The sequence below is a fragment of the Limanda limanda genome, chromosome 6 (genome assembly GCF_963576545.1).
Source record: "Limanda limanda chromosome 6, fLimLim1.1, whole genome shotgun sequence".
Classification (NCBI taxonomy): domain Eukaryota; kingdom Metazoa; phylum Chordata; class Actinopteri; order Pleuronectiformes; family Pleuronectidae; genus Limanda; species Limanda limanda.
The window spans coordinates 28,176,647-28,320,108 of NC_083641.1; the positions used below are offsets into that span (position 1 = coordinate 28,176,647).

Here is a 143,462-nt window from a genome sequence, read left to right on the forward strand (position 1 = left end):
TGTGTGTGTGTGTGTCGGTTTGAACACGTGGATCAATATGAATATAGGTCATATATTATTTCCCTGTGAAACCCGCTGACATGTTGAGAGGAAACTCGTTCGCTCTGCAGAAAACATATTTACTGATCCTGAGCAGAAGGCTGACTTTCTGCTGAGTCATCAAAATGTCCGGTAAAGCTCGGAGGCCGGCGGCAAAGAAACTAGAAGATCCGAACTCGAGACCGAAGCTAAGATCAGAACATTTGACCCTTTCCATGGAGGTTATGTTTTCACCCCGTCCATTGTTGGTTTCTCATCAGAAACCACAGATCAGAGTTCCTTGTTTGAAGGACGGGACAAGAGAGGACAGATTTAAAATCGGGTTTAAAACCCTGTCCCTGCCCCAGTCCCTGTCTCTGACCCTAACCCAGTCCCTGTCTCTGACCCTATCCCTGTCCCTAACCGTGACCCTGTCCCTGTCCCTGACACTGTTCCTGTCCCTAACATACACACCTATAGAAGCTCAACAAGCAGCGGGAGGAGGACGGACACCCGGAGAAAAGCCAGGCAGACCCAGAGAGAACCAAACTCTCACAGAAAGACTCGGGCTGAACTGGGATCTGAACCCAGAACCTTCAGGCTGCTAACACATGTCAAACAGATTTGTGGAAATGATGAGTGACCTGAACTTTCTGTTGAATTCCACATTAAAGTAAAAACACGATGATGGATTTACTGTGTCATGAATCTTTACGAGGTCAGAAGTTCATTTAGTTTTCGTCGAGGCCACAGAGTCACAGATTAAACCTCCGGATCAGTGACCTGCTGATGAAGCCGGTTCTCAGTCAACATCTGGACTAAAGACACAGAAACCTTTCACTCATTCTAGAATCTAGAACAGAGGAAACAGAGAGAATCACATTTAAGTGACAGGGACGAGGTCAAGGGTCAAGTTAGATCCCATCTGAAGAGATCTCGATGTGAGGACGTCAGAGACGGATCTCAAACGGACTTGGTTTCAGAGAAATGTTCTCAAAGAGGTTTTCAGTTGTTGAGCAGAACACTTTCACTTTGTGCTAAACCCACTTCCTCCATCAGAGCTGCATGTGCACTGACTGTGTCATTAAAAAGGAACCAATGATGAATCAAAGCCTTTTTAAACATTGTATTTTAAAGCACATACTTTTTTACAAACTCAACTTACTTCATTCTCTTATCTGTATGTTGTATTTCTTTTTATTCTTATTATCTGGGTTTCTATTTATTTCTATTTTTGGCTCGAGCGATTCGAGCGAAACCCAATTTCCCCGAGGTTTAAAAAAAAAAACGTTTTTGATTCTGATTCACAAGATTAAAATAAAATCCTTAATTCTCTTTCAAAGATTCTTTAAATGTTCAGGTGAATAAAGATCCGTGTGAGATCTGAACCGACTCTCTGATCTCTGATCATCACTGATCTCTGATCTGTGATCACTGATCTCTGATCTCTGACCTCTGACCTCTGATCAGTCGGAGCCTCTCACCTTGAACACTTCTCCGTAGGTTCCTCCTCCGACTCGCAGCAGGATCTCAAAGTCGTCCTGAGGATTCCTGGTGGAGATTTCCAGAGCTGCTCTGCTGTGATGAAGGTCCATGTTAGTCCAGTGTCACCAATCCTCCTCCTCAGGCATGTCACACACACTCACACACTCACACACACACTCACACAGACTCACACACACTCACAGACACACACACTCACACTGAGGCATTTACATCTGCAGGCATCAAAACGAACGGACTCATCGATGTGAGCTGCTGATAAAGACGCTCAGTGTCTCTTTGTCGCTCTGATGGTGTGAGCGAGAGTGAGCTGCTGTCACACACACACACACACACACACACACACACACACACACAAACACACCCCTTCCTGTTTCTGTTTCTCACTCTATCGATCCTCCTTCTTCACCTCCTTCTTCACACCCTCTTTCTTTAACACCTTCCTCTCGTCTCTCAGACCGTTTTTCTTTTGCAGGGTTCTATGTGAATGTGTGACACAGATTGTTGTGTGTTTTATTGTTTTTAATCTCACAATGATCAACGTACGACAACAGTTTAAAGATTCCAGAGTGTGAGTGTGAGCACAGAGACGTTGGGCAGATATCAGAGCTGAAGCTCGTGTGCAGCAAATTCTTGTAGAGTTTCAGTTTTTTTGGCGCAAGTTTCAGTCTCAGATTCACACTTACTGGAGTGTGTGTGTGTGTGTGTGTGTGTGTGTGTGTGTGTGTGTGTGTGCCTGCCTGTGTGCGTGCGTGCGTGCGTGTGTGTGTGTGCTGAAGCTCCATGTCAACTTCCTGTTCTGTAGAATTTGCACAGAGATAAATAAGGGGCACCCGCACTGTGGTTACACTCTGGGAGTCTCTGTGCAGCGCTGCAGGATGTTCACTTCTTTTACCTGAACTGATGTGTGACCAACAAAATAAACAGTGAACACTTGCATCAGCTGAGCAATCAGACCAGAAGAGGTAAAGATGTGTCTTCAAAGTTTGATCCAGAAATGTGAAAAGAGGAAACTAGTTTAAGGTTGAATTTAAACAGATGTTAAAGTAACTGATCAGTTAACAAGAGTCCAGGAAGAAATTCACTGGCAGAAAGATCCTGGACTCGAGCGCCGCCATCTTGCACCGATGATGTAATTTGTTCTGTATCGATCGGGGGATTGAATCCGTGATGTTGAGGTCTCGACCAATCGTGGGTCAGTCTCAGCTGTCAATCATCTCATCGCAGTGAAATAACTAATTCAAACCAAACAAATTCCCCAAAATCAACAAAATGATCTTGTTTGTGATGTATTTTGACTTCTTATGTTTCATCTGCTATTGTAGAGTCAGGGTTTGTGACCAGTAGTGCAGCCAGCCACCAGGGGGCGATGGAGACCCTCCTGGTTTCCTGTAGGACCAAAAATCACGTGAACATCGAAACTCTTCAGATTTATTCTCTGGATTTCTCTGCAGAGACGTTGTTAGTTTTCTGGAGGAAGCTGGTTTCTCACGTGAAGAAGAAACTTTACTTTATCTGCACCGAGCTGCAGCAGCAGACTTTTAAAGTTTCATTGATTCATTATTCTATTAAGAGAACAAAGGTTTGTGTGGAACCAGGTTGTGTACGTGTCTGTGATTATTAGACAAAAGGATTAACGATTGTTTTTCATTAAAGAGTTGAATAAAAAGAAAGACATCTCTCTCTCTCTCACTATCGGGTAAAGATGCCCTCTAGGGCGTTTGACCTTTATCGCTCCTCCTCCTCTTCTTGTCTCTGCAGACGTCTCAGCTGGTTCCATGCCAACGCTCTCACATCTGCTACCCTGCTCTCAGACGCCCACACGTGACAGACAAGGAACCGCAGGTAACTGCGTGAACCTGAACCCCCGGGTCTGATCCTGTCCACGTGGACCAACTGGGACCAGGACCTGAAACTCACTGGGGGCTCTTCTCATGTGCTGAAATGTTCCTTCTGACCTTTATGAGTAAAGAGGTCAAAGGTCAAGGCCACTGTGACCTCATAACACACAACCTGGATTTAAAAGTTTACAAAACAAATGTCTGTTCTAAATAAAAACAAATAAAAAAGGAATAAAACGCCAGTGTGCGTGAATTTCAAATTTCGTCATTTCAATTTTTGTCCTTTTACTGTGAAAGTACTTCCCGGAAGTGGTTCTCTTCTCTTCTGTGTGCCTCAACGCTAGCTTTAGGGTTTTAAACGTGTTGCAGTACCTCACTTTGACCGCAGGGGGTTCAAACTCATGTTATAACTCAAAGTGTTTACCTCCCTCTGGCGGTTATACTTGGAACTGCAGATAATCCAAATAGTAAAGTTGACGTCGAAGTTGCAAATAGAAGCGTGCTACAACTTCCGGTTGATACTTTCAGAATACTGGAGAAAAACACAAGAAAAACAAGAAAAATCTGGAAATGTTCGGTTTTAAATAAACAATTAAACACTAAATACACAATTAAAACACTAACTACACAATGTAACAGTTTCAGCGTCATCACAGAAACAACGCTTCTTCACGGTCCGTCGATCATCTGTGTCCTCTTTCCGGTATGCTTCCTTCCGGTCCGACCCTTTTCTCCCTCCGGTGCCTCCTCTGTCTGCCGCTACACGTGTGGATTATATCCCGGTTGTCCTCTCTAACTTCACCGGTGAACACACTCGGGTCGCGATGGCTTCGTCTTTCGAGCAGATGCGGACGAACGTGGGGGAGCTGCTCCGCGGCATCGACCGGTACGCATGGCCCGGCACGGCACCCGTGCTAGCGCTAGCTTAGCCTGTGTGCTAGCGCCTAAGCTAACGTTAGCTCGTTCAGCTCCAGTTCACCGCAGTTTGAGATCAAACCGCGAGAATCAACCAGTGAAACACGTGTTTCAGAGACAGGTGGATTTCTAGTCAAACGCAGAAGAACATTTTATAGTTTAATAGTTTCCATGTTTTCATGAATGAAGCTAGAAACAGCTGCATCATCATCACCTGGGTTCCTAATGACGTGTTAAAGAGAAGAAGAGTTTCAGAGGCAGGTTCCCCCTCACAGCTGTTTAACATCTGGACAGATGTTGACAGATGTGAGCTGATGAGATCCTGTGTGGATCTTCAGGAGGAAACTCACGTTCAGAACAAACAGCAAAGAAGAGAATCGAACTAAACAGGAAGTCAACTGAGACTCAGGACATTATAAATCCTCCTGTGATGTTTATCAGGCAGGAATCAAACCTGTGAGATGAGAAGCACGACATCTGTCTCAGAACGACACGATGAACTGAACACACCAGGTTTAATTAACAAGCAATAATCAATGTTGTAATGGCGTCACCTCCTCCTCCTCCAGGTACAACCCCGAGAACCTGGCGACGCTGGAGCGCTACGTGGAGACGCAGGCGAAGGAGAACGCCTACGACCTGGAGGCCAACCTGGCCGTCCTGAAGCTGTGAGTCACCAGACGCAGACTAACACTCCTCCAGTTCCTGGTAGAAGACACAGGGACGCTGAACGACAGCTTCCTGTTTGACCCGGTGGATGTATCACCACTTCCTGTTTGCTGCAGGAGTCGTTAGATTTCCACTTCTCTCCTCAGACAGTTTATTTCTCTCGTTGTTATTCACTCGACGTCTTGAAGTGAAATGAACGTTTCCATGATTCCTGCGTCACTGATGAAGTTCTCCCTCTTCCTGTGCAGGTACCAGTTTAACCCCGCCTACTTCCAGGTGACGGTGACCTCACAGATTCTGCTGAAGGCGCTGACCAACCTGCCGCACACCGACTTCACTCTGTGCAAGTGCATGATCGACCAGACACACGTATCCACTCGCTGCAGCTTCATCACTGTGTGAGGGTCCGGTCGGATTCCAGTCGCCACTGAACTGGTTTGAGAAGTTGAGGATTTGGTTTGAGACGAGAGGAAAGATTCAGATTTACTTCAGGGTCTGATGTTTGAGTGTAGGATGTCCAGTAGCTTGATTTAAAACTCCTGTCACCTCCACACTCACACCTCACTGTCTCAGCAGTGAAGCACCAATCAGATAAAGTCGCTCTGTCGTGTGGATCCCAGAGAATAGTCGCTGGTAAATGATTCTCAGTCGGATTCTTCTGTCATTTAGTTAAATTCCAGCGTTTCTGCTCATTTCAAAGATACAATTAGAAACTAATCTGGAGGAAAAACAAACGTTGAGTCTTTGTTTAAAGTCGAGTCTGTTTGTGACCACAAGAGGTGAAATGGTGACTTCCTGGTGAAAGAATATATGTAATATATAAACTGTAATATAGTGATGAGTGTGTGTAGATAGATTTGGATGTGGGGGGGTGGGGGTTGTGTGGTTTTGTTTGGGAGTCTGTTTCCTTGACTACTGTGCCGCAGCAAGAGGAACGTCCCATCAGACAGATCCTGTACCTGGGGAACCTGCTGGAGACGTGTCACTTCCAGAGCTTCTGGGTACGACAAACACACACAGACACACACAGACACACACTCAGGATTATCTCCATTTCCTGATTCCAACATCTCTCCTCCTCTTTGTTTTTGTTTTTGTTGAATCTTGTCGTCTTTGTCTCTGACAGACGAGTCTGGAGGAGAACAGCGAGCTCATCGACGGCATCACTGGGTTTGAGAATTCCGTTCGTAAATGTGAGTTTCACCGACCGACCGACTCTGGAAGAACAGGAAGTAGCTGTGCATCACCTGTTGTTGAACTGATCTTCTTCTCCTCCTCCAGTCATCTGTCATGTAGTGGGCATCACCTACCAGACCATCGAGCACCGGTTACTGGCGGAGATGTTGGGAGATCCGCTGGGTGAGAAGTTAGACCAGAAAAACTCAAACCACTGAGCTTCACCTTTGGAAAAGATCAGTTTGTATTTTCTATAATGACACTGAACCACTTCCTGTCACTTCCTGTGTCCAGACACGCAGGTGAAGGTGTGGATGAACAAACACGGCTGGACGGAGGACGAGGACGGTCAGATCTTCATCTTCAACCAGGAGGAGAGCGTCAAGCCCAAGAACATCGTGGAGAAGATCGACTTCGAGAGTGAGTGTCGCAGATCCAAACCTACGAGACTCTGGATCTGAAGTTTGGAGACGAGAGAGAAACACAGAAATCCAGAAGCTTCACTCTGAGTTCATAATTCGTTTCTGTGACTTTAAAATCAAAGATCAATAATCATCTTGTGTTTCTTTTCTCAGGTGTATCCAGCATCATGGCCACATCTCAGTGATGCAAGCGCACACACACTCACACACATACACACACACACACACACACACACTTCAGTCGAGGCAGAAGATTCCAAGATTCATCCGCATCATTTGTTTTCAAACTTTTCTCAATAAAAGTAATTTATCATTTCCAGCCTGAGTCCGTGTTTGTGTTCAGTTCGATTCAGGAAGTGTTTCAATTATTTTTCTTCTTCCCCGAAATAATTAAACTTCCTGGTGTGACTGTTAAATATCCACGTCTGTTACACAACATTAATAAGTGACTCAGTGGATTAAAGATGATTCAGGTCTGATAGTTGTTGTGTTGTGTTTCCTGTGTGTGAAGTGTAGACGACTGGATGTGAGTTTCTGTGTGTTTCCGTAAGATTTAAGTTTCACTGTCAGCGAGACGTCTCATTGATTTATTTTACATTGAGCTCATTTCCCTCCGGTCTCTGGAATATTTGGTTAAATAAAGATGAGAAACTGGTTCTAATTCTGAGGATTCGTTTGAAGCTGAACGTTCCACCTCCTCTTGTGACTGCTGGTGAATCTCAGATCCCAGCTGGTGAATCTCCTTAATGAGTTGGTCTTTGCATCTATCCAAGAATCAGATTTTCGGGTTAAGGCAAAACCTGTCCCCATAAAACCTTTAAAGAGGAAGTGATGCAGGTTGAACTGGATGAAAACCAAACGTCAGTGCAAGTTGTGAGGAGTTTGAAGTTTGTTTCTTAAACCTGGACGTTGAAGGTCAGAGGAGAATCCAGGCAGCAGCAGAACAGGTTCAGTTATGTGGAGAATGAGGTCGGAGGAGATTCAGTCTGAGGAGGTGAACAGAGAACAAACAGCTTCAGGTGTTCTTTATTGAAACGTGTGAAACCTCTCGTTCACCAGACTGTTCATCTCAGGACACACATCAAGCCTGTTGGACTGGTGCAGACACACACACACACACACACACACTGTAAACACACTCTGATGTTCACTACACATCTCATAGGGGTTCCTGGGTTCATTATGAAACCATATCACACTTCTCCTTGTTTTCATTCTGTTGGGTGTGACCGTTTCCCTGCTGACTGTGTTTGTTCTCACTGATCATCTGCACATATATTAATTCATCATGAGTTTCAGTCTCACCTCATTTGAGTTCATGTAGTTCTGAGGAATCATCAGTATCTGACTTCAGTTCAGATTCCTGCAGCTCCACTGTTTCTAGGTCTATGAACCTGAGTTGAGTTTTTATAATGAACTTCCATATTCCTCAGTACATCAGAAGAAAAGTCAAAGTTTATTTTTCAAACCAATCACAACACTCTCGCTGCTGATTCCAGGAGCTGTGTCCGTCCCCTCAGTTCATCGTGAAGGGAGCGTCATCTCAGATCCCAGCAGGTGAATCTCAGATCCCAGCTGGTGAATCTCAGATCCCAGCTGGTGAATCTCAGATCCCAGTAGGTGAATCTCAGATCCCAGCTGGTGAATCTCAGATCCCAGCAGGTGAATCTCAGATCCCAGCTGGTGAACCTCAGATCCCAGTAGGTGAATCTCAGATCCCAGCTGGTGAACCTCAGATCCCAGTAGGTGAATCTGAGATCCCAGCAGGTGAACCTCAGATCCCAGTAGGTGAACCTCAGATCCCAGTAGGTGAATCTCAGATCCCAGCTGGTGAACCTCAGATCCCAGTAGGTGAATCTCAGATCCCAGCAGGTGAACCTCAGATCCCAGCAGGTGAACCTCAGATCCCAGCAGGTGAATCTCAGATCCCCGCAGGTGAATCTCAGATCCCAGCAGGTGAATCTCAGATCCCAGCAGGTGAATCTCAGATCCCAGCAGGTGAACCTCAGATCCCAGCAGGTGAATCTCAGATCCCAGCTGGTGAACCTCAGATCCCAGTAGGTGAATCTGAGATCCCAGCAGGTGAACCTCAGATCCCAGTAGGTGAACCTCAGATCCCAGTAGGTGAATCTCAGATCCCAGTAGGTGAATCTCAGATCCCAGCTGGTGAATCTCAGATCCCAGCTGGTGAATCTCAGATCCCAGCTGGTGAACCTCAGATCCCAGTATGTGAATCTCAGATCCCAGTAGGTGAATCTCAGATCCCAGCTGGTGAATCTCAGATCCCAGCAGGTGAATCTCAGATCCCAGCAGGTGAACCTCAGATCCCAGCTGGTGAACCTCAGATCCCAGTATGTGAATCTCAGATCCCAGCTGGTGAATCTCAGATCCCAGCTGGTGAACCTCAGATCCCGTATGTGAATCTCAGATCCCAGCTGGTGAATCTCAGATCCCAGCTGGTGAATCTCAGATCCCAGCAGGTGAATCTCAGATCCCAGCTGGTGAACCTCAGATCCCAGCAGGTGAACCTCAGATCCCAGCAGGTGAATCTCAGATCCCAGCAGGTGAATCTCAGATCCCAGTAGGTGAATCTCAGATCCCAGCAGGTGAACCTCAGATCCCAGCAGGTGAATCTCAGATCCCAGCAGGTGAATCTCAGATCCCAGCAGGTGAATCTCAGATCCCAGCTGGTGAATCTCAGATCCCAGCTGGTGAACCTCAGATCCCAGTATGTGAATCTCAGATCCCAGTAGGTGAATCTCAGATCCCAGCTGGTGAATCTCAGATCCCAGCAGGTGAATCTCAGATCCCAGCTGGTGAACCTCAGATCCCAGCAGGTGAACCTCAGATCCCAGTAGGTGGATCTCAGATCCCAGCAGGTGAATCTCAGATCCCAGCTGGTGAATCTCAGATCCCAGCTGGTGAACCTCAGATCCCAGCAGGTGAATCTCAGATCCCAGCTGGTGAATCTCAGATCCCAGTATGTGAATCTCAGATCCCAGCTGGTGAACCTCAGATCCCAGTATGTGAACCTCAGATCCCAGTATGTGAATCTCAGATCCCAGTAGGTGAATCTCAGATCCCAGCTGGTGAATCTCAGATCCCAGCTGGTGAATCTCAGATCCCAGCTGGTGAACCTCAGATCCCAGTAGGTGAATCTGAGATCCCAGCAGGTGAACCTCAGATCCCAGTAGGTGAACCTCAGATCCCAGTAGGTGAATCTCATCCCAGTATGTGAATCTCAGATCCCAGTAGGTGAACCTCAGATCCCAGCAGGTGAACCTCAGATCCCAGCAGGTGAATCTCAGATCCCAGCAGGTGAACCTCAGATCCCAGCAGGTGAACCTCAGATCCCAGCAGGTGAACCTCAGATCCCAGCTGGGGAATCTCAGATCCCAGCTGGTGAATCTTAGATCCCAGCAGGTGAATCTCAGATCCCAGCTGGTGAATCTCAGATCCCAGCTGGTGAATCTCAGATCCCAGTATGTGAATCTCAGATCCCAGTAGGTGAATCTCAGATCCCAGCTGGTGAATCTCAGATCCCAGCAGGTGAACCTCAGATCCCAGCTGGTGAACCTCAGATCCCAGCAGGTGAACCTCAGATCCCAGCTGGTGAACCTCAGATCCCAGTATGTGAATCTCAGATCCCAGCAGGTGAATCTCAGATCCCAGCAGGTGAACCTCAGATCCCAGCTGGTGAATCTCAGATCCCAGTAGGTGAATCTCAGATCCCAGCTGGTGAACCTCAGATCCCAGCAGTTGAATCTCAGATCCCAGCTGGTGAATCTCAGATCCCAGTATGTGAATCTCAGATCCCAGCTGGTGAACCTCAGATCCCAGCTGGTGAACCTCAGATCCCAGCAGGTGAATCTCAGATCCCAGCTGGTGAATCTCAGATCCCAGTATGTGAATCTCAGATCCCAGCTGGTGAACCTCAGATCCCAGTATGTGAATCTCAGATCCCAGTAGGTGAATCTCAGATCCCAGCTGGTGAATCTCAGATCCCAGCTGGTGAATCTCAGATCCCAGCTGGTGAACCTCAGATCCCAGTATGTGAATCTCAGATCCCAGTAGGTGAATCTCAGATCCCAGCTGGTGAATCTCAGATCCCAGCAGGTGAATCTCAGATCCCAGCAGGTGAACCTCAGATCCCAGCTGGTGAACCTCAGATCCCAGTATGTGAATCTCAGATCCCAGTAGGTGAATCTCAGATCCCAGCTGGTGAATCTCAGATCCCAGCTGGTGAATCTCAGATCCCAGCTGGTGAACCTCAGATCCCAGTATGTGAATCTCAGATCCCAGTAGGTGAATCTCAGATCCCAGCTGGTGAATCTCAGATCCCAGCTGGTGAATCTCAGATCCCAGCTGGTGAACCTCAGATCCCAGCAGGTGAATCTCAGATCCCAGCAGGTGAACCTCAGATCCCAGCAGGTGAACCTCAGATCCCAGCAGGTGAACCTCAGATCCCAGCAGGTGAACCTCAGATCCCAGCAGGTGAATCTCAGATCCCAGCAGGTGAATCTCAGATCCCAGCTGGTGAATCTTAGATCCCAGCAGGTGAATCTCAGATCCCAGCTGGTGAATCTCAGATCCCAGCTGGTGAATCTCAGATCCCAGTATGTGAATCTCAGATCCCAGTAGGTGAATCTCAGATCCCAGCTGGTGAATCTCAGATCCCAGCAGGTGAATCTCAGATCCCAGCAGGTGAACCTCAGATCCCAGCTGGTGAACCTCAGATCCCAGTATGTGAATCTCAGATCCCAGCAGGTGAATCTCAGATCCCAGCAGGTGAACCTCAGATCCCAGCTGGTGAATCTCAGATCCCAGTAGGTGAATCTCAGATCCCAGCTGGTGAATCTCAGATCCCAGCAGGTGAATCTCAAATCCCAGCTGGTGAACCTCAGATCCCAGTAGGTGAACCTCAGATCCCAGTAGGTGAATCTCAGATCCCAGCAGGTGAACCTCAGATCCCAGTAGGTGAATCTCAGATCCCAGCAGGTGAATCTCAGATCCCAGCAGGTGAATCTCAGATCCCAGCAGGTGAATCTCAGATCCCAGCTGGTGAACCTCAGATCCCAGCTGGTGAATCTCAGATCCCAGTATGTGAATCTCAGATCCCAGCTGGTAAACCTCAGATCTCAGCTGGTGAATCTCAGATCCCAGCAGGTGAATCTCAGATCCCAGCTGGTGAACCTCAGATCTCAGCTGGTGAATCTCAGATCCCAGTATGTGAATCTCAAATCCCAGTAGGTGAATCTCAGATCCCAGCTGGTGAACCAAAGATCCCAGCAGGTGAATCTCAAATCCCAGTAGGTGAACCTCAGATCCCAGTAGGTGAATCTCAGATCCCAGCAGGTGAATCTCAGATCCCAGTAGGTGAACCTCAGATCCCAGCAGGTGAACCTCAGATCCCAGTAGGTGAATCTCAGATCCCAGCAGGTGAACCTCAGATCCCAGTAGGTGAATCTCAGATCCCAGTAGGTGAATCTCAGATCCCAGTAGGTGGATCTCAGATCCCAGTGGATCTCCTCCTCTGCTGTTAAAGCCTGGAACTAGAAGAGTTGACTTCTTGACATCCGACAGGAAACGTCTTTAAAATCTTTTTTAAATCTCAAGTTTTCAAACTGTTTCTATCTTAAACTTAGTGTTTTATTCTCCTCTTACATCAACTGATTTCTCTTTCATCACATCTGTTCTTTCTTCTAAACACTTTGTAACTTTTAAAAGAAAAGTGCTCTATTAAAAAAAGTGTTATTATATATTTATTCAGAGGACGCTGCACCTTGTTAAGATCAATACGACAAATTGTGATTTATAATTATGAGCTGTAAAAATTCATTCCATTGAAAAATGATTGTCATTCTGGAAGTAATAAAGATAACGTTTATAGTTTCCATTTAAAAACCGCGTGAATCAGTCACTGTTTCCCAGCTCTTAAAGGAGAAGTTGCACATTTAGTTAAATATGTTTATTTCCTTTTTGTCAGAGAATCAAATGAGGAAAAATGAAAGAACTCTTATAAAATCAGTTTAACATAAGAAGTTAATTCTAACTTCCCTCACAAACAGAACTTAATATTGAACTTGACATTTAATTAGCCCTTGTGGGCGTGTCCGATGAGCCGCGGCAGTTCCGTCAGGGGGCGTGTCTTCAGGGTTTATTACCTGAGTTTATAAAAAGGAGGAAACTCACCTGAAGTACCTGAAGTACCTAAAGTACCTGGAGAACCTGCAGTATCTAAAGTACCTGGAGTATCTAAAGTACCTGAAGTACCTGGAGTATTTGAAGTACCTGAAGTACCTGCAGGATCCCTCCGGACCTCCACCATGATCAAGTCCCTCAGCGTGTCCTCGGACGGATCTCTCCCCTTCGAGGACGACGTGGACTCGGTGTGTTCGGACGAGCTGCTCGGGTCCCAGTCCCGCCGCTGGCTCTCGGAGCTGCTGACCGGGGACATGCCTCCGGAGGCCGGGGACGCGAGCACCGTGGGCCGGGACGGGCTGTTCGTGGACTACCACTTCCCCCTGGGGGAGCTGGAGATGAACCCCGGGGTGCAGTGGAAGAGGCCGAGGGTAAAGAAACCAAAAGTCAAACATCTGCTTCTTCATCTTCTTCTTCTTCTTCATCTTCACTTTGGCTTAAAACCGACCCTACTGTAATAACTCCTTTATTAGATATCTTATTACAAACTGTATCTATGGGTCCTACTCACTCTAAATACTCTGTCTATGTGTATTTCTACTGTCTTTCAGTTTTAATGTAGAAGGTTTCATGCAGATTAACTGACTGCGTTTCAATCTGGTTCCAGGAGGATTTCATGTCAGTCTATATCAATATTTCCATGTTATTCTACTTTGTTTTCCTTCTGTTTATTTGACAGATGCTATTAAAAGTCCAGGTTATAGAACATTTAATACACTAGGAAAACATGCAGCGTCATTAGAGATGAGAGTATCCACCAGTACAGTGTGTAGAGGAAATGATAACCCTCATTAAACAGTCATTATGTTATATTCATTAGCTGGTAATACACAATAATAGACTGTCCAACAAGTACTATTACCTTTTTTTAACATTTACTTGAGTACTTTCACCCTGTTGGATAGGTTCTCATATGCTAATACATAATATTGGATGAGATACCACATATTTAAATGTCATATACAACTTGTGGTAAAACAAGTACTTTATTATCTGTTCAAACATGTTAGCGCACACAAACAGACACACACTGTGCGTGTTGTCCTCCCTGTAGGAGACATCATGTACTGTACGAGGAAAATAGTTCTTCAGTTATTGTCTGGTACTTAAAGTTATGTCATAAACAGGAAGAATTAATAATGACTCATGTTTTTAAATAAACCTGATTTTAGCTTCTGAAGTTCAAGTGGAAGTTTTTTCTTGAGAATTTATGCAAACAATCATTAAGTGTTGCACGTTAGTTTTGAATATTTACTGCAAAGAGATTGAGTAACAGTATAAACACACCATTACTGCATCACAGTTCATTTAGTATGGGGGGGGGGGGTCACTAGTACTAATACACACATTACTTAGTAACACGGCCACATTCACAGTTTAACTCCTGAGATTAAAAACAAAACACACGTGTCAGCGACTGTAAACTTCTCACATTAGTGATCAAATATGTTATTTAACATTTGATGCCTTCAGTAGAAAATCAAAAAAGATAAAGATGCAATACTGAAATTCTAAAAGAGGTGAAGAGAAGGTGCACCCGAGTTACCAGGTGACTTCTCCTGCAGCAGCCGCAGGTTCGATTCCGACCCGCTTTCACCTGCACTGTTTTCTCTATGAAGAAACAAAGGCCCAACAAAGAGAGAGATGAGCATGTTCCGTCCTGATGAAACCAACAGGAACCATGTGCTCACTCACTCACAGATTCAACACACATGCATTTATACCAGTTGTAAGAACCAGCAGGTACATTTAATAATAGTCTTTATGTTTTACAGCCTGGTGTTAAATCAGATTTACTGTCAGTGACTCACTCGGCTCCTCTGTGAGTAAGAGGAGACGTAAAGGTCTCAGTTCTCTCACGTGAACGACCTTTGCTTTATTTTAATTTATTAACAACAGCATTACAAACCTTTAAGTGTGTTGCAGAGTGTATTTGCTCTTTCTTGTGTAACTTCATGTACAAAACAACAAGAACACAGTTGGGCTCAAAGCTGATTGGTCACTTTATCCCCATGTTGAGATCAGATACATAAACAATGTAAAATATTTTATCTGCAGATTGGAACTCACATTAAACACAGAGCCAGGAAACCTCAGGAAGTGGAGCAGCAGACTTTTAATCTGAAGGTCCAGGGTCGAAGTCCCTTTATTCTGTATATGATGCATCACAGTACATCGAGGAACCATTGCAGTGTGAATTTATTGATGATGCAAACAGGATGTATAACATCACCTGCTCTACTTTATGGTCTTTGCATCTATCCAAGAATCTGATTTTCGGGTTAAGGCAAAACATGTCCCCATAAAACCTTTAAAGAGGAAGTGATGCAGGTTGAACTGGATGAAAACCAAACGTCAGTGCAAGTTGTGAGGAGTTTGAAGTTTGTTTCTTAAACCTGGACGTTGAAGGTCAGAGGAGAATCCAGGCAGCAGCAGAACAGGTTCAGTTATGTGGAGAATGAGGTCGGAGGAGATTCAGTCTGAGGAGGTGAACAGAGAACAAACAGCCTCAGGTGTTCTTTATTGAAACGTGTGAAACCTCTCGTTCACCAGACTGTTCATCTCAGGACACACATCAAGCCTGTTGGACTGGTGCAGACACACACACACACACACACACACACACTGTAAACACACACTGATGTTCACTACACATCTCATAGGGGTTCCTGGGTTCATTATGAAACCATATCACACTTCTTCTTGTGATGTGTTCTCATTCTGTTGGGTGTGACCGTTTCCCTGCTGGCTGAGTTTGTTCTCACTGATCATCTGCACATATATTAATTCAGTCTCACCTCATTTGAGTTCATGTATTTCTGAGGAATCTGAATTCTGTTCAGATTCCTGCAGCTCCGCTGTTTCTAGGTCTATGAATCTGAGTTGAGTTTTTATAATGAACTTCCATATTCCTCAGTACATCAGAAGAAAAGTCAAAGTTTATTATTCAAACCAATCACAACACTCTCGCTGCTGATTCCAGGAGCTGTGTCCGTCCCCTCAGTTCATCGTGAAGGGAGCGTCACGCCTGGACATCCGCCAGGGGAAACTCAGTAAGTACACAATCACTGCAGAGTTACACAAAACAGTGTGTTATCACATGATGAGTCAGCAGAACACACCTGAGTGGCTCTGTGAGGTGAGAAATTATGATATAATGTTCATTTCATGTAGAAAAGTAAATACCTTGGACTCACTTAAGTAAGTAAAACACCAGGAGGAGGATTATCAGAAACCATGACAGTGAACAAACATTGTGACACTGACGATGAAGCCTCAACATGTCACATTATAATTTGTGTTGTCTTTTTTTGTTGTTTATTTTTTTTTATGCGGATGAAGTCACAGCTCCCAGAGCCTGGATAGCTCAGTCGGTAGAGCATCAGACTTTTAATCTGAGGGTCCAGGGTTCAAGTCCCTGTTCAGGCGATAGAAGTTTTAAAACACATGTAATATATGAACTGTTCCACTATGAAGACAAGTCAACTTATACATGATCTTATCTTTACGTTATCTGGCTCTATCTACCCCAGCAGTCAGGATTAGTGTGAGCGTGTGTTTCTTCTCCTCCTCAGACGACTGTTGGCTTCTCTCTGCCATCGCCTCCCTGGCGGTGAACCCGTCTCTACTGGTCAAGGTGGTTCCTCTGGAGCAGAGTTTCCAGAACGGATACAACGGGAGCTTCACCTTCAGGGTAAATACAGTGAACACAGTCCCTGGGAAAAGGCTGCGTGGGTCACAGCTGCAACACAGACGTCCTGAACTCTGAGGCAGGTCCTTGTTGTTGTGCTGAACACTGGTCTCCCTCTGTAGTTCTGGCAGTACGGTCAGTGGGAGGAGGTGAGAGTGGACGACTTGCTGCCGACTCAGGACAACAACCTGATCTACCTCAGCTCCCCCGACAGACACGAGTTCTGGAGCTCGCTGCTGGAGAAGGCCTATGCCAAGTGAGTGTGTGTGTGTGTGTTGATTCATGTGGATGTTCAAGTTTTCTTAATATACCAATGTTTTGTTGACTTATCTCTTAAATTGACCCAAAATGTCTTAAAACTTTCAAATTTTAAGAAAGTGAAAATGGTTAAAGTGACGGAGGGCTTAATAAGAATAAGTGGAAATAACTCTCCATGAATCAAGACACTTTTTCCTATTTCTTATTGGGCAGAAGATCAATAATGTTTTTTTTTTAACCTTTTACATTAACATCAAGTTAAAGCATTAAATTCTATATAAGAAAAAACTAAATTAGACTCATTGCTGCAACAAGCCTGTGATGCTTCTCCAGCTACGTACCCAGAATAAACTTCATCCTTTTCATTTGGACTTTACTGTGAAGAACAAGAACAGTAATTGAGTCTTTTCCATTCAACACTTTGCACTGCAGACTCTCCTGCAGATTACAGTCTCACTCTAAAGTGAAGTTCTGTTTATCTAAGCATCTGTTCATCTCTGTCTGTGTTTGCTCCCTCAGGCTGAAAGGCGGCTACAGAGCTCTGGACATGGGCCTGCCTCACGAGGCGATGGTGGACATGACGGGCGGCGTGTCCGAGGTGCTGAACATCTCCCTCCTGCCCAGGAACCTGCCGGCCGTCCTCAAAAACCTTCTGTCGAAAGGAGCGCTCATCAACTGCGCCAACTGTCAGGTGCACTGATAAAGATCCGACTCGTTTCATGTCCCTGCAGACAAACCCTGATCCAGAGAGTCAGTGGGAGATGATGAGTCATGTTGTTCTGGGTTTTCCTCCTGTCCTGACTGGGGGTGGATGTTTGTTTTGTCCATCCAGGGTGCTCTGGAGAAAAGAAATGAACTGGGGATCATGTACAGACATGCCTACTCTGTGACAGCAGTAGAAAAGGTAAATGTCCCTGAACGAGGCGATTTATTGTCGGCTCAGATTCTTATTGAATCAATCTCACAGAATCTCAACTAAATATTTCTGTTGAGATCTCAAAATGAATCCTGGCGTCAGCTCTGATCGACAGTCTGACCTCCAGCTTCTGAGTCTGATGCACAAACGTCAAGCTGCTTTAAAACAGATGCACACATTGAGTTCCCGTGCAGGACGTGTGCACCCCCCTCTCCTTCGCACCCCCCTCACGTGTCAGCTTCTCTCTGCCTCCTCCAGGTGAAGACGGCGTACGGCACCGTGGATCTGGTGCGACTCCTCAACCCCTGGGGCAACACGGAGTGGGTGGGGCCCTGGAGCGACGTGGAAGGGTTGGTACACACCTGCATGAGCCAGATTAACCGGATTCATTTACTACTTATCTTTGTTGTTTAGTGAAAATATAAAAGACCTGCAAGAACCATTTAATTTCTCCTTCTCAAACTACCTGAAATAAAGTGTCTGAGCCTGCAGGGGGGTCTCAGTCTCATACACTGTATTTATTATTTCTATTAATCTTATATTTGTATATTTCCATGGATTTATATTGCATGTTCACTTATTAGTACTTTTACTGATATTTTTTTTTTTGGATTGTCTCTTTCTCTGCTGTGGGTGGTTTTCAAAATTAAAGTCAAATTTGAGAACAAGAACTTTGAATCAAATTCAAAAACATTGTTTACACAGTGGAAATATTCCCATGTCTGATTTGAACGAAATAACAGTGGCATTCAAATTGAATTCATGCTTCTCCTCTGATGTGGTTGCTCCACTTGTCTGTGTTTACAGATCATATTTAATCCTCTTATCATGAAGATGTGGGACAAGTATCAGCTGACTTCTCTCTACCTGTGGTTTTTTGTCTTCCAGCCTGGAGTGGAGCACAGTGAGCCTGGAGGAGCAGAAGCGCCTGCAGCGAGTCCAACGGGAAGACGGCGAGTTCTGGTGAGTCCGTGGCGTCTCGCTGTGACACACCCACCTTCTCCCAGTGAACCACACAGCTTCTCTCCTCATGCACTCATGGTTCTGATCTTATCTCGTGTCAGAGGAAGGTTAAAGAAAGTGTTTTTGTGATACAAATCTACTTAAACACAACTGCTGCCAAAACTGACTCTGTTGACTGACGGGTTCAAAGTCAATAAACTGGACGTGCGTGAATGATCTCCTTTCACTCAGGATGTCGGTGTCGGACTTTGAGAAGCAGTTTGAGACGATGGAGGTGTGTCACCTGACCGACAGCCCGGACTCCGGCGTGCTGCCGTGGCGCTGCATCATGCTTCATGGGAACTGGGTCCCGAGCGTCTCAGCAGGAGGAGCTCCCCAAGGAGGTAGTGATGACTCATCGGCACTGACGTTTCATTTGGCCTGTGGTGGAGGAAGTACTCACATTTCACTTAAAGGGGAATTTCCAATATTGGTTCAACCTTTGTTTATAATTGTTCATGAAATTCAGCTGTGGCTCCAGTGTCATCTTATGGGGCAACTACGACAATTCATGAAGTGTGTGTGTGTGTGTGTGTGTGTGTGTGTGTGTGTGTGTGTGTGTGTGTGTGTGTGTGTGTGTGTGTGTGTCTGCAGGCTGGTTCTGGCAGAACCCTCAGTTCCAGTTCATCCTGCCCGAGGGCGACAGCAGCGACTCGAAGAAGAGCTGCTCCTTCATCTTGTCTCTGATGCAGAAGCACCACCGACGCCGAGGCACGGACCTGTCCCTCGCCCTGCACGTGTTCCCGGTACACACACACACACACCACTGCACTTAACTCATCTGTGTGAATGTTGGCTGCCCCAGCTGGAGGCTATAGTCTTGCAGGTTCATTGAACGTGAGGATGAGTGGTTGCCTGTCTGCACATGTTAGCCCTGTGGATTAAGGGCGTGCCCACGCATTGCATGCTGGGATTGGTTCTATTATCTCTGGAGCTTCTTTGTTTGTTTTCAGCATTACACAACAACTACAGGATTCTTTTTCACTTTCTTTAACGATGCAACATTGGACATTTTTGAACTTTTTCAAATTCATAGGGGGAGGGACTAATATCTATGAGTGTGTGAAGCTACTTAAGCTCGTGTGAATGTCTAATTTTATGATTTCACAAAACGTACGATTAAAGCAACACAACTGAAAAGAAGATTGTTGGACAGGAAGTACAATAAGTAATACTTTCCGATGGAGAACTACGTATCCATGTGTAATGAATCTGTGGCGTCTCACCAGGTCCATCCCAAAAAAACCTACTTGTCTCCTGAGGACCTGAAGGCCGTCCGCCCGGTCCTCAGCAGCACCCACTACTCCTCACGTCGGGAGGTGGTTCTCCGTGGTTCCCTTCCGCCCGGATCCTACGTCATCATCCCCTCCACCTTCGAGCCCAACCAGCAGGGGGCGTTCCTCCTCCGGGTGCTGACGGAGCAGGGCAACACAGCCGCGTGAGTCATGGATTCATCTGTGGATTTTTGTAGATTTCGTAAAATGGGAGAATGTAAAACATAATTAAATTACAACTTAGATTCTCGTCCATTCCAATATGGCAGAGTGTTTTGAGGTTTGTGATCATAATTATGATGATTCTCTGATTTTCTCTTTTCAGTCCAGCTAACAAACCACCACAAAACGTCAATTCACAAACTGAGGTAAGAGACGTGTTGAATTGGTTAAATCATTCACAGAGGATATAAAATCAGAGGAGGGATCAGAACCTGGAGCAACTCAAGCTTCTCTCACATGAACAGTTACCTGAAGTGTTGTCTGTCATTTCACATGACCTCAGGGTCGTAACATTCCTCATTAACTTGAAGAGAGAGAGAGAGAGAGAGAGAGAGAGAGAGAGAGAGAGAGAGAGAGAGAGAGAGAGAGAGAGAGAGAGAGAGAGAGAGAGAGAGAGAGAGAGAGAGAGAGAGAGAGAGAGAGAGAGAGAGAGAGAGAGAGAAAGACAGGCAGTGACATGTAGTAAAGTTAATACCTTGGACTCACTTCAAATAAGGAAGTAAAACACCAGTAGGAGGATTATCAGAAACCTTGACAGTGAACAAACATTGTGACACTGATGATGAAGCCTCAACATGTCACATTATAATTTGTGTTATGTCTTTTTTTGTTGCTTCTTTTTTTTTGCGATGAATTCTCAGTTCTCAGAGCCTGGATAGCTCAGTCGGTAGAGCATCAGACTTTTAATCTGAGGGTCCAGGGTTCAAGTCCCTGTTCAGGCGATAGAAGTTTTAAAATATATGAATTGTGTCACTACTGAGCCTTTACCTACGAAGACAAGTCAATTTATACACAATATCTTTACGTTATCTGGCTCAATTTACCCCAACAGTCAGGATTAGTGTGAGCATGTGTTTCCTGACTGGAAGCTGAGGCCCAGTGCAGCAGGACCTTTTCTGCACAGACGCTTTCACAATAACAGCAAATCATAACCCACTAAGACGCCCTGTCTGAATTATTTAATTTGAAGTGATGATGTTTAACAAAGTGAATATCACATTATTTCTTTCACAATGCAGCCTGACTGAGGAGTCTCAGTAAACACACAGTTTCATGTCTTCATTTGATTTGCTGCCTCAGCCTCAAAGACGTCAGATCAGTCTACTGTCTGTGTGAATGTGAGTGTGAATGGTCGCCTGTCTGCACACATCAGCCCTGGGATAGACTGCTGGGTGGATTAAAGGCGTGCCCACTTCCCACCCATTGCATGCTGGGATAGGTGCCAGCGTGCACTCAGATAAGTGGGCGGATAAACGGCCAACTGAATTAAAAAACGCTTGTTGCCATAAATCAGCTCCAACAATGGTGATTAACTGATGTCATTGGAATATTTAAAAGCCCACAAAGCTCCAATGGTTGAACCCTGACAGTTTGTAGAGAGAAATGTGATTCTGTGTTTTCTGTCTGCAGCCGTCACATCCTCACCAGGCTGCGCTGCCTTCTCCCAAATCCACCAGACTCCTGTTTATGAAACACTGCAACAAGGTGAGATTTACCTGCACCTCAGAGATGTTAATATATATATTATGTGTATAAAGAGATATATGAAGATGCAATGTGACGGTGTGAGTCTTGTTTTGTTAATGTTTCATGTCTTGTGCTCATCAGAAGGGGATTTGCAAACCGCTGCATCTCCACAGCCTCCTGACTGAGGCCATACAGGGAGGAGGTCAGTGTGGATTCAACATCAGTTTGCGTGTCTTTGTTTTCACTGCTTGTGATGAATTGGTGCGGTTAGTGTGTCCCAAGTATCCATGGATACAACATGTGAACTTCAGCACAGAGCAAACAACAGGTTAGGAGCCTCCAGTTATTTGTGGAGCTTCAGATCAGAGCTGCAGGACAACGCTCCTGTCAACAAACTCAGTCCAAAGCTCGTAAACGTGTGAGTTGTGTAGGTTGTTGGGTTCAAGTTTCAACATGTCAGGAACAGTTCTCAGATCTGCATTTAGAGGTTTAGCCTCCTGGAGGTATGTTAGTTTCTGCTCAACAAAATTTGGTTTATGTCCTCGGTATCCAGTCCAACTTCTACGGAAATTAACTTTAACATTATTATCATTACGATAAGAATATATAACATACGATCGACATCAAGCAGCAGAACAGTCTCACCTTGTAAGCAACACCTCAGAGTTTACAGTTCTCATTAAACATCATGATTTAAAGTCCTGCATTAATAATAATTCTCCCTGCTGATTTGTCTTCAGTGTTGGCCGGCAGTGAGAAGAATCTGGCTCTGGAGCACTGCAAGAGTCTGGTGGTCCTCACCGATGTATCCTTGTTTCTTATATCTTAACAAACTCACACACTTCTTGTTATTATCTATGAGGCTTCTCAGCTCTCTGTCTGTGAAGATTCAGAAGATCAGAGGTTGTAAAAGTGCAGGAAACTGGACTAACTTGTGTTTCTTTCAGGTATTTATCGTCTGTACCTGTGCTGAGAGTCGTTATGCTAAACAGATGTAGGTTGTTGTGTTTCTCAAGGTGTGAGTGTCTGTTGGTACTTGTAAATTATAGACTCATCTTTTTAATGGCATCTCTGGATTCCTGGAACAAAATTCCTACATCTCCCCCCCCTATATTTTATTAGTTTAGGATGCTAATCTTCTCAGTGAGGACTCAGTTCACAGCCATAATGCTGCCATATTAAAAATGAGTCTGTTTATTGATAGAACTGGAGAACCGACTCTGTTGAAGACTGTTCTGGTTCATGTCTGGTTAATCTCCTTGACCTCAGTATTTAATCCAGACTCAAGGCACCGCTCGGCTGAACTGGCGTGAGTTCCAGGGTCTGTGGGACATGATCAAGAGGTGGACGGTGAGGGCATCAACACACAGGAACATGGCGAGGGACATAGAGGGTTGTTTAGAAGCAGAGGACTTGTCTCCTCAAGATCCCTCTGAAGTGGGCACCAGTAAGCTGGAGGACCAGTAAGCTGGAGGACCATGGTGGTCCGGAGCTGTATCATCTCTCACAGCCGGGGCAGTGCGAGTGCAAGAGAGGGAGGAGGAAGTGGTGATATGACATTAGTTTAAGGGCTAATGTTCAAACAGTTGTAAAGCTATAATTACCATGAATATCTTTGTGTCTCTCACATAAAATGTCCAACAACTCCAAAGTGACACACTGACATCCCTACCACGTGTGTATTAATAATAATAACTTTATCTAAACAAGCGCTTAACAACATATATGGTAAGGAGGCGGTGTTTGACTGTCTTCACATCAGCCAATAGAAGAATTCAACTGCAATAGCCACGTTTCAACCAGTAGAGGGCAGTGACTACTCTTGTTTGTATTGAACACTGATTAACAACTGTATTCATCTGTTCTCAGATGGAAAAAGTGCTTATGAGGTGTTTTACAGGTTTCCATCGTTGAATTGAACTTCATGATGTCAGTGCAGTTGCTCATGCACAGTGTTTATTTCTCCTCAGGACATCTTCCTGGTGTTTGACAAGAACAAGACGAAGCGTCTGGAGTATCAGGAGGTCGCTCCGGCCCTGAAGGCTGCAGGTACGTTCCTTCATCCAGGATTCACTCACACTTTAAAGGTCTCTCTGCAGTGTTCAGAGGTTTCATGTGTTAAAACATGTCTGATAGATTCAGGCTCTACATCTGTTATGTGACCAGTAGGGGGAGTCGAACCACCTTTCTTCACTTGCTCCTTTGCCTTTAACAACAAATATAGAGTAGCATATAATACTGAGATGTTTGAATTAGATAAAAAATCAGCATCCGACCTGATTTACTTTATGTTGACACACATTACAATCCTTTTAACATCCTTCACTAACTTTTTAAAGTGTCAGAGAACATTAACTCTGAGGTTTAGTTGTTGCCTCCACACCCAGTGACATGTAGTAAAGTAAATACATTGGACTCACTTCTAATAAGGAAGTAAAACACCAGTAGGAGGATTATCAGAAACCATAACGGTGAACAAACATTGTGACACTGATGATGAAGCCTCAACATGTCACATTATAAATTATGTTATGTCTTTTTTTGTTATTTCTTTTTTTTTTAAATGCAGATGAAATCTCTGCTCTCAGAGCCTGGATAGCTCAGTCGGTAGAGCATCAGACTTTTAATCTGAGGGTCCAGGGTTCAAGTCCCTGTTCAGGCGATAGAAGTTTTAAAATATATTAATTGGATCACTACTGAGCCTTTACCTATGAAGCCAAATCAATTTAAACATGATATCTTCAAGTTATCTGGCTAAACTTAACTGAACAGTCAGGATAAGTGTGAGCATGTGTTTCCTGACATGAACCAGTCTGATTGGAAGCTGAGGCCCAGTGCAGCAGGACCTTCTCTGCACAGAATAACAACAATTCTTCAACCGACTAAGGAGCTTTGTTTTAATTATTTCATTTGAAGTGATGATGTTTAACAAAGTGAATATTACATTATTTCTTTCACAATGCAGCCTGACTGATGAGTCTCAATACTGTGTACCCACTATACAGTTTCCTGTCTTCATTTGATTTGCTGCCTCAGCCTCACTGATAAAGCCTTGTCACAAACATGTCACATTATAATTTGTGTATTTTTTTTTTTCTGCGAGTGAAATCCCTGCTTTCAGAGCCTGGATAGCTCAGTCGGTAGAGCATCAGACTTTTAATCTGAGGGTCCAGGGTTCAAGTCCCTGTTCAGGCGATAGATGTTTTGAAATAGGAAGTTCTTACTTCTGCTGTGATCACACAGTCATATGTTTGAGCTTCTGGACTCTTTGATTGAAAGAAGAACTCTTGTGTGTTTGTGCTGCAGGGATCACGGTGGACGACCTGGTGATGCAGCTGGTTGGCCTGAGATACACCGAGCCAGACATGACCATCAGTTACCCCGGGTTCTTGTACCTGGTGATGAAACTGGAGAGCATGATACGTAAGGGAGGAGAGGCAGGAACACACACACGGCTCATTGTCTCAGGAGAAGCTGTAGAAACTATAACATGTTCAAATCATCCATAATTATCACATGTTTGAATTTACAAAACAATGCAAAATGAGGAGAGGAAGTGAAGAGCGGCAGAGGGGAGCAGAGGGGAGGGAAGGGGAGGTGACAGAGGAGGCGTGGGAAACAGGGAGGAGAAAACTGCAGAGACGACGCTTGATGCAGAAGAAGAAGATGGAAACAGGAACATTTGTGAAGGTCTCTGCAGCTGATCTTTATCGTCAGTCAGTCAGAAACTAATGAAACGTGTCCGGACAGTAAAATCACAAGAAGAGTTCCACAGACACATTCAGGTGAACTGTTGTTGTTTCTTCCTCCTTCACAGAGAAATTCCAAGCGTACGACGTGGCAGGAATGGGAACGATAGCAGTCAGCTACAGACGGGTATGAACACAGACACATCTCCAGCAGCCACACTCCTTCTACGCCTCTTTCATTACAACACAACTGAAAATAAACCACCACATGTTCTCTCTCTGGTTCCAGTGGCTCCACATGACCATGTACAACTGACCTGCTCCACTCGCCAGGACTCACTCTGCTCTTCGTTGATTTTCTCTTCACTGCTCGATCTCAATGTGTGATTTTCTGTTGTATTTGTGTATATGAACGATGTCAAGTGTGGTTCAGTGACAGAAACACGAGGCAGACAAGGACATGTTGTGCCTTTAGTTCCCGGGGTCAAAGGTCAAACACGGACGTGCTGCTGTGATGTCAGTGAAGTTTATGATTCACTGTGTCGGTGACTTTTGAGCCTCAGTCATCTCAGGGATGAATCTTTAAGATGTTGACATAATTTCTGAGCCTGAATTTAGAACGTTTGACTCCAAATAACAACAAACTTCCGAACTAATTTATGATATTAATTAAACGCTGTTCAACATGAGAACTGACTCTTATCCATGAAGTCAATCTTTGTGGCTTCAAACTTTCATTTTCATACCCAGTAGTTCATCATGTATTTAACTGATCATTTCATAGACTGACTGTAGAAAGTCTACACATCTCTACCGCACACTAAAGACACATCTCTTCCGATTATACCTTGAATAAAAAAAATTATATAGTGGAAACAGTTTCATTTATATATGATATTTTACTAGATCTGGGTAAATACGGGTAAATTCAAATGATATAAAGAAAGAACTCTGGTTCGACATTTGGAATAAAGGTTTAAATTATCTTAATAAATACTATTAAATAACGCAGTTTAAACTTTAACGTAGACTACATTACTCTAAAGTACTTTTTCCACATGTATCACCAAGGTGTGATCAATGTAACCAAGGAGAAGCTGTGTCTCAAAGTGAGTTTATTTGTGGGAATTGTGAGGTTTTGGTCCTTTTTTTCATTTTACAAGTCTGGTGTGTTTTTCTCATTTGATTTCCTTTGTGATAATGTTCTTTTGAAATTAAGCTAAATGTATGTTTAATGAATGTATGCTTCACAATAAAAATATTTGAGAAGAAGTGATTTAAAGTCAGAGTCTGTGCAGCAGAACGAGTGGTGGAAGGAGCGTTTAACCAATCGTGAGTCTCAGCTTTCAATTATGACGTTTCACAAGGATTTTATATCGACAAAACTACAATTAAAACCAAAACATCCATCACGTGGTCCATGTTTATTTACAGTTTATGTTTCAGCAGCTTTATTACTGTGATAGCTTTAAACCTGAAGTGGAAAACAACCATTGAGAGTCCCTAAATGGTTAATTAAAACTTAGTGCCTTGCTCAAGGACACATCAGCAGATATTAGGAGTCGAACCTGATAAGAAAACTGCTTTTATTTTACGGTTCATGCTATTTATCCATAATGTATCTAGCTCTTAGGTACATGTCAGTTATTGTGTTTCATACTGTAATCAGAATCAGAATCAGAATTCTTTTTAATCGCCAAGTATATTTGCACATAGAGAAAATTGCCTTGGTGTGGTTGGTGCACATAAATAACAATCAGACATTAAACAAAAATATATATATATATATATATAAATATATATAAAACAATATAAAACAAAACAATATATACAGTGAGAGAGTTATGGGCACGTACAATGTGGTATAAAATTAAATTAAATTGGCTGCTACAGTTACATTAAGATCATTCAAAATTCAATAGGCAAAAACATATTAACTCCATGTTAAATTGGCGGACAAAAGGAAACAGCGACTGTAATGAATGAATGAATAAACAGTGATTTGAATCGATCTTTAACTCCGGTGTTACAGTCGATTGTCAGTGTAATAAATGAGCAAACTAGCAGTTCGACCTATGGATTAAATCCCAAAGAGCCGATTTGCTGTCAGAATAAATGAAACAACGATAACAAATCAGAAATAAAAAGATAAAGTCAGATTAAAATCATCTGTGAATGTGAATGTGAAGGTTCACTGGAGTCGTGAGACCTGAGAGACTTGAACTCATTTACATCATGTTGCCTGTTCTGTGGTTTAACATTTTAAATCTATACAGATGATTGATGAAGAACCTGATTCTAGTGTCTCTGTGAAGTTTTTCACTGGGGTGGGTCTCTCTCTCAGCCCCCCCCCCCCCCTCCCAGACCACAGTAGATATTTTCAGAGATGATCCTCTGCTTTTTACTAAAGTCTGGTATGTGTAAATATCCGTCTTCCAGCATCGTTCTTTACACTGAGAACAGTCTGAGATACACATACCAGAGGTTGTGTCTCTGTTTGTGTGTGTGTGTGTGTGTGTGTGTGTGTGTGTGTGTGTGTGTGTGTGTGTGTGTGTGTGTGTGTGTGTGTGTGTGTGTGAGTGTGGATACATCCTGTGAGGACCAGCTTGAGGTTTAAACCATTGGAGTGAGGATGTCATGGGAAAGTAAAGACATTCCAGTCAGTTCTCACTTTCTGACACAACTTTAAAGTGCTGGCTCAGGGTTTAAACTTATAGTTTCAGGTCTGGATTTGTGGAATGGAGAGTGTGTGTGTGTGTGTTTCTGTCTCAGGTAAAGTTTGGTGACAATCGGGGTAACGTCTTATCTAATTGGATAAAAGACAGAAGCTGTGGCCTCACATGGGAAAAGGACGTGCTGATCAGCAGTGTGTGTTTGCTCTCGGTGTTAATCATGTTGTGGGAACCTAAGTCTTGATGTTCTTGTAAAATCTGGACAATGAGAATGTGTTTCTCTGCTGTTTGTGTGTGTGTCCCTCCTTAAATAGATAGAAAAACAGTCCCTTGTTCCTGCTAATGAGCCCAGACCAGGCTGCAATTATGACCCGGGCCTGTGGTGACCAATCACAGCGCGGTGAGGAGCCGGGCCGCACTGTATGGCATCACATGACAGAGTCAGGGCCGGAGTGTATATGCTGCTCTGGGCCGGGGTGACACTAATCGACCAGGACAGCCTGAGCATGACCTACTTGTGAAGGTGGCTCCTGCAGACGGGCCGGTCCCCCCCCAAACCAGGAGTAATGGATGCTGCTGCAGCTCGGGCTCTTTATGATGTCAGGCCCCGGGTCAGTGGCTCTGAAGCGTTTGGTTCATGAACCTCTGAGGTTCACAGGCTGCACACAAATCATCCATCAAAGAACCTTCTCAGGTTACTTCAGGCTGGGATACTGGGCAATGTTTAATATTTTACAAGGAAAATGTTTTAAAAAGATAAATTGACCCAGAAGTATACATTCTGAATGTTCTGGTCCAAAAACATAAACATAAACCTCAGGTTGTACGTCTGTTTTAAACTCATTAACACACTGAATTCTTCCTCTGCTGAATTATATTCACACATGTTATTCTACTTCCTGGACTTCTAGACATGAGTTCTGAGCATAAAGAGGAAAATTAAAGTTGTAAAACACAGCAGCACAGTTTACGAATTGTTTAGTTGTGAATTCAAGCCCTAAAAAAAGACACTTGTTAACTAATTAAACAAATTTAACAAGTAATACAAACACAATTTAATTAATTTGTGTGTAACAATAAAAGGATTTTTTCAAGTTGATGTTTTCTTTTTGTCAGTGAAGTATAAGTGAAGTAACTGTTGAATATTTAGGATTGATTAAGTTTCATTGTCTCGGCAGCTCACGTCCAAATGGGTCATGAATATTAATGAGGTGTCTGGGCCGAGCAACACAAATAACCAGGATTATAACCGGAAACAGGCGAGGACACCTTCAAAATAAAAAACCAGAGCTGTTAGGATTCACAGAAAATAAATCTATTTCCATAAGAGAGCTCAAAAGTAGAGTTGGTTTCGAGTTAGTTTTATTTATTCATATTTTATTGATTCTTAAGGCAGTTAAGTTTTATGGCAGCTACATAATTTACCAATTAATTGTTGATTTATGTTTCTCATTGAAAGTCTGTTTATTATTTACTGTTGTTTTATTCTTCATGTATATTTTACGTTCTGAAAAATGTTCGAAATAAATAACAAATCAAATGAAAACATGATACAGACATGAACATACTGACAATACACTAAGAAAATAAAAGATCTCTTCAGCAGCGTCGAGCTAAAAGTGCAATTTAAAAAAAATACTACATAATAATACAGGTAATTTATTTGTATGAACTTTATTTCTTGTCTCGTCTGATGTTTTATGAAAAAAGATGTCTGGGCACTCTATAAATTAAAATATCTCTTTTCTAATCTTACTTCAACATTTGATTTTACTTTAATCGTTCATGTGTTAATTTATCTCCTTGGGTGTCAAGGTAGGCGCAGTGAAATAAAACGAATTATTATTGATGGTCATTATAATAATTACGGTGATTACAATGATTAAACAATACACAATAGTAATGCATTGTAAAATTATAGATTCTAATTATCATAGATATTGTGACTATAGTTAAACACATGGAGATTTTGTAAAGGTGGGGTGGAACTTTTCTTTATTGTTGGATATATTGTGTGTTGAATAGAAATCAGAATGACTGGTTTGATCCCATGTGTGTGTGTTGTGTGGAGTCTTGAACCCATGTGTGTTATTTTGAAGGGCCGGGCCGGAACCCTGCTTGCTGGCCGCCTGCAGCTTGTGGTTCGGCCCGGTTCCTCCCGGTTCCTCCCGGCACCAGCAGCGGGGATCTGTCTCTCTCTCTCCGGCTCCGCATCACTCGGAGACCCGCTCTCTCGGCTGGAGGAAGCGCCCGGACCCGGACTCCTCTCCCCGGCCTCGAACCCCTCCCCGAGCCGCCTCCCTCTTTTGAGACGTCACTGCGGTCCCCCCCCCCCTTGCCCCGCTCCCTCCTCCGGTGACAGACCGTCCGCCCGCACTCAGCTCGGCCAGGCGGACATGGTAGATTACCACGCTGCTAACAACCAGACGTCGACAGGCGGTGTTCAAATCTACATGGAGCAAGAGAACGATTGGGACCGGGACCTCCTGCTGGACCCGGCCTGGGAGAAGCAGCAGCGGAAGGTAAGCACGGCCGCCGGGGAGCCGGGGAGCCGAGGGCCCGGCCGGGGCCGAGTGGAGCCGGGCGGAGAGGAGGCGGCGGCGGGCGTGAAAGAAAATGGCTGGGCCGGGGAGTGGAGGTCAGAGACCGGGCCTCAGCGGCACCAGAGCCCGGCTTCCTATCACCCGGTCCCCGCTCAGCCGCAGCCGGTCCCCCCCCCTCCTCTGGAGCTTTCTCTCATTCCTCTGTCTCCATGAAAACTGCTGGATTGTGTCTCTCTCCCTTTCTCTGTTAAAGGTGGTTCTTCTCCCGGTTCTTTCCCTCTTCCTCCTCCTCCTCCTCCTCTTCCTCCTCTTCCTCCGGAAACACGGCGCCACATTGTTGTATTAAACATCAGAATTGTGTTAGTGCAGATTTGCTGCGGTGTGTGTGTGTGTGTGTGTGTGTGTGTGTGTGTGTGTGGAGGCTTTAGGGCGTCATCAGGCTCCCGGTCCCACTCGGGTCCTCCGGCCTGGCTGCGAGCTGCAGGCCGGTTCGACCCCCCCGAGGCGAGGCTGGAGAACCGAACCGACACCGCGGTGCTCCGGGGCCGATACACCGGGTATCGAACCGTGAAGCCGCGATGGTTCATCATCTTTTATTCAGAGGCTCGGTTCTCAGGATGGAAAATCACCAGGGAGACGCAGGCAGTGAACCTCCTGGGATTCATGACGTGGTTCACAACTTTCTCGAGTATTTGAAGCACGGCAGATATTTTTTAAAAGAAATTGAACAATCCTGTGAGCGAAACCTCTGAGCAGTCGACTCCTGAGACAGAACCCTCACACTGGTTCTGTTCAGGATCACAGGAACCAGCCAGTTCCCACCAGAGTTCAGTGGAACCGCTTTTAATCAAAGATTTGTCAGTAATGGAGACGATGCACAACAGAAGTAAAGCAGGTGTGAGATAGTGGATTGCACTTGATTCCCTGGTTTAGGGTTTGAACTGGATTCAGACAGTTTCTAACATGCATGGCTTCCTCCTTCCTGCTTTTTCCAACCAGTCAAACCGGACACACCCACTGATTCCATCATGGTTCTAACATGAAAACCTGAAGCGCCTTTTTCAAGGTTCAGAACCAATTTGGAAGAAAAAAAACGTGTGTGCCACTTTTCTACCTGCAATACGGCAATAAAAGTCCTCCACTATAATTCACCAGACAAAGGTGACCTGGTTTCTTTTTACCCAGCGTCCCCCTTTAGGCGGCTGCCAAGCTGAGTGAGCGTCTCTCAACATGTAGACCCATTTAAAGAGCCCTAGTTTGTTCCAAATAGGAAATAAAAGAAGTTATGATTTGATACTTACATCACATGTTCCCTCGTGACTACATGGACGTGTCCTTAAAACCGTAAACCACCCGTACGTACATCCGTTTTTAATGTACTAGATTCTCGTCAGGGCGTGGAGGCCGTATAACGAAGGGCCATTCGAATTACTTGACACTGTGGAATGATCTAGAAGGTGTGTGTGTTTGTGTGTGTACGTGTGTGTTTGTATGTGTGTGTGTGCGCTAACCTAACCTTTTCACTAGATGACTGGCATACCTTCTAGTGGTGTGACAGCATGCCAAGCTTTGAATTGTGCATTTTTTATCCGGCTACTCAGCATATTCTCTGTCAGCGTCACACATTCTCACACCCGCCGAACGCCAAACCTCCGCGGCTCCAGTTCTCCGCTGGCTCCAGTTGCTCCAGTGTTCAGTCATGTTTGTCCACGGATCCCAGAGGTCAAAGTAGAAGAGCATATCCGCACAATCATTAACAGAACGAGGATTGTTGTGCAAACCCGGGCTGAGGTCCACTCCTCCACAGTCCCACATCTCCCCTCACCAGGGGCTGCTGATAGGTGTTCAGTGGACTGGGGACAGGACGAGCCGGGGGACGTGTCCCTCTGGCAGTGGGGGGGCGGCGGGGGGGGGGGGGGACCAAGGGCAAATTCCTGCGGTGTATTCACGCTCACTGTGCCAGTTATTGCGCAAAAAGGGGAGCGAACGGCTCCCGCAGAAATATCAAGAGAGGAGTGGATGTAATGAGTGTGGGAACGGGTTGGTCCCTGTGCAGAGAGAGAGAGAGAGGGGCGAGCGAGTCGGTGGCAGGTTTTTCCATCGCGCTGACTTCTGCACGTTCAAAATGTTGAGTAATACGAGAGAGGGGGGGGGGAAAGATGGCCGTCCATCCTCAGGATTTTTTTTTGCATTGTTGCCGTTTTGTTGTCCACAGAGAGAGAGATGGGGGGGGGGTGTGGATCTGATGAAGGAGGCAGAGAGAGGTCATGTGACAAAGGCCTCTCTTCACATTGAACTCAGAACACTGTAGGTCCATAGTTCACATGTTATCTAATGGATCCACAAGGGACCAGGAGACATTTGGACTTGATGTGTTTGTGTAGAGAAGTGATGGACTCGTCCTCGTCCATCGGAACAAGTCTGGAAACACATAGAACATGAGGACTCAGGTACACTGGGCTTGCCCTTGGAAACATGAAGCATCAGCTGGTAGCCGAGTCCGATGAACCGGGTCTGAAACTCCGGAGTGGGGTGGATGCCAGGTGCAGCTGTAGCAAAGGGTCTGAAACTCCAAACAGAAATGTAGTTGTGTGGATGTGACCTGCTGCTAATACAAGACGTTTGTGTTGCTCTCGCAGAAGCAGAGTTTGTCCTTGTGGTTTGTTTCCATTTGTCCATTTTGAGCAACATGTCTCAACACCCCAGAGCAGCTGGACTGAGCCAAGTCCAGTTAACGTCAGTCTCTTACATACGAAGCTTCTCCCCCCCCGCGACAAACGTGTTATTAAGTCTCTGTGCTCCGGGATCCAGCGCAGGTTCCAACATGTCCCAGGGTTTATGATTCCTCCTGGTTCTCAGCGACGGCTTGGCTGCTCACATATTTCTCATGTCATGATTCAGAGTGAAAGGGAGCGAGTGGGAGGATGAGCTAACAGGGAAAGCAGGAACGTGCCCGAGCCAAAGGGCCTGGAACCGTCTGCAGCATTTGTCAAGGTGACACACTTGCTCGGCTGTTCCCCTCTGATGCAGAGGAGCTGGGTGGATTCACAAAACAGATCAAACTCTAGATTAACTCTAGAAGATCAGTTCTGGTGTTTGCTGAAAACCAACAGAAAGACTGACAAGTTAAACTGTGGATTCATGTCGGAGTTAATAATCCCATTCTCTGCTCTTAGGTCGTATCTGGAGTGTGTGGCGCTAATCGTGTAACATTACTCACACGTCAGTTGTGTTACAGTGTCACAATCAGTTGTGGTTAGTGACTGGTGTTTGATCTGTCCTCATTTTCCTATGCAGCCAGTGTCTCGTTGTGTTTGCACTGCAGTGACTGAAGCTGGACTGTTACACTGACTCACGGCTGGAAATATGGGAGGGTGAACGAGAGGGTGTGACGTAGCTCGGGATAATATTTCTCTTGTGTTGAGTATAGTCACAAAGTTCTATTCATACTTTATGAAATATGTTTTTAGTTTGCATGTCCCATCTGCTAACATCGGGGATGCAAGATTTATAACCTATACTGCAGCCCGCCACTAGGGGGATGATCGATAAGCTCCACTCTCAGCAGCCCTCATGTCCTCCATCTTTAGATACACTTGTATAACTTCTTCTGTAGCCTGATGTCAGAGTAAACATGTTTTTCGATGTCTCAAACTAAGCAGCAGGAATTTGTTTGTGTTCGTCCTCCTCTTACTTCCTCCGCCAGTGCCCAAGGTGGGCAGCTGGACACAATGTTGGTTTGTTCTGTGGCGCCCACCTTCACATGCTCTCTGTGTGGTGGCAGGCGGAGCCGGCTCAGGACGAGCTGCGAGGGACGTTCTGCCAGGACAAATGGACCAAAGAATACACCCTGCGGTCATTACTACGTCGGCGTAGATCTGGCTGCATAACAAGCTGCCATGTCACTTTTTTTTCCGATCCCAGCCTACTTCCTGTTCCAAAACATTTAAAAACCAGAAGGGAGCTGAGAACGTTTGAGGAAGGTTGAGTAAATTGGCTGTTTGCTGAACAACAATGGACAATGGTTCATTTGTGGAGAAGAACAGACAGAGACAAACGCTTTGAGTGATCGTCTTCTCGTGGTTGTGTGATTGGCTGCGTCGCTGGACCAACCTGAACAGGATGTGGTGAACAAGAGGAAATTACTCTTGAATGAAGGCAGTTGTAATTAAAGTTGTAATCACAACACACACACTTTTGCATTGTGTTGCAGTCTCTTGATGGACGTTCCGTTTATTCAGCTTGGATCCACTCCACAGGATCATCATCTTCTTTCTGCTCTTGATATAAACCTACATTCACACTTCAAGCCTTCGTGCTCATTCATTTTTTCGATCAGATCTTTTGGTTTCATGCTGTGTCTTAACTGGTGCCAGTATCAGATTCCATTGTGAACTGGTCACAGTCCTGTACTGACCCGCATGAGCAAAAGTATAACAATCGTACTACTTCAGGTCGCACGCCTTTCTGAGATCAACACCATTGAGGTCGATGAAGTCAGTGTGAACGGTTCCATGTACAAGTTGTTGTCAAACACAAGTTGGTTGTGGTACGAGTCCTCAAGTTTGGCTTGAACAGGAGCTTCACTCCAAACACACATGAAATGAAGATTACTGCTCTAGAGTGAAGTGAAGGTTGTACAGATCCAAGCTGTGTTGGATTTGGACCTAGCATTCCCCACAAAGTTCATTCACAGGCTAGATAATTAATGAGAGATACTGTGGAACAAATAGTGAAGAGGCCCGAATCAGAATTGGAAAAGATCCGATTCAATGCTACTTTTATTGTTCACACTTTCATGAAAAAATACCTGAGTCGCAATCGAGCAGAAACGTCCGGTTTGCTCCACTTGAACCTGCAGTGTGAACACAGACTGTGTGGTTCTTGGTTCACACACCTGGAATCAGATCTTTTTGATGATCATGGTTTTCCAAAAATTATTTCCTGAGGAATTGCAAGAATAAAGAACGAAGGGGAAAATCTAACACATTTCTTCCTCCTTAAAAAAAGAAAAGTAGAACATCTATTTGAACTGAGCCTGTAGATCTGCTGAGGCAATGACTTCAGGAAGCAGTTTTTTCCGAACTGCATTTTTCTCTGAGTATTTTGGGACGTGAGATAATGGAAGTCTTGGGTCGTTCCCTCACCGCCAGCTGATTCCAGGTCAGCTGTGGGAGAGCCCTCCACCTCAGCTGGGATCCAGAATCAGCTCGTGGACCTAAACAAGAAACCAGTCAGTCAGGCCGACCGGCAGCCAGAGGACCCAGCAGCCAGGAATGCAACCCCTCTCGCTCGCCCCCCTCCCTCGCCGTCTCTCTCTCTGTTCTGCGTTTGATGGCGGTGAGAGAGCATGGGGGGGGGAGACATTCCTTTGGTGGCCCATTATAGCCTGCCCGGCTTGTGGGAGGTGACTTTTTACTAAAGGGGGGCGGGGTATCCTGTTTTTTTGCGATGGGGGTTTGCAGGATTGCAGATGTGGCCGATGTGGTGGAGTCCAGAGGGAGAATCCTCCTCTGGGGGGGGGGGGGGGGCAGAGGGTGTTCACTCACCCAGGGAGGGGGGGGGGGTGCTTTCATTTCCAGCCTGTTTCAATGTGGCGGATGTTGCGGCGCCAATCGTTGCTCCAAATATTTGTGTGCAGAAAAAAGCTTTCAGACATGTGATTGATCGGATCACTTCCCGCGTGGCCGGCGAGTTCAAAGAGCCGGGCGCCGACACGCAGCTGCAGCCGGCGAGCACATGGTCCAATCAGCTGTGAGGGATGGTAGCTACCGTGTAGCCCCTGAGCGCTTATCCACACCGGTCGGCTGTGGGCCTGTGTGTCGAGGTGCTGGAGCCGGATGTGCTCCTCTCTCAAAGAGATTTCCTCACGGTCTGTTTCCCCCCCCCCCCACTCGCTTTGTGTGTGCGTTGCATTGTGGGACGGCGAGGACTCGGGGTGCGTTCGAATGTCAGCGCGGCCGCAGATCCCCGGACGCACTTCCTGTCTGATTATAACTTTTAACTCACTGTTCACATGCTCACTTCTATTGTGTGCAGTAATGAGGATTAGTAAATGGCATTTCCCCCCCGATGAATTGAAATTGGCAACAACAAGGACCAAGAATTTCCTTCTGGTCGGCTGCCAATATTCCTGTTGAGGGTTTTAGCTTGAACCTCAGACACCCCCCACCCCCCCGTTCACATGTCCTCGGGTGTATCCTCCACAAAGGGTTTAGAGGAACATACTGACTTTTCTTTGTACATTTGATCCACTTGCCTTACTTTGTATCCAGAGACCTGATGATAGATCTACATCATGACATCCAGGAAGGAGGTTATGAGGAAGTAGGTTTTAATTTGCTGTTGGTTTGCAGGATTGTGTAAAAACGAATGAATGAACTTCCGTGACATTTTGTGGTGAGAGGCCGACGAGCAAAGAAAGAACCCATTCCAGGAAAGTGTCCACTCTTCAGTACACATTGGAAGCAACGTAACACAACACGTGTGTGTCTGAGCACAGAGATTGTGACTGCACTGATTGTGGGACAACACAAATCCTCCACTGCAGACTCGGTGTGTGTGTGGGAAGTCGGTTGGGGGTTGTGTGTAGGACGGCAGCAGAAGAAAGGCCGTGTGTGTTTAGGTGTGTGTGTGTTTTTAAATGCCTGTGTTTATGTGTCTGAAGGGTGGGGGCTACCCTTACATTATGGGGTGATGCCTGCAGTTGGAAATTGAGGTCTACCCCCCCCCCCCTGCTCTAGTTTTCCAACAGGGACACTTAGCTGTGGCTTCTGGTAAACACCCGTACAGTTACACAAATGTTGTCTCATGTCCTCACCAGGCAGTGTGTGTTTGCATGAGTGTGTGTGGATCTGGTTGTGAAGCATCATGTATGTTCTGTTAAACACACAAGGGAAATAAATGGAGTACACAACAAATATATAAAAAGAGAAAAATGCGGTTCAACTCGGTGTTGTACCTCACAAAAAAAACTGAAGTGTGTAGGATTGCAGCAACATCACCCCCCCCACTGTCTGTAGGTGTTACATGAGGCTGCAGATGAAGAACATTCACTGCTACGAGTTGTTCACAGCTGCAGTTTGCAAATCAGCAGCAGAGGACCGTTACATCACTTGGTCACCGCAGTGGTTTAATAAGATAACAGTTTACAAATGTGCGGGTGTTGTGCCCCCCCCCCCCCGGCTGTGCACCGCTGTTACCGGCTGTGTCTTTGAATATCTCTGCCTGCCCTCTCATCTCTGCCGTCGCCATGGCTGCACGGAGCAGATAGAGCTCACACGTGTATCTGTGCGGCGGCAGCTTCTCTGCTCTGAACCGCAGCGCTCACTATTTTTGGAAACGGCACTTGAGAGCTCTGCTATCACCGTGTTCAGGTTCAATACGGGTTGTATCAGAATAATAGAAGAGAAAGACGTGAAACAAAAGGAGGCTCATGCACCGGCCTGGTTCATCCACCGCAGACTACAGATAGATGTGCGTTGCCTACAACCATCAGCCCACATGTTTAAACATCTTATAAAAGCATTTCTAGATGCATGTGTGTGAGTTGATGCATTCTGTTCAGGTGTTGCTCTCGACCAATGTGAGAAGGATTTATTTTTACCTCCGCTAAAGAGAGGTTGTGTTTTCTTTTTGTCAGTCGTTAGTTCGTAGGATTACACAAAAACCTCAGGTTGAATTACCAAGAAATTATCTTTCTCTGGAATGTTATATTTTCTCAACATCTTGTTGATTTCTCAGAGTGTCATTTGGTGAAGATCAAGATACAAATCTTGTGAATTTAAATGTGGTTTCCCTTCGTAGCACACATGATTACAATTCAAGAGAATAATGCTGCAAGGATTTCCAGAGAAATAATTACATATTCACAGCCCTTTGCAGCAGTTTATATACCAGGTTTAGTCTCAGAGTTTTTTGTTAATCCTCTGTGCATATAATATATTGATGATATTGATCAACCCTTATCATATTCACTTATCTATAATAGTACTTATGTTTTTTACTTACCAGTTTGTATTTTCATAAAAGCATATGTAAAGTTTATTAAATGGTTTGGATTTCAGCGTGGAACAAACATGTCAGCACACAATGCCTGTGTGTGTGTATACTGTGTGTGTGTGTGTGTGTGTGTGTGTCTGTGTGTGTGTGCTCTTTGTATTGTTCAGTGTCTGAGGTTTGTCCTCAATCTGGTCGCCCTCTTGATGCCAGCGTGACAGTTCAGTAACATCTGCCAGTGGGACAGACCAGCTCACCCACATCAACCACACCACCACTCACTCAGAGATTATCTCCCAGCTCAGATCCACAGATTAAACTCCAATACGACATGTATCTCAGATCAACACAAAGGTAAAGGCAGTGGTGCATAAAGGCACATACAATATGTAGGGATATGGCTGCTGCTTGATCTCAGTGTGATCAGAGACATCATTCAGAGAGATCATTTCACATTTTACAATTAGTGTAAGAATCACTAATAGAAGCTGTAATCTCTCATTGTTCTCGTTTCTTCGAGGATATTCTTCCTACACAGACTGGGAGTGTGTGGTGGACCAGAGGATTATGTTTTTATTGTACCAGCCTGTGTCACAGACCATAGTCAGGTATGGGATGTCCGCAGGATCCATTTAAAATCTGAGTTTGAGGCGCAGAGAATATTACCAAGTTGTCCACACAGAGTTTGAACTCTTGTCAGACGAGAGTAGAGAGAAGAGATGTTGTGATACAAAAGGCCGGGCGTCTCAGTACTCTGGAGCTGAAGGCGGTTCTTGAGTTTGTTAGGAAGATTTAACCAGTAACTTTGATTTGATTAACATCGATCAAAACGATGCAGAGCTTCGTCATCATTGCTGTTTTCCTCAGGTCACCTCGAGTCAGCTCAGAATCCAAAAGCCGACTGTGTTCTTCCTCTAATAATAATATTGTTGTTCTGTAGAATTAGCCGTGATGCATATCTGCAGTCACGGCCGCACCTAGACAGGTTCTGCTCCCTCTGGGGCGGGTGTGAGCGAGAGAGGGAGACAGAACAAGAGAGAGGGAGAGAGAGAGAAACCACAGCAGACTGGTAATAAAGGCTGCACGGGGATGATAAGGCCTCATTCTACATCTGGGACATGTTCACACACACACACTTCCACAGACATCTGGAGGGGTTTAACACTGCATGCCACACTGGGCTGATTGTCGCACAGCTGTGGTCGCAGAGCAGACCTCACGGCTCTGAAACAATTAAACCATCCTTTAACTGTTCTCCTGATAATCTACTGGTCGTCAGTGAAGGATCGTCACCGCAAGATTTGTCCGGCCTCCTCCAGTCAGCTCGATTTAACATCTCTTAGTGTGAAGGTCTCTCGACCACCGCTGCTCTCTCTTTCTCTCGTAGAGTCGGGGAAGTGACTGTCTTTTAAAAGTGTGTGAACATTTCACATTTCACATGACACAGCAACACAACATCACTGTGGTAGGAAGCTAAAGCTGTTTACAATCCCACAGTAAACTGAGAGAAGAGGAAGAGGAAGCTTGACACAGTTTGCATTTAACTAACCGTCTCTTAAGACTTTTAATTCAAAGGGATCCCACACGTGTGACGACTTGTGTCCAGACCGGCACAGGGTTGGCTGGTTTACAGTGTGTGCGTTATAACAGACCCAACACATCAAGTCCATAATGAGTTGCCGTCAACTTTTATTAACGATTTAAATCCAGTAGTTGCAGCCCGAGCCTGGAAGCAGCTTTATTGATCTTATTTATTCCAGTCCATTTGCTTTGGTCTTGTAGAAATGATTTGAATCGTCTCTGACCTCTGACTGGGTATCACCCGATTAGGCTGCTGGGAACTGTGGGCATCAATCAGCATTTGTTGGGGTCTCACGACACCCCCCCCCCCATCCCAGTAGCTTTTAAAGCGATGTGACCCAGGTGAGGACAGGTGTAGCAGGGCAAATTAACCCCCGCCCAACTTAAACCCGGGTATACTTTGGCCCGGGCCAGAGTATACCCCGGGGGATAACATGCACTTTATCTTGAAAACAAGCATTGGTCATTTTGATGTTGTTATCAGTGTTTAACTCTGAACATTTATATTGTAGCGAGGACTTGCTAGTCTTAGAAGTTGAAGTTTAAGGACGTTATGACTTTTATTATATCATGTTACAATTGCATTATGTTTTGGGTATGTGCTTTTATTTGAATGTGTAACACTAATTCGAAGTGTTTTGATCTTTGTGGATGTTTTGATGTTCTTATCAGTGTTTCTGGTTGAAGTAATAAAAGTCTACGTTTTAGAGTTTAAAGAGTTAAGTCAGTAAACTTTCTCCCTTAATTTACCTGACAAAGCTGAACCCCACATAAAATGTTGAAAAAGTAATTCTTGTGTATATCATTCAACACTACTGATACCATGGGGGTAGAATCTGGCCTGAGGGGTATGAATTGGCCTAGGCCATAATATACCCGGGGTATAATCTAGCCTAGGCCCCTTTAACCCCGGGTATAGTCCGGTCTAGGGGTATACTATGGCCTGTTACACCGGGCATACGGAGCAGGACTCATACTGTGTGTGTGTGTTTCTTTCCTCTGCGGCTGTGTCTGATTTCCTCAGCGAGCTTCTGCTTTATTATTTAACAGCTTTCAAACTGGGGCACTGGGTGAAGAGGTGAAGAGGAGAGGTCTCCTGGGACACAACCATACATTCATTCATACAACAATCCATAGTGTACACATGGTTATTTAAAAACCACGCACACAAGCTACATCTGCCTACTACTCGTAAGACACTACTCTCCAGTTACTCAGGCGGATTTCTTTTTCTTTCCGTCACTTCCTGAATGTTGCAGGATTTTGCTGCGGAGGCGTCGTCTTAAACTCTATAATTGTTATTCTGTAGCGTTTTCTTTGCTCAGAGTACACACATCAGAAGCACAAACCTCTCAGAGGGGATGAATGGAGCCCGTGTTGGTTTCAGTGCACAAAAAAGCAGCATTAAATATTCACAGATTGTGCCCGGCCTTCAGGTTTCCTCCGCTGCTCTCATTTCCAGCGAGCACTCTCTGCTCCCCAGATAATCCCACTCACTCCTCTGACTCTCCACGTTTATTTCTTCCCTTGCATCTCTCTCGTCTTCGCCACAGTCGTTAAGGCAACAGGCTCAGACAAAAGAGGAGAGCTAGAGTGTGTGTGTGTGTGTGTTGCTATTTTAAGGATTCGGCTGGTTTGCTTTTGACCATTGGTTCTGCAAATGCCAATTTAGTTTTTTGTGTCTGTGTGACTTCGAGCTTCAGCTCCAGGGCTCTGTCTGTATTGTGAGGTTTGGTATCTGGGTCCTGAGGCCTGCTCATAACTACAATCTGCTTTTTAGTCTTTCATACTTCAGGAGGATCCCTGTGAGACCTCGAGCCCAGAGCGTTCTACAGACCAATGGACAGTAGGATCTCGTTCACTGTCTTCAAGTCTCTGGAGTGATATTAAATCATCACTTTGAGCTTGTAGCTGATAATTCACAAATAATTTAAGGCCTGATCCTTTATTAGTCTGCAGGATCGGGACACAAACATGTTTTTTCGAGGGGATTATGCAGCAAGTGTAAAACTGCATTTAGAGAAACACATTGAGACCTGGACAGATGGCTGAGAAACACTGGCTGCAGGTTTATGCAGCTGAAGAGACGGAGAATCCAAACCCAGTCCTGCTGCTGCCTCAGGGTCTCAAACCAAAGTGGAAAGCAGGAGGATTTCTCTTCTCTCCCCTGGACTGATTCTGCTGTTGTTGTTACTTTACTTTAGTTTTTATCCAGTGGCAGCATGAAGAATCGAACATCTCCTCGGGGGTGTAATATGGATTTTCATTGTGAAACAGTTGTGTGTGGACACGGAATATCGTAGAGTGATTTTTATTTATTGTAATTTAGAAACTATTTCCTCACATGCGTTGTGATTTGTTCGGAAGGATTTCAGGATTCAACCCTACTGATCAAATTCTAATTTGTATTCTTTATGAATAACTTTGTGGTGAAAATAATAAACGAGTGAGACTCAGGAGGAGTTGATATGTTGAGAGTGACTGCAGCCCTGTGTTCATCCTCTATGACCAGTGGGAAGGAGAAGGAACGCTGAGGGTTCTGTGGTTTCAGATTTAGTCCCAACTCAGTCAAACAGGCAGGCGTGCCCTGTGACTCAGGCCAGAGAGGCAGACTGGCGTGTGTGTGTGTGTGTGTGTGTGTGTGTGTGTGTGTGTGTCCCTCCCGCCTCGAATGGAACAGATGACTAGTCAAGATAGTGGAGAATGCCTCCAGTCTCTTACTGTAGATTATAACAGGGAATAGTTTGTCTGGATTAGTGACATTGTGAATAAAGAACCAGACACATGAGCTGTTTTCAGACGTGAACTCTGGAAAACATCCACACAATGAGGTCCGGAGATTCTGTGGAGTTCACCTCACACGTGTGAAGAATGAAGCAGGAGGTTCTCTGGCCAGATGTGGTCACAACAACAGAAGGATGCAACGTATATATTCTGCTAGAAACACATTTACACATCGATGTCGGCCCTGCTGTATCCTCACATGGGCTCATTCAGACCTTTTCTAGAGGTTTTACTGAGGAGCTCCAGAGAATGTCTGTATCAACTGACTTACACATCTGGGTTCTCCAGTGCAGCCCCTCTGGATAACGTCAGGAAATTGCACAGAGCTCAGTTCATGTCTGAAAGCCGCCACGGTGTCTCTATGCACTTGGTTAGTAATTGCATAAAGAACCATGTTGGAAATGACAGAAAAGGAATAATAAAGCACAGACCACTTTATATTTAATAAAGTGGTCTGGCTGCTGGTCTCAATGTGGGTCAGGGAAGTCCTCTGCCCCCCCCAGCCACCGGCCAGGAGCCTACTATCTTGTCAGAGCTAGCCCAAGGAGGATTATCTATCAACCGTTCCCTGGGTTAACAATGCCTCCTCTGTTGGCCGCCTCTGACTCACAGCACTGCAGGGAGGGCACGGCGGCGTGCATGAGCGAACGCAGACCCCCGGCCCCCCGGAGCAGATCCAGAGCAGCACAGTCTCGTCTGTGGCTCGTGGAGAATGAGCTCAGTGCTCTGGCTTTGACACCACCGCTGCGGAGACATGACTCGATGCTGTGGCGTGAACGTCGTGCTGCTGTGCTTCCTGCCGAGTGTGTCACTGTAGCATGGGAGGAGCTTCTGCGCTAACACACCCTCCTTCATCACCTACCTGCCACTGATGCTATTTGGGTCTTCACTGTGAAATCCAGCAGGTTGTGACGGCTGCAGTGATGCTCGTGTCCCGCTCTGCTTTGTTCTGATAAATCTGTGTTTTGGATTGAAAGTGTGTTTTACTACAGGAAGGTGTGAAATCTAATTTAGAGGAGGAGGATTGAGAGAAGCTCCTACATCCCCACGATTCAATTTTACTTTTTAAAACGCATCACTGTTGCTATGGTGATCTGTGTCCTCCACACTCCACTGGAGTTTTTGAGCACATAAAACAGGGAAGTTGGGAATCAAAGCTGGCCCTGTTTTAGTTTGAAAACCAATGAATGGTCACATGACTGAGGATATTGTTTTGATTTTAAAACTAAAGTGCATCAGTGCTGTTGAGGCCAAAGTCACTTGGTACATCAGAGGTTCACTAACGGATGAGAGGTTAAAGAATAAAGTGTTTTAACAAAGGAAGTGTGGAGGTGAACGAGCACAAGAGGCACTGAGGTGTATACGGATTTATTCAATGACACTAAATGCAAGAAAAAAACCTTCAAATGTAATTGAATGTAGAGATGTAGAATCTGTTGCTTGAAGGTGTGAAATATTCAGATGAACTCAGTGGAAAGCTGAGAAACGTTCACCCACAGACGCCTTCCGATTCTGAGAAGCGACATTTCTGAGGCGGAACAAAGACGCTGTTGCCTCTTGAGCTTCGAGACGATGGTGTGAGCGTGTGCTAGAGGAAGTTTGGCACTTTTACAGCTTCCTCCCCTCGGTTATCTTTACCTGCCACAGTCACCGCCATCAGTGCTCTGTCTCAGAATCCGTGAATAAATCAGCATCGTATCAAAGTGTGGAGTCTTCTGTAGTTACGGATTATGTTGAGTGTTGATAAATGCTGAAGAAAAGGGCGATGCTGTGTTAAACTCATTATAAAAACGTATCGATCTGGAGCTGGGATCCCCCCCCCCCCACACACACACAGACTTGACCTGCACATGGTGGTATCTGCCACGACTGAGCAGGATCACTGCATTAAATCAACTTCAGGTTTTTCGGTTAGTGTGGGAGGAAGTGTGTTGATGTATAAATGTGTGTTTGGGCAGCGTTGGCCAGTGTGTGGAGTCAGGATCATCACCGTGTAACCATCTTAAGGTTTTGGAAGTTGTGCGTCTGTCTGCGTGGATCAGAAAAGGATAAAGCAGAAAATCCTTCCTCTGCCAGTGAAGGAAAAGGAGATTGTTTACAAGCTCGATCTGTCTGACAAAACATGTTGTGCGTCGCTGATGGGCCCGGCTCACTGATTGTTAATCTGCAAAAACTGAAAACACAAACGCCTGCTTTGTTCCAGCAGCAACAGAGCTGTTACCTTTGCGGAGGAGGTTATGTCCGCACCCCAACGTTTGTTTGTTTGAAAGCAAGATTACAGAAAACAACTCTTTCCACCAAACCTGATGAATCAAATCCTGCACGTTCAGAGAATTGATCTCTATGAGTGTGTGTGTAATTTGTTCTATTAAAGGGACCTGTTGGGCCTTGGCCAAGGTATGAGCTCTGCTACTTTGAATAAAGAATCCCTGACCGCCACTCGTCCCTGTGTCTGATGTGACAAGTGGTTTGATCCATGTTTATTTGCATTTCAATTTGCTTTGGCATCCGCTGCACTGTGTCTCTGTCAGACAGGCGTACAGCCAGTGAGTCATGACGCCATAAAGGGCAGGGTGAGCTCTGGAATGTGTGACAGAGCAAAGGGGGTGGTTGTGTGTTTGTGTTTGTGTGTGTGTGTGTGTGTGTGTGTGCGTGTGCGTGTGTTTTGTACGGGTCATCAACAAGAGGAAATTCAGTGGAACAAACAATGTGGCGCTCCTTGTGCTGAGTCTGGACCCTCTCAGCGTCTTTACGAGGTCTCCTTCCTCCCTCTCTCTCTCTCTCCCTCCCTCCCTCCCTCCCTCCCTCCCTAACCCTAATCAGAGTCAGGAAGTCCTTGAAAAGCCTTGAATCTCTTCGCAGGATTTAAAAATACGACCTTATCTCACATGTGATCGGATTTTTCTGTCCAACAAAGAATGCAATGAATGTCCAACAGGAAAATCTTAAACCTGCATCTTCAACACAGGGTTTAATCAATGCTACAGTCTACATCCCGTCTGCTTTAATGAAACTGTTGGACTGACGTTTACACCCACTTGACAAAGGTTAAATAATCGTAACATTGATTTAATTAGATTAAGACTCAAAATTCATTTCGAATCAGCATTTTTAGACAATAATGTTTACTGTTCTGATACCTAGACTTAGCGATATGTTTGTTGACTTTGAGACTGTCCTTCTCCAATCTATTGTGTCGTTTGAATGTGGATTCCAAAGTTCCTATGTCAGACCCAGCATTGTTCTTCAGTATCTGAGGCATTTCTGATGCTGGTGCTGGTATCTGAACATCTCAAGTTCATTTACTGTGTTTAGTCAGAAATCTGCAGCTTTATCCAACTTTGTTTCTTCACTGTTAGTTTTGATTTTAGCTGCATGCCTCACAAAAAGGTCCAATATCAGACTTCCTGAAAACCCCCTAAACTTCTAGTAGCTGAGTGACGGGTGAGAGTGTTAACATTTCAGTTGAAGTGGAGTCGAGGCCGTCTGAGGACGTGCGTACACAACCTCAGCTGCACATCCCTGTTCTCACTGTTTGACCTGAGTCTCCTGCTCATTGGCTGGAAGTTGAGAGGAGCTGTTGGAGAGCAGAGTGTTTTGTTTTTCCGATTCACCTCATTGCTTCATCGTACCTGCAGAGTCACTTCTTCTCTGTTTCTGCTCGTTCAGCTCCGTCCTGTTTGTTCCTGCTGCTCTGCAGGAAGCAGAGGGGGAAGAAAAGAAAGGTGTTTGTGTGTCAAGTTTCACATTCCTGCACTTCAGAGAACACACACATACACACACAGACACACACACACACTGTGACCACGGCTGCAGTCAGGTAACTTTAAAGGATCGGCTGTGTAAAGCTGAAAGTGTGTGTTTTAGTATGTTCATCTCCTTGTAAAGTCTGCATGCATGTCCACTTTCTCTGTGTGTGTGTGTGTGTGTCTGTGTGTGTGTCAGCGGGGGGTGCACCTTGCTGCCCTCTTACATCACCATTGTCGCTGTGACAGGCAGTTAACTGCGTTGCCTTATAAGGTAAAAGCGTGCAAGGCGCACAGAAAGGGGGAGGGGCAGGAAGAGCCTGTTACCGTGACAATGCTGTCTGCTGCCGGGCAACAGGGCCAGCCTGAAACTCCCGTTTGGCCACATTTCACACACACACACAAACACACACACACACACACACACACACACACACACACACACACACACACACACACACACACACACACACACACACACACACCCACACCTCTGTACTCGTATTTATTTTCAGTTTCATCTTAATTTGTCTCTTGAGCACAACATGATTCACTCAGACTCTAGATGAGATATTTCAGTCCCTTTGTCTTTCTGTCCCTTGTGTCTCATACATTCATACATGTTGGTTATCATCAGATGTTTTAATTGAGTTCAGCAGCACACAAGCACCAACACCTACTTCTGTAGTAGGAATGCGACGAATGAAGACGTGTTGCTCTTGCGGTGCCGTGCCTCTCATACCACACACATACACACATATACTTTGAATTAAAGTATTTCAGACCTGTTTCTTTGTCACGTTATCTTTCTCTCATTTTGCTTTTTCTTTACCGCATCCTTTCATTCCTCCCTGTGCCAAAGACGTCACTGTGGAGGCGTCGCCCAGGCGGTCAACCTGCTGCGACCTCGGCTTTTGAACTTAATTGTGGCCTGTGTGTGTGATTGCAGCTGACGGAGGTGGATGAGGTGATGCTACCAGCTCAGCACGTTGGGCTTGAGTCTCGTGTGTTTTCTTTTCCTCCTTAATGATTAAAATAACCCAGAGCTGAGTAACTCGGTCTTAGTCGCTGAGTTTAGCCGTTAGTCATTGGATCTGTAGCGGCTTCTATTCCCACAGCAGCAGACGCTTCAGACAGGGATGAGGAAAATATCAGCTCCAGCACTGGAGAGTATTTAAATATCTGTTTGTCTATATTTCCCTCCAAATATCTTGGCCATGAATGTTGTTCACTTCTCTAAAATTAATTACTTCTCCATTTTGACCAATAACTTCCTCTAACAGGCTCCAGTTGGTTTCAGATGTTTCTTTGAGTCATTGTTATGAATAGACTCTGTGAACTCAACATGAGGACATGCTTCTCTGGAGAAGTTAACCAGCACTAGTTGCCTACACTTAGGGATGAGCGAGTACAGCATTATCTGTATCTGTATCTGTTAACCATATGAATTATCCGTACCCGTATCCGTACTCGGAGTGGGCGGGGCCTAACCCGGAAGTGGGTGTGATTTAACCCGGAAGTGGGCTGGTTCAACATAACTTTCTTTTTTAACTTCGAAATTTTTTTATGATTTTATTTTTATTTATTTTTAATTTATTTCCACACCAGGTGTGTGTGTGTGTGTGTGTGTTTTTGTGTGCGTGTGTGTGTGTGTGTGAGTGAGATGCGAGGGACGTTCACTGTCTCCCGGAGAAATGAACACTCTGTGTTTTTAGTATAGAAAATCGTGAATTATATTCGTTCACAAGTCATACAGACTGGTTTTGTTATTTTCACTTTACATTAACACTTAAAGTTTAGTGCAGTGTAATTGTTTGCCGTGATAATTAAATGCCAGTGTGATCATAAATGACAATTTCAAACCATACAAACTGTCATGTTGTACTGTATTTAATTGGTTTACTTTACTGTAAAGTAAGTGTAAATGTAAAGTGAAAATAACAAAACCAGTCATATTGACTTGTGAACAAATATAATTCACGTCTTTCTATACTAAAAAACACAGAGTGTTAATTTCTCCGGGAGACAGTGAACGTCCCTCTCATCTCACTCAAACTCGTTTCAGCCGAGTATCCGGCTCATCTCTACCTACACTTACCTCACTAACCTCTAAACCACACTCTTAAAAAGTATGGCCAGAAAGTTAAGCTTTTTGTTGTATAATAGATGCAGATAGATGAGAGGTGGATATCGACATATCAGGATCAGCTTTTGTATAAACTCCACATAATAATATGCACAACAGTAACTTTGAGCATTGCACAGGTAAGATTAAGACGATTCTACAGCAGAGAACCATGGAGGGAGGTTGAGAGCAGCTGAGACACTGCTGGAATTGAACTGTGTATGTTTGAAATCCTGCTGATGACCAATGGATAGTTTTCTGAGTCGTAATTGTTTCACCGTCATTCATCATCACCATCACAACAGAGGACTTAGTCTGGTTCGGTCAGTTGTTGCTCACAAAGGAAGGTGAACTCAGACCCTCCCGACCTGAAGGGTTACTCACTCTCTCTTACACACACGGAGTAAATCACTTTCACATGTTTCCAGAAACACACAACTCTGACGCCGTAAACTCACCAGCTGCTGTTACAACCAGGCTCTTTTAGCCCAAATGAATTGTCATGATGATTTAATTTCACGATATTTTTATCTGATGGTCTCATCCAGACTAAGCTGAAGTGGAATAATGAGGTTAGTTTGCAGGTTAATGGTCGTTTTTAGTTGCACAGCCTCTTAAAGCTCAAGTCCAAAACACATTCTGCCCAAACACGGCCCATAAACATTATTGTCCAAGTGGTTGAGTAAGAGCAGATTTTATTTATGGAGATGAAGTTACCAGAAGAAGCGGGCTTTTCCAGAGCGCAGATCGTTTTGTTTTGCATGTCATGTTAATTCCATCTTAAAATGCGATTTCATGCTTTATATCTACTTGAAAATATTGAAATATGCTTTTGCACAGCGTAGATCCAGGTCCCTGTCACATCCTGAACTTAAAGATCCACGTTGGAGCTGCCGTCAGAGTCAGTTTGGCATCAAGACAACCGAACGCTTTCTAACGAAGCTGGTGGAGCGATTCTGTTTCCTGCTGCCTGAACTGATCAACAACAGAACCGCAGACCTGTCCTGGAGCTCTGGAAAGATTCAGCCAGCGGTTTTAATAAAAGGCCGAAACAAACAGCTGACGCCTCGCCCTGCCAACTGCTATCAGGCCTGCCAAACTCCTGATTGGGCCTGTAAAAACACACACACACACACAGACACACACGCTCAGAGACACACACACGCACACACACAACGCAGTGGGGTGTAATAATAATGGCCTCAGCTCGTTCAGGGATTGCAGAGCCCTGGTTTTGTAATGGGAGGTCAGGCTGTTGAAAGAAGGGTAACACCACTCTAGCTACTGGTGGTTCTGGCTAACTGGAGATATGAATAATGAATAACTTGATGGAACCATATTTGCATCACAGCAAAGCAAAGTTTAACTCGGACAAGGTTGAAGGAGACACAGGGGTTACACAGTCAGAGTCTTACCTGCTGTTTGTTTAACTTTAAATTCAACTTCTCTCTATTGACTCTTGATAACTCGACCCGGTTTGGAGCGACATGTCTGTAAAGATCACAAGGTCATCGCTGCATAAAGTTTCTGCTCATAAAGTTGAGCCGCTCAACCAGAACCAGTTGCATTAAAGATATTTCAGTGTATTCAGACATTAAATCGAATCCAAAATCTAATCATGACCTTGTGACTCGGAATCAAATCAATTGGGAAATCAGTGGTGGAACCCAGTCCTAGATGAGAAATGATTAATGTATATGGGAACTGAGAAAAGCTTTAATAAGTTACTGAGCCAGGATATGAAACATACATTGCAGAAATGTAAAAAAAATCATTGCAATTTTTTACTCAGTTCTGAGTTTTACTTCCGTTTCAGGGAGGAATCACGTTTCTGAAATGGTAACCGATACCACAAAGTATCAGACACGTTTTAAACAAAGCAGTTGAAGCGTCAATTTGTTTGTGGAAGCTGAAGTCACGCTTGGCAATGTGTGTCGGTTTTTTCTCAACACGGTGAGAACCTTTCCAAACCGGCGTGCTGGTTGTGAAACGGCCAGTTTGAGTCATAAAGCTGCTGCTCGTGGGCGTCGGCCTAGGCCCTAGATTGTAAAATGGTGTCAATCATTGCAACATCTATTGACTCTACCACACCTTTTATTCTTTGTGCTTGAGGTGTGGCTCTTCTTCGGTAAGAGAAGGTGACGAGGTTTATCACGTAATCTGATTACATCCTAGTCCTTTTACACATTTACTAATTTTTTTTACTAGCTGCATTCTACGTTGATGAGCAAGAGGTTTTTCTTGTGAAGTGATTAATACGATGCAGTAATCAGTATCTGTGTGTGGCGTCCGGTGATTCGGAACAACTGCAGGAAAGAGAAGCAGTTATTCATTTGTGGAATCTTCAGCTTTGGGAAATTGTATTGTACCTCGGCCAAGTAGGTTATGATTTGGGCCGTGTCCATTTGTTGGTCAGCTGGTTTGTCGGCATGATTACGCAAAGACTACGCAACGGGTTTCCATGAAACTTGATAGGACATGGGCCAAGAAAGGACTCATTCCATTTTTGGTCTTATCGGGACTTAGGGGAGGATCCAGGAAGTTTGAAGGGCATTTCCCAGGGAATAATTCATGGATCTTGATTTGGATCTAATTGTGGTTTCATGGCGGGGTTGTGTTTTTTCCTCAGCTTTATTGTACTAACTGTAGGCGTTGATCCTGAGCGGTGACATCAGGTTTCTGTGGACTCCGTCCAGCAGCAGGTCTTAACTTGCCAAGGCTCTATTACTGCAGGTCACTTGCCTTTTCAAAAAGCTGCAACCAGTATTACCACAGGCTCAGCACTAGAACATATCAATGATGAAATACAATTGTTAATTTGAGCCCTAAAGTTTCCACCTCACTTTTACCTGACCGTCAAGTTTTTATTAACTGTTCGAAGATCTATTAATAACGACCCGAGTTGCTGTTTATGTGCAACGTGAACACAATTGAATACAATTCTAATAAAGTCAACGTGGCCACTGTGACTCTGTTTAGAGGAAACAAACTGCGGGTGTGAATCATTTTACTTTGTTAAAGTAGAAACACTTGAACACAGGCCAGTCACTTCTCACCTCTGCAGCCGTTCAGCAGTTAGCGGCACATTTCCCGCAGACCCCAGTCAGCGATCTAAATGAGTCACCTCGGTGGTTTGAGTCATCATGAGAGTTGTCTCAGGCCTTTAGAAACTGTCTGTAGTTGATGTGATGAGGAGTTGGACAGGAAGCTGTAAATCCTCAGATGAATGGTTTTTTACCAGTTTTCACCTCTTTGCTCAGGGGTTAATGTTTTACATCTTGTACAGTTGGACGTATTCACTGCATTCCTGGAGAATTAACATGGACATCCTCCACCCCCGCTGCTTCCTGTGCTGCGCCTCTAAAGACAGGAAGTGGATTAGTTGGCTGCTGATTGGCTGACAAGAAAAATAAGTGATGGTGTGATATGAGAGAAACAGACGCACAAACTGAGGGAGACACTAATGCCGACTAAGCCTCTTCTGTGAATCTGATTGTTGTCTTGTGGTTTCCCTCTTCACTCGGTGTTTGACTTGATCTTAACCATTTCCCTTTAACTGCTTTTAAACTTTACCCATTAACCCATAAAATCGCTTCAGTGTGGCTGAAAAGTGAGGAAGATGGTGGAGATTAGATCTTAAAGTTAACCTGGGGCACGCTCAGTCTCAAAAAGCACAGTTTTGCTCTGGTTTCCAGGTTAAACAACATTTGTTTAAAATCATTTTGTGTGTGGACTGATGCAGCCCAGGTTAAAACAGGCAGCACGTATTTCAGTACCAGTTCAGTGTCTGCATGTATTCTATAGCGATGGGATGTTTGTGGATCGTCACTCTCTGCTTTGACATTGAGATTCTGCTGTTGAAATACCCATTAAAATATTCTTGTACATTTTTACATTAGATAATAACACTGTTAAAAACTTGGAGCGCTCTTCAGGACGTCCAGGAGGTCGACTTCCTCCGATGTGAAATAATCTTGACTTTCACCAGATGTCTCAGTCTCTTGACTTCGACTGTTTTAGTAGAGGAGGATCCACTTCACTGTCCTTCGGCCAAATGCCTGAGGAACACTGAGTTGCCAAACAACTTCTTCTCAGAACAGAGATTTGAGGAAGGATGCTCTACGAGTCTGCACTTAGACAATCGTTCTTTTTCTGGACTTCATGAGCACTGACACTGAAAGAGCTGAGATGAGGAAGACGAGACGTGAGAGTGACGATGCACAAGGGAGGGAGTCCGAAGGAGGAAGAACATAGCAGACATTCCTGACATCCCTGTCGTGTTTGACAGGGTTGGCGCTCGTTTCCTCCTTCTCTTTCATTCCATCTTTCCCTCCTCATTCTTACCTCATCCTGTCTTCCTTCCTGCTCCATGTATTTAAAAACAAGAAAATTAAACATTTATTCTCCAACTCATGTAGGAATCTTTCACATAAGACAAAATAATGTGAACAATTTGATTTGTCTTTGGCAGCAGTCGCACATCTGGAGAGAAGTAATCCATGACATTTGCATACAAATAAATCTGTTTTGCTTCTGTTTAATCCATTGTCATTAAACAATGGTACATTTGTGTGTAGGATATCTGTTCTTCACAATCCCATGAAGAGTCTGGGGGTCTCATTAAATCTATTAACCCCCTCAGCCATTACAGACTACACTCTCTGATCAGCCGTCTTCAACACATGATGAAGGCAGGATGCATTATCTATACTGTAGCCAGTATATCAGTTAATGAATGAAAACAAAATGATGTTAACATAACCGTATGACAAAGAAATGTAGTAGAGGCTTGATATTTTACAGTTTAACCATAAACCTAACTTCAAATAAATACAAACATACAGAAAAAAACAAATGCAACATATTCATAACATAAATGCACCGATCTGGCTTTAGTTTCTTGTGGTGAAACTCTTGTCTTTTTTATTTTTTATCTGAAGAGGCCAGTGAAACAAACCAGAACCAACTCCAATATCAGTAATTTCAGCAAACTTCAGAGCAATATAGTGATATCAGTCCTGCTCCGTCATGGACTAATGTGTGGACTAAAAGCCTGACGTCTAAAAGCAGTGGATAAGAACAGTCACATGGGGCCTGTGTGTGTTGCACAGTGTCAACGCGCAGTTACACAACACTGGTGCTGGGATGTGGAATGAAGCAACGTGCCCTAAAGTCTGCACCCGTTTTTATTGACACACAGGAAGACATGGCCTCATATAATGTAGAAATATGCAAACACAGTGGGTTAAAGGCCATAAAACAGGTTGGCATATCTGTTCTCATGTTGGACGGACCAGTGCAGATGTGGGAGTGGAGTTTTTTCAAATGATTTATGAGCCAAATGACTTCACGCCAAAGTAGAAAAAACCTGGATGGTTTGAATTCCCACAGTATTTTTTACTTCTATCAACGAGGCGGAGCTTCATTATATCATCACAATAATAAACCAGAAACAAGAGAGAGATGTGACAGTTATATCGGATTGTTCTGAATGTTGCCTTTCACTTTGTTCTGAAGAGTTTGACTCAAGTTTGTCTTTTGAGTGAGAACTTCAAAACTACAAGTCTGAGAAGTTATCATTATTTTAAATAGCATTCTAGAGGCACATGGAAATATGTGTTACTGTAATATCCAGTCAGTGTGTATAACTGCATCCTTCATTTTTATAATAGGACCATGCTTATCCTAAAATAGTCTGGAATGGACTCACACACACACACACACACACACACACACACACACACACACACACACACACAGAAGGAGGTCTCGGTCAGTGGCGCTGACACCCGACTCTGGGTTGAACTCTTTGAGGAACAAAGACAGGAAGAGGCATAAATAAATCAACAAATAACCACATCGCTTGACACTTTACTCCCTCCCTCCCTCCCTCCCTTTCTCCTCCCCCTCCTCCCTCCCTCCCTCTCTTATTTCCTATCTTCTCTCTCCACCTCTACATGTCCTCATTAAGTGGCTGCTGCTGATTGGTTGATCTTTCTTTCAAATCTGCAGAAGTCAGTGAAATGTGTGAAAGTGGAGGCAACGGTTTTTTCCTGTTGTGTCAGTGAGATGCAGCCTGTGTGTGTGATGTGTGTGATGTGTGTGTTCCTCTGTGGTGGATACAGTAATGTGTACCCCCCCACACACAGACACACACACAGACTTCTCATTTCCTCTCCTGTGTCGAACTCGGTCATCTTCTGGTTCCATCCTCAGTATTTTCTTGTAATGGAGCAAACTTCACAACCTGTTTTCCACTCGTCTTTAAAGCGTTTGTCCCGTTTCAGTTTCATATTAATCATTTCCTGCTGCACTCAGGCATAAACATCCCTCCTCTTCACGAGCTTCCATCTTTCATCTTCCCAAACACATTTTTTAAACCTCTTATCCCACGTTCATCACTTACTCTCCTCCACGGCTGCAGAGAGTCAGATTGAGAAGTGAGTAGTTAGTTTGTTGCTTTGGTAAATATATTTCTTCAGAGCTCTTTTGCATTTCCCATCATTGGTTTATTTACGAAGCTTCGCCGATACTGATACGTTTGTCATTTAATGAGCCGACAGATAAACTGGTCAGGCTCTCTCCTCTTCCTTCTCTTGATCAGACCCCCTCTCACATTCCCTCCCCTCCTGTCCTCCTCTCCTGAATCCTCCTCTTCCTCTGTTTCTGTTCGCTGCTCCAGTATCTTCAGGCTCCTGGGAGTCGGGGGTCCAGCTGGACGTGGTCTGTGGACCTCGTTGAGAACTGTCTGTGTTAAGCTGTTGACTCACATAATGTTATATCTGAGGGGCATTAGGCCAGCCAGCAAGTACACAGCAATTACATGTTGTGTGAGCCCCCTGTGGGAGCTGCGTGTGCACGGCGGTGAGAGCTCGTCTCCATATTACAGCTGCAGCACTGACCTGACTACCTGTCAGCACAAGAAGCCAGAGGGAGGCGCCCTGTGTGTGTGTGCGTGTGCATGCACATGTGTTAATGATCACATGTCCAGACTTGAGAGGATAATGAGACCAGAACAGTCTCTGCTCCTTCTTTCCTCTCCTCCATCTCCTCCTCCTCACCGTCGTCTTTGCTCATGATCAGCCGTCCTCTAGCACCACCAGTGTTGGACATGAACGTCTTCACCAGCTTCTCTTCTGTCTTTAGAACCTCGACACTCGACCTCGACTCGGCAAACCAGCGAATCTTTATCATGAATAGGGGTGCAACGATTAGTCGACGTCGTCGACAAAAATCGATGACCAAAATAGTCGCCGACGAATTTACTAGTCGATGATTCGTTGGTTACGTCATAGCGCGTGTTTCTCTCGCCTCTGTCAGATGTTATAAACGTATATACCTGTGCGCAGGATTCTAGAATCCATTACAAAAATATGGTTTAAACTTTTTATTAACGAGTTTAAAAGAGTTATGTTATCCTATTGCCTGACAAACGTCTTGTTTTAATCAAAATGATTTAGTCTGAAGAAGACTGTAGTTTCGTTTGTTGATGTTTTTATTAATGTTATTTTCCCTGTCCTTTTTTGTTAACACGAAAAATGGATACTTGAATTTTAATTTATTTTTAGTACCAGCACTTGGCCTGTTCTTGGTTCACAGTAAAAAGGGAAACTTAAATTTAAATTCATATTTTTTATTAGCACTTTGCCTGTCCTTGGTTTTAAATGGACAAAAACTTGATTTTTCTTTGCTTTTGTGTCAACAGTACCCTTATATGCAGCAGAGTTTATTAAAAGACATTTTTGTTAATGAAGTATCAATCTTTATTGCCTTTATTTTCAGCCATCACATGCCTTGAACAACCTCAAGCTAAATTTAAAAGCTGCTTGCTAAATAATAGCAATTGAGAATTTGTGTCATTCATAATCAGATTAGTCGATTAATCGTTTCAATAATCGGTGACTAATCGACTATCAGAATAGTCGTTAGTTGCAGCCCTAATCATGAATCATTTTAGAGATGCTGCCGGTTCCGTGTGTCTGATTATATTTTGTTTGGGAGAACAGCTGTTCACTGACTGAACCCGGACACTGGGTCTTCCCCCCCCCAGTCTCTCAGTTGTCAAGCACACACACACACATGCACTCCTGTGCCATGAACCCTCTCAGGTCCCCGGTGGCCCCTGAGGGACGGTGTTAGATTCCGGCTCCACAGCTCCACAGTAGCAGGCTGCATATTCAGTTACACCGCTGCAGTGGAATCTAGAAGGCTTTGTGATTGTGTGTGTTTTCATTGTGGCTCCAAATTCACGTTGGTTATTAAAAGGAGTTGTCATAATGTTAGTCTGCGTGTTTTTTGACTCTTGACTTGAGTTAATAAAGTCGCGTTGGGACTCCATTTTAATGTTTAAATTGTTAGGGACTTAGTTACATGCCTGAGGTAAATGGATAACGCTCAAGGTTATTCATCCAATATGTACAGGCAGGAACTGTATACCTTCATATCCTTTTTCACACATGAACCAGAGAACGTCCAGACAATGGGGTCTGGAGTTTTTCTCCGACATTATCTGGAGTTTTTTACCAGGGGACTGGTAGGAAAAACTCTTTTTAATGTTCAGAGCCTCTCACTCAGACTTTCACGTTCTCACAGACAGCCTCTCCGGAGAATGTCAAGAGATTATCCAGATTTCAGTGCTAGTCTGAAAGCAGCTTGTGTGTGAAGAAAGGAAAACCAACCTGTGGCGTGGAGCATCTGATGAGGACGTGTGTGACAATAACCAGCGGTGCTACTGTGTCGCACACCACCGCCGATTGTTAATTGAAGAGGCTCTAAGAATAGGAGGCCTTGTGTTATAGCAGACTAGTTACTGTGCTTTCTTCATGTGGCCAGACCAGCTCGGTTTGGGCTCAGTACAGCTGGTCCAGTTCAGTATTTAGACTTTGTCCAAGTCCCTTGAGGTTGTTCCTCCTGCCAGCAGCGTCCACATATAACTGCTTTTACTAGAAATGTAATTCTGCTCCAGTCCATTTGGGTTTTCATTCTCTGACGCTTTAGTCTGCTTCACATTCACACCAATGGCAATATTTATATCGCTGCTGGATGTTCTGCTGAGCCAGTGAACCAAAAGGGATTAACATGTATTGCTCAGCCATTTTACTGAGAAAGAAAAAAAGATAAGAACTCGCCGATATGAGCTGTTCACAGAATACTGCTGGCAGCATTTATCCTCCATATCCTCCATATCAGTCAGGCTCTATAGACTCACTTCCTAAACTCCCCAAATATCTTTGTCTCTTTCGTTTTGCCTTTTTTCTGTAATATTTTAAAATTTCCCAGGTTATTGATGCCCTTTTAAACAATGCAGACTCTCAGCAGGAGCACAGCCACGATCATGGATCAGCAGCATGCTTCATCACGTCACAGACTCTGCACGTAGCACTTAATTGCATGTGTTGGTCCGGAGCCCAGCGCCGCCTGCTCCACCTGTGTGAGTTCAGCTTGTGGCAAGTCTCGACCTGCCCGAGGAAACGCCTGCTCGTCCTGTTCACAGCATCTGGAGAGGCAGGGTTACATGTAGACCGTGTGATTTATTTATTATTAGGGTTGGAAAGTGAGGTTTTATGAACCGAATGTCAATTTTTACTTAGTAATATCAGTAATCTGCATTGGCAATCAAAAATCCACATTTGTTGGTCTCTACTTTTAAACGTTTGATGAGAACTTGTTTAAAAAGTACAGGCAGCTCATGGTTTGGCATGAAGTGTTGTTTGTGCACAAAACAAATGTTAAATGTTCTTGGTGTGTTGTATTGTGTGAATAGTTGTGAGGGGTTTGTGTGTGTGTGTGTGTGTGAGATGCAGAACGAAGTGACTGCCACAGAAACAACAGACTTGTCAGTGTGTAGAGTTGCTTCAAGAGTGAGCTCATCGGCGTTAGCAAGAGAAGAGGGTGTGTGTGTGGGTGGGATCGACAAATCGCACACACACGCACCAACCCTGCCCATGTCAGGCAGAGAATGCAAGGCAGCTGAGCAGTTACACTGTGTTCAACCTGGCTCATTCCTTCAGGTGCAGAAAGACATCGTTGTCTGTGCATGAGTGTGTGTGTGTGTGTGTGTGTGTGTGTGTGTGTGTGTGTACATTTAGGTTTACACGCATATACAATCAAGGTGCGTGTTGTGCACGTTGATGCATGACGCTCGAGCACGTTCCTGTCCAGGGAGTGGTCGTGTGCGACAGAGAGAAAAGGTTCCTGATGAGCAACGTTTATGTAACTTTGTGTCCTCTCTGTTTGTGTGTGTGTGTGTTTATCTTGCATGCATGCTTATATAATTGTGTGTTTTCCTACTACTTTTTGTATTTATCTATCTGACCCATGACCTTTGACCCTGTGGGTCCAGTTAGGGTTCAGAGATGAAAGGCTGTTGAGGTTACACTGAGAATGTGTTAGTGTGTGTGTGAAAAACAGATCACACATCTGACCCCATGGACCCCATTAGGCTTCCTCTCGTTTCCACACACTTGAGCAGTGAAGCAGTGAGCACACTGTTGTGTGTCTGCCACAGAAGGAGAAACGTTTGACAACCAAGAGGATCTGAGAAGGTCCACGGTCCGTGTACACACCAATTTGTTGTGTCTGTGCGGACACTGGTACCAACTGAGCTGGAGCTGAAAGACAGAAATGGACAGTGAATCTGAATAGAGAATGTTTGGAGCTCGGCCAGTTGCCCTCATCTCTACACTTCTATAATTAAAAGAATACAAAGACAACAGCAGACAAAGCCGCTCTTCTTCTTCCTCTCGCATGAATCTATAGGCATCTGTATGGAACATGTCGTCCATCAGAGTATAGCACAGAACACTGTGTGTCTGTGGTGTCTGCAGCTGTCAGTGTTTGCGTCGGTGATGAAATATGACTGAGGCCATAACCACTTCCAGACGTTCTCCCAGGAAACTCACAACAAAGATTTCTACACTCTGACGACCCGACCTGAACCTTCACCAGAGATCAGTGTATAGTTTCTCCTTTTCATCAAATATTAACATGTAAATTGATAAAAATAGGCTTTTATACACGTTTATAGGTTGAAGTGTGTCGGGCCTGAGGTCAAAGTGCCGTCCTTGTTGATGCATGTAGCAGTAATAACAGAGGATGTTCTTCACTGTGGCTACACGTGTTATTTTATACACACAAGAGGATGAGAGCACAGGCTTCACGACTTAAACCTTCTTAACGCTCAGATCCAGCTTCTCTCTCCTCTGTGCCTCACCAGCGTTTAGCTCGTTATCTTCGTCCTCGGCTCAGATCAGAAATCCTCTCGTCTGATCCTTGTGGTCAACACAGAGCAGCAGCAGCACACGTTTAACAGGGTTTAACCAGCAGAGCTCTCTCTAAGTCCTGATTAGAGGGACCACTTTTAATTATGGCCAATTCACCGAGAGGAATTACTTCAGAATTAAAGGTGCAACTCAGCTATAATCATGAATGCTTCAACTAAAGGATAATTAAATACAGACTGTAAACTATGGCCCTGTTCAGAGCTGGAATCAACAAGTATCTTTGGTGATCCAATCACAGACAGACAGCTCCAAGTACCTCAGCTCACACTTTCATTAGAATGAATAAGGATCTCTGCATGCGTACGTCACACACCCACATATAGATATATATTTTAACCCAAGTTGTATAAGAGGGAATGAGTTGGAGGAGCTTTGTTTTTTAAAATGTTGCTTGTGCTAACACGTTTAATAGACTTAAATTGAGACACATTTCCCTTGTAGAGAATTAAGAAGCTCAACCTGTGTTGCATGTGAAGAGTTGATGTCCCATGTTGCACCTGAAGTCAACAGACACTAAATCAACTCTTCAATCAACATGTTTGAAGATCAGTTGTGTTTGTATGAAGGTAAAGAAACACAGTGTGATGACAGACAAACGTTTCCTGGTTCCCTCTCTACCTGAGCACCACACCTTGTCCCTGAATGACACCAGGCCGCCTGGTGCCTGCTACGTTTCCTTGATACACAAAACCAAACCCGACAGATTCCAAAAGAGCAAAGGTTTTCTCTTTCTTCTTCCGTGTTGCTACAGACCGACTCTCCAGCGGCTCTCACTGCACCTTGAAGCATGTTGTGTTGCACAGAACTCTGAGATCTCCGAGTCTCTGCAGGTCTCAACCTGCTGCTGTCGCCAGGCTCACCACTCCCAGTGTCACTGTCTCACATTCCTACACTTAACGATTCCCACCGAGCAGAACCCTTCACTGCTCCCCACTCTGCTCCCCAGGCTGTGCTCACAGTTCTGAAGCCAAACGGGAATCTACACTGACAAAAATAAGAAATGTATAATAACAAGTTATATCCTCTTAGGCAGTGATTAAGAATCTGTGTGAAGTGAATTAAAACCCCAGAAATATTTTAAAAAGTTGCAAAAAGTTTAAAGGATTGTTTCCAGGGGATCTTATTAAGATGTCTTAAATTTAATAATCTGAACTTAGGTCTTAATTGCGTTAACGCTTCTTCATGCTCACTTTAAAATCAGCTCTTCCTGAGAGATATCTGTGTTTCGAGGGTTATTCTCTAGTCGTCTCCTTCACTTATCTTCAGTTTCAGGAAGTAAAAGTAATCCTGGGACGGTGATAATCCTTCATATCTGTCGTCCTTGATGGTTTTAAATTTCAATATTTTGGAGAAAATGCAGATTAATGGTATAGGAAAAAAGGAAGATTTGCTCTTGTAATCTTTATAGATATATTACAACCTATAGTTCATTTGAGAGATGGCCACAACGCCTCCATATCATTTTATCTATCAGGAAACTGTCTGGTTGGTTTTAAAGTTTGATTCAAGTGTTGAAAAGTATTTTAGCCTGAATTAAACGACCTTTAGATCTATAATCGTGTTGTTGATGGTCACAGTCTGGAGGTCTTGGCTCCACTGATCAGCGTTTGAATCCGTGACACTGATGAATGCGTCTTCACTCCGCCCGCTGCTAAACTGAGCTGCAACTTCCTGTCTCCGCTCTGCCACTTCCTGTTGCATTGTCCATGGCTCCGTGAGGGAGGAGGACGAGGAGGCATTGTCTTTCCACCCCCCCGCCCCCCCCATTCTGCCCCCGTAACTTTGAATGTCTGTTTGTTTATGTGAAATGTATCTCACCCGCTCTGGGATTGTGTGTGTCGGGGGCGAGTTGGGGGGTGGGTATCGGTCGAGGGGGGGGGGGGGGGTCACAGAGTGAGGGAGAACGGGCCGAGGGAGAGTGAAGGGTGCTATTATCCACGGGGCTCAATGGGCGCTTTGTGCCGGCAGCCGTGGTGGGGGGGGGGGAGAGGGGGGCCGGGCAGCGAGTTGCACCCAGTCGTAATGTTCCTGAACGCACCGCCCAGGAGAGAGAGGGAGGAAGAGGAGGAGGTGGAGGAAGAGGAGGAGGTGTGAGGTTGATTGATCCTGCTTCACATCTTTAACTCTCATTAGTGATCTCTCACTCAGAGTTGTTGTATCCAGTCTGGACCCAACACACAAGCAGTTGTGTGGCCGTTGTGAGTCTCAGTTTCCACTCACTGTACCGCACAGTTCATCCTGTTCCACTTCACCTCCAACACATTATCAGCTTGTCTATGATTTCCGGTGACAAACATATTGAGTTTATGACGAACATGAGACTGAGTCCAAAGGTTCTCATGAAAGAAGAACATGTTCCGCGTTCCTGTGAGATAATTATCGTAGAATAATCTTCAATGTCCCTCAGTAGAACTCCTGTCTCCACCCGGGCCCAGCGGTCCCTCACGTTCAATCAAGCTGCACCAAATTGCAATTGACTCTTAACATTTTTGCTCATTTGTGTTCACATGACTCATAAACAAGTCGTTTTTGTTTCACATGATTTGAGATATTCCCAAAAAATGTAAAACACCAGGAACATTTCACAAAAACTTGAATGTGAAGGACTTAATTTGAACCACTGTTTTCATTATCTGTAGTTAATCCAGTCAGTGAGGGTTTTCTTCATAACAATCCATGAATTATTATCTGGGACATTGGTAAACATTAAAATTAGGGCTGGGCAAGTTAACTCGTTTTAATCGAGTTAACTCAAGTGATGAGTTAACTCGATTAATTATTTTATCTCGCATTAACTCAGGTTTGATTATTTATTGTTTTATTGTGAAAGTCAGGCTTTTATTTTGTGAAAGTCTGTTGCTGACTGCTGCAGAACAGGAAAAAAGAAAATAATTAGCGGATAAACAATCGAGTTAACTCATCACTTGAGTTAACTCGATTAAAACGAGTTAACTTGCCCAGCCCTAATTAAAATACATTTAAATGATGTTTGAAACAAGAGACAATAGGTCGTTTCCTTGGTGTTGTTGGAAATCTGTTCAAACCAGATAAAATGAGTCAGTTTTGTCTTCTTTGTGGGAAATGACCTCGTTTCCTCTCCCTCTCCTTCCTGTTTCCTCTTCCCTACTTCCTGTTTCCTCTTCCCTCCTTCACGTGATGGACGCTGCCTCTCAGAGCTCGTCTCACTCTTCAGCTGTAAATTATGTTTGTGAATTGAAAACCACAAGATTTATCCCTGTAGTTTATGTTAATATTTCAAAAGCTTACGAGACGACACACGTTATTTAATCTGTTTATGTTGATAATCAGCGATGGTGGCTTCAGTGGAGACTTGAACATGTCTTTTTCGTCACTCTGCATTTTTACACATTTCCCTTAAATGATCTAACAAGTCATAAAAATGGCAGTAAGTGTTTCTGACACTCTAACGGATGATGTGCCATAAAGCGAGCTCCTCTCCGGAGAGTGGCCCCGCCTCCCTGCAGTCTCGTGCCTACCTCAGTGCCACCAGCTCCTTCAAAATAAAATGATTCAAAACACATTTGTGAAGAATGTTGGCAAACCAGAAGCATAAAAAAAACGGGATTCCAACCAGCCATTGATGTGCGTGACTTTGTGCTGGTGTGTGTCTTTTCCCAGATGTCTTGTGTTTGCGATCTGCTGCACCATTCTGATATTTAATTACATGTGTCACAGATGTTTGTCGGTTTGATTCCCCTCTGGTTTTCAAATCATGGCCGAGATCTTTCGGTTGGGTTTTACAGGATTAATGGCAGCGTTTCTCAACCCGTGGCTCTTTATGTCAGTGTGGGTTACGCTCGGGTAGTGTCTGATGTGACAGGGACTATTTTCTCTTTTTTCTGTGTGGGAACGAGTCCCGAGATTCCACAAAGGCTGGATTTATTTATTATTATTTATATTACGTATAGGTGTGTTCACTATGTTCGTATTTAATGGTTAACTTGCACTTTGCTATAATAGTTCTTACGTGTTGCTATTGTGTTATAACTTCTGTCTCCTCCCCCTTTTCTCTTGCTACTTCCTGTCTTATCAAAGCACCTCCCTGGCCTCCCTTCCTGCCCATTGAATTTAATTTTCTTTGATTCTCAACTCAAAGTGGTTTATTATCATAAAAAAAGCTGTGAAAACATTCCGCCTCTGGCTCTGAATACTCACCGTTTGTGTCTGGTTTGTTTCTCCTGCGCAGACATTCACGGCGTGGTGCAACTCCCACCTACGGAAGTCCGGCACGCAGATCGAGAACATCGAGGAGGACTTCAGGGATGGGCTCAAACTCATGCTGCTGCTGGAGGTCATCGCAGGTAACGCATCGGTACAACCTCAAAGTCAGCAGCGTTTTCAATTAAACTGAAACGTCTGTGATGATGTTTGATTAATGGTTGTTTCAGACCAGAGACCGCAAATGGAAAACTGTCCAGCCCACCACACACACACACAAACACACACACACACATACTCACTCACTCATTCATTAGTCAGACTGAGAAATGTCTTCATATGTTAAAGATGAACAACATCACTGCCTCCTCCAGGGTGTGGTCACTCTGTTTCCAGCCCGAGTTTGAAAACACACCCTGCTCTGGATCTGTCACTCGAGTTCCTCTCCAGGTTTCTCATGTTTATTTGGAGGTTGCAGCAGAAGAGCTGCTCCCGTCGGCTCAGTAGATAATAATTCGAGCTGCTGTCATCCCATAATAAAATCTGGATGTGCAACCAGCTGCCTTTTTCACAGTCACTTCAGTTTTTTTCTGCTGTCTAAAGTCGCTGCTGACTGACGGACGTTCTGCTGAGCCTGTGGAAACAACGCAGGAGCTAACGCACTCACTTTTTGTCTGTTCCCTCGTGTGTGTGTCTGTGCATGTGTGTGTGTCTGTGCATGTGTGTGTGTCCACAGGCGAGCGGTTACCCAAGCCTGAGCGAGGAAAGATGAGGGTCCACAAGATCAACAATGTGAACAAAGCCCTTGACTTCATCTCCAGAAAGGGAGTGAAATTGGTGTCAATCGGAGCAGAGGGTAAATATGCAGTCGTGCATTCATGCGTTCACACACTCGTATATCAAGGACCCTGACATAGATTCACACTGCACCAAACCTAGATGTGCTAAAATGTAATGAACTGCAGATATGTTGAAACACTCAAATGTTCCAACATCTACCCGTGGTTATTAACATCTCATTCATCCACCTTCACCCTTCCTATAATATACTTGTTTATAAGTTTAGACCAAAAGAGATTTTTTTTTTTTTTTTACAAATATGTTTATTGTGCTTTTTATATATTGACACAACAACAATAAAACAACACTCAGTACAACATTGGTCTAGACAGTCTATACATACTTGCAACTCACAATCACCCAATCAGTGCAATGACAACAAGATAAAGATAAAGGGATAAGGCTAGCCGAGGACAACATTCGAGAGCACTGAAGCCACTGTAGAGCTGGAAAAGTGAAGATATGGAGTCCAAATGTTCATAAACTGTCGCTTTGAAGAGTGAAGCAGACAGGTCAGGTATTCAAGGGGAAAACATTCCATAATTATCTTGTGCCAGTTCGATTTAGTGGGGGGTTTGTCGCTTATCCAAGACAAAAAGATATTCTTCCTTGCTGCATATGTGAGGATATTATACAGTCTGGCAGCGTTGGCATCCACAATAGTATCCTGACTGGTGTAACCCAGGATTAAGGGAAGAGGGTCCATGTGCCAAAAGAGAAATTTTGAGTTTTTCAGTTTTCAGACTTGGTGGTAGGTTTCGAATCCATTATTTTTGTGAATGAGAGATGAAAAATATATTTAGCTTCAAGTAATCTTTGATTGAATGAAAACGATGAGTCCCTGGTGACAGCGAGAGTGTAACTGATGAACTGGAAGATGAAGCAGGTGAAACACAGTTAGTGTGTTTGAGCTATGAGTGGAAGCTGACCAAGTCACATGACTTCCTGTCCAACATGACTTCCTGTTAGTCTACCAACCTGACAGATATCTGTGGATCGAGCCCGGAGTTTGATATTTATGGTTTTGAAAATGTTGATTTTTACCTTCACAGAGCATAAAGTTGATTCATAGAACACAGAAAAATATTGAATGGAAATTATGGAAGTTAAATATGTTTCTCGTGTAGTTATGATCAAGTAAAGCTCAGGATTTTTATGTATTTATTTAATCAATGTGAGAAATCGTTATTGAAGCTTCACTTTACCAGAAAATCCTTGAGATTCAGCTGCTTTGGGACTTGAATTGCTCCTGTGTGGGTGTGCTGGCGTTATTAATTGAAAGAGCAGATGTACGACTGTAAAACAGCAGTGACACACAAGCTGCGTGTTCCACAGAGCTGAAGAGAATTCCTTTTGTTTTTTTTGTGCAGAAATTGTTGATGGAAATGCGAAGATGACCCTGGGAATGATCTGGACCATCATCCTCCGCTTCGCCATCCAGGACATCTCTGTGGAAGGTAAAGCGTCCAGATGTTTCATGTTGCATTAACGCAGTGCCTTGCTGAAGGGCACAGCTGCAGCTCCACTGGAAACCAGGTTCAGGATTAATTAGCTGACGGAGTCTTTGGTGTTTACTCACACATTGTGGATGCATTGTGGGAAATAGAGTGGAAGTAACAAGGCTAGAGAGAGAGACACTCACATACACATTCACACTTCTCAATGACATTTAATAATAACATTACATTTGACCAGTTTTAAAATATATTTTTGGAAATCACACTTAACTCGTAATGCTGTTATTTTTTCATATTACTGTTTAGACACATGTGGGGCTGAAAAAGAAACTTAAAACATTGTGAGAACAATTTCCTTCTGATCTTTATTAAAGGAGAAATGAGAGTCCGAGTTCATCCGAACAGTTCAACATGAAATTTCAGTTCCATGTTTCTCATGAGACCAAATCAGCACGAAACATTTACTTAAGATTTGATTTTGTAAAAATACAGTGTCATGATTCGATGTGTTATGATCCTATTGCTATTATGACTGATGTGAGTGCATCGATTTAATTTGGCTTTCATTATTATCATCATCATCTTATTATGCAATGAAAAAATGCAGTCTAATTAAATTCAACATCAAATAATATCCACGGTGTTGATTTCAAATAATGAATGGATTCTAATCCTCAATCAAGTCACCCACAGATCGTCAGAAATCCCCGAACAGTAACTGGTGTTTGCACTTCTCCAGTTTCCAGAATGTTTCTAGTCTGTTTATTTTGTGTGGATGAATCATGACACAGTTTAATCTGCAGTGAGTCTAATTAAATCCGTCTGTATTACATTAACTCTGGTGGGCGTGGGCCACTACACTGACTCATTTCTTCAGCGAATGATATTTTTCTGTAGTAAACGACAACAACATCAACAGCAGTTTATATTTAGCACAGTTGTAACTGCAGTTTTTCTCTGATGCTGTTTATGGAATCAAACAATTCAAACGCCCGAGGAGACGTTTCTCCAGACTAACGCAGCGATGACCTTTGCTCCTCACTTCCTCCTCCTGACCTTCTGCCATGCTTCCTCTCCGTCCTCCTCACAGAGACCTCTGCGAAGGAGGGTCTTCTCCTGTGGTGCCAGAGGAAGACCGCTCCCTACAAGAATGTCAACGTGCAGAACTTCCACATGAGGTAACACACTCTCTTCTCTTAAGGGTCATGAGGGTTATTCATGGTTGAAAGCTGGCGATTGTCTACTGCGAATTTCTCATGGGAGAGAAACTCTGATTAAGTTGGCTATCTGGAATTTAGAGCAACGATATCTCATCTGGCTTCTATAGAATATGTTAAAAACAGATTCTGATGCTGTGGTCTGTAAAACTCAAAGACTCTCAGTCATAACTGTGTGTGTGAGTTCATACATTTGGGACTTTGTGTGAAATGACATGTTCAGGTGCTGCTGAATGAAATCTCAGACATGTTGAATGCACCTGAGGTAAACGACTGTAATTCTGGAGAAAGGTCGCCCCCTGTTGGACCAGCTGGGACATGTCAGGTTGTACGAGGGCCCCTGTCGGACACCACATGTACCGTGTGTTTCAAAATGAAAACCAATAAGATATTTAAAAGGAAGAATTTTAGAATCTGTTCAAATATGTTTTATACTGTGACAGATAATTGTGTGATACATGTCCAGTATTTTATACAACACACACAATGGTCGAAGGTATACGCAAATACTTTTTAATTATCAACATTTTCTCAGACGTTGCTCTGGCAAGGTTCAGGATTAAAGTAAACGCCACATTTAAAGTGTTTGCACGTGTTTTCTGCAGACGCACACGTCCTCCTCCTGATTGGCTCTTATCAGTCACGACTCGACGACCAGCAGTGAACGCAGAGTGTCGCTAACACTTCCTGTTACTTTGTCGTCGCTCTTCTCTTCACCACTGCTGTTGCTCGCTCACAGTATTTTCTGTAACTAGGCAACCGTCTGCAGAGAAGATGATCTGCTCCCTGGTTAGAAGTGTTTTCACGTGTTAGTGTGGATGGAGAGTATTTCTGAAATGACTTGCATCAGAACCAGAGACGCTCAGCTCATCTGTTCTTTGTCTCTCAGCTGGAAGGACGGTCTCGCCTTCAACGCTCTGATCCACAGACACAGACCCGACCTCATCGACTACGACAGCCTCAGGAAGGTTCGCACGCGCACACACACACAGACACACACATGAGTCATGACTTACACTAGTGCTAATCATTAGTTAATAAGCACGTTAACATTCCTCTGACGCTGTGATTGGTTGTTCAGGACGACCCAGTCACCAATCTGAACAACGCCTTCGAAGTGGCTGAGAAGCACCTGGACATTCCTAAGATGTTGGACGCAGAAGGTACGTTTGAGTGAAACTGTGAAACTGATTGAGAATATTGTGACAGATATTGTGATCAAGATTTCCCAATTTTAGTTGAAATTCATTTTAAGATCAAATCAAGAAACAACGTGTTCCCTTTTGTTTGGAGAACCTGATTCTTCTCTGTATAAAACTTTAATTTATCGCACTTGGTCCTAATGTGCTTATGATAATGTTTAGATTTATTGTGCAGCCCTATTATTTTACACTTAACTGTATGAAAACTGTTATTTATCAGCTACTGGCTGTATTTACATGCACACAAGAAGGAGACGGTTTCATATAAAGTACAACTCCTGTGTTATTCTCATTTAACTATCGTCACAACTCAAACAGCTGTGATTCACATATAGTTTGCTAAAAACAGAAAATCCATTAAAATCCGTATGTCGTGGTATGAATAACTGAAACTGCATAAAATCCTGTTCGTAGAAATTATGTTATATCTGCCTCAGATTCACAATGATTCTCCTGATGTTAGTTTCATTGCGCTGTCACTTCCATCAGTCAGTGTGTTGATGTGCATGTAGCTGCTGATCCTGTTCATGAGCTGCTGCAGCAGAAGAGAAGATGGAGCCTCGGTCGCTTCATTTCACTTTAACTCCTCTGTCTCCTCTGAAGATCTGGATTGTTACGTTCCTGTGTCTTTGTCTGTGTGTGTTGTGTGTGCTGTGCGTGTGTTGTGTGTGTGGGTCTGACCCATACAAGCACGGCGGCTGATATTTACTTCAGATGATCGGACACTAGGGGTGGGAATTGGCAAAAATGTGACGATTCAATAGTATTGCGATTCGATTCTGCAATATGTTGCGATACTGCAAGTATTGCGACTCGATTCTGCGATATATTGCGATTCATGTCCCCCATATTATTCAAAGGCATTACAAAAAATGAGGAAAATAAGACTGCTCAACTCACTTCAAATGTCACATTTAATTCTGTGAACAACATTGTCTTCTACACATTAACTGAAGTGCAAAAACTTTGTCCTTGAACACTCAGGACACAGGACCTTTGTAATTATTTTCTGAATAGGAGACCTCTCACATGAACGCTGAGCTCCCAGCCCATAACTTACAATTATTTAAATACAATACAGTCACATAAAGCAGACATAATAGAGTAACATAAACCTAAGAATAATCATATAAATAAGAGTAACCTAGAGCTTCAATCAAATTGAGAAAAATAAACAAATGTGTACTACTAGAGTCCAGTCGAGTTGGATGAATGTTAAATTCATTTGGGAATATTGGCATTTTTGTTCAGAAAAAGGAGTTGGTCAACCTGCTCAGATGTTAAAGTTCCTCTGGGCCGTTACTATATCTCCTGCAGTGGAGAACATCCTTTCCTCATACACACTAGGTATCTTTTAAACTCTGAAACTCTCCTTGTCATGCTTTGCCAGCCAGGGGCTGTTACATATATAATTGTAAAAAAAAAAAATACACTACTGTGCTACAGTATCGATAGTATCGCGGGCGCAAAATATCGCGATCCTGAACAGAATCGATTTTTTTCCCCCACCACTATCGGACACTGATATTTACTGACATAACTTTTGACCCTTTGCTTCTTAAAAATGAAAAGCTTGATTGAGGTGCTTCCCTGCAGAATTTAAGTGTAAAACATCCCAGTTTTCAACACCAAAGCTAAGATATTTAGTTCCATCTACACTTCAGGTGATGTGTGGGTCTGACCCTTGTGTGTCCAGTGTTGTTGATTGTTTGTGTTTCCTCTTCTACTTGTTCTAACTCTTTGATCCTGATCGGATGTCAGCGACGACAGGAGCTTGTGTCTTGTGTCTGTTTGTCAGTGTGTGTATAATACGACTGTATGTTTCTACATGTGTGTCTGTTGTGTATGATCCCGTGTCCTCTATCTGGCCTGTGTGTATATGTGTGTTTATAACTGTCTGCCCCCCCCCCCTCCCCTTGTAGACATTGTGAACGTTGCTCGTCCAGATGAGAAAGCCATAATGACTTATGTGTCCAGTTTCTACCATGCCTTCTCTGGAGCGCAGAAGGTACCCCCCCCCCCTCCTGACCCTCGACCTTTAACCCTCTGATACTAACAAGGTGTCGTTCCTGTCCAGCATGGCCTCGCTCGCCCTCGGCTCTCTCTCTCTCGCTCGCTCGCTCTCTCTCTCCACAGCGCTGCTACGACCTGGGCCTCAGCAACGACACTGGATGTGTTGGGACACAAACACACATGGACACACAATCACACATGTAGACACAAACACACACACACAAACAGTGTGTAAGAATGTTGTCTGGTTAAAGCAGTAAATCTTCAGTAGGTTGGAATTTCTTAATCTTAGAGTACTCGAGTGAAATAAAAGGATCTGGAACATAAAGATAAATCATTTTTGTGATTTATCTTTATGTGTGAGTGTGTGTGTGTGTGCGTGTGTGTTTTCTACAACTTGTACTCATCATTTCTACATTAAATCAGAAGCTGCAGAGAAAGTGTTTAAAAAACCTTTGTACAAGTAGAAACTCTTTGATCTGCAGACTTACTGCTTTTACCAGCTTGAATCTTTATCGACCTTCATCACACAAACACTCAAACATATTATTATTAACATTTATTCAGCCTCTGCTGGTTTTTCATCTCGTTCATTTGAGCATCTTGAGTTCCAGATATGATTTGTGTTTCCCTCGTTGTCGCTGCTCGATGAACCAAATGAAAATGCAGAGTTTGAATAAAGTGTTTGAGTGAATTCACCCTGACACAGATTTAATGAGCCTGATTCACGAGCTGATGTGTTTGTGTCCCGACCTCGACCCTGTGGCCCCAGTGTCCCTCCACTCCCTCCCCCCCCCCCATCACGCCCCCCCCTTCAGCATCAGTGTGCCGGAGGTTGTTGGGGCGAGTTACAGGGAGAACTTGGATTTAAAGAGGGAGCCGCTCTCTCTCCTTCCGCCCTCACCTCCTGTGGGAGTCGAGACCCTGTAGCTCTGGGTAGCTTTGGCTTCATTCTCTCTCTCTCTCTCTCTCTGTGTGTCTCTCTCTCTCCTGCTGGGTGATGTGTAGACATCGTGGGCACGCTGAGGCCAGATGAGAAGGCCATTATGACCTATGTCTCCTGCTTCTATCATGCCTTCTCTGGTGCCCAGAAGGTGAGCGCCTCACGCTTCAGACTCACACTAACACGTCTCTGCAGCAAAATCTGCATAACCACAAACTCTCCTGTAAAGAAACATCAAGGTTCCCATTAGTTCTATGTTTATATATATAGATAAATAGTGCATAACAGTGAGGGGTCACTTCAGAAACTCCTTATAGAAAGAGTTTTAATCCTTTTTTTTAGCTGCTTTTTTTTACTTCTCATCATTTCATCCAAGCAGAGAATAGCTCAGATTATTTGAAATCACGTTTATGGTCAAAAATGCTCTTCAGTGTAATTTTATAAACTCAGGGAAAGGATGATTAGTCAGATTAGGATGATGAAAGGCATTCTGGGAAATGCTTTCCGGTGCTTTCGGTTTCAGACTCTTCGACATCAACTGTGTTTCCTCCGACAAAGAGATTAACTTTTTGGGTCTGGATGTAAATTTAGTCTTGAATCGTCTAGAGTGGGAGTTTCCAGTGGGATCATGTTGCTCCTGGATGATACATCTCATCGTGGGTTAGGTTCCACTTCACATAAAGATCATAAATCGGAATCAGAGAAATGTTTAAAAACAACATTAAGATGATTTGGGGAAACCAGACCTGTTTGGTGGAAACACTTGTTGATGTCTCCAGTTTCTTTTCAGCTATTAACACTTTTCAATTCAAAATGTTTGTGTTATATGATGTGATTCTATGTCTGTGGTGTGAAGTTTAATTTAAACAATGACCTATTTCAAGGCAGAAGATGACAAATGCTCCCAAAAAGTTAAGATCAAACAAAAACTGTGTTTGCTGTACAGAACATATGGAGTGTAATTAGAGAGTGTGTACTGTGTTTTATTTCCAGTGGTACAGTAGTGTAATGTCCTAGGCAGACGCACTGAGGCGGATGGCAGCTCTACATGAACCTGTAACTAGACGTGTGGACTGACTCCTGAGACGCATGAAGCTTTAAAACACACACATGGATTCTGGCACTTTGAACTAACCGTTGGCAGCTGGAGCATGTTGATATCAGTCCCATTAGCTGCTGTGTTTTTGCACTTAATGTGTTTGGTTTTATTCCAATTCACTGCCTGTGTGTGTGGAGTGTGTACGCACAAACTTAGATTGATTTGTTTTTATCATAATGTGGTAATGAAAAACTAATAGACTGTTAAGTTAAGTTAAGTTTAAGTGACTCTGAAGTCCAGCATCGTGTTTTGAAACGTAGCCACAGTGAATGCTCTCACTCAGCTTTGGGCACAGCGATGGTGACAGTGTGTTGTTTTACCACCGGGGGGCGCCGCTCATCACTCTGTTCCCTGATAGGCTGAGACCGCTGCAAATCGTATCTGCAAAGTTCTGGCCGTCAACCAGGAGAACGAGCAAATGATGGAGGACTACGAGAAGCTGGCCAGCGATGTGAGTAGAGCACCTGCAGAACTTCTCAGCACGTTGACACCGATCCAGATTTGAAGTTGTCCATCGCTGACACGCCGGATGTTTCTCCTGACGTGTTTTTCCTCGTCCTCCCGTTTGCCTCCAGCTGCTGGAGTGGATCCGTCGCACCGTCCCCTGGCTGGAGAACCGGACCCAGGAGAAGACTGTCCAGGACATGCAGGCGAAACAGGAGGACTTCAGAGACTACCGCTGCGTCCACAAACCACCAAAGGTTTGAACGAACTACTGGATTTCATACGCACTTGTTTTGGTCATTTCTTCAGGTTGGAGATGTTTGTCTCACGAATGCTGAGTCGTCTTGTTCTGTTTGCGTCTTCAGGTCCAAGAGAAATGTCAGCTGGAGATCAGCTTCAACACTCTGCAGACGAAGCTGAGGCTCAGCAACAGACCTGCCTTCATGCCATCAGAGGGACGCATGGTGTCTGTACGTATTCAGAATTTATAGAACTTATTCTTAACAAGTCTTGGAGCATAATTCAGAAGTCTCTTACCGGTTTTCACCATTTAATTCATACGTGTCTGCACAATAGAAACACGAGTGTAGTGTTATACTCAGGCTGGTTCCAGTCCTGTTCCCCACGGTGAAGGTTTAACTTCAGTACTAACCTGCTGTTTGCTCTCAGGATATCAATGGAGCGTGGCACACTCTGGAAGGAGCAGAGAAAGGCTACGAGGAATGGATCCTCAGTGAGATCAGACGTCTGGAGAGACTCGAACATCTGGCCGAGAAGTTCCACCAGAAGGCCGCCATCCACGAGTCCTGGACCGATGGTATGTAAACACAAGCCTCCATTTTAAGATGTTGCTGCACTGTTCTGGAGTTTTTAAATCAAATATGATCTTGATTCAGTAAGTTTCTATAAGAGAGCAGGTGTAGTTTTAACTCTTAATAACATCGTACATCATTTAAGAAACTTGGTGAGTCGTAGTGAGACATCCAGGTTAAAACCAGTGAATAAATGAGGTCTGTGTTAATGCAGGTAAGGAGGCCATGCTGACCCAGAAGGACTATGAGACTTCCACCCTGTCAGAAGTCAAGGCGTTGCTACGGAAACACGAGGCCTTTGAGAGCGACCTGGCCGCCCATCAGGACCGAGTGGAGCAGATCGCCGCCATCGCACAGGAGCTCAAGTAAGGACGGAGGGAAAAAGGTCTTCACGTGATTTAGTTAATGAAGCCAAGGTCAATGCGTGCTTATGACATCAGAGTAGAAATGTGCACTAGATATCAGATCAGTTCCAGAGACTGTGCTGTATGAAGTTGATCTCTCAGAGTCGTGCTGCTTCCAAGTCTTCAGACGCCTGCGCTCATCACAGACGTCACCAGGCTGAAAGGATGACTTGACATAAAATGATTTTACCGCCTAAAAACGAGGAGCTCTCATTCTGACACAGAGCAACAGCATGAGATCATAATGAAAAAGGAGAAAATAAACTGATTATAAACTTCTCTCTTCTATTCTCTGTGTTTTCCAGCGAGCTGGACTATTACGATTCTGCCAAGGTGAACGCTCGCTGTCAGAAGATCTGTGACCAGTGGGACAGCCTGGGAACTCTGACCCTGAACCGCAAAGAGTCCCTGGAGGTACGAGCCAGTCAGTCAGTCTGAGTTCGGTGTTGAATGAACTATGACCCTCACTCTGTCGACTATAGACGCAGTCGAGTGTTCTGGTTTAAAACATTATCTTGGATGAAGTTCTTTTGCAGAAGGTTGTGTCAACATATCTTAAAGGAGACATATTATGAAAATTTTGTAGTGCTTCAACACGTTAATTTGGGTATCTGGCATGTCTACCGTCCCAAAAACTCGGGGAAAAAAACAACTCCCACGATGTGGTTCCTCTGTCAGAAACGATACGCTAGATGCCGTTGAATGGGAGAACGAGCAGAATTTATGTCATAGTCTCGCTACACGGCCCAGCTCCACCGGCCTGGTTAGCCTGGCTCCGTCTCTCCCCGGAGCCAGGCTCCGGCCCACCTGACTCTGGTTCAAAACGATGGTTGCAAGATTGTATCTTCGTATCCAGTAGCCATATTTATACAGAGGTAATGGATAGCTAAAAATCTCGGTGCTTGTATCTCGTGAAGGAGGGAGGACGGGGAGCAGGGTTGTTTTAGACAGGGTAAAAACGGTGCTGTTTTAAATGATGCTTGTGGTATTTTGACCAAATATGTTACAGACATTTCATTAAGACCCCAATGAACAATATCAACTGCGGTAAAATGGGATATAAGATGTCTCCTTTAACATCAACAGGAAATATAAAAAGTGACACTTCAAGTCAGGTCGGCAGAATCAGTAGAAAAACATCCTAATATTTCTCAGTGGAAGGTTTAAAAAATCAGGTGTTTTCCCATCACTATTTCCCAATTATACTTTAAACACCCTTCTTGTATCTTCTCTTCCGACAGAGGACAGAGAAGCAGCTGGAGTCGATAGACGAGCTGTACCTGGAGTACGCCAAGAGGGCGGCGCCCTTCAACAACTGGATGGAGGGAGCGATGGAGGACCTGCAGGACATGTTCATCGTCCACAACATCGAGGAGATTCAGGTAACTGGATACCTGAATCATAAATACATGTGTTCTCCATGTGTAATAGTGTCGGACGCAGGTAAAACCAAACATGTTTCCTCCGTCAGGGTTTGATCACAGCCCACGAGCAGTTCAAGTCCACCCTGTCGGAGGCCAACAAGGAGCGGGAGGCCATCCAGTCCATCCAGGCCGAGGTGCAGAAGATCGCCCAGAGCAACGGCATCAAGCTGAGTGGAGCCAACCCCTACACCACCATCACACCGGAGAGCATCGACAGCAAGTGGGAGAAGGTAGGCTGCTTGAGTATGGATCAGGTGCTGCTCAGATCTTTGTCTTTCCTGGAAGAGGTTCTGCTGCGTAGAGCACAATCTGTGGTTTAGGATTTCTGCCTCATTCCATCTGCAAACACTGAAGTCAGTGGCTGATAAGAATTTACCAACAAATCTGATTGATCAGTGACTTCCTCTGACTGTTTGTGTGTGGAAGTGCAGGTGTTTATATTATAGTGTTTGTAATGTGTCTGTGTGTTTGTGTGTTTTGTAGGCAATGGCCATGGTGCCGCTGCGTGACACCGCCCTGCAGGGCGAGCTGAACAAACAGAACAACAACGACACCCTGAGAGCCAAGTTCGCCACCCAGGCCAACATAGTCGGTGCCTACATCCAGGAAAAGATGGAGGTAAAGGATCAGAGCATGATATCAGCTTCTTGTTGAACCTGAACCAAAACCGTCCAGATCTTCCTCTCGTTTCGGACCAGCCTTATAATAATAACATATTAACAAAATATAATGTGAAGTGCAAGAATAGCTAATCATAGAAAAGCCAGATCATACTAATGAGAAGGCCAGACTATACAGCAGGGAGTTAACTTTACAAAACCATAAAAACCTGATCCCCTGATCTTGGGACTTTTAACAACATTTGATTCTCTGATCTCAGGCGTCTCTGAGCAGAAGTAAGGGTTAAATGTTCTTAAATATAAAGTGGACCCAGATCATTTAGTGATTTTAAAGTGATCAATAGAATCTAGATGGAGTTCTGAAGCCGACAGGGAGCCAGTGAAGTGTTGCTGCTGCGTTCAGAAGCAACTGTAGACGGATAACTGCTGCTTCATTTAGGAAATTAGAGATAAGTTGCATTAGTCTAGTCCGGAGGGAATGAGGGAGTTCCTCTGTGTTTTGAGTGAGGATTGACTTGAGCAATATGTCTGATTTGTAAATAGCAGGATATTTAAAACTTTGTCCGCTGCAAAGTGATTGATGTGATTGTTTCTGTCGGCAGGAGATCGGCCGGATATCCATTGAGATGAACGGCACTCTGGAGGATCAGCTCACCAACCTGAGGGACTACCAGACCAACATCATGTCCTACATGCCCGAGATCAACAAGCTGGAGGGATCCCACCAGCTCATCCAGGAGGCCCTCATCTTCGACAACCAGTACACTTCCTACACAATGGAGGTAACAAACACACACAAAACCTTTTCTAAGTTATCTGTAAAGCTCCTGAAACATATCTTTTGTAAATATCCCTTGGTCACCTCTCTGTGCTCCTGTCCTTCAGCACCTGCGTGTGGGCTGGGAGCAGCTGCTGACCACGATCGCCAGAACCATCAACGAGGTGGAGAACCAGATCCTGACTCGTGACGCCAAGGGCATCAGCCAGGAGCAGCTGTTCGAGTACCGCGCCTCCTTCAACCACTTCGACAAGGTCAGGGCCCGGAGCTCGGTGCTCACACGTCTCTCTCACTTCCTCTCGGGAGAATCAGTCCCTGGAGAACCCAGATCAATGCTTTAAACAACAATAACACATAATACACCAGTAAGATTGTGATCATTTATGCAGTTAATATAAACTGCACTGTAGTTTTATGTGTGTACTGAACTGACACATGCCACATAAGAACAGTCAATACATATAAATAACATGTCAGAAGAAGCTCTCAACCCAATTCAGTTTTACCTGTGTGTGTTTTTTGTGTGTGTGTTTGTGTGTGAGGATTTAGACTTTTCTAATTGATTCATAATGCGACTGAATGAGTGTTTAGACTGCGAGTATTCATCCAGATGTTTTTATACAGGCGAACATGTGGTGAGAAAACGTTCTGCATCTATTATAGAGATGAGGATGAATTCAGGAATCAAGTATATCAGTTTGAAGAGGAACTCACTGTTTGCTTTGATTTTAGCTGAAATGACAAATGTGGACTTACAATCACAGAATCAGAAAAAATACTTTAAATTTGATCGGATAACAAATACAGAGACGACTACAGCTGTTTACAGACCGGGTTTTAAATTCAGTGTAGACTCTTGTTTTGTGGTCAGTGTCAGACCTGATAATTTTTAGATCTTGTACCTCATAAGGATGAAAAGAATGAACGCCCTCCATTTAAACCATCTCACACCACTGTGTGTGTGTCTGTGTGCATGTATGTGTGTCACTGATTCATGCACCTCTCTGTTATAGTGGTTCATAAATGCTCCAGGACTCACATCAGTGTGTGGGGACACAACACATCCTGTTCTCAAACCTTAAATATCACAGAATCACAACATCTGCACTTATTCAAAACAATTGAAAAGTCCATCATGGCTTCCTGCTGTTGTGTGTGTGTGTGTTGACCCTGTTTCTAAACATCCATCAATGTCTGTCTGTCCGTCCTCCATGTCCTCATCCCTGCATGGTCACCACCCACCAACACCGCCACCAATCCCCCCGTGTTGCGATCCGTCCCCCCCCATGACGCTGTGGCGCTCTGTCATTGGGTGTTTGGCCGATCACAGGACCACAGTGGCGCCCTGCAGGCCGAGGAGTTCAAGGCCTGTTTGATCAGTCTGGGCTACGATGTGGAGAACGACAAGGTAGGAGCTGCTCAGGAGACGCAGGGAGAGACTCTGGGTTCGTCCGGCTTCTGAGCAGGAGAGCAGAGATCACTGACGGGAGCAAACATCTGTTTTCTTATTTATTAAACATTTTTGATCTGTAAAAAGTCTCTAAATTCACGACCTTCTTTTAAATGAACAAGATCATAACGTCTAAATACAAAAAGACAAAACTGGATTATAGATAAAAGGAGATTTCTTGTCATCCTTGTCAAAAATAATAATTTTGCCTGAATAAAACTGACATTTCACTGGATGCACAGTTTCCAGCTGATGATGTTTTGTTAATTTTACAAATTTCGTGAAGAGATTTGTTCTAAACACCCGTCAGTTCTCAGTCTGCTCCTGCTCCGAGGCTCATGATGAACTCCTCTGAGTCAGTTAGGGTTCAGTCCGTCAGCATGGAGGCCAGAGACATGCTGCGTCTCTGTTTGTCCACCAGGGGTCACTGTTGCTTTGTGCTGCTCCCTCTCACTCTGTCCGTCCCTCAGGTTTTCACTTTGCTCTGAGACTTTCTCTCTGTTAACTGTTTGTGCTTTTTATCTCTTTCTTTCCTCTCACCTCCCCAAACATAAATCACTCTCTGTATTTCTGTTCCTCTTCCTCTCTCCTTCCTCTCCGCTCCTGTTTCCTTTCACCCTCTCACCCGTCCTCCTCCTCTCTGCCACTCGTCCACTCGCCTCCTCCTCCCTCGCTCCCTCGCTCCTCCGGCCCACAGAAGCGATCGGGACAGATGGTCTCAGAGGATTTCCGGGCTCTACTCATTTCGACAGGATACAGCCTGGTACTGCTGCTGCTGCTGCGTGGCGCTCTGACAGGAAGTCTGCAGGTCCACGAGTCGAACAGATTCTAAACGACCTGAACGAACCTGAAGCTTTGACTCTGTTCAACTTCGTTCTGTTCACTTTGTGATAAACTCTAAATTTACTCATTGGTGATCAGGGCTGGATACTGGAGTGTGATACCTACATCTTCTTCATGTTTAATTCTACAATCACATTTATCAAATCATAATAGTTGTCTTCTACATATAGTTATATTTGAATTATAGCTGATTTATATCAATAAAATATATAAAAGTGAAGCCAAAGCATCACAATTGCCCCTTTAAATATAACTAGCCTCCTCCGTGTAAGTGGATGGAACATATTTCTCAAAGATGGAATATCATTTTAGGAATTTAACTTTTTTACTGGGAAAAGTATATTTATCACATTTTTAAGGTTTATTTTTTACCAAACCTCATGAGTGTCAGGTTTGTGACCTTATTCACTCGTATCCAGTTCTGTTCATGATGATAAATTGATAATATCAGTCGGTGTAATCTGTTGAATCTGATTGGACGCCTGCAGACGTCCTGTCTCATCCTCGGCTGCTCGTCTCATCTCGTCTCGTCTGTTGCTTTTGTCCTTTTGCTGCTTTTCTGCCCTCGAGGCGACTGAAGGAAACTTTGCATGTAGACGTCACGTGTTTGTGTCTCACTGTTATTAACCAGTAACACCATTTATGTAAATGTGTAATATCAAATATTGGGACTAGTATCAGTCTATTTCATGGTCCTGTTGTTTTACGCTCATCACATCATGTCTGTGTCTGTGTGTGTGTTTGTGTACAAAGTGCTCTCTCTCTTCGGGGTTGACCTGTTTTTTTGCTGTTGCCAGGGCGACAGCGAGTTTGCTCGCATCATGAGCATCGTGGATCCCAACGGCAGCGGCGCCGTCACCTTCCAGGCGTTCATCGACTTCATGTCCACGGAAACGACCGACACGGACACGGCCGACCAGGTCATCGCCTCCTTCAAGATCCTGGCCGCTGATAAGGTGAGTGTGTGTGTGTGTGTGTGTGTGTATGCGTGTGTGTGCTGCGATGTTGTGTGTTTGTTTTTTAGTTTTTTGAATTTTTAACCATACTGCTGTAGTTTTGTACTTGCGCCAAAACCCTGGCGCTCACTCACTGAACCCTCCTCTGTCTCATCAGACCTTCATCACGGCCGAGGAGCTGAGGCGGGAGCTCCCCCCCGACCAGGCGGAGTACTGCATCGCCCGCATGGCGCCCTACTCGGGGCCGGACGCCACGCCCGGCGCCCTGGACTACATGTCCTTCTCCACCGCCCTGTACGGAGAGAGCGACCTGTAGAGCAGGAGAGAGGAAGAGGCTGGATGGAAGCTGGGGTTGTGGGAGTGAAGGGGGGGGGTGAGGTAGGAAGGAAGGAAGGATGGTAGAGAGGTTTTCTGCACGTGGAGGAGGAGCCAGTAAGAAGGAGATGGGAGGGGCGGCTGTGAGCTTGTTGATTGAACTGAAGTTAGGTTTCACCTCCAGCTCCTGATGAATGGAGGTGGAGTTTTATGAACGGGCATATCCAGGGGCAGGTGTGGGGGGGGCGGGTCCTTAGCTCCACCCTCTCTGTCTTCTGGTCGGGTCAAGCAGAGGTTAGGACGTGGGGAGGGCGGGCGGGGGGGGGCACAAGCTAATCTGATACTTATGCTAATTTTTGTTTATTTTATTATAATTTTTTTCTTCTTGCCAGGGGGGCGGGGTCACGTGGTTCGGCGATGGGGCGGAGCTTGTCGTGGTGACTGGCGAGGTTTGTGTATTAGATCCTAGAGAGATATATGCTGTGTGGGGGGCAGGGGGCGGGAGGGAGGGGCGGGGGGGCGGGGTGACCAACCAGAGATGAAATGAGATATTTACCCATAATTCCCGTGTTGCTGGAGAAGGTGACCTGTTGACCTCGGCTCTTTTCCTCCTCTCGTCTTTTGTTTATTTCTCTTTTTTTGTCTTCTTCCTGGAGCAGGTGGGTGGTGGCGTCGGGTGGGGGGGGTGGCGTCGGGGGGGTCCGCGCTGTACATACTTATTTTCCCAGTGCGAACATCGACACACGCAGAGAACACGTGATCGTGGAAGTTCCAACTGCCGATAATTAAAAAAAAGAATAAACCAATCAGACGTCCCGGATCAGTTCCTCACGTGGAATCGTTCGAGCTTCTGGAAGTTTCTCACGGTTCTTTTTTCTTTCTTTTATCAATGGGGAAACGTTGAGAAGCAGTTGGTCGCCATGGAGACGAGGCCTTCCTGTTCCTGTATAGAAGCCACGACGGGCGAACATCCATAACGATCCACACAAACTTGCTTCTGTGAAACTGTTCTGCTGCTGTGGGCATCCGGTGCTTCTCCAGATCCAGATCCACACGTTTATACGACCAGTCGTCACTTTTATATATATATCGAAAAATCCTACACAGACAGAAATGAATATATACAAACCGTCATGTGGTCGTGGAGGCATTTGATCAGTTAGGGTAACCATGGTAACAGCAATGTGGCGCTCTCTCCTGACGTGGAAAAACAAACAAATTAAAACGCGCCGATCGGAGGCTGCAGCCCTGTTCCTCGCTCGCTCGCTCTCTCTCTCTCTCTCCCTCTCTCTCTCTCCCCACCTCCATCCCTCCATCCCCTCATTTATCTCTGGAGGGAAAGAAAAATTATTGCAAGGAAGGAGAGGAAGAGGGGGGGGGGGTCTTTATGTAAACATTCCATTCTGCGCAAATAAAATTTAAAAAATATAAAAAATGTTTAAAAAAAAGGAAATTATGTTAAAAAAAAACAAAAAACTATGCAATCATAACATGTTGAATATCTGAGTCCTGGGGACGATCCTCCCTGTCGACTTCCACCAAGAGGGGGAGAGGGGGAGAGGGGGGGGGCAGAGGGACGGACAGACTTGGACCAAAAGCTTGTTTCTTTTCTTTCTTTTTATTTTTCACGCAAGGTTGGAGAGATGTGAACTCTGGATTTGTGATTTTCCTTTTTTTTGTACTCTTTAATATCAAACCTTATCTGCTGAACTGGAAACTGCAAAACGCCTTCTGTCTGATGATGAGTTTCACAAAGCACACATAAAAGTTTCCTTACAAAATACCTCCGCTCGTCCTGGCGTCTTCTTTCCTGTGTGTGTGTCAGTGAGTGTGTGTGTGTGTGTGTGTTTGTCTACGAATGACGGGACAGTTTGGATTCTCGTGTTCTATCTCAAACGTCCTCATGATTATGACATCAACGTTTTCTTGAGAACACATTTAATTTAACTGTTTATACATATTAATTACATATTAATCTGGGGTTCAGAAACTTAGAGATTTAAAATGAAAAGTCCAAAACATGTTGACGACCTGACAGTTTCAACCAAGAAGATCTTATAATCCTTGATTTAATATTTTGAAATGTTAATTTTAGAAATTAAGTCTCATATAACTTGTATAGTTTGTTATTGCTGCTGCTCGTTGGTGCCTTAAAGACAACTGAGGAAGAAGAGATAATAAAGTATAATATATAAACGTGTATATATATATATATAAACGACTTCAGATGTTTCCTCACTGTCGGTTTATTCCTCTTATTTTACTCTAGTTTTGCCTTTAATATTTAAACGAGTTACAATGAGACATTAAATTACTTTTTAATGTTGAAGATATTTAGATGTTTCAGAGTAATGAGAAGATGAAGAGAACAATAGATAGATAGATTACTTTATTCATCCCCGAAGGGAAATTAAGTCGTCATAGCAGCCGGTATATTTGAATACAATAAAATAAAATACAATAGAATAAAATAAAAAATATTGAGGTAGAAAAAACAAACAGCAAACGTAATGTAAACACAAGAAACCGACAGTAATACCAGGAGCTGCTACGACATGCATCCGTTAGCTGTTTTCTTGAGAACACATTTAATTTAACTGTTTATACGTATTAATTGCATATTAATCTTGGGTTCAGAAACTTAAAGATTTAAAATGAAAATCGTTGATTTAATATTTTGAAATGTTTTTAGAAATGACGTCTCACATAACTTGTATAGTCATTGTTAGTGCCGCTGCTCGTTGGTGCCTTCAAAGACAACTGAGGAAGAACAGATAATAAAGAATAATATATAAACATGTATATTTATATATAAACGACTTCAGATGTTTCCTCACTGTCGGTTCATTCCTCTTGTTTTACTTTAGTTTTGCCTTTAACCTTTAAACCAGTTACAATGAGACATTAAATTACTTTTTAATGTTTAAGATATTTAGATGTTTCAGAGTAATGAGAAGATGAAGAGAACAATAGATAGATAGATAGATAGATTACTTTATTCATCCCCGAAGGGAAATTAAGTCGTCATAGCAGCCGGTATATTTGCATACAATAAAATACAATAGAATAAAATAAAAAATATTGAGGTAGAAAAAACAAACGGCAAACGTAATATAAACACAAGAAACCGACAGTAATACCAGGAGCTGCTACGACAGGCCTCCGCTAGTACGTTTTCTTGAGAACACATTTAATTTAACTGTTTATACGTATTAATTGCATATTAATCTGGGGTTCAGAAACTTAGAGATTTAAAATGAAAATCGTTGATTTAATATTTTGAAATGTTTTTACAAATTACGTCTCACATAACTTGTATAGTCTGTTAGTGCTGCTGCTCGTTGGTGCCTTCAAAGACAACTGAGGATAACAGATAATAAAGTATAATATATAAACATGTATATTTATATATAAACGACTTCAGATGTTTCCTCACTGTCGGTTTATTCCTCTTGTTTTACTCTAGTTTCGCCTTTAACCTTAAACCAGTTACAATGAGACATTTAATGACTTTAATGTTTAAGATATTTAGATGTTTCAGAGTAATGAGAAGATGAAGAGAACAAATAGATGGTTAATAATAAATTATAATAAAATAAGTAGACTGAGGCTCATTTTCTTTTCTTTTAATATTTATTTAGAATTAAGATTAATACCTTTTTAAAGACGGTTTCAATATTCAGTAATAAAAACACTATTTGACGGTGATGATTAATAATAAATTATAATAAAAGAAGTAGACTGAGGCTCATTTTCCTTATAAGGACGGTTTCAATCGACAGTAATAAAAAAAACACTATTTGACGATGATTAATAAAAATAACCCTAGACTGATTTTCTCTATTGAATTAAAGTAACTTTGAATTAAAGTAACTTTGAATAAGTAACTTTGAATTAAAGGATCACTTGTACAAGTTGGTTCATGCACGTGCACCGGAAGTGGGCAGTACGTTCACTGGGACTCTCTGCGCGTGCAGCTCGGACCTCCTTCTCAGCTCGAGACTCCGAGGATCCGGTCCGGTGACTTCCGCAGTGACACGTGACTCTGTTGTTTGTTTGTTTGTCAACAACGTCCACGCGCACGCGCTCATCCGGTGGACACGATGCTCGCGCTCGCCTTCACGTGCACGGCGCTGCTCGTGCTCGTGCTTTGCGGATCGATTCATTCCGAGAGATCAGCGGTAAGACTTAACTTAACTTAACTACACTTTACTTTACTTTACTTGACTTGACTTGACTTGACTTGACTTGACTTGACTTAACCCATTAGCTAGTGACCTGCTCACTGAGGTGTGTGTGAGTGTGTGTACGTGCGTGCGTGTTTGTTAATTAATTAGGACACCTTATTTAACAAACACCTTTGACCTCAGACTTAGAAGGAAAATAAAAGTAAAATAACTATTCATGAAGAATTGAGTATTATAAAATAAAAGCAGTAACTACATCCTCCTACACAGTTAAATAAAAGCTAATAATACTAACTGTAAATACATTTACTTAATTTACATGTGTGGGTTTGTGACTAAGAAAACTTATTAACAGATCAGCGGTAAGAGCCGAACTTAACTAAACTTAACTTAACTTGACTTGACTTGACTTGACTTGACTTAACCTATTAGCTAGTGACCTGTTGTGTGTGTGCGTGCGTGTTTGTTAATTAATTAGGATAGACACGTTATTTAACAAACACATTTGACCTCAGACTTAGAAGGAAAATAAAAGATAAGTAAAGCCTAAAGTTAAATAACTTCATGAGAAATTGAGGAGTATTATAAAAGAAAACAAGTAACTACATCCTACTACACAGTTAAATAAAAGCTAATGAAACTAACTGTAAATACATTTACTTCATTTACATGTGTGGGTTTGTGCCTAAGAAAACTTATTTAGTTTGATGCTGACGAACTTTGGAATTTAAATCTAAAAACAAATTCTATTAGTCACACATACAAACTGGAGAAAGTGTGAGTTCACCTCAAACCTTTTTATAAGAATAACCAAAGTTAAGTTCTGTCTGAGCTTCAACTGCATGAAGCTGCTGCACAGATACATTATACTTTTAACAATGTGCACACATGAGAGATGGGGCATATATTTTTGTTATGGTTTAATAGAAGAAACAAATTGGAATCAGATTCACACCATTTCTTTCCTCTCAGAGTTCAGACCCTTCGGAGGAGGAGGAGAAACAAATCCCTCCTCAGCACAAACCTGTCATCATAATTCATTTGAACACAAACAGCTCTGAGTGTGTGTAGAGCTGTTTGTGTAGAAATGAGATGAGATGCGTGCGTGTCTGTGTCTGTGCGTGTACGTGTGTGTGTGTGTTAAAACACTGGCCAGTGAGACCAAACACACACACACACACACCTGTCTGTTTCCCCTGAGAAGCAAGTTTACATTGACTTGGCAGAGGTGTGTGTGTTTGTGTGTGTGTTTGTGTAAGAGAATGTAGAGTTTGTTGTAGTAACATCTCAACTGACCTGATATTTATCTGAGCAAGTGATGAAATATCAAAAGAGAGAAAGAGTCCCTTTGCCAGATGTTGATATGAATCCTTCAGTAATAAAACATTAATAATACAGTAATAACATGATGATATTCAGTTATAATAGGACATGAACAAAAGTTAAAAAGAAATGTGTCAGGATACAACAGCAGAGGAGAGAGGAGGCACACACAGACACACACACACACACACACACACAAGATGTAAAACGTGTGTGTGTGTGTGTTAATGATTGTGTTGTTTATGTTCAGCTGCAATTTGAGCTCAGGTTGGTCGGTTCACACGTTCGGAGGCGGAGTCTCACAAACCGTCTCCATGCCAACCACCATGTTTCCACAGGAGGTGTGTGTGTGTGTGTGTGTGTGTGTGTGTGTGTGTGTCGTCCTTCGGCGGACGGCGGTATCTGGGAGGTGTGAGGCTCCAGGAGACAGTGGCGACTTGTTCTCGCTTTCTCTGCCGCACGCTCACTTCCTGTCTCACCCCTCCCTCCCTCCCTCGCTCCCACACACACACACACACACACTCACTGGTTTTATAGGCTCAAACACACTGGAGGAGATTGTTTCAACACTGAGGTTATTGTCGTCGCTGGTTTTCTACCTGACAGGAAGTCCAGTCTGCACGGAGCTCTGCACCTGGACTCCTGCTCTCCTCCTCTCCTCCTCCACTCCTCTCCTCAACTCCTCCACTCATCCACTCCTCCTCTCCTGCTCTCCTGCTCTCCTCCCTTCATTCCTCTCCTCCCTCTGTCCTCCCACTTGTTTCCCTTCTCACACTCTCCGCCAGACTCTATTTGCTTTCTCCGCTCACCTCACCTCTAGATTTCTTTCATTTCAATTCTTCCTTTTCGTTCTTCCACTTCTAACTTCACTCCTAATTCTCCACCTCCGCTCCTTCATCCCTCCTTTCTTTCTTTATTCTTCACTCCCTTTCTCTCTCAATTCATCTTCCCTCTCCTTTTTTCCATTTTTCTTCACTCATTAACATTTTGCTTCCTCTTCTCTTGGATTTTATCCATCACACATTCCCTCTTTCATTTCTTAATTTCTCCTTGAACTCATCCTTTCTTCTTCCTTTCCTCACCTCAATTCTCTTTCTTTATTCGTTTCCTCTGATTTTCCATCCCTCCCTCTCTCCTTCTTTTCCATCTTCATTTACAAACTTATCCACTCATCCTCCAATCCTCCCTTTATTCAACTTCCTGTCATCTAGTCTTTGATTTATCCGTCAAACACATTCCTCTCTCCATTTCTTCGTCATCATTTCTTCTTTTTTCCTCTCATTAATCGTCCTTCGCCTCCATTATTCCTTTCCTCCACCTCTGTGGTGTTCTATCTCTCCGTCTCTCCTTCTTTTTCCCCTTCATTTCCAAACGTACTATTCATTTCTCTCTCTCATCTTCAACTCTTCTTCCATTCCTCCTCTTATTCCCTCCTTCATACCTCCCTCTTCTCTTCTCCTTCGTTTCCACATCTGTCTTTTCCTCCACAGTATAATATTTATGTTTGACCCCAGTGGGCGTCGGCAGGTGATTTGGTTTAATTCCCTTTGTTATTGAACCTTTAATTCCGCCTGTGGGAGAAATTCATCTTGAGCAGCCGGAGCATGTTTCAGCGACTCAGCAGTTTGTGGTTCAGACGGGATTCTCTGCTTTGCTTGGACTCGTTCCCTCCTCCTCCTCCTCCTCCTCCTCCTCCTCCTCCTTCTCCTCCTCCTCCTCCTTCTCCTCCTCCTCCTTCTCCTCCTCCTCCTTCCCCCAGCTCCTTATTTCACTGCTTTATTAAAAAGGACATTTTGTCTTGTAAACGGAAACTGAATCAAACTGAAACTGTAAAAAATCTGTTTTCATACATAAACTTTAGAAAATGTCCAGAACAACAGACTCAGACGTTTGCGATGTCGGACACAGAACCTCAGAGATATTTCAGAAACATCTGGAGTTCAGTGCAGGTCTGAAGTAACTTTGTGGGAGGAGTCAGGAGCAGGAGCAGGTCGCTAACCAGAGGGTTGGTGGTTCAACACCTGGCTCCTCCCCTTGCTCCTGACGTAACCAGCAGTTCATTTACCAGCTAACTCTTATAATGAGTCTAAATGCTGTCAGTTGCTTCAGTGTTCTATAAATAGTTCGTTTATTTAATCATCACTTATTCTTTGTATATTTCTCAATTTTTAGTCAATAAAATATCAGGAAATAACAGAAATCTCAGATTTTTTTCACTCGACTCACAAAGAAACACAAAACTTGATTTATTTTATATTGATGAACAAAAATTGGATTTATTAGTCCAGTTTGTATTTAAACAGATCAGACAACAGTCGACTTGTACAGTCTCTCTCTCTCTCTCTCTCTCTCTCTCTCTCTCTCTCTCTCTCTCTCTCTCTCCCCCTCTCTCTCTCTCTCCCCCCCCTCTCTCTCTCTCTCTCTCTCTCTCTCTCTCTCTCTCTCTCTCTCTCTCCCCCCCCCTCTCTCTCTCTCTCTCTCTCTCTCCCCCTCTCCCCCAGACATGAAGACACAGACGTCTCATTCATCACTAAATTATGTCAACACTGTTTTACAACATTGAAAATGTTCTCATGTGTCTCAGAATTTGTGTGTGTGTGTGTGTGTGTGTGTGTGTGTGTGTGTGTGTGTGTGTGTGTGTGTGTGTGTGTGTGTGTGTGTGTGTGTGTGTGTGTGTGTGTGTGTGTGTGTGTGTGTGTGTGTGTGTGTGTGGCTTGACATGGGGAGGGTGATGGACAAAGAGGCTCTGATGAAGAAGTGAGAAGGTGGAGCCAGTAGCAAACTCCATACATCTGTGTGTGTGTGTGTGTGTCTGTGTGTGTCTGTGTGTGTTTCGTGTGTTTTCATTGAGTCTCTGTGACGAATCTCATGTATATTTTGGAGACGTGTTGTTAGACGAACATGTTGGAATAATTTAGATCATCATCCTCTCGTTGTCTCCTTCTCTCCTCTCTCCTCTCTCCTCTCTCCTTCTCTCCTCTCTCCTTCTCTCCTTCTCTCCTTCTCTCTTTCTCTCATCTCTCCTTTCCCCTCCTCTCCTTTTCTCCTCTCTCATTCTCTACTTAAAAAATCACAAATGCTGCAGGGAATATTTCAGTGGGAAGACATGTCCCTCTTGAGCCTTGGTGCATATGTGTGGTAGATTCTCCTCCTCCTCCTCCTCCTCCTCCCATGTGCCAACACCTTCTCTCTTCTCTCACCCTCTTTCTCCCCCTCTTTTATTCTGCCTCTTCTCTCGCTCCCTCAGTCTGGCTTTTCCAGGCGTGACATTGAAAACCGAGTTATCCTTCACAGACAGACAGACGCTGAGTCTCACTTCAGTGGTGAAGGACACTCGTCTGTCTGGTGTGGAATTATCTCAACCAGGAGTTCTTTATGTTTGTGTTATTTAGCAGGATTACACAGAAACCTCTGAGCGTGTTCGAGCCAAACTTGGTGAAAGGATGTGAAAGAGTTCAGGAGGAAGTCAACACCAGATCTGATGCGTCTGTGCTCTATGAGGATGTGCTCTTGATATTCACAATCCAAATAAAAACCTGGAGCTCATGAATTTAAATGTGGCTTCATCAGGGTTGAGCTCTACTGAGGGACATTGTGATTAAAGTGTGTGTTGTGTGTTTGCAGCCGCTCCTGATCGCAGAGAACATGTGGCCTCGCGGCTGTGTCCTGGACTGCCAGAGGGGGCGCCACCGAGCCGTGTGCGGCAGTAACGGCAGGTTGTATAAATCGATGTGCGCCTTCCAGAGGGCGCAGTGCATCAACACACATCTACGCCTGGCTCCACGTGCACACTGCTCAGGTAACACACCTCCACGCCTGCTAACCCGTTTGTTCTGATTTATTTACGTGAATCCGTCACAAAGTCTGAGACGAAGAAAGTTTTCTGAATCTGCAGATGAAGTTTCTCAAGTTTTATTTTAAGGATCTTTGAAGCTTGAGCTCAACTTGAATCATGTAACAGTAAAATCACATTTGAGTTACTGGAACTTATTTCTATCCAGATAACAACATGACACTTGAAACAATCTTCACAACCAAGGTCACAACCTTTCAAAATAAAGCTCTGGAATTTAGCTCCATATTACAGCAACCAATGGAATGAATCAAATGGCTCTAAACTCCTGGGCCTGTAACAAAACACATGCTGAGCTCAGGAAACATGTGTTCCAGATCCAGATGTCTGTGGAATCAGCAGGTAGATGAACACAGAACACATGGGGGAGTATCCATCCTCTGCACAAAGAGCGTGAACATAATGAGAGACGTCTCCTGTGCTTTCAGATCGGACTCAGTCTAAATGTCAGCTGGCTCGGGCTCAGGCGCTGGAGGCCAACACCCGCGGCAGCAGCAGCAGCAGTCAGGTCGGTCAGGTCAGCCATGTTGGTCAGGTCAGCCATGTTGGTCAGGTCAGCCATGTTGGTCAGGTCAGCCATGTTGGTCAGGTCGGTCAGGTCAGTCCTGCAGCTGCCATGTTTGTTCCCGAGTGTCATCCCGACGGTCACTTCCTGCCAGTGCAGTGTCACAACCAGACCGGATACTGTTGGTGCTCCACGCCGGACGGGAAACCTCTCAGCGGGACCTCCGTCCTCCACCTGACCCCCAGCTGCTCCGGTCAGACATGTTTTATTCTTTATTCAGAGTTTTGTATTAAACGTGTCTATGGAAAATAAACAGCTTTGTTTTTAAGTGTTTAGTTTGAATCTCAGACTGTAAATAAAGATATGGAAGCTCCTAAGTGAAGTGTTTCTATCACCCCCTGGTGGCTGGCCGCAGTATAGGTCATAAACCTTGCCTCCTCCATGTTAGCAGATGGGACATGTACACAACTAAAAAGTCAACGTACATGTACTCACAAAGATTACTCTGTACAATTCAATAAATGCAATAAAAAGATACATTACACAAAATGGTGGCACCTTTTAGTTGTATATTTGGTTAGTGGGAGGAAGTGGAGACGTGTCGTCCATCTTTAATTACAATGTGCGTTAACTGTGAAGATCACTTTCATAACCATTAAACCAAGTTCTGGAACTCTGTGAATCCCAGTGAAAACAAACTGCTTCCTGTTGTTAAGAGGATTCTCTCCTCAGCTCAGTTCAACTCCGTCAGAAAGAGATTAAATTACACTTTAATGAGGTTTAATCTGCATGAACGTTCTTTTCTGTTTAAATGTCCTGAACAGATCATTTCCTCAAGATGGATCCAATGAAAGGTGGGAAAGAGTTTTGTTATTCCCTGTTTTAAATGATTCATGACATCATATGTGTTCTGTACGTTCACTGCCTGGTTCTGGCCCGAGGCCGTTTCTCTGAAGGAACATTCACAGACGACTTCATGTGCCAACACACACACACAGAGAAACACACAGAGAAACACACAGAGAAACACGCAGAGAAACACACAGAGACACACACAGAGACACACACAGCTCGGCCTCTTTCTTCCACGTTCACTCTCTCTCTTCTCCTGTTCCAGATGAAGCGGACGAGCCGGGGCCGACGCTGGATCCCAGGAAACCTGCAGGTGAGGAACACGTCTTCTCACAGTGACTGAGAATCACATGATTTTTAGTGTTTCTGTTAAAATGTTCTCCTGTCCAGAGCTCACAGCTCCGCCCATCTGGGTGACCATCCTGATGAACTCCGTCCGACGACCCACAGGTGAGAGCTGGAGGAGACGTTCACATGAATAGAAGATATTATTGTTATAAGTTATATACAAGTTATACAACCACCTCAGACCCTCATGTTTGTATGTAAATAATAAAACATAAGAATATATTGTAGTTCAAGTAACTTTATACTGTGTGTGTGTGTGTGTGTGTGTGTGTGTGTGTGTGTGTGTGTGTGTGTGTGTGTGTGTGTGTGTGTGTGTGTGTGTGTGTGTGTGTGTGTGTGTGTGTGTGTGTGTAGACAGTCCTCAGACTTGTGAGCGTGAGCGAGCGGCGCTCCTCTCTCAGATGCTTTCAGCCTGGCAGGAGGAGCGATTTATCCCAGAATGCACTGCAGACGGGCGCTACAGCCCGGTGCAGTGTCACACTGCTACAGGTTACTGCTGGTGTGTGCGGGTGGACAGCGGGCGGCCACTGTCAGGCACCTCGGCAAGGTAATCAAACAATCAATCAATCAATCAATCAATCAATCAATCGATCAATCAATCAATCAATCACTATACAAATGTATTTTGCATTTCTCTCCTATTTCTGATATCATTAATGCTCTGAAATAGTATTTAAATCTCTACTTCCTGGGTTTATTTTTCGGAGAGAGCTCAGTTTCTGTGTGTGTCTCTTTGTAGGAATCGTATCCCAGACTGCACCGGGGCAGAGGAGGCTCCGGACAGAGCCGACCGGAGGTTCAGGGACAAACCGCTGCCTGGTAAAGACAAGACTTTCTGTTACATCAGAAGAATCAACAGATTTTATGTTTTTTACATTTTCACCTCTAAAATTGGGAAAACATGAAAAATCTGCATTTGAAAAGTTTGACAGTGTGAAACCTCACCTGTTTGCTTCTATATGAGAAATTCAACACGTAGATCTTTGGAAACTGAGCAGCAAACATTAGACAGAAGAGGAAGTCAGTATCTGGCTCAAAGGCACGTGGGCAGGAGAGTGGACTCTACAGACTTTAACCTCCGACCTCTCTCTCTCTCTTCTCTCTCAGGATGTCCTGGAGCTCGTAAGGAGCAGTTCCTGCAGAGTCTGATCACAGCGCTGCAGCTGGAAGCGAAGCATGCTGGGAGTCTGAGTCCTTACCAGTAAGTCTGACAGCGCCTCACAGCAGCTGCATTAACAGAGGAGTCTGTTATTTCATTGAGCGACCTTTGACCTCAACAAGAATATGAGATTATTGTTTAAATGACAAATGAAATGGACAACAGGTTTAAAAGCAGGTTCATATTTTGTTGTTTCTGAGATTCTGATGTTTCGCAAAACCTGTGAAATGGTTTAATATGTGTTTGATTTTAAAACAGTGTATTCTGTGTTTTGTTAAATAATAGAACTGATTGGAAAGAAAGTTAATTTATCCAGTTTGTTATTTTTCTTTTCTTTAAATTGAAGATGCTCACACTTTGTTGCCTCTGTTTCCAACAGGGCTGCAAACACACCTCCTTCTAATGCTCCCTCTCTTTTCACAAACCCTCCATCCTCCACCACTCCATCCTCCTCCTCCTCCTCCTCCTCCCCCTCCTCCCCCTCCTCCTCCTCCTCCTCCTCCTCCTCCTCCTCCTCCTCCTCCTCCTCCTCCTCCTCCTCCTCCTCCTCCTCCTCCTCCTCCTCCTCCTCCTCCTCTTCCTCCCCCTCCTCCTCCTCCTCCTCCTCCGTCGCTCCTGAGGCTGTGGACTCCTCGGGCCCAGAGGAGGTGCTGCGGTGGCACTTCTCTCGTCTGGACGTGGACTCCAGCGGCGTGCTGAGCGAGCGAGAGGCTCGACCTCTTCGTCACTTCCTGCGACGCCGTCTGAAGCCGCGACGCTGCGCCAAGAAGTTCTCTCAGTACTGCGACCGAGACGGAGACCGAGGCCTGACGCTGGAGGAGCTGAGGGGCTGCCTGGTGCTCTGAGGTGTGTGTGTCTGTGTGTGTCTGTGTGTGTGTGTTAAATGATGCTTTTCAACCAGAAACCCCAAACATTACAGGGTCAGAGACTTGTGACCCAAAGGAAACTGATTTGAGCAAGTTCACAAAAATGAATCAACAACTTGCACATGTTTCCTGTGATGTTGTGAATAAAGCTGCTGCTGATCTGTCATCATCAGCTCAGGGTCAAAGGAGACAAAGAAAATGGCAGACTATTTTTTTATGATTTAATTGTGAAGTTTCCAATATGTTTTAACTTTTGGTACAATTATGGCTAAAAAATTATTTGTATGAATGTATTTTATTTTTATAAAGCGTTTAGCGACCGTCCCTCTGTATCTCATGACCCCCCCACTGCTCTAAAGTATTTGATAAATATAATCTTATAAATATCATCTTATAAATATCATCATCTGGAACATGGTTATAGCTGTAGGCTGAATATGATGATGCTGGTTCTGTTGCTGTGAAACAGTTTGAGATGTTCCTCTGATCATCTCAGCAGCTCGAAGAACCATTTCTCTCTTTTCATAAAGTCCCAGGTTTATTTTCCTGCTTCAAGCTTCAAGTTTGATCATATTTATGAAGTTGATTCGTTGATAACAACCTACGATTGTTCGACCTTTAATTTGCTGGAGACAGAAGTGAGACTGAAGAATTTCATCTGAGGAGAAAAACCAGCTCCTTGTTTGGGAAGAAGCAGATCTGTGGGTCAGTGGTTCTCTGGTTGGAATTAGTCTCCAGGAAATTAATACAAGTTTGTGTAATGACCAAAGCAAACACACACACACACATTCATCACAATGTTATCGTGGCTCCTGATTGGTCGGCTGCCTGGTGTAAAAGCCTCTTGTTCTCCTCCCTGGTTCGCTGCTCCGGTTGATCCCAGGAGACTCCAGCGATTCACGTGAAGCTCCGTGAAATCCAAACAAACGTGTCAGCAGTGAAACCAGCTGCTGGTCAGTCACAGCTCGGCCGGGACGCAGAGAAAGACTCTCTCTCTGTGGGAAGGTTTCTGACATTTCTGTTGAACCTGAACAAAAGTAAACATCTTACAGAGAAGGTGCAGTATTCACACTGTCCAGGTCAGGGAGACACAGGATAGAGGACAGGCTGAGGTTTTTAATTCTTTTAGATCTATCATCTGTAAAGAAAGTGAACTCAACAACAACCGCTCAGTCACATGTTTACAGTGAATCTGTATTTACTGCAGAAGTGAACCAGCAGCAGCGTGAAGGACGAGTCAGCGTTTCTTTTCTCTGGTGAAGGGACGAGTGAAGACGTCAGGAGGAAGCTGAGTTTGATGCTCAATCGTTTGCTTCTGTCTGGTACTGGTTCTCTCTGAGACTCTGAACCAGCTTCATGGGTTTGTTCCAGAGTTTCATTTGCTCTGGATAGTTTTGCTTTCACATTGTAATTTAGGGAATAAAGAGTTTTGTCTGACGTAGGTAGGTGATCCAGACCCAGACCGAGGAACCTTCACACCTGATATTAAACTGAAGAGTCTGAAGGTCTGAAGTCGAGCTGTGAAGTGTTAATGGAGCTCAGATAAAAGACGGAGTTAGTGAATTGACCTTGAGTTCAGAATTCAAGGTCAAGAATGAACCCTGAAAATTGGTGTAGACACATTCGTGCTGACTGGGAAATTAAATTTGTGATTTTCTTCCAAAGTAAAGACGACTGACCTGCCACTGGCAAATTACAGGAGTTTATTAGGCAGCAAAACGTTATATTCCAGTTAAATTAGTAATTTCCAGTCTAATTTTGTAATTATTGAATGTATTTTAATTCCCTTCAGTCCAGGAGCAACCAACAGACGACCTGCTGCAGCTCCAGTTTACTTATGAACCACACACACACATGCTCAGTGTTCCAGTGAATAAAGAGTTTAATTTGCTTTCTCACCAAACAAAGACAGCGGTTCAGTGAAGTTCAGCTCGGAGACGAGAGATCAGAGTCTCTGTTGGAAATATAAACAGGTGGCGAGCGTCGGGGGGGAGGACGAGCGAGCGCCGAGGTGAGAGAGGGTGGGGTTTTCCAGATGAGCGGGAATTTGATTGCGGCAGATAGAGAGGAAGGGGTGGGGGGCGGTAGGAAGGACACAGAGGAGAGTAAGAAGGTCGAGCTGAGAGTGAGGATGGAGGAGCGGCGTTGAACTAACATGTGTCTGGGAGCGAGAGCAGTGACCGACGCCACCTAGTGGATGTGACTGGTCCCACCGGGGCTGTGGTTTGGATTAGTTTTTAAATTGACCTTCTCTTCCTTTTTCCTCAAGGTCGAAGCCACAGAGACAAATCACCCGAGGCCGAAGGTCGTTTCCTCTCCCTCCTCTTCATCAAGTCACTGAAACGTCATCCTTCACTTCCAGCTCGGATTGACAGCTGATCTTCATCCATCGTCTTCATCACCGGATGTTTTTCACTTGTCTTCCTTTTGTCGATGTTTCAGATTCATCACAAGGTTCAACATGACGATCCACTTCCTGTCTCATGTCACAAACTGTGTCTGTGTGGTCACAACAAATCTAATTCAACCTTCAACTATTTATTTCACACCTCGGTGATATTTGTGTGTGTTCATGTGTTCATTTGTGTCACTGATGTTTCCGTCCCTCCTTCTCTGAATCCTTCCCTTCTTTCCTTTCCTTTCCTTCACCCTCCCTTCCTGTCTTTCCTGCCTCCTTCTGCACAACCCCTTCCATAAACTCACTTGTCCTTGCTCCTTTTCTTCTTTTTCTTGACTCCTACCTCCTCCTCTCGGTTGCTTCTTCTGTTACATCACTTCCTCTCTTCAGCAGGAAGTCTGAGGTCTCAGGACCTTCACGCACACATCATCATTTCATCTTGAGGAGAAACCCAAACATCAGGAGATGAGGTTTTCCTCTCTTTAGTTAAACTTCAGACAGAAACTTAGAGTTAATGAAACAGACGTTTATTTAACGATCAAGGTTCAAACTTCCTTTAATTGTGTTTTTTCCAGAATCAGCTAAAAACTTGATTTTGACCTTTGACCTCAGATCATTTCTTTGACATATCACTACTGTTCGGCCACCCCAGGGTGTGTCATCAGTCTGATAGTAAACACAGCGCCCCCTGCGGTCTGTAGGGTCACAGGGTCATGACGACGCCTCAGGTACAGTGTGGACACCACAGAGGAAGAAACATCACTCAGCTCCAGCTGTTTGTCACAGGGAATTACCCACAATTCATAGCGTTGTGATTAACAAACCAAATGACAACAATGGTTTCATCTCATATAAACAAAGAGCAGCACATGTTCTGTAAAGTACAGTGATTGGTCATCAAGACAAGAAAACCTTGATATAAATACTCACTATTTGTACTATTTTATTTAGTTTTTCTGAAAATGAAGTAAATGAATGATCGTCCACTGTCTGAACATCAGCTGTCAGTCAGCCTGTTCTCGGACAAAGTAAATCAAATAATTAAATTCCCTAACTTGACACATCACTCCACGTACTTTGGTCTTTGTTTTCTAACATGACACAACGTTCTGTTCCTCATCTTCCTCCAGTCTCATTTCTTCCCTTAATCCTTCCTCCTCCTCCTCTTCATCCCTTCCTCCTCACTGTTGTAAATATTTGTTTCCCATATTCCAAACACATATTTCCAGTTGAGTGATAACAATTCTGACCATTTGTTTTATATGATATATTTGAGGCAGTTTCCGTCTGCAGCACTTTTCTGAGACACTTCAGTGTTTGTTTACTGACGTGAGGACTCGAGTCGTCTGTAGTTTCCTGTTTTTGATGCAACGTCCTGATTTTTGTAAATGTTTTTTTAATAAAACGTTGTCAACTCGTCATTCATCTGAACAGTGAATTATTGAATATAGTTTGTCAGTGACAGTAGCAATATGTTCCTGTGATTGAGTAGGCTAGCTGTTCCTCAACTCCCACAGGAAAACAGAACAAACAGATCTCCACTACCTGCTTCAGATGCTAATAAACATGAACGTTGTTCAATAGGTTGTTGTTTTCCAACATGTGACTGACAGGTCTGTTTCCTGTGTGTGTGTGTGTGAAAGAAAGTTTTTTATTATAAAATTATATCAAATCTTATTTTGAAATCTGAACTGAAATGTATTTTTGTACGTTTAAGTTTTAAGACAAAGAATACAAAGATTAGACAGATGGAGAGATAGAAACGTTTTCATTCCTCTATTTGTTTGTTTGTTTGTTTGTTTGTTTGTTTGTTTGTTTGTTTGTTTGTTTGTAGGCAGATAACATAAAAACAACTGGTCAGATTTCCATAAAACTGATGGAAGGATGTGAAATGAATCAGAGAACAGAAAGTCTGACGTAGATCCGGATCAGAGCTGGATTCAGGAATTTGTTTCATTTCTTGAACAATGTGAAGTCGGATGTTTTCTGACATTTTCACTGATTTCCCAGGAAATAGTTCATGGAAAAAAATCCTGAACTATCATCATCAGGTCCTGACTCTGGCTGCTCCAGCAGGTCTGGCATGTTGGAGAGAGGATATGTCTGTGTCCAGCAGATGGCGCTCTCGTCCTAAGGCAGCAGCAACATCAGCAGCTGAAGGACAGACTCACACACTCTGCTCCCCTGACTCACAACACAACACAACACAACACAACACAACACCCTCCTGCAGAGAGATGGGATCTGCAGATTTCACTTCATACAAACAGCTCATGAGAAGGAGCCCAGGGGCCCGAGGGGGGGGGGGCATGGATGTGTGTTAACGACATGAAATTTATATGAATTATAAATGAGCTCTTCTGAGCCCATGCCTATCAATGAGGGAATGGTCTGCAGGTGACACACAGACATCCATCCCCCCCCCCCACACACACACACACACACACAGCAGTCACCCAGGTCCTTTGCATATTGGGATTAATCTATAACTCATCCAGGGAAATCCATGCCTGTCATTTCTTTAATGAATCTTGTGTTCACGAGGCCTCGGAGCCGAGCTGACAACATGGGCTCAGCATGACCTTTATAACATGAAACATGCTGACTGCACACATGTACAAACACACACACACACTCTTACACAAATACACACACACACACATGACGGGGCTTCAACACGACTTCATCACAATGACACAAGGGGAAACCCACAGACCCCCCCCCCCCCCCCCTGCAGGACCACTGGAAGAACTACGTGTGATTATTTGAACATTTTAATTATAAGGTTGAATATAAATTGGATTGGTGAGAAGAATATTACTGAGGAGAGAAAGTGAAGGTTGAGTTGTGTGCAGTTTGTGTTGTCTTGTTTTAAATCACACTTTGTTGAGGATTGTATTTTGTCATATTGTTGAGAATAAAATGTTTGCATGTTACACTACTCTGGCTAAAAGGATAAATAGATACATAAATGTATAAATAAATGTCTAAATACACATTAAGTAATTTATTTAGGCATTTAATTATATAATTATCTATACATTTATTTATCCTTTTATTATTTTATTGATGTTTTTGTATATATTGTTGTGGCCCAGAAAACCCTCCATAGAAATCCACATTAAAGCAGATTTCCAAAAGGTTATTTAAGGAGCAAAGTGATGGAATGAACATGAAGCAGCAGATGTGTGACAGTCGGTTGGTGTTTCTGCTCTTTAGCTTCTCCTCATCTCCTCATCTCCTCATCTCAACATCTCCTCATCTCCTCATCTCCTCATCTCCTCCTCTCCTCATCTCCTCATCTCCTCCTCTCCTCATCTCCTCATCCCCTGATCTCATCTCCTCATCTCCTCATCTCCTCATCTCCTCATCCCCTCATCTCATCTCCTCATCTCCTCATCTCCTACTCTCCTCCTATCCTCATTTCCTCATCTCCTCCTCTCCTCATTTCCTCATCTCCTCATCTCCTCCTCTCCTCATCTCCTCATCTCCTCCTCTCCTCCTCTCCTCATCTCCTCATCTCCTCATCTCCTTATCTCATCTCCTCATCTCCTCATCTCCTCCTCTCCTCCTCTCCTCATCTCCTCATCTCCTCATCTCCTTATCTCATCTCCTCATCTCCTCATCTCCTCTTCTCCTCATCTCCTCATCTCCTCATCTCCTCCTCTCCTCCTCTCCTCATCTCCTCATCTCCTCATCTCCTCACCTCCTCCCTCATCTCCTCATCTCCTCATCTCCTCATCTCCTCATCTCCTCATCTCCTCATCTCCTCACCTCCTCCCTCATCTCCTCATCTCCTCACCTCCTCATCTCCTCATCTCCTCCTCTCCTCATTTCCTCATCTCCTCATCTCCTCCTCTCCTCATCTCCTCATCTCCTCATCTCCTCCTCTCCTCATCTCCTCCTCTCCTCATCTCCTCATCTCCTCTTCTCCTCATCTCCTCATCTCCTCATCTCCTCATCTCCTCCTCTCCTCCTCTCCTCATCTCCTCATCTCCTCATCTCCTCATCTCCTCCTCTCCTCACCTCCTCACTGGGAGAGAACCAGCGGCTGGGATGAGGATCCTCAGCTGCAGAGAGTGAACCGGAGCTGCTGCTTGTTTCATCAAGCTTCTCTTTCAGATGGTTCCCAGCATCATTGTGTTCCTGGGATCAAGTGAAGGTTTAATAACAGAGGTATTTTAAACAGACAGTTTCATGGGTGCCCCCCCGCCCCCCCCCAACGCTGCTATAAGTAAAGAGTTTGTCTCCGTCAGCGGCTGCAGTCGTTTATTGGCAAAGTCTCAGTGATGAATTTACACTCAACAGGAAGTGGTTCTCTGCAGATATAAGAGAATCGATGTGGGCGGTGAGGCTGCAGGGCCGAGAGCAGGGGGAACAAACAGACGTGCAGGATAATTGGTGACCCCCCCCCCCCCCCCCCCCACTACTGCAACATGACCTTGGCAGAGGTTCCCCTGGGAGGCGTGGTGCTGTGGAGCGGAGCCGTGTAATAAGTCTGCAGAGTCATGTTGTAACACACATCAGTGACCGGTGAAGAGTTCCTCTCCTGTGGAACCTTCGCTCTCATTCAGAGAAACTCATACTGTTTATTTCTTCACCTTCTCTCAGGAGCGTTTCCAGGGACTTCAGGGGCTAAAGGCTTAATTCAGACTCAAATTATGAATGTATTTAATATTCCAATTTATTGCTTTTACAGAATATTAAAGTGAACTAACTTTATAGAGATGAGAACATGAGATTCTCTTTTCACTTTGACATATCACTCATCTTTCCAGGAATCAGAAATCTGCTGCTGCGTTTCTGCCTCAGATTGAACAGAAGTTTAGAAGCTGGAGGATGATTCAGTTTCCTTTTCAGTATTCAGGTAACAGCCCTGATGAGTCACCTGCTCTCTGTGTCTGATCTGAGATCCTCCTCCTGTCCTCCTGCTTCTGGCCTGATGTTTCTCTGTGTGTGTGGGACTGCTGCTGGAGGTTGAAGGATTCTCGGCTCAGTGCGAACTGATGTAAACTCCACGGGACCTCAGCAGATGCTGGAGCCAGAGGCAGGATTTGTACCTTCATCTGTCATCGAGGAGCTTTGCTTAATTAATCCAGCGACGTAATGATGTAACTAACTCCGAGGCCATTAACGCTTCTCGCAGACTAAATCTGATTTAATTTTTCTGAGTGTTTTTCTCATTTCTCTGAGACCAAATCCTCCAGAGGGAGGTGAGAGCAGGTCGGAGGAAACAGTCCTGCTCAATATCTAAAAACAGACAGGAAATAGTCACGTCCCAAATGAGAAATAACTCACATTAAAGATCAATAACTTCATTTATTTTACACCCATCAGCGAGGAAATCACCGTTTACCAGAATAAACTCTGAGCCGATCTGACTGAGACCAAGACCAGTCCAATCCAATGAGAGAGACTGGAGTGTTACAGGCGGAGATTGAACCCCAGCAGCAGCAGTGCCCGAGTGTCCATGAGCAAGGTGTGTGACACGGGATCTGCAGCAGAAGAAGAACCAGGCCCTTTGTATCCATGACGATCGAGTTTCAATCAGCAGGTGAGAGAGGACGACATCACACACGACAGCAGAGACGTGTTTATATGAGAGTTCAAAGTTCTCTTGGCTCCTCTTCATCAACTCACTGTGGAAAAGAGAGAAACTGGACTGTGATAGAACCTCATGTCACACAACGATGATGCAACTTTGGGCTTTTGAATTCTGCGGAGCTTAAAAAAAAACCTATAAATCTTATTCACATAACTGCAACTAGGACTGGGTGCAGCAGCTGGTCTCCGTCAGGCAGAGGAAGTGAAGAGCTGCTGAACTTCAGGTGAACACGAGTCGTCCCGGACTCGTCTCAGCTCCAGGAGACAGACACTCGAGGATTAATGAGCCTAATTAAATTCTCTCTGCTTCAGATAATGAAATGCTAATTGTGAGCGACACTCCGGCACGTTGACGGAGGTGAGGAATTCTGTCTCTCTCTTTTTTCAGAGTCTCATCAGATCCTCACAGAGACTTGAAACCTGCTCAGCGTTAATTAATTAATAATAAGTTCTATAAGCTCTAACGTCACAAACTGACTCCAGGAATCAGTGTCAGAGAAAAGCAAGAAAACTTAATGAAACTAAAGTTCACAGTTAATTCAGTTTGAGCTCTGGAGACGACAGGAAGCAGCTGTTTGTGTGCTCTGCTCTGATTGGCTCTTTCACACCTGTGTCACATCATCAATATAAGTATAAGAAGATAAGTCGTGATTCTGTGTTTTTCTGCAGGATTTTAATTTGCAGCAGAATCAAAGTTCTGCAGTTGAGTTTGTTTCTCTTTGTGTTTTGTGTCTTGAACTTAATTTGGCTGAAAACATGATCCTGTTTGTTTTCTAGCCCTTTTTAACACTTCTGGTTATTAATGTCGTGCTTTCAAGAGGCTTTAGTGGTTTCAAATGAAAACAATAAAGGCAAACATAGGAAACAGTTAAAATAGCAAACAATATAATAACTGAGAGCAGTTTGAAGATCTCACCAGCCTGGTTTCAGAGGATGGAGGCCTGGATGTATGAAGCATGTTTCTATGACAGTATCTATATTTATCAGGGCGCTGTTATTGCTTTGCTGTGTGTATCTGACTGAAATCAATATTACAGAGTCACTTCTCAGATAAGAAGGGATCTGCTGGTATTGAAGGGAAATTGCAACATTCTTGTTTCCTGGATTAAACCTGTGGATCCCTGTGTGGTTCTGGGGGTTTTAATATGATCCCTGCTGATGCTGATCAGGCAGAGATTAATGTGAGAGTGAAGATTAGTGTCTCTCAGAAGAACCAGCGCCCTGAGAAGCCACTTCCTGTAGATGTTCCTCTGAACCTGTGGCTCACGAGCTGTGGAGCAGACATCAGAGACTCATCTGAACCGGATGAGCTGACGACCAGATGTGAAACCAAAGGTCAGAGGTCGGATGGAACAAAGTAGATTTGCCTCCTTACTTTACTCAAGTAGGCAAAGCAAGTTTATCTGTTTTTCACAATTCAACAACACGGAAATTCAAAGTGCTTTACCTAAAATATAAAAGGCCTCACGACAAACAAACAAAAAAGAGTGAAAACAACAGTGCAGTCTAAGAAATGAGTAATAATTTGTACTATTTAATAAAAGGTCTTGGCGAACAGGAAGGCGGATATATTTGAGATACTTTTCACTTTTACCCCACTACCATCACATGTTAGTTCTACTCTATTCGATTCTCGAGATATTTGAACCTTAAACAGGATTTTTTTTCAATAAGTAGATAGAAGAAGTTCTGTCACATCTGATCCTACTTCACTCTGCTTATTTTGTAAATGTTGGAGAGAGAAGTCACGCTGTTATTTTAAACACTCTAAACACATAAACACACTAGATTTAGCTGGAACATCCGGGTGCTTTTCGATTTTCTCACCAAAGTAGAAACAAGGATTTCACAGCTCTGGAACTGGGACCTTCTGAGGAGCAGGTGATGCTGAGTCGTCTGCAGAGGACTGACCTCAGCTGGTGTGTGGAACCTGCAGATTGTTCATTTCAGTTTGTGTCTGTTGTGCTGATCCCTGCCTGGACCTCACTTCATGTCTGTAGCTGTCTCCTTCAGCGGATCCATCCAGTCGGTGCCAGACCTCGCGAGGAGCCGTTTGAACTATGACTCAGTTTGACTCCAGTTAAAATCCTTTCTCACCTGCAGCTGGAACCTTGTTAGACGTCCTGAGGAATCCTTCAGGCTGTCGGCCTCTTGTCTCCACGTGTCTGTCTCTCCTCCTCCAGCCTGATCCTCACGCCTCTGTTCTCCAACTTCTCCAACTTCCAATTATTGCCAGCCGCTACACACACACACACACACACACACACACACACACACACACACACACACGCACACACACACACACACACACACTGCAGCCCTCCACTGCTTGTTACTGTTAAAGAGTTTTGTCTGTTACTTCTCTCTGCTCATCATGTCCCTCAGAGCTGAAAGTGAAAACAGGTTAAGAGACGGACTGATGATTTTCATTGTCACACTGATATCTCACACACACACACACACACACACACACACACACACACACACACACACACACACACACACACACGCACACACACACACACACACACACACACACACACACACACACACACACACACGCACACACACACACACACGCACACACACACACACACACACACATATACACACTCACATGCACACAGTGCTGGATATTACCCATGATCCTCTGCTTCCTGAACCAGAAGAGCTGCTGCTGTAACAAATCGACCAAACTCAGGATTCCTGCTGAATTTTGGAGATAAACTCTGGTCTTTAGTAACTTCTGAGTCTTTTCACTGATCTGCAGTTCATCTTGCTGTAGTTGATTCTGACACTTTACGCTCTGACTGTGTTTTATATAGTTTGGCTTTAATGTGTGTTGTCCTTGCTTTTGTGTTGAGAACCAAACAACACCTGAAAAACTTTACCTTCCAACACAGAGGAGAAAAACACTTGAACATCCAGACACATCTCTCCTCCTCTTCCTCCTCATTGTCTCTTCCTCCTCTCATTTCCATTCCCTGCACACCTCCACCCTCCCTCTCTTCTGTCTCAGCCTCGTTATTATTCTCTCCCACACTTCACTTTCTTTGAATCCATTCACTTCAGGGCTTTTTCCAATGTTCACCTTCCTTGACATCCCACTAACTCTTCAATAAGCCCTCTCCCATCACCTTGTGTCCTCGGCTACACTCCGGCTCCTCCTTTTCCTTTCCTCTCACCTCCTCCTCACTTGATTTATCTCCTCGTTCCTCCTCTTCCGTCTCCTCCTTCCATTTAAATCTCGGTGCTTGAGCCCAACATTTACTGTCTGAACCGAGCAGAGTCCCCGCGGCTCTTTTAGAAACCCGAACATGAGGAAAGTTCAAAATCAATAAACCATTTTGCTGTGATCAATTGCCATGAACAACACACTCTTCACATTTTCAAACTCATTTCTCCTGTGGAGCGGAGGAGCCTGAAGAATCTGTCTGAAAACAATCGGATTTCAGGCGTGAAACGATGCAGGAAATCTTTGTGGAACACTCAGTGGAAATCAATATGCAGCCGTTTGTACATTAAATCACATTAAGGCTGAAAAACACAAGTTATTTCAGTTGATTTTGTGTAATTTACATAATAAGCTCTCCTTTATATAAACGTGCGTGGGCGGCATCGGCCTCTGCGTGACATCGATTGGTTGGAGACGACGTGCATCCGACGTGGAAGTGTTCAAATTAATTAACTGGTTGCCATGGTAACATCATTATGGTATTGCTACCACACAAGTTCAAATGAACGTCTTCGTGGTTCAAACATTAAATCGTCGGAGGTGAAGACTTCAGCTGCTTCCTCTTCCTCTTCCTCTTCTTCTTCTTCTCAAGAGATAAAGTTCTCCGTAGGTCCGAGTCCACTGGCTGTTTTCTGCATGAAAGGGACCAGTGGTAAAGCGGTTAAGTGGTTCCCTCTCCCCTGGCGTGCGATGGCTAAAGTCTGCAGCGACTCACTGTCCTGGCACAACATGAGCAATTTGATAATAAATGGATGATTCAGATGTTTGAGGCTGTGGCTGCTGCAGGAGGAGATTCTGAGTGTGAGGACCAGGTTGAGTCATGTCCATGAAAACCTGCCGATGCAGCTTTTACAGAATCTGGAGGGTCACTATTAAAGATAGACTCCTCCCACAGACTCCTCCCACGGTGGTGGCTGCACTCTCCATCGTCAGGTTTAAAACAGGTTGACTCAACAATCTATTATTTATGATAATCTAATATGTGCAGTAGACAAAAAAGGAAAGGGACATTTTTATTTACTAAAGGCAGGAATTATGACCCGTGACATTAATTGTTTTGAGACTGCCAGCTATTATGAATTTGCATGGGAGGAGGGGGGGCTATAATGGAGAGGATTACGATGTTTGGATTTGTTCTTACTAGATTTTAGGGGAAAGGTTTTGATATTATAAACTGTAGTAGCTGGAGTATTTTGGGTTTTGTGAACCTGCCACTCGAGCTGTGACTCTTCAGTCCAGTGGATCTCACTGAGGATCTTTCCTGTGTCTCTCGCTGTGAAGACGATCGACATGAAGCTGAAAGAAGGAAGCTGAGGTTTCCTGCTGATGAATCGTTGAAGCACAAACCGTGGACAGCCAGCTCTGATGTCAGTTCCTCACGAGGCCGCAGCATCACTCTAATGATTCCTGATGGACGTTCTTAATGATTCCTCCCGTCCTCCACTTCACCCGTTCTCCTCCTCTCTGTCGACATGTCAGCGTGTTGCTGCTGGATGTTTCTCTGTCTGTTCTAATCCTGTTTTGATTTATAGCTGCGTAGTTTTTCCTTTTATTTATTTCTGTTTAACGCCTCTCTTTTTTTAGATGTCTTTCTGCTTCTGTCTTTGTGTTTGTCTCAGTTTCTGTCTCCATCCAGCTTGTCTCTCCTCCTCCTCCTCCTCCTCAGTTGCACATGTTCTCACCAGATCTCCAATCAGCTGAGTCACACTCACAAGTCGCACGCCGGCAACACCACTGATTAAACTTTAATTTGTTTTCCCAGAGTGCCGTGCGCTTGTTTTGTTGTGTGTGACAGAGAATAGAAGGAAAATGGCCTCATGGTGTCACAGCTGATTAAACTCAGATTTAAAGCCGAGGTTCCTGGTTTGGAGGCTGAAGATGAGTCTGGTCTCTGATTACAGACGCTGGAGTTACACCGAGGCAGGAACATTACAGCCTGATGGTTTCATATCAGGACAAGTAAAGGAATCTTTGACCAGTTTACGCTGAAAACAGACAATTTACAAAAACACACGTGTGGAAGTGATATCTCATTCGGTCTGATGTTGACTGTTAGGATCATAAATCATAAATCATGTAAATAAAGATCTGCTAACATGGAGGAGGTAGGACTCCTCCCCCTTCCAACTGCCCTCCAATCAGCTTCTGTGATCAGTTGTGATATCGTCAGTATTATTGTTTATGTGCAGATGTGAGTGGAAACTGTTTTTACGTCAACACTGAGAAGTAAAGAAGCTAAACTGTGATTTATCATCTCAGTATAATCGTCTTACTCATCGTGTGTGATGATGATGAAGATGATGATGAAGATGATGATGGTTGTGGAGCAGCTTTTTATAACCCTGTTTCATTTCATTTGCATGTTTGCAGTTAACCATGTAACATTTCAGATTCTGTTCTGCTGCCTGGTTTTCATATTAATGTCGTCTGTGATTATCTAGGATTCCCTCCTCAGTGAGAAACCACAGGATTCTGCATCGGCACTGGAGTGAGTCGCTGTCCGGTCACGTGTGGAAGATCTACCAAAGAAATTAAATGTTCACCGGCAGGTTAAATGAATTCTCCTGATGCCTGTTTCTACTGGAAACAGATAAACACTCGTGGTGTAGTGAGGATCTAGAAGGAGAAACTCTGGAGATGATCCCAGCTCGTCTGAAAGCAGCTTTTAGAACCGGAGAATTCTCACGATGGATTTAATCATATGTTGCCACAGGGATGTGTGGGTTTATTTATCTTTTAATAAATACCTGTCGGAGGAGGCGAGTTCCTGTCTGCAGATACCAGGCTGCTTTATTTCCTGCTGTATGAAGCAGTGTCTGTATGTGTGTCACGTTTTATTTTGGGATCTTTGATTGTGTTTTTATATGTGTGTGTGTGTGTGTGCACCTGTCTCTTTGTCTTTGTGTGTGTCACTGCTGTCAGTGTGTGTACGTATTTTTCACTGGGAGCAGTGGGCGTTGTGGATCTGCTGTATTATTTTTATTTTACAGGAGTGTGGTTCGGTCAGATTCCTTTTGTTTTGTTGTTCGGACCTGCTGCTATAATAAGTTGTGTTGATTTGTGGATGTGAGTCTCAGTCCAGTCAAACACTGATCTCCATTTCTTCAGGGGACAGGATCTACTCGTTCTCAAGTTGATGGTTTTTAATTTGAGCAGATGTTTCTCGTCTCCGTCCCAGCGGCTTCTGTCTCTGCATCAAAACCATTAACGTCTCCTTCCTTCATCTGATTCTGAAACGTGTTCTATATGTGACTCTTCTCCTCCTGCAGCTTTCATATGACTTAATGATAAACATGCTATTTATGGAGAAATCCCCCCCCCTGCTCCCTGACCTCATTTACATAATCACCACAGTGACATGATCACCCAAAGCTCTAACACGCTACGATCATATATCACAACATTTATCTGCTGGAGGCAAACTGCTCTGACTCTTATATGTATAATTTAATTATGTGTGTGTTTGTGCAAGCTGCTTCTGTGTGGGTCTGCAGCATCCTGTTTGGAAATATGCATAATATATCATAATTACTTCAAGGAATCGCTTGGTGTAACACAACAATACAGCAAGTGATTTTGGGGGGGGACATTTTCAGAGATTTGCTTATGGATCTTGATGGATAAAAACTCTGGCACATTTAGGAGCCTGATATTTCTGAGTGTGATTAGTTTTGCAGCTTGATTGAATTGAAAGGACTGTTGGAGCTTTGTGATTTTCCACTTTCCAATGATTTCCACTTTGGGGACAAATGCAGATGAAACTTTCAGCTGCTGACAAAACACTGTGACCTGACAGAGATATGTTTAGATATATTATGGGATGAAGCTTCTTCAGTTAAATACCGACAGTTTTTTATCAACATCTGGGTCTTTTTCAACAGAATCTGATGCATAACTGAAATATCTGTCCGTCAAACTCTCCTCTCAGGATAATATTGACATATACAACCTGATGTATTTTGCATCATTCAACCAAATCCAGTGCAGTTCAATGTGCTTTAAACACGATTGACAACATGTTATAAAAATTCAGAAACCAATGCACTCACATTGTAAAAGAGATCATTTTATTAAATTATAAAATACTACCAAAAATTGTATATATTAAAAAGTATGCACAAAATTAAATTATCTAATATATAAAACCAGTTTAAATTCCCCACATAAATAAAATTAAATATTAAAACCAGGCTGAGGAATATTAATGAAAATATTTCCCTTAAACCTTTTAGACTGAATAAGAACATGATCTCATTCATTAGAACTACTCCGAGTCCAGAACATGAAAACATCTGCACAAAACCTCTTCAGTACAATCTATAGCCGTTTTTCTCTTGACACATGTTTAAATTATTTCAGTGGAAACATCTCTGGTCTGTTATCTCAGATTTTTATGAATTTCCTTTGAGTAAATATAAAATCTGCTGAGTATGAAAACATTTACTGGAGCTGTGTCTGAAGCTGTAAATGAAAATGACAGACGGGACGTAGAACTGATTTAGTGCAATAGTGGAAAGAGTGAAGCAGAATGACTAAGCTCCATAAATATAAAACGTGAGAGAGAGACGAGGAGGAGGAGGAGGAGGAGGAGGAGGAAGAGGAGGAGGAGGAAGAGGAGGAGAAGAGGAGAAGAGGAGGTGCACAGTGTGAGCTGATGTTTTCAGATTCCACTCGTTGAACCCTGGCAGCAGGACTCAGCCTCTGTGCTGAGCCTGATGGACTGACTGTTTCCCGGCTGCTCGGTCAGCAGGTCTCTGACACGGTGGCGCAGCGGACTAAGTAATTGGCTGTGCTCGATTCCCAGAGGAATGCCTCTCCCTCTCCCTCTCCCCTCCGGCCCTAGTCTCTCTAACGCCTCCTGTTCTCCCTCCGCACTCATCAGGTTAACTGAGAACATGTCAAACTGAGGAGGCTGCTCATATCCAGGCTGAGGTGATGAAGGTGTGATGTCACCATGAGACAGTGGAGGACGAGTGAGACACAACTTCCTGTTTCCATTTGATCCTTAATTAAACCTCTTCCTGTTTCCTTTAGTTCTTCTTCTCCATAACTTTCATCACCTTCCTCATCCCCTTCTTCATCCTCTCATCACCTTCCTCATCCCTCATCCCCTTCTTCATCCTCTCATCACCTTCCTCATCCCTCATCCCCTTCTTCATCCTCTCATCACCTTCCTCATCCCTCATCACCTTCTTCATCCCCTCATCACCTTCCTGATCCTCTCATTACCTTCCTCATCCTCTTATCACCTTTCTCACCCTCCTCTTCATCCCTCATCCTTTTCTTCATCCTCTCATCATCTTCCTCCTCCCTCATCACCCTCTTCATTCCTCATCACCTTCCTCACCCCCTTCTTCATCCCACACCCCCTTCTTCATCCCTCATCCCCTTCTTCATGCCCTCATCACCTTCCTCATCCCCTCATCACCTTCCTCATCCTCTTATCACCTTCCTCACCTTCCTCTTCATCCCTCATCCCCTTCTTCATCCTCTCATCATCTTCCTCATCCCTCATCACGTTCTTCATCCCCTCATCACCTTCCTGATCCTCTCATCACCTTCCTCATAACCTTCCTCATCCCCTTCTTCATCACCTTCCTCACCCCTTCTAAACCTTCTTCATCCCCTCATCACCTTCCTCATCCTCTTATTACCTTCCCAACCCTCTTCTTAATCCCTAATCCCCTTCTTCCTCCCCTCATCACCTTCCGCATAGCCTCATCACCTTCCTCATCCTCTTATCACCTTCCTCACCCTCCTCTTCATCCCTCATCACCTTCCGCATTGCCTCATCACCTTCCTCATCCTCTTATCACCTTCCTCACCCTCCTCTTCCTGATCACCTTCCTGATCCACTCATTACCTTCCTCACCCCCTTCTTCACCTTTTTCATCCCTCATCACCTTCTTCATCCCCTCATCACCTTCCTGATCCTCTCATTACCTTCCTCACCCCCTTCTTCACCTTTTTCATCCCTCATCACCTTCTTCATCCATCATTTCCCTCACTTTTATTCTTTTTAACTCTTAATTCCTCTCCCTCATTGCTCCTCCTTTGCTCTTTTCTCTCCTCTTCATCATCTTTCTTTCATATACTGTCCTCTCCATCTTCTCTCTTATTTCATTTGTCTTCTTTTCATCTATTTCAATTTCTGTTTTGCCTCCTCTTGACTTGTGCCCCCCTCCTCTCCTCTCTTCATCTCCTCTGCTCATTTCCTTTCTTCCTCTCCTCTCCCCCTTTTCTCAATCTCCTCTCCTCTCTTCATCTCCTTTCCTCTCCTCTCTACCCCGAGGACAAACCGCGCTCCTCTGCACCCCGCCCGGCAGAGGAGCGCGGGGAGGGGGAGTGTGTGTGTAGAGAGAGAGAGAGAGAGAGAGAGGGAGAGAGGGGGATAGAGAGAGAGAGAGCAAAGAGAGAGAGAGAGAGCAGCTCTGAGCTCAGCACCGAGGACAGTTTCTCTCTCTCGTCTTTCACCAGAGAGGATGCTCTCCGCTGCGTGTGCGGACTCACTCTGAACCTGAAGGTAGGACACGTCTCTCACTTCTGCGTGCGTGTGTCTGTTTGTGCACAGTGTGTGTGTCTGTGCACAGTGTGCGTGTGCTGGGTGCGTGTTTGCTGTGCGCACTTGCTGCTGATCCTGACCGTGCACGACCATGTGGAGCCGCTTTGTGCTCCCAGAAACTAGACTACTGACAGTGTGTGTGAGTGTGTGTGTGTGTCTGTGCGTGTCTGTGCGTGTCTGTGCGTGTGTGTGTGAGATTTCTGGATCTCCCTCCCGCTGCTCGGTAGAATCCGCCTCTTGTCTCCTGCTTCATCCCGGACTCGTCTCCTTGTCCTGGTTCCATCTCAAGTTCTGTTTTGTGGGTTTGAGGGTGAGTGAAACGCAGAGGAGGTTTAGAGAGATGATGCACACACGCACACGCACACGCACACACGCACACACTCGCTGCATTGAGCCTCCACCCGGAGCTTTCATCCGAAGTGGCTCCGGTCTAACGGGCGTTCCTTCCGTGCGTGGCCCCGGAGGGAGGCGTGCAGTCCGGGGGCACAGCCGGCAACAACACCGCCTGGCACACGCACACGCACACGCACATGGTGGATGTTGATATTGTTGCTGGTGTTGTTTCACTGGAGAAATCAACGTGAGGTTGTTGGAGCGATTCTCTGATGACACCAGCATCAAGTCACCGGGAAGATGCTCCTCCTGGTTTCCTGTTCAACTTTCGAATTAAAATGTGGAACAGTTTGGATGAAATTCAAATATGAAATAAGACAAGATGCACCTTTATTGATTATCTGTAGATGAAAATCAGAGCTGATACAGCAGCATAGGGAACAAGGGGAAATGTAAGAATAATGGAATAACGATTTAATCTTTTTATGGCAGGTTTATCCATATATATTCTAAAACAGCAAATTTTGGTTGATTTATTTGGAGGCTGATGTCAGTTTCAGTTTTTCCTCATAGCCAAAAGGCTGGAGTCTTTTCTGTCAGACACTATTATAGAAGTAACCTATATAGCAGGACATTTTGTGAAAATATTCTCAGTTTTGAAATATTTCCTTATTATAGGCTACCCTCCAAGGCTTTTATTGTGAAAGTCCCGCCTTTCATTTCCCAGTATGCTCTTGTTGTGTCCACCTTGATGCAGCAGAGTGTCCCAGCAGAGCAGAGGCTTCTGGTCTGGTTGGATTTAATGTGTGTGTGTGTGAGTGTGTGTGTGTCTCGGATCATTCAGCTTCATCACCTCCTCCTCATCCTCACCAGACTCCATGTAATGTGTTAGTGTTTGAACTGACTCCTGCTTATTAAAGGACTTGAGGACGCAGAGTTGTGTGTCATCAATGTTGCGTAACAATGCAGCTGTTTAAACGACAGATACAGTTTCAGGAAATGCAGAATAATAAACACTTTAATGTGTTTTGGTGATTTCTGTAATAAGCTCAGTTTTGCAACATATAGACAGAGAGGCTGTTTTAATTTACAGATGTTAGATTTATGTCTATATTATGATTTCAGATATGTTGTTTTCGGTTGAGTCTGATTTGCTGAGCTCAGAGAAACCGGCTCAGCTCCTGATTATAAATGTAAAACACTTCAGTTTTAATTAGGAGCTGATTGAGATGTAGGAAACAGGCTGGAGAGGAAGAAGAGAGGTGGGGATCCTCCTCCTCTTCCTCCTCTTATATGCACTGGAGCTGCAGAGGGGCTTCCCTGGGCTTTTCCTCTCTCTCTCTCTCTCTCTCTCTCCTTCTCCCTCTCTCTCGCCATCTCCCTCTCCTTCTCCCTCTCCTTCTCCCTCTCCCTCTCTCTCTCCCTCTGCCTCTCCCTCCCTCTCTCCATCGCTGCAGTTTTTCTGGGACTTCCCTTGTGTTCCCTGCACCAGCCGTTAGCCCAGCCCTTTCTCCATCCATCTCTTATGTCTATAACGCTATGCACCCCTCCTCCTCCTCCTCCTCCTCCTCCTCCTCCTCCTCCTCCTCCTCCTCCTCCTCCAAACCTCCATCCATCTCTAAAAGGCTAAAGGACTCAGATTCAGCTGCAGAAACAGCAGAGATCCTCCACGTTTAGAAACACCACCGGGTTGTACGTGTCACAAAGTGCGATGAGGAGACACCAGACACATGGAACCTCCCTGAGGAAATGCTTGAGGAACAATTAGAGTCATGTTCCATCTTCTCCTCCGGCTCGGCTCGGGGTGAACAGGCTGTTCTTGTTTGAACAACAAGACTTTTGATTCCACAAACACTTTCAGCTTCTTCTTCTTCTCGGGATCCAAATGCTGCTTCACTGTTTTTTTCCTGTGCTGGCTGATGGATTATTCATTAACGCCCCTCCTTCCTCTCTCTGCCTCTCCTCTTCCTCTCCTCTTCCCCTACTCCATTATCTTCCAGCTCTCTTTGACTCTGTCTCTTACTTCCTCCCCTCCTCTCCTCCTCCCTCAGCATCTCCTCCCATCCTCCTGTCCTCTATATTTATCTTCCTTTCCCCATGCTTCTTCACATTTCACAACTTTCAGGCATTTAGCAGATTCTCTTACACATACATGTCCTTGATTTACTTAATGCCTGTTCTTTCATCTCTGTCCCTAAAGACCCAAACTCAGACATTTATAAGTCACACTTGGGGAAAAGCTCTGAGGATTGTTACAGATTAATATTCTGTAGAATCTGCAACGTTTTGATAGCTTAATAAAATGCACATTTCACGTTTCACATTTTCGATTTAGCAGAAAGCGACATGAGGAACCCCGGCCTCCATTCCTGCCTGTTGTTCTGAACCCGTGATGTGATGAAGTCATGTGATTCATGTGAATGTGAATGAAATTAGATTGTGTCTGGTTAATAAAGGAGGAAGACCTGGCTCCACTTCCTCCCACTGTGCAGAAATGAAGCCAAAATATCCCGGCTACATCCATAAGACTCCGTTTTCCTTTTAAAGTGCACGAAAAACAATCGTATCAGTTTTAATTCCTGTCACTAACTACAGTTGTATCATTGTAAAACTAACAGGTGTTAGAATGAACAGGATTAAAAGGTGTAAGCTAAAACAATATGACCAGCAACACTAGTGATTTCATCTTTGACATCTTGGTCAGTTCACCTTCATTCAATAAAACCTGAATCTGCACCTGAACCAACAATCGAGCAGCTTCAGAAAACTTCCCTTGTGAAGAAAAACAATAATCAGCACTTTTCAGAAAGATTTGTGAGTTTGCAAGAATCCAGACGACACAAAAAAACACCAGCAGCAGAAACCAGAGTGATAAAACATTTACTTCCTTAACTCTTTCACCCTCAGTCCCTCTATCTGCCTTCGTCTCTTCTCCTCATTACCCGTTTTCCTCCTGACTCTGAACTCCTCCTCTTCCCTCCTGCTTCCTCTGTCTGATCGCTCTCCGGGGAAACATCCAGGGCTGTTTCTATTCCTCCAGCCTCTCAGCCACAGCCTCTTTTCACAGGTTTTAATTACACAAATGATCTGGGTGATTGGTGCAGAGTGACAGGGCGTGTGTCTGGGTGGAGCGGGTACGCAGCCTCGTACACATTGAGACAGAGCCATTGATTTTCCTCCAGCGGGAGCCCGGCACACGTTAGTGTTGCAGAGAAGACGTCTGGAGCTTTGTCACCTTGGTGATTTAACTGTTAATTTGAAAACGTGGGAGTGCTGTTGTGCGATGCGTCGCTCCCTCAAGTTTTGCTGAAATTGGATCGGTGTTATGTGAGATTGTGGAGCGGCGAGCAAGCAAACACTCGAGCAAATAAATGAGCAAACGGGCTGATCCCCTCCAATCCCTGCCCCCCCCCCGGCTCCTCCACGGACCAGAAACACAGATTAGGTTCAGGACAGACGGGTCAACACACAGAGCGACTGAGAGGAGATACCTGAGATCAGACCTGACATTACAGGAAGGAGCACAACAACGGAGGGATTAGAATAAACACGAGAGGAAATCCAGCTTCTCATATGCAGCTGTTGACGCCTGAAGTCGATCAACATCCAAGACCAACAAGAACGTGTCAAGTGTCAATGAGCAAAGTGAAATAATCTGCAGCTCGTGTGAGTCGTCACGAAACAGAAACTCACTCTGATATGATGCATCTGCACCAGTTCACTGCTCAGTGCTCATGTCATTCTGTCTTTATCGCTGTTCCACCAAAGATCAGCAACACAGATACAACTAATAAACAATGGGTCAGATTTAGTGAGGGCCCCCCCCATGTGGTATTCTGCTGGGACCCTAGAAAGCCTGGGGCCGGCTCTGCTGCACAAAGTCTGAGTCAGTTAAAGAGACAAACATCAGAGAGCAGAGTGTCAGTGTTTCATTGATAATCTGACAACTGTGTGTGTGTGTGTGTGTGTGTGTGTGTGTGTGTGTGTGTGTGTGTGTGTGTGTGTGTGTGTGTGTGTGTGTGTGTGTAGGAAGAACACAACTGCTGCAGTGGCCTCCTGCTGAGAGGCAGCAACTCAAACTTTTATTATCAGATGTGTTTGAAACTTTGTGTTGCAGAGGCAGCGACACACACACACACACACACACACACACACACACACACACACACACACACACACACACACACACACACACACACACACACACACACACACACACTAACACACACACACACACACTCAGCCATCCAAAGGAACAAAGGATTTCTTGTGTTGCCGTCTTGATAACTTGCAGCAGTGATGCATTCTGGGTAGAAGTGTGTCAGGTCTCTGGATGAACTTCACCTCAGATCTGCTCTCTTACATAACCGGAGGAGGTGTGGCCTGTTTCTGTCGTTGTTCGATTCCTCTCGCTGCTGCTTCCACTGAACTAACGCCCCCCCCCCTTCCCCTCTTTTAAAGCATCTCTCTCTCTCTCTTTGCTCTCACCTTTACACTTAACCTCGCTCGCCCTCTCTCTCCCTGCGGCTGCTCCTGTCTGTTTCTGCTCATTTACATTGATTTAATTTGTTGCCCTCTCGCTCGCCCTTTTCACTTACACTTGAGTAAACTCACTGCCTCTCTCGCCCGTCCCTGCAGCCTCATTAGTAGGAACATGGATTATAATGATGAATCATATCATTAACTCTGTCATGAGGTTACACAAAAAACGACCCAAATCTATTTCTGTGTAATCTTGTGTAGAGTGGGTCATGAGTCCAGGTGGAATCCATAAGATAAGATCTGAATAAAGACCCGGATCCAGGATTCTCTTTGCAGCATTTTCACAGAATGAACTCAAACTAGACGTGCACACACACGTGCACACACACGTGCACTCAAAGGTCGCGCTCATGCACGACAGATTCCGAGTGACAGGTGTGAGGACTCAAGTGAGAGAGAGCTGCAGTGGCGCCACCTGCAGGTACGTGCAGGATCTGACTGTCTGCGTGGACGGTAACAACTTTACACACGATAGCACGATGCAGACACAAAACCAGATAGAGATTTATTATTAAACATGAGAAGTTTATTATGAGGAATCACTTTCTTTCAAATACAAAATCTTTATGACTCTTCTTTTCTACCATCCCTCCATCACAGCATCGATTCTGCTTCTCTGACTTTCTTCAGTTTCAGTAAACCACCTCCTCTCATTCATCATTATTTCATCTTCTGTTTCCTGTTCCCTCTCCTCCCACAAAACGACTAGTTTCTCCTTCTTCACCATTAACGACTCATTTGTCATCATCTTCTTCTCCCACTTCCTCTCTTTTATCCTTCCTGCGTCCATCACCTCCTCCTTTCCTTTTCACGTCTTCACTCCTCCCATTCCATCCTTCATCATCTCATTCTTTCATCGGGTCATTGTCGGCCATTTTCCACAGTTTTCCCTCCTTTCTTCATCCTCCGTCATCCCTTATTTTTCTATTCTTGTCTTCCGTGTTCTTCTTTGCATTCTCTACCTCCGTCTTTGCCCTCCATCCGTTTTCCCCTCTTCTTCCTGCTGCTCTTTTCTTTTCTTCAGGGTCTCTATCTCAGTTTTATCTTTTGTCTTCCTCGTCCTCTATCATCCTTTATTTTCTTCCTTCTCACTACTCTCTCCTCCTCTGCCCTCCACTCTTCTAACTGCTCTTTTCCTCCCATCATGTTCTCCACTCCGGCCTCTGAAGCTCTGTCACTTGACTCCTCCGCCTGTCGGTGTGAATCCGAGGTGTCGCTGCAGCGTGGACGAGCTGGATCTTCTCTGAGTGGCCCGGAGGTTTCAGAGAGCTGAGATGTTCTGGTGTTAGTTTCATGGCTCAGCGGAGATGAAGGTGCCCACTCCTCGTGTTCCTCATCTTCACTTCTGAGACAGAAGTTTGAAGTTTGAACTTCCTTGGCAATGAATCTTATCCCATCTGGGAAATTACTGTGGATATTTAATAATCTGAAGTGATAGATGTTGAACAGGAGGATGTGAAGCGTGTGATCGGCTCCGTCGGACACGGACTCAGTCGCTCTCGGAGCTCGATGCTGAGGTCGGCTCGTTGCTGCCGATGAACAGATGTCGCTGCTGTGCGTCAAATTGCTTCTTTCCTCACACTTTATATTTGGATTGAATCAGATGTTCACACGGACAGATGGAAATCTGCAGCGGTAACTAACAGGTCAGAGGATGCGTTCACAGACAGATCGGGTCACAGCAGTCGAACTGGACGTTCATTTCGAAGGCGAGCGACACACAGGGATCCTTCTCGGCCCAACTTCCCAGGATTCATTGCGCTCTGGTGACAAACTGTTTTTTACAATGCTTGAGCTTCATGCTTCAACTCAACTGAACAGCCAATGTTCTGAGGGGAATTAACACTTCATATTGTCCAGCTTCCACCCTGTTGCTAGGCGAGAGCCACTTTGGTTCTGCGTGGGTTCGGGTCCAGAACTCAGATGATAGAAGCGTCCAAGTCAGATAGAACATGTACTTCGGTCTTTCCGGGCTCAGGCACGAATTTCTGAATTTGAAGAACCCACCGAGCAAAGAGGCTTCAAAATACACACATTTGCAGAAATCCAAGCTGCAGGTTGGTCACAGATTAAAATCAGCTTTAGGAAAACATTTGATGCTGAGGAGATAATGCAGTTACCATGTTCTTCGTCTCTGTCCTTTGCTCTGACACTCCCTGCCTCCACCTGACAGGCCCCCCCCCCCCCACTTCACAGCGGTGTGTGATTGACAGTAAATGTGTCCTCCCATGCCTGTCCTCTCTCTCTCCCCGGGGACGGAGAGAAGGAGAAAGGGAGTTATTCGTGGTTAGTGATGTCATGTGGCTCCATGCAGTATCAGTGTAACATTACAGAAGAGACTGATGTTCATGTTGCAGCTGCTAACATCAGGTGGGACTCTGGCTTCTGTTTGCACATCTGGAATCAGGTCTGTAAACATGACCAAGAATATAAGATTTAATATATTCGCTCCAGCTCAGCGGTGCGTTATAATATATTTCACTAAATATCCTTGAGACTGTTTTTGGGGATGTGTCGACTCTGTGCTCTTTTTGGACGCTGCATTTCAAACAGATTTATTCATGGTTATTTATAATGAAGTTTGAGGAGGAGCAGCAGGTTCTCTGAGCCGAACCAATCAGTGCAGGACGAGTCCAGGAGCCTGACGAGTTCCCGTGAGGACGAGTCGGAGACGAGCAGCCTCAGGAGACAGATGCAGGAGCAGCAGCCGTTTGTCATCATGGAGTCAAGCTGATGTTAGAGAGAAACTTTCTGTCCTCAGAGTGGGGGGGGGGGCGTCTTTTCAGTTTTGAGATGTCTCAGATCGTGTCCTATGGCTCTATACAGAGTGAGTGAGTTTCAGGATTTAACTGTGGCACAGACAAATGTCCTAGTTCGTACAAAAAATTAACATTTTGAGTTTTGACCCGTCTGCGTTCTGAAGATTTATTCAGCAAAACACCGAACCTGAAATAGAAGAAGCTGCTGTTTGTGTTTGTGTGAATAAGTGAATGTGACTTGTGGCGTAAAATCCTTTTAGTGTTGATAAGACTCACAAATCTCAATGTACAGTTTATTTACACATGCATGAGCGGACGTGATACTCCCACACACTGTCATTGGTCCGAGTCCAGGAACTGTGTCGCCAGCTGTCCTCCTATTGGCTGTTGTCCTGATGTAGGAGGTGTGAGTCCGTGTGTGTATGTCCGTGTGTGTATGTCCATGTGTGTGTGTGAGTGTGTGTGTGTGTGTTCTCTCTTACTTTCAGTCACTCTCTCTCTCTCTCAGTCTCGCCCACTCCTCTTCATCCTGAGGCCGGAGCTCAGACTCGACTGAATGAAGGCGGCAGCAGATTAAACCCGGTGCGTCATCGCTGTTACACAAAACACATTCAGACCCACAATAAGAGAAAAGACACAACGATACTGTGTGGAAGACCGAACGCAGTGAGAGTGAATGTGGAGATTTCATCTCTAGCTGCTCATAGTATTTGAAATCTCTCAGGATCTTTGTGATGATTTGTTTGGTGGATGTTTCGCTTTGAAGGCAAAGTTATAAATAATATATAATAATATTATAAATATATATATATTTATATATATATATAAAAAGTGAGACGACCATAGGGATTGACATTTGTGTGGGATCTACATGATGTTAAAGAATGTGTGGACGTATGTGGGCGGTGACATAATTGGAAATGGCTCAATTTCTTTAAACAAGTGTGTGTGTGTGTGTGTGTTTGTGTGTGTGTGTGTGTGTGTGTGTGTTTGTGTGTGTGTGTGTGTGTGTGTGTGTGTGTGTGTTTACTTGGTAACAGCAGGATCTTGGTTATTCCACAGTCTGATATTTTCTTCGCAGCAGCAGCTTCGTCATTTAACTTTAATTAATTGAAAAGTCACACACTGGCTCCTGCAGGAAGCTGCAAATTGATGTTTCAGACTCTGTAACCAGGTGGCCTGACGCTGGGAACAATCACTGCTCCTAAACAAACTGGAGCCCAGAGAAAATCTATTAAATATGAAAAAAATACAACCCCTGATAGATGATATGAGAATGGGTTCGGTGTGACATGATTCAGTGTCAGTGGGCAATAATGAGCATCGTCCGCCTGAGCCTCACAGCAGGAGTGAGCTGCGCTGACCCTCCTTCACAGGCTCAAGCTTATGTTCCCTAGCAACAACCACAATGTAAGGAAGGAAAACGTGTTAAAAGCAAATTAGTGAATTAGGTTCCCAGTTTGAATCCCAGCTCTGCCGAGGTCTCTCTCTCTCTCTCTCTCTCTCTCTCTCTGGAGTTCCGTTCTCCCGTGTTTCCTCCTGAACTCATGCAGATCAGGCTCAGGTGCATCGGACACTCTGAGTTCACTGTGAGTGGAAATTATTAATAATACACACTCCTTCAAAATAAATTGTAATATAACTGATTTCAATTGATTATTTCTGCCTCGACACCTGGTAACTACACCACAGTAACCAACAGTATTTAATATATTTTCAGCAATTAAATACACAGATGTTCATCTATATATACTACATGTATATATACTCTAGGAGCCCAATAAGTATTCTATTAATTATCCTCTACACACTGTAATCTAACGCTTCACTGAAAGCTCATTATCATTCTGCTCCACGAGGGTTTCAGGCTCTGATTCTGCTGCTGGACACAGAGCGGAGTTTCCATCAGGACTTTGTAAGAAGCTTATAAACCATCAAGGAAACGCTCGGCTCACTGGGAGGAGTCTGCATCAAACCGCCGGAAGACTTTGGAGTGTGTACGAGTTTAAATGGGAAATTTACGCTGCTGTATCTTGTTGTGTGGATACGGTGAAATGTGTGTGTGTGTGTGTGTGTGTGTGTGTGGCCATATGGTCGTCAGTGCGGCTCTTTGTGTGTTATATAAGATGCAGTATAATCTCATGTGACCTCTGACCTCTGCAGTTTTATCACACAAACACTCTTTAAGGGAACTATCCCTGTAAGTCAGTGGTCACCAACCTTCTCGAGCACAAGATCACTTTTTAATTCCAAACGTAAACCGAGATCTACCACCCTGATATATTCCAAAAATATATATTTATTTATTGTTTTTTGCAATTTCTGTTAAAGGCTGAATGTACAAGAAATGAATATACACAAAGGGCAGTTGTGCAACTTTTTCTATTAAATGCACAAAATTCAATCAAATCAAATTCATATTTAATAATGCAAAATATGTAGCTTCTCGGTTCCACAACATGTTCTGCAGAGGACCGTTACATATCCGCTTTGATTTGAATATGGCCACAAATATGATTACTTCCTTGTATGAAAGAAGTCCTCAAATAAATACCAGTACTACACAGTATGAAGCCGTGCATCTTCCGCTCCTGCAAGTATTTCACAAACAGTAGCAGACAAACAGCGCGTGTGAAAAACAGAAAACCGACACACAAACAACCGACACACAACTGACCTGCGGTGCGACGACAGTCAGAGTCCAGAGAGTCGGGCGATCGACAGTGAAGACTGTGGATCGACTGGTAGATCACCATCGACGGGTCGGTGACCGCTGCTTCAAGTGCTGCATTTTCCTGCAAGTGAAGTAGAAATATGAATCCGGTACTTCTACTGTTACTTGAGTTAATTTTATTCATTTATTTGTACTTTTACCGAAGAAAAATGTTTGAGTTCTTCCTCCGCCACTGATTTTATGCTGTAAAAGGTGGAAATACCACAATTTATTGAATAAAACCTGAAACTATACAAACAACACGTCTGAAAACCTCGGAACCTTCGATGTGACCTCGTCATCGTGTCTGTGAGGCCGTAAAAAAAAAGCACAATATGTGTTTCAGTGAGAAAATTAAAATGCAAACAAAGCTGTTGTTTATGCTGCAGATGTCCACAGGGCACGTTTAACTACCAAGGTTCTATCGTCTCACTTCAGCTCAACGTCTGCTCCAGAAAGTGAATATAAGTGTGACCTGAGGGGGGGGGGCAGGACTGTTATACCGCAGTCATTCTTTATCCCCAGTCGTACTCTGCAGTGAATAATTCATAGCAAATTTTCCCGGAGTCCTGAATGAGATTTGTAGCGTAAAAAAATGAGCCTGTAGAACGATTCTTCTCTTCTTCTGTTGTCCTGCAGCGTCATGTTTGGATGATGAGAGTCGGGTCAGAGCAGAGGTCGACCTTGTGACCCTCGGGGTCGCTGGTCATCGTTACAGCAGGGTAACACAGGCTCTGGTTCCTGCTGTTAATATTCACACACACACACACACACACACACACACACACACACACACACACACACACACACACAGACACGCACAAGATGATACATTTAGGATTTGTTGATGTCGTCCTTTCCAACCTGCAGATGATGAAACCTTAATCTGATTCTTATTAATGATTTAAAAGTAAAATCAAATACAAACGACTCCCACGCCGACACATGAAAAGCTTCCCTCCGTGTGGCAGCCTGAGCGGGTGTTGTGTTCTGTAGCTTGTATTGTGTTGGGGGGGGGCTGCCGCTCTTATCTGGCCTCCTGCCTGCTCCAGCGCCCGGCTGCTCCTCCTGATAACACCTTGTTCAGCAGCCGCAGCGTGGTGGAATGACCTCGTTCAGCAGCACATTCACATCGGCTGCAGACGCCGTCTTCCATGAACTCTCTGTCGGGACAACATTTCATAAAGCGATTCATGAATTAAGTGGAAATGTTAAACATGAGCTGGGTTGATTCTGTCGAGTATGAGGAGTTTGGAGGGAAATAACGATTTTATTTTTGGATTTATGAGTAAAGGTATTGATTTTTGGTGATTGAATGGACCAGCAGCTGCTCCTCTGATGGATTATAAACATTGAGCTCAGGTTGGATCTGCTCCCTCGGGCCGAAAGCATCATTTCACAAAGTCAGCGTTTGGAGGATCAGGATCCGAATCCGTCTTTAATTGAGCATCGGGCTTGTTTCAGTAAATCTGAATGACCTTGATGGAGGAAAAGGTACAAACCAGATCTGCAGCCTCGGGGAAGTCAGAAGTCTGGAGGGAAGAGAGAAGCGAGCAGCTCGTAGAGGGACGAGAGGAAGAGTCTGGTCCTCACATCAGGAAGCTTCAGGACCAGCTGCAGCTCTGGAGACCCGACCAGGAGCTGGAGACACACTGGGTTCCTCACACGGCCCCCTGCTGTGTCCTCGTGTCACAGGACCAAAGCTTCCACGGATTGAGTTTTCGTTCATTCATTTTAGAAGAATATTAAAACAAAAGTATACATACTATCTAGACTATGATGCAGCAGGACTGCTTGACATATAGTGTTGAAGTTATCCTTCAAAATTGTTTACCCTCTTGTTGCTGCTAAAAACTTTAATCCCGATGATGTTTTCCTTCACTTGACATCTGTGTCACTTCTGTCCGTCCTGGGAGACGGATCCTCACATGTGTCTCTCTGAGGTTTCTATGTATTTTTACCTGTTAAAAGGGTTTTTAGTAGTTTTTCCTGACTCTTGTTGAGGGTTAAGGACAGAGGATGTCACACCATGTTAAAGCCCTGTGAGACGAATTGTGATTTGTGATAGACGTGCACCCCCGAGCCGTGTGACACGAGAGATTAACGTCTGAACGAGCTCAGTGCTGAATGCAGGTCAGTCAAGTTCATTTGAAACAAGTCATTTCCCTCTTTACCTTGTAAAATATGGATCAAAGTTTAGTTTATGGAAGCGAAAACACTGAGATGTCTCACTCTGTGGGATTTGGTGAAACTGCAGAAACTCACGTTCAGCATTTTCACAGAAGGAAAGTTCCTCTTTCACAAAGTGCTGAGGTCAGTTTGCAGAGACACAAGTTCAATGTGTCCAGTGAGTTAGTTACAGCTGATCCAAAGAACCAGCGTGGTTATTCTAAATGTCGGTAGAGACGCTCATTGCATTTCCCAGACTGAGCTGTGCTGGTGTCGGGGGGGGGGGCTCGATGGAGCGTTCAGGTGCAGACGACTCAGATCGTTTCCTCTGCTCCCTCCTGCCAAGTCACTGTTCTTATTTAGCTCTTTTCTTCGGTCGCACACACTTAACTCGCCCTTCGCTGGGAAATCTGAAATAAACAAAAATGGGGTAAAAGCAGTAACTGTTGTTTTGTCACTTGGTTCCCACTGTTCTTATGATGCTGTTGCTCATCAGGTTTGTTTTAAACCACACGAGCTGGATTATTTTCATGTGGTTAAATTGTAATTGATTTGTTCAGCAGGAAGTAATTTAATAAAGAAAGTGATGAGGTGAGAAGTGAAGAGCAGTTCAGTCAGTGCTACTCACCTGGACTCATGTTGATCTGAAGACTCTCATGAGAAACACTAAAAGACTGATTATTTACTAGAATAAAGAATCTATCGTATCTTATGTAAAGTCCCATAAAGATAAGTTTTTATTGAAAGGAAGAAAATTCTGCTCATATTCAGGTTGAATATCATTTTAATTAGTGTGAAATGTTCTGGTGCTCTAATGTTCAGAAAACTCTTTGAACCTGTCGATCTACTGACGAGATGTTTCAGAAGTTTTAGCTTTTTAACTTTGCAGAACTTTTACATTCACACAAACTTTATTATAACACATCAGGGAAATAAACACTAACTTCAGGACACAGTTTATTGTTAAAGTTGCTAATGTGTCACATGAAACCAGTTGAATTCAGGATCTTAAAAAGTGAAATGTTGCTCAAACCTGCATCTAATCTGAGATAAAACTTTGCTGAGCCCCAGATGAGAAGTTCAGGTTTTGTTGCAGCGCACGACAGAAAGTTTTTTATTAAAGTTCAGAACGAGCAGTAAACTAAGGACCAGTGTTGTAAACTGATAAAGTGGTTTTATCTCAGTGAGGATCTGTGCTTTAGTCAGTATCAGATTTCTCTAACGGCAGAAACACATAAAAGCACAAGATAGGAGCAGTGAGATTCTCACTCGGCTTTAACAGGCGACACTTCTTCACCAGAACATCGCTCTGACCTTTTCTCTCCAGCAACTTTAATAGAGCTGGAAACATACTTTTCATTTTGGGGCTTCATAGGTGAACCTCAGTAACCTTTGAGTGTTCAGGACGTCAGAACCTGCAGCGGGAAATGAAGGCGTCCATCAGCCGGCGTCTAAAGGTCACGACCAGACTCCATCAACCGCTCAGTGGGAAATGAAAATCCTGACCTTTCTTCAGACCTTTAACCCTGTTTCTCTCTTTTCTTCTTGAAACTGATGCTGTTCTTCATTTCTACATCTGACCGTCTGGCTCAGGGATTAGTGTCTCTGGAAATCTGTTGGAGACCAGTGTGTCAGTGTGTGTGTCTGTGTGTGTGTGAGTGTTCAGCAGAAGTGACAGACAGGAGTAAAGACCCTGATGGACACGACATCGATTCCACGCCGTCAGTCAGAGGGCGAGCGAGATTCAGAGAGATAGATGAGACTGAGACAGAGAGGGAGGAGGAATGGCAATGTCATTTTAACTTTTAAATAATTATTCACTCCAAACTCATCAACGCTGCTAAAGCTCAAAGTGTTAGAGTCGCTAAAGAGAAGAAGAAGTTTGTAAACGCTGCTGGTTCCGTTTCAGTCTGGATGAACAGAAGCTGAGATGTTCGATGACACAGATGCTCAGCTCTTTGCTGATTGGTTCTTCTCAGTCACAACCTTAGCTGATTGGTCAGGCTCCTGTCACATGACCTCCTTCCTGAAGACAACACACCAGCATCAGCCTCGGCTCCCAGTGTTGAACACAACATGTTCCTGAGCCACTGATGCAACATGTGGAGGAGCTGGGATGTTGTTCCAGAGACCAGGTGACACGTGTGGGTCCGAGTGGTCACTGGTCCTGGGCCCGGTCTCACATATGCAAATATTCGTTCACTTGCAAGTGAATCCAAAAAAATATTATCTTTCTGTGTCGTGGTGAATCCGAGCGTTTAACTCAGGACGCCATGATGTCATCTTCATGTCGTGGATCAACATGTTCCTCTGGTTCTCTGCTGCTCAGTGGATTCACAGGGAAGAGATTCCTGCTTCAGTTTAGACAATGAACACAATGTTGTAGTGACGTGTGTGTGTGTGTCTGTGTGTGTTTGTGTGTGTGTATGTGTGTGTGTGTGTGTGTGTGTGTGTGTGTGTGTGTGTGTGTGTGTGTGTGTGTGTGTGTGTGTGTGTGTATGTGGATCTGACTAAGTGCTGCTTCTTCATGAGTGTGTTTGTGCCTCCCTCTCTCTCTCTCTCTCTCTGGTCTCTCTGGTCTCTCTGGTCTATCTCTCCCTCTCACTTGTTTTCTCTGTCACTCGTTCACTCCGTGGTCCCTCGCTCCCTTTCAGCCGGTCACGCACAACTCTAAAGGCTTTGTTTTGGAGTGCTGCTGCAGCCTGACACTGAATGGCACTCTGAGTGTCTCACTCTCTCTCGGCACGCACACACACACACACACACACACACACACACACACACACACACACACACACACACACACACACACACACACACACACACACACACACACACACACACACACACACACACACACACATTGCCTTTGAAGAAGTCAATCTAATGTTGTGTTGGTGCAGAAACATTATCCAGATGTTGACCCACTGGAGTTTTCTACTTTATTGTCACTGTGGATTTTCAAATAAAGACAGAAAGCTTTTATTGATTTGTTTTAATGTCCTGTTCGGATGCATCAATCATCAGAAATGAAATCTCTATAACTCCATTGCTGTTTTCATGTTGAACATCCAGCAGACAGATTTCTAAGAGTCGGACGATAACAACAACCCTCTGTGTGGTTTCAATGAATATATCAGCTGGAGCTCAGTTAGTTGGAAACAAATCAGAGTCTGATACACAACCACTTGTGTACTGACACTGTACAAGGTCATCTCCATCTCCTGAGTGTGTGAGTCTGCATCTAGACTGGAAACTTCCCACTCTGACAAGGTTACACACACGGTGTCGTGATCAGGAACGAGACGTGCAAACCAGTGAAAGGAAACCGGATGTGCAAATATTAACACATTTGTGCGACGTGGTCCACACCTCGATCCTCGTGTTGGAGGTTTTGACAGAAACGCTGCGTCTGCTTCTGACAGCAGTGATGTGCTGCTGGACCGGATTGTGCTTCTGTTAATTAATTTTCAATTTGAATGTGTTGCGTTTGGTAAAAGAAAATCAAAAGTCAAGAGGCATTGAGAGATTCTGGATTCACCTTTGGTCTTTCATCTTTATCTACATTCCATATTCATTGTGTGACGTAGAGAAGAAGAAGCTGAGGTTGGTTTCCTCTGTTCTTTAGTTCAACTTGATGCTTTAGCATGAAATAGTCTGTGTTGTGTCTCCCGAGTGAGAAACTGTGATTCAGAGATTTGTGCCACAAAGCATCAGAATAATGTTCTGGACAAATGGCAGTTTTCTGCAGAGAGATGAGTTTAGTTTAACTTTTAGAGTTAAAGTGGTCGACTCTATTTTTATTTTATCATTTGCAGAAGTTTTGCAGAAACTTTTCAGAAGACGACACAGTTTGGATTTGAAACGGACAGAAAACACGAGGGGACAGTGTGTGTGTGTGTGTGTGTGTGTGTGTGTGTGTGTGTGTGTGTGTGTGTGTGTGTGTGTGTGTGTGTGTGTGTGTCTGTGTACTACAGGCAGCAGGTATAACGTTGACACTCTGTGGATGAAGTGTGATGGAGGGGACGTCTCCTGCTCTCAGCTGCAGCTTCATGACTGACAGCCGCAGATTATTAGAGCTTTTATTTTTAACTTTATGTACTGACATCTCCCTAGAGACACAGACTGGCCATAATGCTATCCAAATCCAAATGCTCTTTCTCCCTGTGGGTCTGTCACATGGATCCTCAGCCCACTGACCTTTTCAGCTGCTGGGGGGGGATAGATGCAGATACAGATGACGCACAGTCGTCCATAAAGGTTTCAAACATTCAGGTAAATGTAGATAATGCATTTGAGACCAGTTCAGATTTCCTGATGCAGTCGTTATCCAGCCCACGTTCACTTGACTGGTATTAAAGTCATTTATCATACTCAGCGTACAAATAAGAACATGTAATAACTATACAGGTGTTTATGAACAACGCTGGTGTTTGTACTTCCTCACAGCAGATGTCCAGTTCACTTTACATCTTGGTGCATTAACAGGAGCACAGAGGCTCTAAAGAGAAATGTCTATATGTGGATTATGACTGATTCTGAATATAGCTCCACTGTTATGTCCCACAAAAACCTGCTAATGGGTTTAATGCTTAATGAATCATCCTGCTCTTTGTTTCTGCCTCATGCTTTATCAAACAAAATCTGTTAGCACAAAAAACAGTGTGTGATTGAAAATCCACTGAGTATAGAAGCACTATATGACTGCTTGTGTAAATGGATTAATGCTGTAAATACTGTAAATATTGACCATTTACCATATCTAGATCAGTGTGTGGATACCAGGCCTGAGGCGGTCGGGCCGGATTCATTATGAAACAATATCCAGGTTGAGATTCTGGGACGATCTACTTTATTTATTACGCTGCCCCTCTAATCAGTGGAAACACGAGGTTCAGGTTCGGCTGATTCTCTCTCCAGCGGCTCTCTAATCCAGATTCCAGATTCACACAGATCCAGTTTTCTGTTTCTTGGTTTTAGTTACTTGTTATATGAAGTTGTACAGTTTGTTTTCAGAAAGAAAGAAGAATGTGTGTTTTTAGGAGGAGTTAATATTCCCTACTGCAGCCACAGCTCCTCATCAGGCAGTTTGAAATAAATGAGCACTTTTTTTTTAACTGTGAATCATGCACAGCTCCCAGAATAAGAATATGCGTCAGAGCTGGAAATGAGGATAAAGGATGTTTTTAGATGACCTGTCTACTGTTACATGTTTTATTAGCTGCATGTCGAATGAAAACCAGTGAGTCTCTCCACAGATTGATGCTGTTTGTGAGTCATATCAAGAAGGATTAACATATCATTTACACTAAAGCAGAGTAAACACACATTTTAGTCCTTGATCAGGTTCAGTAACATCCTCCACATGTGGAGTAACATCCCTCACATGTTTCTAACTGAATTACAGCGACTGTATTCAGAGGAATAAATAATTCAATGTTTTGATTTTACTCCTCATCCTTCCTTCGGGTGATTTTGTCTTCACACTCTCGCTGTAATGAATTTTCTGAAATTCGAGGGACACGACGCAGGAAGAACCGTTAAAATGTTTTCTTATAATATCTGGAGCATGTAATTACCACTGAGTCGACACAGGCCTTACATGAACCCAACACACTGTCCAATCACATCTCTTCTTCTTCTTCTTCTCCTGCTTCTTCTTCTTCTTCTTCTGACTGACAAGAATAAATATTCAGCTCCTGATATCATTCAGGACTGAAACATGTAAAATCACAGTCCTCAGTCACATTAACAGTAATTTTGACGGAGCGGCATTTACCGAGGACTTGATTTCCGTCTCTTTGGGGGAATAAAAATTCAAAGGTAATGAAATAACGTTGGTATTATCCTTTAAATGTTTGAATAAAGGGCAGTGAAACAATTAGCGGAGCGACGGCTTATAAGTGAGGTCAAATGTGATGAAGTAAAATACACACACACACATACACGCAATAAATGCTCACGCATGCAGTTCCATGTACAACAAAAGCTCTTATCAGCCCACAGACAATTTTCTACATAATTAACTCCTGTTCAGATTTGCATAATGTATTTGTGTGGAGCACAGGGAAGCTGCAGTGCCCTCATTAATATGCACGATAACTGCGGCCTTTATCCCGGGTCAAAGCGGCGAAGCCACTTCCCGCTGCTGAGTGGTTCTGGTAATTGAGCCGCTCGGTTGAGAGTGAGAGAGAGAGAGAGTGAGAGAGGAGCGATAATCCAAAAGTTTAACAAGGTGGGAACAGAGTCGGCGAGGACACGAGCAGATTCAACAGAGGAGAGAATAATATGCAGACTAAATGTTCCTGAATTCTCTTGGTGGATTAAGTTAATCCAGCCCATTATTTACCTTCTGTAAATCTTGTACAGCAGATTTAGAGAAGTAATCCACTAAAGTTGTGTCTGCTGTTGTTAAATCCTTTCTGCTTAACGAGTTTAAGTTCATCCCAGAAATAAATCAGAGGTGCAGGTGATGTTTTTCCTTCTAAATTTCTTAGTTATATTAATAAGATTCAGTTTTAAGATACAAATAACAAAATGTTTGTCTCATCCGCTCCACATGATCAGAAACTGAATCTATTGAGAGGACCACACAGACTCTGTAGTGCAGGAGGAAATGTTTATATATGTTTTATGATTATAATAAACAAGATATTTTGACTTCATTTGTGGAAAGTGGGAGAAAATGGATCCATCTATGGTCGTAAATATGAACTATATTTATTTTTATTTTATTTTATCAGTCCAGTTTTTCTTGAGTTTCCATCCTGATTGATAAATATAGATCCTGATCCATCAAGTCTTTGTATGACAAATATTCTAGCCAAACACATTTTCTTCAGTGGAAAAGATTATTTTCTCCTGTAGCATGAAAAGCATAAAATCCACATTCAGAGCCCGACTCCTCGTCAGCATCTTAGCTCCGATCTGCCGGACTCTGCAACCTACACATGCATAGTTTATACCTGAAGGGTTCAAACCAGAGTGTGTGTCTGTGTCAGAGATATAGGATTCAGTGTGTGTGTGTGTGTGTGTGTGTGTGTGTGTGTGTGTGGTTGTACATATGCAGCTCAGTTTTTCATGTTGCACCTAAAAGGATTTTGATTAGCAGCACCTCCGCAGGAGATTGTGTTTAAATGGGTTTGACCTCATGTTATTAACCTTTATTTCCAGAGGTTTTCGAGTCTTATGGAGCAAACAGCCTACAGCTACACAACATCTACATGACAGCTACACAACAGCTACACACTGGACTAGTAATTCCATCAATGGTTAAAACCAGGAGATGCACTGCAGTGCAAATTGCATTTCTAGAATCAGGTAATGAATCTGTGTCCGAGGATGATTTAGATTGATTTTTATTAAATTAAATCAAGAAGGTGACAGGTGCACTTCAGGTAAACAGGTAAATATCGTCTCACAACTAACAAGCTGATACTCTGTGTTCTGTGAATTAGTGAGAAGTAAGAATCACTCACTTGTCGTGTTCAGACACAATCAGATGTTTGTTTCCTCATTTGCCAACAGAGTCAAACTGAGGATTTGTTTTGCTGAGGTTGTAATTATACAGTTTCCCACGTTCCCCAAAGGCATCACAGACATTTAGTTGATCTGAGCTTCAGAAGCTGCTGAAGGAGACGCAGGGTTATTTTTTATATTATTTGTATTATTTATTTACTTTCAAAAGCTCTGTTTTAGTTTGAAAACTCCGATGCTGCATCACTCTACTAATTCCCCAAATCTCTGGCTGCGTCACTAACGTATCACTACGTAGTGAGTTCAACATGTTGGTGTCTGAATCTTTAGTGAGATTCTCACTTCCGTATATGATTCCCTCATTGTTTCCCATAATGCATCACGAAAAGTAGTGTACAACCTAAAACACGTGTGTTGTCAGAGATTTGTTAGTTTTAAAACCTTAACGTATAATGAGTCGCTGGTTGTGTTCATGTCATTTAGTCTCAACCAAATCCCTGTTGTAATAAATGATGATGTTTTCTAAGAGATAAATCAAATATGGCTTCATCCTCTTCTTATCCTCTTCTCCCGGTTCAGGACGTTTTACTGACTTTAGCCTCAAAGCTCAAAAAGCTTCTCTGTGTTTCTCTCAGTCTTTACATTTCGCTCTCAAAGCCCAGAAAGCAACAAGCTTAGTGAACAATCCTCTGGTGTTAATCTGGTCATTAGCCTGATTTACTCTAATGATGCTGCGTCCCAGCAGCTCCTCCCTGGATGAGGACCAGCGGAGGCTCATGTCACAGGGTCTCATTACATTAATGATGGCGGGTTTTGTCTGTGTGAGCTGGACCGGCCCGGTGAGACTCAGGACTGAAAGGTCTGACGAGTACGAGCCGCTGGTTCTATCAGGTTGTCTCAGAGGAACAAGTGTGTGTCTGTTGTGTGTCTTTCTGTGTCATTTTAGAGTCTGAATCGGGTTTTGTTGTCGAGCAGGTTTTACACATGCAAGGAATTTGCTGCAGTGTATTTGTATAAATTGAAAAAAATCTAAAGAGAGGAAACTAAATTAAATATAAAGAGTAGTATAAGCACCTGGGGCGGGATTGTGCACGTTACAGTCTCTCACGTGCACATCTGTCTCTTGAGGCGACGTGTCTGAGCTTCATTATTCAGTGGCTCTGCTCCTGAGACCCAGTTTCTATTGATCCTCTGCCGCCTGTCAGCAGGTTCACATCCCTCCTTCTCAGGTCAGAACTCAGACTCATGAAGGGAGCCAAACAAATACAATTCTATAAATTCAATATAATTAAAGCATAATGCCAGTTTGTGTAATTTGATGCAGATCCAAATCAAATTCAGGATCTTAAATGTGGTTTCATAGTGAGAATGTTGATCCTTAGTGAAGGAATGAGCTTGACTCCGTTTCTCTACTAGTTTGGGCAATAAACCCCAAAATACCTCAATATTATTTATCATATCTATCAATTACAGTTACTATATATTTAACCCATTGTTATAAACAATCATGAATTATTTTATGAACTCTAAGAGGACGTTTAACTTTCATCTTTATTATGTGTGTTTATTGATTTGGTTCGTATGAAAGGACGAGGTGTGGGTCAGGGAACGACAACTTTCTGTAACATTGCAAGATTTTCGGTGATAAAATAATAAATTAAGAAGAAGTTCATGGATCTGGTTGAAAAGTGTCAGACACTTGTACAGGGCGGATGTGTGTGTGGGTTGATGCAGCCTGATTGAATCTAAGTGTCATTGTAGTTGACAATTTGAATCTCTCTACAAGCAGCGTGGTTTCATTATATCTGTTTCTGAGGCTCTGCTGTGTCAGCGCTGGTGATGAAGTGGCAGTAACCTGAACTTCCTCCAGCTTTTCAAACCCAGTTTTCCACAGCTCCAGGCGTCATCGTGTCGTTTTCTATAAGATATGAAACTCACTGTCTCCCTGCGACTCACGTTTTCTCATATGACTGAAAATACAGTCGTGAGCTGCTGCTGCTAGTTTCACCCCAGGAGACCAGGTGTCACGGTCTATAGGCAGTTTCCTGGGCTGGTGGATAATAACGTGACTTTATTATCATATTTAAATACGCTTGTTATTTGGCTGCAGGTCTCCTGCATCTACAGCTGTGTTTGAATCAAATCCCAGATGCTGTGCGACCTCATCGGCCTGTGACTCATCGCTGTCGTTGCTCATTTGAATAAATGTGTGTTTTGGTCGTACACATGAAAACCTGCAGCCTCACGGGACCTAGGAGCGCTGACCTGTAACTATTCACCCGTTTATCATTCACCCGTTTATCATTCTGTGGTATGTACTAGTTCTGTTATTCAGCCGTATAGATCCGGCTGTTTATAGTGAGTGATATTAATCAGAATCATTAAACATAAACAGAAATGTCCGTCTTAGCTCATGGCTGCAAACTTGAGGGCTGAGTCTTAAATGCAACTAATTTCATGGTTAAGAGATTTTATTATTATTCTGCATTTCAAGGTGATGGAGCGATTATTTATCCACAGATTTCCGTCAGAAGTAGTAGAAGGTAATATTTGTTTATTTGCAAAATTTAATTTCCCCTCTGTGATGCATCCGCCCACAGACAAACTTCTATAACAGTGTGATGAGGGTTGTGAGGCGGCTGCAGCTCGTTATTTAAAAAAACTCCCACGCAGACTCTTTCCTCCAGGTATGAAAGTAGCAGAATCAGTAGAATATTCCAGATCCCTCTCTCTGATATTCAGCTCTTCCTGTGGTTCCGGGGCCAAGTGGGACGTGTAGTCACTTCAGCAGGTCTGCTCCCAGTTGGGCGATCCTGGTAAATCTCCATTGGAAGCTTCCCAGGAGGCTTTGTGACAGAACCTGTCCACTTGTGATGTGAAGGAGCAGTGGTTCTCCTCCGAGCTCCTTCCCAGACCTCCCAGCACCTCCCAGCACCTCCCAGCACCTCCCAGCACCTCCCAGACCTCCCAGCACCTCCCAGACCTCCCAGCACCTCCCAGACCTCCCAGCACCTCCCAGACCTCCCAGCACCTCCCAGCACCTCCCAGCACCTCCCAGACCTCCCAGCACCTCCCACACCTCCCAGCACCTCCCAGACCTCCCAGCACCTCCCAGCACCTCCCAGCACCTCCCAGCACCTCCCAGCACCTCCCAGCACCTCCCAGCACCTCCCAGCACCTCTCAGCACCTCCCATACCTCCCAGCACCTCCCACACCTCCCAGCACCTCCCAGCACCTCCCAGCACCTCTCAGCACCTCCCACACCTCCCAGCACCTCCCAGCACCTCCCAGCACCTCCCAGCACCTCCCAGCACCTCCCAGCACCTCCCACACCTCCCAGCACCTCCCATACCTCCCAGCACCTCCCACACCTCCCAGCACCTCCCAGCACCTCCCAGCACCTCCCAGTCCTCCCAGCACCTCCCACACCTCCCAGCACCTCCCACACCTCCCAGCACCTCCCAGCACCTCCCAGCACCTCCCAGACCTCCCAGCACCTCCCAGCACCTCCCAGACCTCCCAGCACCTCCCAGCACCTCCCAGACCTCCCAGCACCTCCCAGCACCTCCCACACCTCCCAGCACCTCCCACACCTCCCAGACCTACCAGCACCTCCCAGACCTACCAGCACCTCCCATACCTCCCAGCACCTCCCAGACCTCCCAGACCTCCCAGCACCTCCCAAACCTCCCAGCAGCTCCCACACCTCTCGGAGGCTCGGCCCAACCCAGTCTCATTTCAGCCGTCATCTTACAGCAGCTGAATTTCTCATAAAGAATCGTCTTCTTTAATATTTAAACAAAGTGATAAAACATTTACTGTATCTGCAGCAGCGTTGGATGGGTTCTATCTCACGTCACATCCTGCTCGGTCGCTCTCCTGCTGACAGACGGATGGACAGAGGGGGAACCTGCTGGTTGGTTCGGTCCATCGCAGCCGTTTGTGAAGATGAAATGAAGCAGAACAAAACAGCCTTCGGTCCAGATCTTGAAACTGCTCTAATTTGCCGCTGATGCCCTGAAGGTGCAGGCGATCCTTCCAAAACTCTATAATTAGATCCGTTCTACGGCTGCAGCTGTGGTTTCTGTCTTATTCTGGATCAAAACAAGCAGTGAAGTGAAAACAGCAGCAGCGGCTGGATTGTTAAATGTTCTCCCTCAGATTGAAAGAGCCTCTAATGGAATGGGAGACGAACCCTTTCTTCATCTCTATCCACTTACTGCCAAGGTCCAGGTTAATGTGTTCTACAGGATCCATCCGTCAGTCTGTCATCACGTTCATCCCCCTCTCCGGCTCCACCCCCCCTCCGTCTCCACCCGTTCATCACTGCTTCGTCTGACGGCCTCTGTCCCATAAACCACTGATTGTTCTGTTTATGTGCACATTTGTGCCTCGTTCTGTAGAACCAGCAGAAAAACCGGAGCAGTCAACGCTTTCCTCTGAACGTCCGAGCCAACAAGCTGTGAGGGAGGATTCATGATTCATGTTGGCTGAATGCCAGTTGGGGCATTTTGTTTGATGAAGGTGGTAAATCATGAGAATTAGTTGAATTAACCTGAGATGTAGCTGCTGCTGACGGAGCTGCAGCAGCTGTGATGGATGAGGAGCCGGTGGGAAGAGGCAGAGACGCTCTGGATTCAGGTTCTTTAAACCTCAGCTGGAGTCAGAATGTGGAGAGACGTGATAAGACCCCGACAGGAATCGAACCCGTGACCCCACCACTGTTTCTGTGAATTTCTCTTGTGCTCCACTTCTTCATCCAGCCCTTCATGCATCCATCTCTCCATTCACTCGGCTCTGAGGACCTCTGTCTGGTCATTTTATCACTTCACTTGTTCTTTTGTGGCGGGCGCCGCCAAGTCGTTTGGCTCAATCAGCTCTGCTCTATCAGCAAGGGACCATCTGCAGAGGAGGAGAGGAGGAGGAGGAGATGAGAGGAAGAGGAAGAGGGAGAGGGAGAGGAAGAGGAAGAGGAAGAGGAGGGAAGATGACATGAGGCGAGGAGGCAAACAGATGGAAAGACAGGAAACGTGTATGAAGAGAACAACAGTGTTCCAAGATGGCGTCCCCTTTGTATCTATCAACCTTTTTAACTGCGATCTAAACTTCCAGTCTTTCCTTTTCTTCGTGTCTTTGCAGCGTTACTTCAGGTCTTTCTCTAGCTTCTTATATAACAGGATATGCTGCATATTAAAATATTCATGTATGACTCTGTGTCTGCAGCTGCCTGATCCTCCTGACGCATCATCACTGCTGCGCTGGCGTCTCGTCTCTCAAGAGATGCTTTGGATCAGCTGCACAACACTCACCTTTAAACTACAGGACCAATATTCTCTCAATATTGTTTGTGTGTGTGTGTGTGTGTGTGTGCACTGCTGGGCGTGTCTCATTAGCTGCAGTATAACTGTTGTGAACGACCATGACGACCAGTTAGGATCACGACAGTTACACACACACGTACAAACTCCCACAATGCAACACTGTGCAACGTCTCCGTCAATGACCCGTGTCCTGGATCACCGCGGTGGGATCTCTGGTTCTTTACAGAACACCAAGGTTCTAAGAGTGTTCTGCTGCCTCAGTCGTCAGCTGCTGAGATTAAAGACTTCACAGGATTTAAAGGCTCAATAAACAAACATGTTCAGTGTTTCCTCTTCGTGTCCGTGAACATCAGAGCAGCTGGAATCTCCTCTTCTCTCAGATACGTCTTCTATGATTATGACTCATAAGTTTGTGATGACGTAGGGAAACCTGATCAGTGTGTGGAGCTGCAGCAATAAATTTGATGAATGAGTTCCTCTGTGTTTCTCATGGAGTTTGAAGCGTCTCCTCAGGTGGTTCTGCTCTCTCTCTAATCTGTATTCTCACTGCAGGAGTCGGACATTGTTGGAATTCGCTGTGGTTTGTTCAAAGCGTCGCTTCTCCAGGTTACAAACTGAGTCATTGCTTCTTTTCTGCTTCTTTACTGGAGGTCGGTGTCGGCTGCAGCTCGGAGGTCGTTCGCTCTAATGAATGTTTCAAACAGGAGTTTAATGGTTTTGCTTTCCCACGGTTCAAACGCGGTTTTGTTTGTTGGTTTCTTTGTCGGCAGGATTTTGCACAAACAGATTTTAATGGAACTCTGGGAGGACGGGCCATGAAATGACTTTGGCGTGAATCCAGGAATATTTGAATCACATTCTGTAATGAGAGAAGACGTTTTTCACCTTCTTGCCAATTTCAGTAAATAGAGATCAGACTCGTCCTAATTCAGCTGCTGTTCATTTACCTTTATTCTGAGATTTAAATGATTTGCAGGTCGATGAAGCATTTTACAGCCTGTGATTAACATTTAATATAAATATTTTTCTCGAGCTTCCTCACAGCGGATCTTCCTTCTCTCCTGGAGGATTGTTTTCTGCTGAGAGACGTGGGTCACGATTATTCAGCTTCTCATTTTAAGGTTAGATAAGTAGACTCAGCTCAGGGACTCAGGGTCTCAGGGCCAAATATTCAGGAGGTTTTCGTCTGATAAGTACTTCATGAAAACTCAAACTCGCGCCTCGCTCCTTTTACTTTGATATTTAGATAGCTTTTAATAGATCTGATCCTGAGGAAACAAACAGAAACCACACGTTTGTCTGTGAAAGCCTGCGCCCGTCTTCCACTTGCATCTCTGAGAGAAGGACAAACCTGAGTGGCTCACCATGGAGCGTGTGCTGCGAACACCTGAACAACATGTGTTGCATCACGCTACATGCTCCCGTGTGCTGTTGCTGTGGCGATGAGCAGAAGGTAAAGGCCGAGGAGGTGACACGCTCCTGAGGCTGGCGTCTTCGGGTGTTCTGCGTGTGCTGCATGAATCAGCCGTTTTCAGCTCCACCAATCAGAAGCGTGCAGCTGAGTCATGTTAGGCCTGAAGTTAAGGTGCATTTATGATTATTCAGTAATAGTCCAGGCAAAGTAGCCCATTTTGGAGCCAAAAATAGAAGTAATTGTAAAAGAATTTTTTTCAGCATAGATCATTTCTATGAGGTGTCCAGAACAACATACTAAAAGTCCTAAGAAATCCTAGTTGAGGAAATATGTTTAATTCTCATCAATGTGTGCAACAATACACCCCAAAAAGACTATTTTTTTTCCTTTACTCCTATCAAAATAAAACTGTACACAATGAAAGTAGCCATGAAACGTAAAATTTTTCTTTGAAAATGAATTTATGTATATATTTGTAATACATATGAATGGTGTTTGCCTATGCAAATTAGGACATATTCAATAAGTGTGGAGCTCATGTGCTTGTCAAATTAATTTCAAAAGAAACTTGTAATAAAAAAAATTGTTACGTTTCATGGCTACTTTCATTGTGTAAAGTTTTATTTTGATTGGAGTAAAGGAAAAAAATAGTCTTTTTGGGGTGTATTGTTGCCGGGCCTTATTGGCACATTGATGAGAATTAAACATATTTCCTCAACTAGGATTTCTTAGGACTTTTAGTATGTTGTTCTGGACACCTCATAGAAATAATCTATGCTGAAAAAAAATTCTTTTACAATTAGTCGGTCGTAAAACGCACTTTGCCTGGACTATAAACCCTGCGGCTCACTTTAAGGGACCTAACTCACCTTCAGTTGTCGTGTGGGAGGATTCAAATGACTTATTAAGATTCTGAAAGTAGAAATAAATGATCTCAGTAGAGGTCCAGTGGAAGTTCTGTCGTTTTAAAGGCTCGTTTTCTGAAACACTTTGTCGTACTCACGGTCGTGGTGTTGTTGTTCCTTCACAATAATAGGAATATACATAAAGACTTGATCTGAGCACGTCCAACTTTCACTGACTTTCAGGATTCCTGCACGTAGTTAAATGCAAGTATATCTCAAAGCCTGAGATGTGAACACAAAGAAATGTCTGCTTTGTTTACTCTGTAAAATCAATGTTTTCATAAAGGCAGACATACACATTGATACGTCTGTGACAGAATCATAATGGTTGTTTTTTATCGACTGATAAATCTGTCAGACTCGACTTTCCACAGAATTAAATTACTTGACTTTATAAGATTCATACAGAACCACCTGATATTAGAATTCACTCTGGTGTTTCTGCTCCTGCTGCATCTCAACAATCTCATATTTGTTCAGAGCTGCTCCAGCCCCCGGACAGACGCACGCACTCATGCATGCATCCAATTTAGTTTTATTTTCCCGTCCTCACTCCCAAGACGGCCGCTGTTTATCCACAGCTATACCTCCATCCTCCCGTTCTCCTGCTCAGAGGCACTTCAGCAGCACGGACACACACAGGTACACCTGCAGCAGAGGATTGATTCCCTGAATTATAAAAGTGCACTTTGAATGTACAGGCACACACACACACACACACACACACACACACACACACACACACACACACACGCACACACACACGCACACACACACACACGCATGGCCTGTGGTCTGGCGGGACCTCGATGCAGCACATGGGTCTTATGGAAACTGTAGCCTTCAGGCCCGTTCTGCACGCACATAAACAGAACGGAAAAACAAACAATAAGAAAACGGATTTAAATTATTCATGCATCAATTACTTCCAAAGTAAAACCTTTTTATTTATTTATCATTTATTATCCATGGAGAGGTTTGTGATGTCTGCTGTGTTCACAGGTTTTTAATATGTTGTTAAATACTATTACAGCTTGAACTGGTTCAATCACATTGAGTCGTAGTAAAGACTCAGATCAGAGGTTTGCTCTTTGCTGGGTCAAGGTTCAGGTGATGGTGGATCAATCTGCTGAGGGAGGAATTTAACAAGTGTTTCCCGATTGTGTGTGTGTCTGTGTGTGTGTGTGTGTCTGTGTGTGTGTGTGTGTGTGTGTGTGTGTGTGTGTGTGTGTGTGTGTGTGTGCTGTGACCTGTAAATGGGAAGGTGAGTGCTGTGTGGAGGTACAACACCAGCTGGACCACACACACACACACACACACACACACACACACACACACACACACACACACACACACACACACACACACACACACACACACACACAGACACACACACACACACACACACACACACACACACACACAGACACACACACACACACACACACACACACACACACACTCTTGTGTTTCCTTTGGCAGGTGAGAGAAAAGCGATGACTTGTGAAGAAAGCTGAGTTTAGGAATTCACCGATTTGCCTGATTTGCTTCTCAATTTGTTTTGGTTTTCTTCAGGACTTTGAGAGTCATTTATCTTCTGGTGTTTAAAGTGTTTATGTCAGAGGGGGCGTCTGTGTCTCAGGTGGTAGAGCGGGTCGTCCACACTTAACAAAAGGTTGGTGGTTCGATCCCCAGCTCCTCCAGTGAATAACAAAGTTTCCTTGGGCAGGATACTGAAGCCAAGCTGCATCTGACAGCTCTGCAGACAGTAGGGAGGGTGAAGCCGTCAGAGAGTTCACTCCGATCGGATCAATAATCACAACAACATCCAGTGAAACCTTAGACTCAGCATCTTCAATGTGAGAGTTTATTATATTATAATATCATTTCCTTCCTTGTTCTTTGGATTCTAACTGCAGGTAATAAACTGATAACAGCAAAGTGCAGAAAAATATCATGTCTTGTTTTATAGAAGCGTTTTTTGGGAACATCTAATTAAGCAACACCTTATTATTATTATAATTATTATATGAATGATATGTCCTAGTAAAAGCCAAGTAGTGTTTCACCAGTTAAATGATTTTAATGTGAAATTATCAGTTAATGATGTTCAGATACACAGTTTGTATATCATGATACATTCACAGACTCATGTTAATCATGTTACCTTATCGTTATTACATTAATTTAACAGATGTTTATTTAAATAAAACCTTTGATCCCCACTTTAACTCTACATTTTTGTAAAGGTTACATTTGTGTCCCCCAGCGTTTCCTCTGTTCTCGTCTCGTTTGTGTTTTCAGTCTCTTTTTTCATCCACCTTCATTTCATTTTCCTTTCTGTCTCTCCCCCCCCCGCTCGCTCCCCGCCTGTGCGCCCCCTGTAACGCCACACGCCATTTCCCCGGAGAGCCGGTGTTTTGAGTCTCATTTACAAGCAGAAAGATTTATTACCGCTGTTTGTTCCTTTCACCAGCCCCCCCTCGCTCCCCTGGTCTCTCTGTCCATCACTGGGACTCACACGGGCCTTTGTGATTATTAATTCAGCTCCTCCCGCCTCTCTTCATACCTGCTGCTCTCAACTCCAGCGTTCCAGCGCCGCCGTAGTATTTGAGTTCTTGTGATCTCGACGACCCTTTCATTCCTTCATTCTCGAGACTTTTCATCTCGCTGCTGCCACCGGCTCCGGCACGAAGGTCAGAAATATGACTGCATTCAAACGGAAGCTGCTGCTGTCGCTCACTGACGTTAGAGACGGATTTGACCCGGAGGTCAGAGAAGATGATATAAGAAGAAGATGTTATTTCATCTGTTGGAGTTATTATAAGTGGAATTCAGGTGAAGGCTGCTGGGAGCCACAGAGGATGAAAGATGGTTATGGACATTATCCTGAACGCTCAATAATTTAGAGGAGAATATACTGAAGTGGTTTAATTAGCGTTCAGTTCATAGTTCTGACGATTTTTATAATTTTCAATCATATTATTTTTTTAAATTTAAGAGCTCTTTTTCAAAATGTGCATGTCAGCCATATTGAAAACTCTTTTTTGGCTGAAGTCATTCTGAGGCTTTTCATCATCTCCACTTCCTGTGCGACGGCACAACAATGAAGCCAAAACACGTCGGTTACAGGCGCGGCCATCTTGTACTTCAGGCGTCATTTAGAGCCAGACATCGAAGTCCCGCCCACACACATTCCCGACCAATCCCGAGTCAGGCTCAGCTGTCAATCATGACATTTTAGTGTCAAAAGTGAAGTTTGTCCCAGCCAGTAACATCGAGGAGGAGGGATTTCTGAGCTGTACTGAAGCCAGCCACCAGGGGACGACAAAGAGTCTTCGATCTAACTTCTGGGAGTTGTCATGTCGTCCATCTTTACGTACGACACGGTCTGAATCATAGACTGTAAAATGTACGACTCAGCATCTTCACTCCAACTTACTACTGACATTTGCTGTTACACCTGAGGATTGTGGGTATTGTAGTCCCTCTTGATATTGTGACTAAAACATTTGTCTTCTTCAGGAGAATAAAACATTGTTTCATAGGCTTGTAGCTTGTGGTCTGTCTACCTGGGATGGTTAAAATATTATGGATGAAAATAGAAATCTCTTCTCAGAAAGTAGTTGTGGTTTTACTGTTGAACTGTTGATGGGATGTGTACGTAACGCTGCCACAGTAACAACCACGGGATATTACAACCTGTGTTTTATTTATGACTGGTAGTTTATTCCACGGCTGCAGATTCCATCCTGTTCCATCGAGGTCAAGCTGACTCTGTTTGTTGAGTCATAATAATCTCGTCTATATGTAAACCAGCCTCTTCTCAGGCCCTGGACTCTGAATCAGAATTTAAACGCACAGTGAGCAGAATGCAGAAAGCATCAAGGGAATCAATGCTGACCCGACCAATAGTTCATTAAAACATATGATATTGCTAATAGGA

At 44.1% G+C, this 143,462-nt stretch overlaps 5 protein-coding genes and 4 non-coding genes across 11 annotated transcripts in view; 8 read left to right on the top strand and 1 right to left on the bottom strand.

Moving 5' to 3' along the window:
* Positions 1 to 1,807, bottom strand: part of LOC133003604 (mitogen-activated protein kinase kinase kinase kinase 5-like) — a 16,927-nt gene extending 15,120 nt beyond the window's left edge. The window contains exon 1 of the mRNA XM_061073390.1: positions 1,503 to 1,807. Within this exon, the coding sequence (XP_060929373.1) occupies positions 1,503 to 1,613 (111 nt within the window). The 5' untranslated portion in view covers positions 1,614 to 1,807. The remainder of the gene's footprint in view (positions 1 to 1,502) is intronic.
* A 2,268-nt stretch (positions 1,808 to 4,075) lies between these two features.
* On the top strand, positions 4,076 to 6,863 carry eif3k (eukaryotic translation initiation factor 3, subunit K). 2 transcript variants are annotated; one of them, XM_061073392.1, is made up of 8 exons: positions 4,076 to 4,248; positions 4,847 to 4,945; positions 5,195 to 5,315; positions 5,870 to 5,947; positions 6,073 to 6,139; positions 6,228 to 6,305; positions 6,417 to 6,542; positions 6,698 to 6,863. In XM_061073392.1, exons 1-8 carry the CDS (start codon positions 4,187 to 4,189, stop codon positions 6,727 to 6,729), a joined length of 663 nt encoding a protein of 220 aa, XP_060929375.1. In that variant the 5' UTR covers positions 4,076 to 4,186; the 3' UTR covers positions 6,730 to 6,863. The 2 variants fall into 2 exon arrangements, with proteins under 2 accessions (XP_060929375.1, XP_060929376.1); XM_061073393.1 differs by having other exon boundaries at positions 5,873 to 5,947.
* A 5,886-nt stretch (positions 6,864 to 12,749) lies between these two features.
* zgc:85932 (uncharacterized protein LOC405875 homolog) lies at positions 12,750 to 26,050 on the top strand. The gene is made up of 20 exons (XM_061073071.1): positions 12,750 to 13,116; positions 15,729 to 15,798; positions 16,321 to 16,439; positions 16,559 to 16,692; positions 17,214 to 17,385; positions 17,527 to 17,598; positions 17,869 to 17,960; positions 18,499 to 18,573; positions 18,805 to 18,956; positions 19,207 to 19,358; positions 19,842 to 20,050; positions 20,212 to 20,254; positions 21,519 to 21,593; positions 21,717 to 21,777; positions 22,316 to 22,380; positions 22,857 to 22,925; positions 23,546 to 23,624; positions 24,882 to 24,998; positions 25,393 to 25,451; positions 25,554 to 26,050. Exons 1-20 carry the CDS (start codon positions 12,871 to 12,873, stop codon positions 25,578 to 25,580), a joined length of 2,088 nt encoding a protein of 695 aa, XP_060929054.1. The 5' UTR covers positions 12,750 to 12,870; the 3' UTR covers positions 25,581 to 26,050.
* trnak-uuu (transfer RNA lysine (anticodon UUU)) lies at positions 16,102 to 16,174 on the top strand. The gene has a single exon. It is a non-coding gene; the product is annotated as a tRNA-Lys (tRNA).
* trnak-uuu (transfer RNA lysine (anticodon UUU)) lies at positions 20,758 to 20,830 on the top strand. Its single transcript has one exon. It is a non-coding gene; the product is annotated as a tRNA-Lys (tRNA).
* trnak-uuu (transfer RNA lysine (anticodon UUU)) lies at positions 24,165 to 24,237 on the top strand. Its single transcript has one exon. It is a non-coding gene; the product is annotated as a tRNA-Lys (tRNA).
* Positions 24,698 to 24,770, top strand: trnak-uuu (transfer RNA lysine (anticodon UUU)). The gene has a single exon. It is a non-coding gene; the product is annotated as a tRNA-Lys (tRNA).
* Positions 26,051 to 30,284: 4,234 nt separating the features above from the next.
* actn4 (actinin, alpha 4) lies at positions 30,285 to 81,278 on the top strand. 2 transcript variants are annotated; one of them, XM_061072460.1, is made up of 22 exons: positions 30,285 to 30,458; positions 64,203 to 64,317; positions 64,911 to 65,030; positions 66,385 to 66,471; positions 67,562 to 67,649; positions 68,578 to 68,656; positions 68,770 to 68,851; positions 70,813 to 70,898; positions 73,304 to 73,396; positions 73,521 to 73,646; positions 73,755 to 73,859; positions 74,059 to 74,206; positions 74,416 to 74,566; positions 74,911 to 75,019; positions 75,847 to 75,987; positions 76,077 to 76,259; positions 76,513 to 76,647; positions 77,252 to 77,431; positions 77,535 to 77,681; positions 78,758 to 78,835; positions 80,518 to 80,676; positions 80,834 to 81,278. In XM_061072460.1, exons 1-22 carry the CDS (start codon positions 30,333 to 30,335, stop codon positions 80,990 to 80,992), a joined length of 2,697 nt encoding a protein of 898 aa, XP_060928443.1. In that variant the 5' UTR covers positions 30,285 to 30,332; the 3' UTR covers positions 80,993 to 81,278. The 2 variants fall into 2 exon arrangements, with proteins under 2 accessions (XP_060928443.1, XP_060928442.1); XM_061072459.1 differs by lacking the exon at positions 70,813 to 70,898 and adding an exon at positions 71,912 to 71,997.
* A 3,816-nt stretch (positions 81,279 to 85,094) lies between these two features.
* Positions 85,095 to 96,792, top strand: LOC133003027 (SPARC-related modular calcium-binding protein 1-like). The gene is made up of 12 exons (XM_061072613.1): positions 85,095 to 85,172; positions 90,126 to 90,300; positions 90,783 to 90,862; positions 90,953 to 91,126; positions 91,955 to 92,024; positions 92,102 to 92,161; positions 92,414 to 92,606; positions 92,799 to 92,878; positions 93,167 to 93,260; positions 93,598 to 93,662; positions 93,765 to 94,064; positions 96,354 to 96,792. The coding sequence occupies exons 1-11, from the start codon at positions 85,095 to 85,097 to the stop codon at positions 94,061 to 94,063; spliced, it is 1,368 nt and encodes a 455-aa protein (XP_060928596.1). The 3' UTR covers position 94,064; positions 96,354 to 96,792.
* Positions 96,793 to 143,462: the final 46,670 nt, after the last annotated feature.

What these genes read in the sequence shown, in the direction of transcription:
- actn4 (XM_061072460.1), top strand. Translation starts at nt 30,333, where the DNA reads ATGGTAGATTACCACGCTGCTAACAACCAGACGTCGACAGGCGGTGTT. An exon ending in CCAGGACATCTCTGTGGAAG is followed by an intron (nt 66,472 to 67,561) that starts GTAAAGCGTCCA and finishes TCCTCCTCACAG; the next exon opens with AGACCTCTGCGAAGGAGGGT. An exon ending in ACACTTCCTACACAATGGAG is followed by an intron (nt 77,432 to 77,534) that starts GTAACAAACACA and finishes CCTGTCCTTCAG; the next exon opens with CACCTGCGTGTGGGCTGGGA.
- zgc:85932 (XM_061073071.1), top strand. Translation starts at nt 12,871, where the DNA reads ATGATCAAGTCCCTCAGCGTGTCCTCGGACGGATCTCTCCCCTTCGAG. An exon ending in CCCTGGAGCGACGTGGAAGG is followed by an intron (nt 17,961 to 18,498) that starts GTTGGTACACAC and finishes TTTGTCTTCCAG; the next exon opens with CCTGGAGTGGAGCACAGTGA. An exon ending in CGGGAAGACGGCGAGTTCTG is followed by an intron (nt 18,574 to 18,804) that starts GTGAGTCCGTGG and finishes CCTTTCACTCAG; the next exon opens with GATGTCGGTGTCGGACTTTG.
- eif3k (XM_061073392.1), top strand. Translation starts at nt 4,187, where the DNA reads ATGGCTTCGTCTTTCGAGCAGATGCGGACGAACGTGGGGGAGCTGCTC. An exon ending in GCATGATCGACCAGACACAC is followed by an intron (nt 5,316 to 5,869) that starts GTATCCACTCGC and finishes ACTACTGTGCCG; the next exon opens with CAGCAAGAGGAACGTCCCAT. An exon ending in TGAGAATTCCGTTCGTAAAT is followed by an intron (nt 6,140 to 6,227) that starts GTGAGTTTCACC and finishes CTCCTCCTCCAG; the next exon opens with TCATCTGTCATGTAGTGGGC.
- LOC133003027 (XM_061072613.1), top strand. Translation starts at nt 85,095, where the DNA reads ATGCTCGCGCTCGCCTTCACGTGCACGGCGCTGCTCGTGCTCGTGCTT. An exon ending in CAGGGACAAACCGCTGCCTG is followed by an intron (nt 92,879 to 93,166) that starts GTAAAGACAAGA and finishes CTTCTCTCTCAG; the next exon opens with GATGTCCTGGAGCTCGTAAG. An exon ending in CCCTCCATCCTCCACCACTC is followed by an intron (nt 93,663 to 93,764) that starts CATCCTCCTCCT and finishes CCTCCTCCTCCT; the next exon opens with CCTCCTCCTCCTCCTCCTCC.